Here is a 115502-nt window from a genome sequence, read left to right on the forward strand (position 1 = left end):
ACCAGAAATATCTCAGAGGTGTACCTGTATTTCTAATTTTATTGCATTCACAGAATATTCACAAATTGTATTCACAGAATACGGTCTATCAGTGATATCTGGGTTTTTTTTAACGTTGTCCAATAAGTGGGACTGCTGTATTCACTGGCTCTGTTTCTTGATTTTCTCATATTGCAAGATTTCCTTAATACGCCCCAGTGATGGCCAAGAGAGCAGTCCCATTTTATATAACCCTCTCCAGGCATTAGGGAGAAGTGACTGTAAACATATACCAACCGGGGAGAGGCAATAGGAACAGAAAGAAAATCCAAAGGGGATATTTTTGTTCCAACTCCAGCATCCTACGCAGAGCATGAATCCAATCAAAACCAACATCCATGCAACAAGGCCATCTCCCTGGTCACTGGGGGGCTGCAGAGAGATTTGCACAGTAAAAGTGAGAGAGAAACTAGAGCACCGGCTGGACCAGCCAGACAGCCCCCGACCCTGTCAGCCCCCTCCTGGGAACATGTGCTCAGGCATCCCTCAGAGTTCCCGGGGTTCATATTTTGCCATCACCCTGGCCGGAGCTACTGGGTCTGGAGTGTACCTGCCCCCGGCATGCCAGCTCAAGGCTCACAGCCACATCGAAGTGTGGGGAGAATGAACTCTGTCCAAGAGATGGTGACTAGTCACACCAAACCTGTCTCTGGGATTCTGTGGGGGAGACAGAGAGGGACACACAGAGCAGAGGGCGGAGATGTCAAGGGCAGTAGCAGAGAGAACAAGCATTATCCTCGAAGCAGCAGGCACCGTGAGCTAGCGCGGAGACGAGGTAGGAAAGCGACGGCCATGGTGTCCCGCTCCACCAGCCTGAAACATGCTGCTTCTTATGTGCAAATAAAGATTGAGCGCTCCCCAGCCCCCGGAACTCTATGGCGTCCATTCCTCCTGCAGGAGACCACAACGCACACACCCCCAGTAATTTCTGGGAGTGCTTGCATGCAGTGGAGGCTGCCTGTCCCCTCCGTCCCTCAGCCACTGTCTCTGCCACCTCTCAGGACCCACATGCACCATCATGCCACCTGGCTCCGGAACGCCTCTTGTCCCACACACGGACACAGTTCACGCTGCTCCTATCAACTAAGGCTCTCTTGAACCCACGTGCTTGAAACCTGATCTCAGGAGTTGCTGCTTGTCTCCTAGCAGATTTCCACAAGCTGGGGAAGGACCAGCTCAGCCCCTCGGGTCTTTCCCACATCTCAGAGGCCCCTGTCCCCAGGCGTTCGGACCAACAACAGCCTTTTTAAAATGATTATTATTAAACACAACAGCTAACATGCTTGGTCTGAAGCATCTGCGTTTGAAATGCTACCCAAGTCTAAAGCTAGGTCGAGAAAAGCAGTGGGTATTTGTTCTACGTGGGTTTCACCATCTCACAAAGCACATGGCCACCTCCAATCTGTCCATCTACCAGCAGCTCTTTGATGAAAGCCTACAGCACCACGCAGAACTAAACAAAGATGCTACTCACGATCTCTTGTCTGTGCAAGAGCCTTGGAGCGTGTATCCCGCTGAGACACTGCCTTAGGTTGGGGTCCTTGGAAGCAAAGCCTGAGTCAAGGATTCTGTTCAAGGGGAACGAGAACTGTTGGGAGGTGCTCTCTGCAGAAAGGAAGTGGGAAGTGGGCTCTGGTGGAGGAAGGAGCCAGGGATGTGGTCTCAGCAGGACCCCAGGGTCGCCTGTTCCCTCGGCAGCCCCGAGCAGAGGCTGCACTTGGAGCTGGCCCCTCTGGGGTCAGCAGTCACTCGCAGTGGTAGGGGTGGGCTGGGGGCAGCCCCCTGAGCTGGGCAGCTGTGAACCATTAACAGCCGATGCCCACGATAGGTTGGAAAGGGGATCCAGCGGGGCACAGCCACAGCACACACCCTCTCACTTGGGCGTTATTAGGGTGAGGAAAGTGAGGCTTCATGATGTTTTGAAGGGGAGTCATAAGGTGGGTGCAGAGACCAGGTGGAGGAACTGCTCTGCTTTCTCGGGGCTGGCCTTTTCCTGGGCTTTTCTCTTCTGTGCTGTGTTCTGTGTTAATGGAAAATTCTCATAAAGCCAGGCCGGGCCGGCCAGGTCAGGATGGGCACGGCTGATGAATGCTCTGCTCCCCAGGGCGGGGGCGGGGGGCGACCGTGGATGGGATCCTGGACCCTGGTGGAGGCAGCGTCTCGTCTCTACACCCCACAAGCTGCCTAAGAAAACCACGCTTCAGTTCGCTCCCTTTGGACAGTAGGGTCGATGGCATGTCGGAGTCAAAAGGTCCCCCTCAAAGAGGGGGGAAGTGAGGTAGGGCAGACCGCCTGCACACGCGATGACGGCCTGGGCATCTTGTTAAAAGGCAGTTTCTGGGACTTCCCTGGTGGTCCAGTGCGTAAGACTCTGCACTCCCAGCGCAGGGGGCGCGGGTTTGATGCCTGGCCGGGGAACTAGATCCCGCATGCATGCCACAAACTAAAGAGTCTGTGTCTCCAACTAAGACCCGGCACAGCCAAAATAAATAAATATTTTTGAATAATAATAATTATAAAAAACCCGGTGGTGTTTCTGTATATATTTTTTTAAATGCCGTTTCTGATTAGAGTCGGGAGGGGGGCTGTGATCTTGCGGTTATAACAAGCCACCGGGTTGCTGGGCTCCTACCTGGAGTCCACTCGCCTCTGGGCTTCCCTGGTGAACCATCCCTTCCCCACGCGCAGACCACGGGCTCCAGGCGGGGCTGACCCTCTCCAGGCAGTGTGTGCCCAGGCCTGGCCATCCAGCGCGTGCCGTCCCCCAGGCCTGGTGCGGCCTCTGCCCCTGGCAGCAGGCATCGACCGATTCCAGCCGACGACAGTCAGCCCTGCAAGGGGTTCAGAGCATCAGGGAAGGAGCTGAGCCTGAGCTGGCGGAGGGCCCAGCTACCGCCCGCGCCTTCCTGCCCCGCGAGGCGAGGCGGGAGGCAGCTGACATGAAGGAGGGCGGAGCCGGCGTCACGGTCAAGTCCCCGCCCTTCTCAGTTACGTACGGAGCCTGCGGTTCCCCTTTATGGTGTTCGTGGATTTGAGTTGAACAAGGATCCTGCCTGATTCACCTACATCAGCCCCGGGTCTCAAAAGACCCTGTCATTGCGTTACTACCGCTCAGGACCCTCTTTGGCTGATAGAGACAATTGATGCAACCCCAAATCTGAATCAAAGAGGAAGGCACAGAAGGAAGGTTCTGGAGTGAGCCTTGGCCACGAGCAGGCCCAGCCCCTCACCAGGAACAGGAGGAAGATCGCTCACCCGCGTCTCGGCAGCGCAGTGGCAGGCCGGGCGTAACTCCAGTCTCCAGAGCCTTCTGCTGCGGAAGACTCCCGGGCTGTGAAGTGGCAGTGGCCGGGCCCACCCGCGGCAGGAGACAGCGGCAGGACAATGACGGCACACCTGCCCCTACGTGGGGCTTTGCAGCGCGCACAGTGTATATACACATTCATCCGATTCTCACAACCCACGAGGCAGGAGGAACAGATAAGGAGACCAGGGCCAGGAGAGAGACGCGACCAGCCAGGGCCTCTGGGTGGGGATGGGCCAGCCCTGGAGCGGCCCAGCACTCAGGTGCTGAGGGAAGCACCTCGAAGGTTCTCAGCAGGTCTGCCTCGCTGTGCACCGAGCAAGCTGCCGGGGGACTGCCCCAAGGGCCCCCGGTATCCATTACCCACATCCAAGTAGTGGCCATTATCCCTGTGGGGGAGCCCGAGCTGACTCACTGCTGTGGCTTTGGAGCTATGCGACCTTGAACGTAACTCCTCAAGAAATGATGGAGGCGGAGCTGGAGGCCACCTCCCTGCTCCCAGCTGAGCCCCAAATGACCACTCCTCACATGAGCTGATGTTGAGAGAACATTGATTCCCCTTGGTCAGCTCCAGCAAGCGTCAGCAACCTAGGGAGACGTCCAGCCTGGACATCCATTGACACACGCTCCTGCGGAGTCGGTGGGGGTGGGGTCTCTCCTGTCCCACTGCCCCGAGGAGGGGAGAACCCAAGGCCTCCTGCAGCTGTTATTGCCCAGGAAAGCCAGCCCACAGCCAATAAGAAACACTCACCAGAGGACCCACATCCCCCTCCCCGTCACACCTCCCATCACCTCCCACCCCACAGCCTCCAGCACTGGACCCACCAGCCAGTCGGCAACTACTTCCTGAGTGTTGTGAGCCCAGCCCTGTGCTAGACCCTCCTGGGGTTCAAGAAGGAATGACACAGCCCTTGCCTTCAGGGAGCTCCCAGTCTCAGTGGAGGTTTCACATGCGCACGCGCGTGCGCACACACACACGCACACACGGGAAACGGGAGTACCGTAAGTCCCCTACATACGAACGGGTTCTGTTCCAAGAGCATGTTCGTAAGTCCAATTTGTTCATAAGTCCAGCAAAGTTAGCTTAGGTACCCAGCTAACACAATTGGAGGGCAAGCTGCAATTTCACTCACGCCTGACGCTGATGGAATGCACGCTCACATCTTTGAAAGTTCGCAGTTTGAAGGATCATGTGTAGGGGACTTACTGCATAAGACTCCACACGAATTTCAGGCGTGTGATAGTGTGTTAACACGGGGACTGTTCAGAGGAGGGCGGAACGTGGGCTTGGTGGTCGGGAAGGCAGCCTGGTGGAGAAGAGGGCTTAGCCGGGGGTGGGGGAGGGGGGCACAGGCCAGAGCAACAGCAGGGGAAACAGAGGCAGGACCGAGGAGGGAGATGAGAGGAGAAGGGGCATCTGTGAGGGTCCCCTGGGTTGGGCCAAGGATCAGAGAGAAGGAAGTTCCGGAAGCACAGGGCCTCATTTCTCTGACCTCCCCCAGAGCAGCCTGTTATCCCAGAGCCTGGCATATGGCAGACGGTAAGAACCTACAAGCAAACTGCACTGGAGACAGGAACCCATGGGGGCCTCCTGGCAACCCTGACCAAACCTCAGCTCAGCCCTGGGACCTCTCACCTCAACACAACTCCCCCACACCCCGCAGCACTCACGTCCCTGGGATTTGACCTACATTTCAGGACTAAAGGCCTCTCTCCACCTCCAAGGGTTTCACTAACTATAAGCTACCTCATGAAGTCTGGTTGTCATCAAAACCCAGGCCCGCCCTAGTCGGTCCCACCTTTTCTGATGGGTGGTCCAGTCTGGGGAGGCTGGGGAGCTCCAGGCCAACCTGCGCAGGTGTGAAGCCCGGAGGAGCCCTCGCCCTGCTGCTGGCCCGGCACCCCTCCTCCTGTTCCGCTGTGAAGTCCGGACACACAGAAGCTTATCTGCCAGCCTCTCTCCCTGCCCGGAGCCGGGGGGCCCAGCAGGGAGGCTCTACTTCCTCCCCAGCCCTCCCCCTATCCTGCCGAGCGCCAGCCAGGTACAGCCCCAGCAAGCAACCACAACCCAGAGAAGACCAGCCCAGCCCAGCGAGCTTCCAGCAACATCTGGGGAAGGGAAGAGAGGCTCCAGAAACCGGATGCGCTGTTTGTTAGGTCTGGGAGAAAAGAGTGACTAAAAGAGGCCCCTCCTCAGAATTCTTTATTCTGAACAAGGGAAGGAAGGGCAGGGGTTGGGGAGGGCAGGGGATGAAATGCTACTCGAATGGAGGCCCTGACCTGGGGCTCTGTGTCAGGTAAGGAAGGAGTGGCGGGTTAGTCCCGGGGCCGAGGATCTCGGCCTGGAGTCCAGGAGCTCCTGGGATTGCTCGTAGATTCTTGCATCTACGTGACTATCTGTGTCTTCCTGGGGAGAAGGTTCATAACCTTTGCCATCTTGTCAGAGGGCTTCACGACCCCAAAAGTGTTAAGAACGTTGCTCTGAAAGGAGAGTGAAGCCTGCAGGTATGTGCACACCCGGGGGAAGGTCTTGTCTCTGGAGCCGAGTCTGCTACCAACTTGCTGTGTTCTCCTAGGCAGTTCACCTCCCGTCTCTGGTGGGCCAGGCGGGAGCAGAGAAGCAGGCGTCCCACACAGGCACCGTCCCTGCTGCCACGGGAGAGCGGAGGCTCACAGCCAGGCAGTCAGCACGAGCTCTTCTGCGGCTGTGACTCCCAGCAGGTCCAGGGAGTTTCTCCACCAGGGCGCAGAACCTGCCTCCAATTCCAGGCTCCGTGTGTCCCTCTGCTGTCAGCTCCCGAGGTAGGTCTTCTTAGGGGACGTGTCCTCATGCCGGGGCACAGGCCCAGGGCCCCATTCCTAGTCACTGTGTCAGACGTGCCTTGCACACAGCCCAGAGGTCCTGTAAAGTCCTCATCTGTTCACAAAGACAAAGAGACCAGGGTCAGGTCTGGGGTGGGACGTGGCCCTGCCCAGCCCCCGTCAGCCATCTCTCCAGGGCTACGAGGGAGCAGTCATGGGCCCCCTGCACCCATCCAGGACTTTGAGTCCTCTTAGCCCCTACCAAGCACCCAAGCATTACTAATCCCATTTACCAATGAGACAACGTGGGTTCAGGGCACTTGGTGACTGGCTCCAGATGTCCTGGGTCCCGATTTAATCTCTTAATCTCCACCACTAAGTACTAGTCCACAGTGCAACAGCCACCTAGGGGCGGCAGGCAGAGGACAACTGATCGCTGAGAAGCCCCGTGGCTCTAAGGAAGGGCAGAGCGCAGGGATGGGTCTCCAGCGCTGAGCACGGGACTAGGTGTGGAACAAGGGCTCTATGAGAGCAGGTCCTCTGCCAGCCCCCAGCTTCCTTCCTTCCTCCCAACCCACTACCCAGGATGCCATGTCCCCTTCAGACACCCACAGCCCCTAGCAATGCCCCTGCCCAGGCTCACATTCCCACATCCCCAAAGTCCCATTTTCCCACCTGTAAGAGCCTCTCTTAACAATGATAGAGTAGAAATGAAGGGTCTTGGGGTCCAGAACCCAAAATGAGGTCCAGGCTTCTACCGCTGCACCGCTAGCTCCTACGTGTGATTTAGGGCCAGCTTGGGTGAGTCTCAGTGTCCTTGTCTGCCAAATGGCTGAGAAGCCCAGGCCTCCGAGCATCAACTTGGAATCTGAGGCCCGGGGGACGGGTCCTGGCTCTCCCCTTTCTCACTGCATGACCTCGGCCAAGCCTCCTGGGGAGCCTCCCTTTCTTTTGCCTGGATGACCCCAGGACCTCGAGGCTCCTGCCCGTCCCACTTCCATCTCTCCTCAGTGCTTCCAGCTGTCCCTGAGCTGCACTTGAGATCACTGGGCTCTTCCCATTAAACATCTCAGTGTCCCCTCTCTCTGCCACAAAGTCCTTTGTAGAGCAAATGTGAACCTCCAAGGTAGGACCCCTGCCTTGGAAACCTTCCACACCCTTGTTCTCCCTATTCGTCCCCAGGACCCAGTTCAAGCCATCAAATTGCCTTGGGCGACACCATTCACCTCGCCTCCCAGAGCACTTTGCAGTCCGTCCCCACAAGAGCCGACAGTCGGCATCACCCTGTATGAGCGAGCACACCAGGGGACAGGGCCTGTGGCTGTGCTCTTCCCAAGAGCCCTGCGCAGCACACTGCTTGGCACACTGGGGCGCTCAATTAATGACGTCACCCTCTCTTGTCTGCTAACAGCAATTACAATCCTCACAATATACCAGAGAGGAGGACCCCTCATCGTTAGCCCCAACTCACAGATAAGCAAACTGGGCCATGAAGTGCAATGACTTCTCAAGGGTACCAAACAGTAAGTGCTGGCGCCAGGAGACCCTAGGGGCTGCGGGTGGGCTTGCGGATTGTGGAGAGCACGCCCTCCGGGTCGCTTTCAGGAGACCCTAGGGGCTGGGGGTGGGCTTGCGGACTGTGGAGAGCCCGCCCTCCGGGTCGCTTTCAGGAGACCCTAGGGGCTGGGGGTGGGCTTGCCGATTGTGGAGAGCACCCCCTCCAGGTCGCTTTCAACTCTGACATTCAGGAAATGAAGATCTAGTAAGAAGCTAGTCGTAGACCTAGGAGCTCACTACGCCCCACCTCCCTCACCTGTCCCCACCTGACCCCGAACAAGTCTGAGACGGGCTCTGGCCAGCGCCGGGTCTCACCTGCTCTAAGCCGGGTGGGCCTGCGGAGGAAAACCAACGCAGGGGTCCAAAGCAGCCGTGTGCAGCCAGCCAGAGGGTCCTGGGGAAGGAGCGGAAGGAGGCGGCCCACTCCTTTGAGACCCCAAGCCAGCCCTCCCAGTCTCCCGGGATCCCAGCCAGAGAGGGGGCCGAAGCCCAGCGCCATCTCCAGAGGTCACGGATGCGGCTCTGGGGCAGAAAACAGCCGGAGGCAGCAGGTCCAGCGCGCATCAGAGCACGCGGCCTAAATGGGCCGCCTGGCCCTCGGGCCCGTGGCCGTGGCTGCGCTGGTGGGTCTTGAGCGAGCCTTCGCGTGCGAAGCTCTTGCCGCAGCGGGCGCAGAAGTAGGGCCTCCGCTCCCCGAAGACGCCGGGGCGGCGCGGGTGCGGCGCGGGCATGCGCGCGTGGGTGCGCTGGTGGTTGAGCAGGAAGCGCGGCTCGCGGAAGCAGCGGCCGCACTGCGTGCACTGGTGCGGCTTCTCGCCGCTGTGGATACGCTGGTGCGTGAGCAGGTTCTGCTTGAGGCTGAAGCAGCGCCCGCACTCGGGGCAGGGGAAGGGCCGCTCGCCCGTGTGGGTGCGCTGATGCACCTCGAGGTTGTGCTTGACGCTGAAGGCCTTGCCGCACTCGGGGCACACGAAGGCGGCCACGCGGCCCACTCCGGCATGCGCCTTCTGGTGCCGCACCAGGCTGGGCTGCTGCGAGAAGGTCTGGCCGCACAGTGGGCAGCGGTGCGGCTGCTCCTCCGCAGGGTGGTGGATGACCAGGCCTCGATCGTCCCCCAGGCCCTCCTCCCCGTCCCCCACAGGGGACCTGTCCCCGGAGGACGCCAGTTCGGTCATGGGCGCTTCTGGCTGCAATCACCGGCCCCTGGGGAGGCAGAAGCAGAGAGAGTAGTCAGGGGGCACCCGAGGATCACCCAGGCCCCAGCCTCAGGGAGGACACTCCCCTGGGCTCCCACGGCTTCCAGAACCCGCCACTCTCCAGTCCTTTTCGAGCCTGCGTCCCCCTGCTGGAATGCCCTTCTTTCTCCTCTGCCCCTAATCACATCCTACCCCTCCTTCAGACCTTTCTAAAATGACACTTCCTGCTAGAATCCTTCCTTGACCTCTCCAGCCCCTCCGGAGCCACGTGACCCAACCCTATGACCCTCACTCATCACACAGCATGCTGGTCTGTCAGCCCACCTCTGTCTCCCTGCCCTGTGAGCATCTTAAGGACAGAGATGCTTGCTTTTTTTTTTTTTTTTTTTTGCGGTACGCGGACCTCTCACTGTCGTGGCACAGGCTCTGGACGCGCAGGCTCCGGATGCGCAGGCTCAGCGGCCATGGCTCACGGGCCCAGCCGCTCCGCGGCATGTGGGATCTTCCCGGACCGGGGCACGAACCCGTGTGCCCTGCATCGGCAGGCGGTCTCTCAACCACTGCGCCACCAGGGAAGCCCAAGAGCTGCTTCCTTTTGTGCCCCGCATCAAACACTGTGCCTGCCATACAAGGCATTGAATAAATGCTGATGAGTAATATTCAGGGACTCCTAGTATTGTAAGTTATACTGAACCTGGATGCGTCTTATCTCTCCAACCAGATTCTCAAGAAGGGGGGTAGGGAGGTGCATCCCCAATCTGGAGGGAAGGGCGGGTCAACAGTGGTTTAAAGATATTTTTGCAAAGCTTCAAAAAAGAAACAAAAGCCCCGTAAACTTGAAAGTAACCTCAGTTAAACAGTAAGGCAGCAGCTCTTTGTTTATCAAAATGAGGCATGCCTGTAAAAGGTTTGCAAGTCACTGAACCACACTGTGAGCTCCCAAAGGGCGGGTCTCAGCTTGATTCCTCTTGGCATCTGGCATCGCCCCAGCAAAGCCTGGCCCAAGGCTGAGGAACACTCAAAGCTCAACAAACACCCCCAAGTTCAGTTCCATCCCGTTCACACTGGTTCTCCTAAGGATCCTCTTTCCCAGGGCACTGTGTTCCTCTTAAATTGTTTCCCACTGTCCTCACAACAGCCCTGAGGAAGGGGCAGGCTTATTGAACCCCATTTTATAGATGGGGAAACTGAGGCTCAGTGAGGCCCACTTACTTGCCCAGGGCCACACAGCAAGGTGAACCAAGACTAGGCCTTAAGTTTCCTCACTGTCAAAATCTCTTTTCAACATAGTAGTTGCTCACCAGCTAAGTTCCCCTCAAAACACACAAACACACACACACACAAGACCACCACCCTCCTGGCCACCATCACAGCGCCATCAATACCCAAAGGACCACTGCTTCTGGGGCACTGTCTGCGGCCACCACCCTCACGCCTCCCCAAAACCCTAGGCTCCTGCTCTGTAGAGCGCTGGGGCCTGCTGGGAGGGAAGGAGCTGGCCACTCCCCTGCATTCCCCCACCCCCAACAGGGAAGCTTGCTGGCCCTTCCCCTGGTCCTCCATGCAGACCTTCTCCACACTTCCAGATCTCTCTGCTAACCACAAGCTCAGTGGACCTATCGGCAGAGTGGGGTCCCAGAGGCACCCCCTCTGTCTCCCCCTACCCTCAGGCTGGGGTGGAACGCCACTCACCCAGGAGAAGGGGACAAGTACTTCTTGCAATAGACCCCACCCACAAGTCTTTCCCCAGGCAGCTGCATGGACGTTTGCAAAGACAGATCATCGCTGTCCCCTTGGCCAGTCTCAGCCCGGCCTTGTCTCTGGGCAGCCTCCCCACTCCCCAGCTATACCCCTGACCAAGGGCCCCGCCCGCCGAGAGGGTCCAAGGCCTTGCCCCTCCTGTCTCCCCAAGATTCCTCCATCCCAGCCCACACTCACAGACCAGGCTGCGCCCCAGTTCCTCCGGCCTCCAACAGTGGCTCTTTCCTCGAGTCTGCGCTGCCCAAGGCAAATACGGTAACTCTCCGCAGCGCCTCCCGCGCCCCTTCCACCCTCATAAAGACGGCCAGCCTTCCGCACCGCTGTCCTTTTCAAATACCGGCATTAATCAAAAGAGCTGACCCCACCCACCCGACCCCCCCGCGCACAGCCTTGCCAATTCCTGAGGCCGGAGCGATCCTGGAGAAATATGGTAAACTCTGCGTCGCAACCCCACCCCCACTAAAATATGTAGGCCTCCCACTCTGCTGCAGCAACCCACCCCATTCCGCTACAAGCACCGGCTCCCTTAGGGAATTCATGCAACCCACGCCCTCCCGCTCCCGCAGCGCCCGGGAGGAACCACGCAACCATGGATAAATACATAATTAAGTCGCTGCGCTCGCCACTCCCGGAAAGGGTCTGCGCGGCTCCCGGCAAATACGGTAGCGCGCCTGCAGTGACCCGCCCCCAGGGGCCGGCACTGGCCTCGGTAAATACGGTAATCTCCCGCCGAGGCCCCAGCCCTGGCCTGGCCCGAGACTCACGTGGCGCCGCCTCCCCAGCCCTCCGTCTCCTCCGCAACGCCGCAGTCGCCGACGTCGCCGCAGCCGCACAGCAGCCCCGTGAGGCTGGGAGGTCTCACTCGCCAGCAACCTGGCTGGCGGAACAAGGAGGGCTGCGAGCCCAGCGCCCGCCGGGACAGGAGAGGGAACCAGGCGGGGGCCGGTCCGGGGGCAGAACGCCCCAAGGGCCGGGTCGCCCCAACTCCCTCCGGGCCCCCTGCCCCAGCCGTTCCCGGTTCAGGATTCCCCGAGGCCCCAGTTCAGCAGTTAGAGCCTCATCCTCACCTCCCTCATCCTACGGCAGGGCTAACAGCCTGGTCAGGCCCGCAAACTGACCCCGGCGCCTAGGAAACTGGGTCTGGGGGCGCTGGAGGGACAGAGCCTTTCCTTGCAAGAGAGAGAAGGGAGTGAACGCAGGAACGCCCCCGGCAGAGCCTTTCTGAGCAGGGGTTTCATGGGTGGGAGACAGAGCCCACCCTACCATATGGCTCGGGTTATGCTATTAGGATGAAGGGGGGAATAGAGGAGACACACCCCTACGGTCCAGTCCTCTTCAGAACTGAGCCCATTATAGTCAAGACAAAGATATTCTGTGAAAGAGCCATTTATAGCACCCAGGGGAACCAGCTGGCGTGGACAGGGCGGGGCTGAATTCGTTTCCAAATGTCATTTAATAATACCCCTTACTTATATATTACTTCTCTTATTACAATGTCCTTTGTCATATATTATCTCGCGGGAGCCTTCCAATAATCATGTGCCGTCTAAGTTATACAGGTATTATTATCCCATTTCATAGATGGGAAAGTAAAATAAAATTGAAACACAGAGCGGCTCCCCCACCCTCCCTACTCCCCTGCAACCCACAGCTCTGAGTGGCAGAGCTCAGTGGAAAGGTAGGCCCAGCTCACTCTCCCTGGCATCACCCTGGTATCTTGACCTGCAAACAGAAACAGTGTGCCGAGCAGGATGAGAAGTAATCATCTCATCCAGAGTGAGAAAATGCCTCCAAATTTACATTTTGTAGACAAAGAAACTGAAGCTGGAGAAGGAAAATGATTTTTTAAATTAAAAGTGCTAGAGGAACATCAGCTAGCCTTTTCTTCCCCGGCCCTCTGTAGCTGCCAGGTGGATGAAGCAGCTGAGATTCCGGAAGGTCCAGGCAGGGCTCCTTACAGCAGACAGTGGATATGGCTGTTAGGGTGGCATTATCCCTGATGAGGGGCTCTAGAAGACACAGGCCTCCCAGCCTCAGGAGGTCCCTCCTGCAACTCTGCAGGCGCCCAGTGTGCCTTTCAGAGCCTGGGAAATGAATTCCAGGTGGGGTCCAACCCTCGGAGTAAAACCAATCCCTTTCTCCCGACACCAGACCTGAAGGTCAGGCCTGCCAGCTTTCACAGCTCGCCCCGTGGACCAGTCCATCCCAGCAGGTCCGCCCTGGGTCACTCTCAGCCTCTCAAGGACCCACCTCCACCCCTACCCCCATCCATGCTGCTCCTGTGGCCCCTCACCAAGGTATGTGGAGCTTCATGAGTGAGACATCCCAAGGAGATTGGTATTTCAAATAGAGGCAACAGGGAGGGAATTCTGGGAAGCCCAAAGAAATGAATCCACCAGGATAGATGTTTACCCCAGGGTGCTCCCCTGGCATTAACAAAAGGACCCCCTAACCACTGATGATAACCCGTACCCACACTCTGCCCCGGGGCCTGTGGAGCTTGGCCCATGGAACAGCCATGCCTCCCAGCTCTCCAGCTCTTGTTGCAAAAGTCGTCACCTGCCAGAGGGACCAGCTTTCATCCCTCCCGCAGGCCGCAGGAGAAATGGGGACACTTAATAAATGACCAGAATTTTTCAAAGGCAAAATCAATAATATACCTGAGGATGTCACCTATATTTTTAGCAGCATTTTCTAGGTAACCTGTGCCAACGTAGAAAGGAACACAGCTGGGGATGGGGGAGGGGGAAGCCGACACCACCACCTATAACTCATCTCTCAGTGGGAATGCCGAGGGCTCTGGGAGGCCTCCATCCCCTGCCCTGCGTCTGTGAGTGTGACTTCTGCTGAGTCACTTCGTTTCTCTGCTTTCATACACATACACTCCCACACGCATCTCCCCTTCCGTTTTCACGTGCTGTGGTGAGCACAATAGAATGGAAGCGCAGAGATATTCTGCAAATGCAGCCATGCTTCTTCGCACAGGCAGGGCCAGAGGCTGGCATGGCAATCCCCACCACTCCACAAGGCTCATGTGACAGCTGCACTCTGGCCCTAACAAAGGCCTGGGCTTCTCACAGCCGAGAATAGCTGGCCCGTGACCTCATTCTGGGAAGAGGCATGTGCAGCTCAGCCGAGTCCTGCCCAGGGCACGGTATTCCCTCCCCCACCTCCAGGGTACACCGGCTGGACAAACGATCCCCAGGTACTCTTCCGGACCCGCGTGGTCCCTCGCAGAGATCAGCCTGGTCATCCTCTGGCTCCCCCGGCTCTGGGCTGCATCCCCAGGGCTTCTGCACTCAGCTAGGTGACCATGCTGCCCCCTACCAGCTCCTCCCGTCTCCCCAGATTGGACGGTGATCCTTAACATCCCTCCCTGAGGCACCTGTGCTGACTTCAGATAGGGATTTAGCTCACTTTTGTTTTCCCACCGGGTCCTGAGCTCCAAAGGGCAGGGACTGTGTTTTCAGCATCTCTGTATCCCAAGTGCCCAGCATATCATAGGCCCTTGGTCAATGTCTGCTGAATGAATGAATGCACGTCTGCAGATTCCACCTAAGAGTGGTGGAGGGAAAAGGTGGCCCCTCAGCCAGCAGGTGTGCCGATGTAATGTAAGGGATGAGGGGCCCCAGACATGGCTCTGAGGGCTGGGAGGCACTGCGAGACCGGAATGGTGATGTGGGGCTCTGGGCACGAGTTCACATCTGCTTCAAAGTTTTTTTTCCTTGAAGTTAAAACCCAAGATGTGACCTAGGACATCAGTTCAACCTCTAAGCTTGCAGTGTGCTTGATACCAGTTAATTTCTATGGCGACTGAGCTCTGTTTGGGGAAAGTCCTTTCCTTCTTCTTCCGTGGTACAACTTCCATTGCCACAAATGCCGTGCAAGTAGCCACACGGGGAGGTTATTTTTAAAATGACCATGGCTCTCATTTATTGCCTGCTGTGTGCCAGGTACTACACTGCATGCCCTACCTAGGTCCCTTGCCCAAGGCCCCGCAGCTTACATGGTAAAGCCAGAACTCAGCCCCGGAACTGACTCTACCCACGATTCCCAACGTCGAAAGAAAGTTCTAGATTGGGGTGAGGGGCAGGGCTGAGAGAAAACATTTCTACTTCTTCTCAATAGGAGCATTATTCCCAGGGCTGTACTGTCCAATAGCCACGCATGGCTTTTTAAATTTAAATGAATTAAAATCAAATAAAATTGAAATTTCAGGTCCTCAGCCTCACCCGCCACAGGGAAGGGCTCGACAGCCACACGTGGCTGGTGGCCATGGTGTTGGGCAGCACAGATCCAGAACATTTCACCATCACAGAAAGGGTCTTGCCCCCTCCAGATCTGAGTGACCCGGGAGACACCATTCCCTTTTTTTTTTTTTTTTTTGGCGGTACGCGGGCCTCTCACTGTTGTGGCCTCTCCCGTTGCGGAGCACAGGCTCCGGACGCGCAGGCTCAGCGGCCATGACTCACGGGCCCAGCCGCTCCGCAGCATGTGGGATCTTCCCGGACCGGGGCACGAACCCGTGTCCCCTGCATCGGCAGGTGGACTCTCAACCACTGCGCCACCAGGGAAGCCCACCATTCTCTTTTTAATCCAGAGTTCAGCCCATGGGGACCCATTCGTTTCCCTCCCTCCGCTAGGATCTAGTAAGAGCAGTGATATGAGAAAACATACTATCTCCAGCCACAACACTCCTCCTCTTGCCAAAGGTCAAGGATAGTTCTTTACCAAACCCAAATTACTTTAAAAAGACAAACCAAAGGCCTCAGCAGCACCCCCTACTCCTGCCAGGCGCTCTCTACGAAGTCCCTGCCGGTCCCGCTCTCTCCCCTGGTCAGGGCACCTCTCCCTGCAGCTCCCTCGGGCTGGGCAGCCTGGAACCACACCCTCCCAAGCAGGCTGCCGCCTGGCCAGCTGACTCAAAGCTCACGTTCCTTGCCAAGGAGGAGCATTTTCCCCGTACCTAAGTCATCTGTCTTAGCTGCCAGGCTGCTCCTAACAAAGGACACAAGGGTGACGAGGGCAGTTCCTGGAACTCCAACCCCACCAGGCTCAGCTGGTGTGTTGCAAGCTTGGCCCTGGGTCCCCATCGCAGACAGGCACTTACCTGGCTGTGGACAGGCTATAAATAAGTCTTTTAAGATCTTGGTTTATTTACTCATGGTTGTTTTCTGTTCCCCCATGCAAGCCTTTAATCTCAGCATGCTCCAGAACATTTTGAACTGCAAACCACGAGGGTAGGTCTGACCTTCTTGTCTTTGATTTTTATGGCGTGTCTTTTCCTAAATTTTCTCTGACCTAGTTTATTTTTAAATGAAATGGAATTAAAATTGAAGTTGACAATGCCAGGCCTCCCTCGGAGAAGACTGCCATCATGACAGCGGAAGAGGTTTAGGCTAACAGGAGACCTGGGACCTGCCATCCACTTGCAACATGACCCACTGGACTAGTCCCACCGTCCCCCTCCCCCTCCCCTGTATCACTGCCCTGCCCAGGTCATAACTCGCTGTGAGATGGTGAATAAGAACGCCTTGCTGACAGAGCTGGGGCTGGGAACGATTTGTTGAAGAGTTGACCATAGAGATTGTTCCAAGCTGTGTATCAAAATGAGTTTCCACAAAGGCCCAGGAGCTCCTCAAGGGCGGGGTCTGTGACTGCTATGGCCTGCATTGTGTCTCTGCAAATTTATATGTTGACGCCCTACCCTCAATGTGGTAGCATCTGGAGATGGAGCCTTTGGGAGGCAACTAAGAATTAGCTTTAAATGAAGTTGTGAGAGTGAGGTCCGCCTGGTGAGATTAGTGTCTAAGAAGAGGAAGAGAGAGACCAGGTCCTTTCTCTCTCTTTTACTTCTCCCCCACTCCTTCCCGCCCTCCCACCATGTGAAAACACCGAGAGAAGGTGGTCATCTGCAAGCCAGGAACCGAGCCCTCACCAGGAGAAGACTCTGCCAGCACCCTGATCTTGGACTGCCAGCCTCCCGGACTGTGAGAAATGCACGTCTGTCATTAAAGCTCCCAGCCTGTGGTGGTGCTATGCTGGCCCGAGCCGACTAAGACAATGGCTTATTCATCACGGCATCCTTGAGGTCTGACACAGTGCCTGGCACACTGGAGGCTTGTTTAGTAAATCATTGCTGTGCCACCGTGCCATCCCAACCTGGTCAATGGGACGCGCACCTCGGTAATTCTTCACCCTGATGGACTTGGCCTTGTCCCCATTGTGACCCAAAGCACCCACTTTTGAAGAGGTAGGTCCCCTGGGGTCAGTGAACAGGCATCATTCTCATGACTGGTGGGAGAGGGGAGCTGCAATCAGACCTCATCGACCCCGAGTCTTACCAGTGCAGCTGTTTGATTGGTGGGAGAGGGGAGCTGCGATCAGACCTCATCGACCCCGAGTCTTACCAGTGCAGCTGTTTGATTGGTGGGAGAGGGGAGCTGCGATCAGACCTCATCGACCCCGAGTCTTACCAGTGCAGCTGTTTGATTGATCTGATCACTAAACACAGGTCATTTGTGAACGATAACACATCCTATTGTATGGAAACTCCTGCTCAACTGATCTCTTCAGTATCTGCCTGCCCTGCCGCTCAGGAACGTGGTTTAACAGGCCTCTAATGCAGACATGGTACCTCTGGGATGCTTCCTGGAGGAGCAGGGCTTGCTTGAGTTGGCCTCAGAATTTCAGGCAAATACCCCATCATTACAGTGGGTTTTGATGAGATCCCAAGCGTTTTGCTTCCCTGAGCAGGGCCGGCAGGAGAGGGGCAGGGCTTTGCAGGGAGACAGGGCAGCACCCAGGGCTGGGTCAGAGCGTGCTTAGGAAGACCCTTCTGATTTGGCCCCCGGCTGGTCCTCAGACCTGCACTCCCAGATGGGCACACCTCACCCATTCGTGAGGTTTCACACAGCTGGGTTTGTGATCAAAGGCCTGGACCACGAGTCAGCGGCCCTGGCTGAACATTAACCATCACCAGAATTGTGTTACCCAGGTAAGCTGGATCACCTCCATGTCTTTTTTTTGTGTGCGTGTGGTACTCGGGCCCCTCACTGTTGTGGCCTCTCTCGTTGCGGAGCACAGGCTCCAGACGCGCAGGCTCAGTAGTTGTGGCGCACGGGCTTAGTTGCTCCGCGGCATGTGGGATCTTCCCGGACCAGGGCTCGAACCCGTGTCCCCTGCATTGGCAGGCAGATTCTTAACCACTGTGCCACCAGGGAAGCCCTCTTTTCTTTTTTTTTCTTTTTTCCGGTACGCGGGCGTCTCACTGTTGTGGCCTCTCCCGTTGCGGAGCACAGGCTCCGGACGCGCAGGCTCAGTGGCCATGGCTCACGGGCCCAGCCGCTCCGCGGCACGTGGGATCTTCCCGGACCAGGGCACGAACCCGTGTCCCCTGCATCGGCAGGCGGACTCCCAACCACTGCGCCACCAGGGAAGCCCCTCCATATGTCTTTTTGTGATGCTACAACACTTCAGGCTCCTGCCAGATGAAAGGGATTAAACAAAACCTGAGAAGAGGGGTGAACGGAAGCCAGGGTGACCGCACAGCTCCTGGAGAAGATAACACTTCTCTGAGTTCAAGGGAGAACCAGGCGGGCCCCTGCTGGTTCTCCCTGGAGGCAGGAAGGCACAGTTTCTCCTCCTACAGAATCACCCTAGGGTTCCCCTTTTTCCTCCCACTTCCCAGCTATCCAACCCTGGTACCCCGATACCCACGCCCTCTGCAATCCCCTCCCCTCCTGTGGGAAGACATGGTCCAAGGCTACAGCCAGGCTGGAGCCCCGGGCTCTTCTGCTAGCACTAGGGCCCCAGCCGACCCTGCTTTTGGAAGGGTATGAGGGGTGACTTTTGAGGGGCTAGAGGTCAAGGGGGGTATGTGGGAAGTGATCAAATTGTCTTGGAGAGGGAACAGGGGAGAGAATACTGCCCTCCACCCCCAGCAAGAACTGGCCATGGGGACTGGCTGTGCTCATGGCCAAAGCTCCCTGCCCTCGTCCTGGGGCAAATGGATCCCTCCGAGCACACAAGGACCCAGAGAAGAGGAAGGGCGGCTTAGAAAGGAGACCACATGAGACAATCAGTCCTTCATTTCTCTCTTCTGCAACACTGGCGTTGATAGGGATCCGGGCAGTGCCCGCCGAGTCAGGGCAGCACATCCGCTGCTCTCCCGCTGCAGGTCCCTCCCCAAGGTACCAAACCCCAGCGGAGACCACCCCCGCCCCCCAGTCCCAGCCCCTGACCGTCACACACACACACACACACACACACCGTCCTAGGGTCAAGCCGGCCACCACAGCACCCTGGGCAGCGGGGCACTTGGTGTTGAGGACCATCAAACCATTCCCTCCTTCCAAAAACATGTCTTGAGTAGCCATTAAGTGCTCAACACTGGCCTCGCACGGGCATAGGCGTGCCCCTCCCCAGCCCCAGCTCCCATCTGGGTATCACTCAGTCTGTTGAGACTCCCCCACAGGGACGCCCCTGGGCTATCTGGCAGCTGAGCGCAGCTGGCTGGTGCCACAGCTGACCAGTCCAGACCTGCGCCATTTCACCCCGGGAGCCTCGCCCAGGGCCGTCGACAGCCCCCGCACTCAATGCCCGAGGGCTGCCGTCCCACCTCCAAGGAAGGACACAGACGGGCCTCAACCATCACAGACACATCCAGGCTCCAGGGTGAGGATGTCTGATCTTACCTCCTCTCTCAGCCCTTCCCGGGACTTTTCCCGGCCCCCGTTTTGGAATGCTTGTGGAATTCTGTTCTCAGGTCTGAGAGCCTTGAAGAAAGCACCTTTTGATAGGGTCTTACCCCCTGGGGTTCTAAAAGCCACCATTCCTGGTCATTCCCCACACGCACCACGCAAGCATCCCATCCCGCCCATGGGTCTGCTTGGGTCCAGGCCCCCTAGAGCGCCGCGCCCTTGGCGCTGGGGGTGGGCGCCAGGGCGCCCCGGTGAACGCGCTGGTGCTTGAGCAGGTGCTGCTTCTGGCTGAAGCCGCGGCCGCAGGAGGCACACAGGTAGGGCCGCTCGCCCGTGTGGTTGCGCCGGTGGCGCGTCAGGTTGGGCTTCTGGCTGAAGCGGCGCCCGCACTCGGGGCACGGGTAGGGCCGCTCGCCCGTGTGGATGCGCTGGTGGATGGTGAGCGCCGACCACCACGAGAAGCTCTTGCCGCACTCGTTGCAGATGAACTGGCGCGGCTCGCCCGGCCCACCCGCCCGCGCCCGGCCCCACGGCACGTCCCCAGGCCCCCGGGCCGGCGAGGGGCCGTGCGACGGCGGCGGCAACAGGCCGGGGGCGCCCTGGGCGGGCGGCTCGGCGGCGGCGGCGTGGGCCTGCTGGTGGGCCCGCAGCGCGGCGCGGCTGGGGCGGGGCGCGGCCGGGGCGCCGGGCAGGTGCGTGCGCTGGTGCTTGAGCAGGTGCTGCTTCTGGCGGAAGCTGCGGCCGCAGTGCGCGCAGGGGTGCGGCCGCTCGCCCGTGTGGTTGCGCAGGTGGCGCGTCAGGTTGGGCTTCTGGCTGAAGCGGCGCCCGCACTCGGGGCACGGGTAGGGCCGCTCGCCCGTGTGGATGCGCTGGTGGATGTTCAGCGACGACCACCACGAGAAGCTCTTGCCGCACTCGTTGCAGATGAACTGGCGCGGCTCGGGGGGGGCGGCGGTCCGGGCCCCGGGCTGGCGCCACCAGCTCTGGCAGAGCCCCAGCCAGGCCCACTCGGGGCGCCCCCGCCGGGGCCCCGGCCGCGGGCGACAGCCCCGGTGGGCCGTGGCGTCCCGGAGCAGCGTCTGCAGCCCAGCGCGGGTGCCCTGGCGGTCCCGGGCGTGCGCGCGCTGGTGGATGCGGAGGCCCACCTGGTGGCGGAAGCAGCGCTCGCACTCGGGGCACGGGTGGGTGGCGGGCCGGGAGTGGGTCTTCTGGTGCTTGAGCAGGTGCTGCTTCTGGCTAAAGCGCCGAGCGCACTCGGGGCAGCAGAAGGGCCGCTCGCCCGTGTGGTGCCGCTGGTGGCGCGCCAGGTTGGGCTTCTGGCTGAAGCTCTTGCCGCACTTGCCGCACGGGTACGGCTTCTCGCCGGTGTGGGTGCGCTGGTGGATCTTCAAGGTCGACCACCAGCTGAACCTCTTCCCGCAGTCCGGGCACACGAAGTGACCCTCGCCGGCAGAAAGAGCGGGGCGCAGGGGGCTGGGGGTCACCCCCGGAGCCCGGCCTGCCGGCCCGCCGTCCTGCTCGAGGGGAGGGGCCCACCTTGGACCCCCAGTCTCCTCCTGTCCCCCCCAGGCTCGAGGCTTCCCCACGGTCTGGCATGGCGGGAGGCTCCGACGCTGCTGGAAAATGTTCTCCTTATCCTTCTGGGAAAGCGCGGCCTGTGGCCCCAGCGTCTGCAGCAGCCACTCTGGCTTCTCTTGCTTGATCTTCATGACGAGCACATCTCCTGCCGGAGGCAGAGCGAGAGAGACGGCGAGAGTCATTCGGTGCTCGGTGGGGTGGAGGGAAAGCGCGGGAGGGAGGGAAGGCGTCGGGAGGGCAGAGCTTGGCAGAAAATGGGGCGGGAGAAAAGGATGCAGAGGAAGAAGAGAGGAGGGAGGGTGGAAAGGACAATAAAGGGGAGACTGGGGTGTGCAGGAGGGCAAAGAAAAAAGACAAGGAAGAAACGATAGGTGAGCGTTGCTGTGCCAACGACCCCGCTGCCCGCCTCCTCCACCCTGAGGCCCAGGGGAGTCTTCCGACCCAGGAAGCAAGCAGAAAGTGGCCAAGTTTCAAAACATCTCCTTCTCTTCCTAAGGGGATGGATGTGCTGGACACTCGCTGGATGAGTGCACGTCCAGTCCCCCCAGGGGTTGGGCAGCCAAGCCCCGCATCACTGCCGGGCCTCTCCAGGGCAGCAGCCGTGGTGCGTGCGCACCTTACCTTCTTGGCAACCTCACCTTTCTTCAACGAAACCATGAACAAGACAGTAGGCCAGAAAGGTCTCAGCACCCAGAATACGTGTTGCGTCGTCCTTGTACTAAACGAATCCTACGCAGCAGCAGCGCACTCTGCTGCGAACCCACCCCTTACACTGTGCTCAGGTCAGAGGGTGCTTTGCTTCTGCGCTCATGGACATAATAAGCCATGATGGAAAAGGTTTGCCGTAGATACTGCATCCAGATTGTCTGATTCCATTTATACGTAGGTCAAAAGCTGGCAACTAATGGACGAGTTAGAAGGGTAACGGCCCCCTGACAGAGGGCACTGTGGTTGGAAGGGGGCCTGGGGCACTTCTGGGGCTCTGGCAATGTCCTCCTTCTGGACCTGGGTGCTGGTTACATGGGCGTGTTCACTTGGGGAATTTATAGAGCCCGCGACCTGTGCACTTTTCTGTGTTACACTTCAAGAAAAAGTTTATGTTCAATAAAAAATAAATGAAACAGTTGGGAACAAAGAAGAGAAACTCTAAACAACAGTTGCCAATCCACCTGCCAGTGCAGGGGACACAGGTTCGATCCCTGGTCTGGGACGAGTCCACGCCCCCACGGAGCAGCTAAGCCCACGCACCACAACTGCTGAGCCTGCGCTCTAGAGCCTGAGAGCCACAACTACTGAAGCCCGTGCGCCTAGAGCCCGTGCTCCTCAACAAGAGAAGCCACCACAATGAGAAGCCAGAGCACTGCAACGAAGAGTAGCCCCCGCTCGCCGCAACTAGAGAAAGCCCGCGCGCAGCAACAAGACCCAACGCAGCCAGGAAAAAAAACAAAACAAAAAAACGCTGCCAATATTAAAAATACAACAAAGCAAACCCTAAGGAAGTAAGAGGAAGGAATTAATAAAGACAAAAGCAGAGATGATAGGATAAAGGGAACATAAAGATAGAAAAAGGATTCTGATAAATCCCAAAATACCATGTATAGACATTACATCAATTTGAAAAATCTATATAAAATGGATGATTCTGCGAGGAAAAATAAATTAACAAAACTGACTCAAGAAAAGGTAGAAACCATGTCTATAGAAACAATTAGAAGAGACTGAAAAGAAAGCTAGTTCAACCTCGAAAATGGGTAACTGGCCACTGAACCGTACAAAGAGGTTCTACTAAAACTTCACGGCAAGGACTATTCCCAGCTTACATAAACTGTGACCATGACTGGGGCGGGGGCGGGGGGAAGCTCACATGTTAACAGGACCCAGAATAAGACAAGGGTGGGGTAGCAGGAAATTATAGGTTTATCGTTCTTTGAAAGTAGATGCAAAAAACAAACAAGCAAAAACACTGGCAGAGCAAGTGTGGCGGTGTTAAGAGAACGATCTATCATGGCTTTGCTGGGTCTTCTCCAGGAAAGTGAAGATGACTCAACACAGTTCATGACATTAACCTTTTAAACATTAAAAACCTTATACTATCTCAATAGATGTGAAAAAGTCCCAGGATAAAATTCAACATCACTTCTGGAGGGAGAGAAGGAAAAGGGAAAGGCGGGAGGAGAAGAGAGGGAGGGGTAAAGAAAAAAGGAAGGAAGGAAGCTCTTAGCAAACTAGGAACATAAGGACATTTTCTTAGGTTGACAAAGGAGCTGTATTAGAAACGGCAGCAAATGTTATAACCGAAGGCAAAAGATTAGAAGCCTATTCAAGTTAGGAGCAGGGTGAAAAAAGAAAGATATATATAAATCTTGGAAAGGAGGAGAGAACTGTCATTTGCTGATAATTATTAACCTAGAATGTGTATGAGAATCCACTGATGAAGTTTTAGAAATAAAAGTTTCAACAAAACTGCCAGATAAAAAACATTAAAATTCATAACTTTTTAAAATGGCAATAAAGTAACTGTAAGTACACCTAATATATCAGCAAAACATAAAGAAAACTATTAAACTTTACTGAAGGGATAAAATGTAAATAAAACAACAGGTATATCATATTCCTAGATAAAAGCTCTCCATACCAAAATGTTTAAATCCAGTGTAATCCTAATTAAGTAAATTATAACATTTACTATGTGTGCAAATCACCCAGAAATTCTAAAAATGAGCAAGGAAGAATTTGGCTTATGCAACATTAAAAGCTAAAATACTATCACCACACATCCATTAGAATGGCTAAAATCCAAAACACCGACAACACCAAACGCTGACAGGGATGTGCAGCAGCAGGAACTCTCATTCATTGCTGGTGGGAATGCAAAATGTTAAGGCCACTTTGGAAGACAGTTTGTCTGTTTCTTACAAAACTAAAGATACTCTTACCATACGATCCAACAAATCACTCTCCTATGTATTCACCCAAAGGAGCTGAAAACTTATGTCCACACAAAAACCTGCACACAGATGTTCATAGCAGCTCTATCGATAACAGTCAAAACGTGGAAGCATCCAAGAGATGTCCTTCATTGGGTGGATGGATAAACAGTGGTGCACCACACAATGGAGTATTATTCAGTGATAAAGAGAAATGAGATCTCAAGTCATGAAACGACATGGCGGAAACTTAAATGCATATGACTAAGTGAAAGAAGCCAATCTGAAAAGGCTACACACTGTATGATTCCAACTGTATGACATTCTAGAAAAGGCAAAACTGTGGAGGCAGTAAAATGATCAGTGGTTGCCAGGGGTTGAAGGGCCAGGGGCAAAGGGATGAACAGGCAGAGCACAGAGGATTTTTGGGGCAGTGAAACTCCTCTGTATGAGACTGTAATGGTAGGTACAGGACATTAAGCATCTGTCCACAGAATGTACACCACAAAGAGTGAACCCTAATGCAAACTATGGACTTTATTTAATACAAATGTGTTAATAAAGGTTCATCTATTTTAAAAACTGCACCATTCTCATGCAAAATGTTAATAACAGGAGGAACTGTAGAGAAGGGTATAGGGCACTCTTTGTCCTTTCTGCACATTTTCTCTGTAAACCTATTACTGCTCTAAAAAATAAAGTCCATTTAATAGAAGTCTCGACTGATGCAGTTGTATTGACATGGCTGTTCCATAGTGAGCCAGGTGAGGTGAGGCTGTAAGTGAGAGTCCCTCCCACCACTAAAAAAAAAAAGCTAAAAACAATCATTAAAAGTGTAGAATAGGGCTTCCCTGGTGGCGCAGTGGTTGAGAGTCCGCCTGCCGATGCAGGGCACACGGGTTCGTGCCCCAGTCCGGGAAGATCCCACATGCCGCGGAGCGGCTGGGCCCGTGAGCCGTGGCCGCTGAGCCTGCGCGTCCGGAGCCTGTGCTCCGCAACGGGAGAGGCCACAACAGTGAGAGGCCCGCGTACCACAAAAAAAAAAAAAAAAAAAAAAAAAAAAAAAATCATTTCCAGATGGATTTAAGTGTTGGTTTGAAAGAAGCAAATACAGTATTAGAAGAATTAGGAGAATTTGTTTCGAATCTAGAGGTAATTGGTAATCTTCTTCAACAGGATGCAAAACATAAAAACTAAATTTAAAACCCCTGTACGACAAAGGATACTGCATATGCGCAAACTAGAAATGATCGTGTGGGGCAGCCTTTTCCAACAGAGCTTTCCACAGAGTGAAAACATTTTACATCCAAGCTGTCTGATACATGTGGCCTCTAGCCGCAGGTGGTTACAGAGCACTTGGAATGTGGCTAGTACTGCCGAGGAACTGAACTTACTTTTTTTAATTTAAATCTAAATTTAAATTTAAATAACCGTATGTGCCTATTGGCCACCTACAGGACAGCACACGTCTATCCAGAGTATATAAAGGACTAATAATATCCCGAGTATACAGAGGACTCCTATAGATACGCTGGAAAGAGGTGCACCCTCGCTAGTAACCAGCAAAGTGCAAAATAACCGTGTAGCATCTTTTCACCCACCACAGCAGCAAATGCTGAAGAGGTTGATAATATCCCGACTTCACAATACACATGGAAATTACATAGGAGGATAAGTACAACATGGATATGCTGGGGACCTAAACGAATTCAGACTCTTTGAGGAGACTTGACAGTGCTTATTAAAGTTATAAATGTGTACAATCTTGCACGTCTTCCACCAAGCAATTTCACTCTAGGTGTTTATCCTAAGAAATACACGTGAGTCCAAAGAGGAACGCCTAAGTATAGTCACTGAAGTGCTATCTGTAATTAGGAAGAAGGGGGGAACAACCTAATGACCCATCAATAATAGTCTAATAAAATTTTCACTCCCGTCATAATGTGGAATACTACGCAGCAACTGAAAAGAGCTATATATGCTCGTGTGAAAAGATTTCGAAAACATTTTAAGAGAAAAAAACAAAACTGAAAATCAGTATCAGTCGTCTGATCCAACTTATGGAAAATAAAACCATACCTCTCTGTACATACACATGCCCGATCCAGGACGGTTCACACCAAACGCAAGACGGTGGCCACCCTGCAGGTGATATAGACCACGGCAGGACGAGATGGAGAAGTCAAAGGGGACTGACACTTTATATGTGTTATTTGAATATTCTCATAAAAATTCAAACATTATAATTTTTAAGTCTTTAAAATATCTTAGGAAATAAAGAGAAAACCTCCCCTCTAATCTGGTGGCCTTTAGTTTTGAGGCCAAAGAGCTCTGCTCCACTCCACAGACTCACTGGCCACGTGGGGGCAAAGAAACCGATGTGGTGCCCGTGGGGTCAGAGGTGGCAGGGTGGGAGGGTCACAGAAAGCACCTGCAAGGGGCCAGCTTTCCACCTGGCGAGACGACGCTGTGAGGCCTCCCCAGATGCTCGGTTGTGAGAGGTCATTTTATCAGGAGGAATAATTTGAAAATGAAAGTAGTGATTTAAATTGTGTACGGCAGGAATCGAAAACCCATGTGTAATGAGCTTCACTGATTCAAAGAATGTTTCCTTAGATGCACTGAACTGTTGGCCAGCGGAAGTATTTAACAGGGCTAGCTGTCCAAATTGGTGGTCATGTACTGAATCCAAAACATACTCCAGTCAGAGGGGCACCACTGTCCCCAAGCGACAGGGCACCCACTAGTGCCCCAGAGCCCCACAAAAGCCACTGCCTTCCCCTGATCACACCTGGCCTTGATATCCATCACAGTGGCTGGGTTGCATGAGGAGGCCCTGAAGCCCAGGGGTGGTGCGTGTAGACCTGTGACGTGTGTTGCTGGGACTTCAGTCGTCACGGGCACCTTCCCGTAGGGATCAGGCACTGACACAGAGGAAAACAGGCTTGTGCCTGCCTGTCCCAAAGGTACTGGTCCTCCGTCAGCGTAAAAAGCTCTAAATGGTTCAGATAAAATAAAAAGGTGCTAAAAGGAGAGCTATTGCTTAATGGGTGGTTTCTGACATTATGGGAAAATCTGAGAAATGGATGGTGGTGATGGCGGTGCCACAACGTGAATGTCCCTCATGCCACTGAACCGTACCCTTAAAAGTGGTTAAAATGGTAAATTTCATGTTATGTATAATATATTTCACCACAATTTAAAAAAACATAAAATAAATACAAAGTAAAAGGTACCTGAAAGAGGTAAGCTCCCAATTATCTGAAAACTCTGGCTTTCTAGAAGAGTCATTCCTTCAGCCTGGCCAGCAGGCGTGGCAGCCTGTGGAGGCTGAGCTCACGGGGGCGCCCAGGCCCCAGTGGCTCCAGGGTCCAGGCCGGTGTTTTTCTACCTCTTCCCGAAGCTGCAGCTGCGGTACGGGGCAGAGAAGGCCCTGGTGGAGCCCATCTCTCACGTCTGCATTAGGATCTCCCTTATGAGTTTACGTGGGCAAAAGGGTCCTTCAGCTGAAATGTTTGGAACCGTCTGCCCTAGGTTTTCCTGTAATTACTGTAATGTCAGCCACACACACACACACACACACACACCTCGAGGGCTCTCAGCGTTCAAAGCGACAGCCTGGGGCAGGGGTTGGGGGGGACTGGGAAGTGGGGTGGCTGAACTCACTGCCCAGAACAGTGTGGTGTCCATATATCATACTGCCTCCTTTGAGCTGGTGTTTTGTCTCTTTTTTATCCAATTGCCTGATTTTTGCCTCATCTTAGGCCCACTGCAGGGATTGTCCTGGGAGGGCGGGGGCTCTGGGGTCCATATGGCAACTCCCCTGGAAGGGGTGGGAGGTAAAGGAGCCTGGTCACTGTGCTGAGCGAGGGGCAGAGTTCCCAGGCCTGGGCCGGTCCCCTCTCCCGGGGCCAGAGCCACCGTGCAGCCCGGCTACACCCAGAACAGGGCCTGCCACAGAGGCTGAGAGCGGGTCTCAGACCAGGGGCTGCTCCATCCCAGAAGCGGGAAGCAGGTGGCTGGGGAGGGGTCTCCACAGGGTACTTCCCACTCTCAGCGGCACCTGCCCCCTGCCCAGCAGACGCCAGGACTAACTGCTGTGTTTCCTCACCACCGGCTCCAAGGGCATCAGCTGACACAGACCATGAACTGTGTGACCCCGGGAACCTTAATGGACTGAACTGGAGACACCCTCCTGACCAACCACCAGCAGGGCTTGTTGCGACCACGTGTCCTCCCCAGAGCGCTGGCTTTCGGCGTGTGATCAGCGCCAACACCACGCACTCCGTGATCTAGCGCTTGACAAACACCTGATCTTCCCCCAGCAGATTTCTGCACGGGGTGTGTGTGTGTGTGTGAGTGTGTGTCCGTGTGTATGTGTGTCCGTGTGTGTGTGTGTGTGTCCGTGTGTGTGTGTGTCCGTGTGTGTGTGTGTGTCCGTGTGTGTGTGTCCCTGCCTGGCAAGCACAGGCTGGGCTTTGTCAGTTCTTAGCCACCTAGTCTGTGTTTGCTCCATCCTTGGACGTGACCTCAGTGTCCTGGTCCCACCGTGGGGTTCTACAGGCCACCAGCAACTCCTGCTCAGCTACAGAGAGACGGGGAAGACAGGGCTGGGGAGGGGGCCGTGGTGGGCTCCCACCTGCCCCTCTTCTCTTACCTGTGCTGCTGTCGCCAGCCAGGCCACTCTCCATCCCCGGAGGCCCCTCGGCATCAGCACGGCGGCTCCCTGCCCGGCCGTCTGTGGGTGAGATGGGAGCAAAGGAAAGAGAGTTGGCCTGTGGGACAAGGACGAATGCCACTCACGGGAAGCAGTCCCTCTTTTTCAAAAGCTTTTCTATGACCTGTGTCGAAATGAGCAGGATTTTTTTTTAAAGCACATATACCTGCTAGGCAGGTAAAATGTGTATAATTCCCATTTTATGAAGAATAAACTGAGGCCAGAGAGGGCTGCTGACATGCCCCAAGTCACAGAGGTGGCCGAACGGCAGAGCTGGGCAAGGTCCCTGGGCTTCTAACTCCCAGACCAGAGCCTCATGCCCACACTCTCGTCACCTGCGGGGTGGGGTGTGAAGGATGCCACAAGAGAGAACCAGGAAACTCAAATAAGTTTAGAGACACCCCCTACCCTGCAACGTGGTCACGAGGACACCCTGGAGGGAAGAACTGTCCCTCCAAAATCGCCAGCCACCCCATCTCTCAAAGCCCCCGTCCAGGTTCCCCCGCAAACCCTTCTGGGGCCTCACAGCCACCCCCCACCCCTGGGCAGGAACACACGTGGCCAACCTGGGTCCTAGGGACCTGATTCCTCATCCACCAATCTGGGGCTCATCTTTTTTTACTCTTCAGTCTTTTTTTTTTTTTTTTTTTTGCAGTATGCGGGCCTCTCACTGTTGCGGCCCCTCTCGTTGCGGAGCACAGGCTCTGGACGCACAGGCTCAGCGGCCATGGCTCACGGGCCCAGCCGCTCTGCGGCATGTGGGATCTTCCCGGACCGGGGCACGAACCCACGTCCCCTGCATCAGCAGGCGGACTCTCAACCACTGCGCCACCAGGGGAGCCCCCTATTCCGTCTTTTGAACATCTCCCGACTGGCTCATTTGGTGCCTGGAACGTGACTGGGACGGGTCCTGCTGCTCTGACCCCTTGGCGCGGCCCCTGCCCCTTCCAGGCCCCAGCCTAAACGTCACCTCCTCTGAGTGGCCTTCCCTGGCAGCCCCGTGTAAAGTCACAACCCTAGCCCCACCTCCCATTCCTCCCTGACACTTTTCGCCACCGGACAGGATATTTACTTCTCTGCTCATTCCCCGACAGGAATCGAGGACAGGACTTCCCGGGCTCACTGCCGAGTGCCAGGGTCCGGGCCAGAGCCCACACGTGGAGGGCACCAAACAGCCGTGTGTGGCACGAACATGCTGCTGGTTACGTGCGCTCAGGGATGTGGCCGCTGCACGTGGTGCTGCGGGCGGCCCCCCCCCCGAGGTCGGGGATCTCGTTTCCTACGCCTGCACCCCCGGACCCCCTGCACTCCCAAACAGGCCCCAGCCTCTGCCCCACGAGACGGGAGGCTGGGCTCATGCTGCAGGACCAGGAACCTCTCCTCGGCCACCGCTCGGGCTCGGGGAAGCCAGCCTCCCCTTGCTCCACACCTAGGGCCCCGGAGAGCCTCCCAGAAACCCCATTCTAAGGGTCTCCCCGCTTCCTTCTCCCAGGTCCCCTTCCAGCGGCTACTCCGGGGACAGGGACCCAGGCTGGAGATGTGGACCCTGCCCGGAGAGGTGGGGGGCAGGGGTGTCAGGGAGATACAAATCTGAGAAATAGAAAACTCACCCTCCCTGGTGCAGAAAGGGAAAGAGAACCCTCCCCTTTCATTCAGAGTATTTTCTTTAGAAAACTTCTAATTGGAAGTTCTTTCTCTGCCCCTTTGAGGTGCATGTAAATCTTTTTAAAGCTCACTAAGCCTCTTGCCGGCTTTACAACCCAGGACTGCCTTTCTCGAGGACCTGGGAGCCATCTCTCCGAAATGCAAACATCAAGGGAACAGCGGCCAGTGTCCCCTGCCCGTGGGAGGTGGGAGCCTAACTCTCCAGCAGCGCCGGGCTCCGGGCTGCAAACCTCCTCCCGTCACCAGTATACAAGAAGTGGATGTTTCCTTTGCATAAAGGCAATTAGCTATCACGGGTGGCCTCCCAATTCCAGGCGAATTTAGGGTGGACTCTGTGTGACAAACGGTCAAGTCCTCTTACCCGAGGACTGGCTGTGCTTTCCCTGGAGAACACGTGTGCAGTGGGGTCGCCCCTGCTGGACTGTGTAACAGATGAGATTTCTGTCTACAGTCTCTTAGCAAATTGCCTGTGATGTGCACCACATTCCAGTCTAATGCTTATTCAGTTAAAAACTTGTTTTCTTTCTCTCCTACTTTTGCGGGGAGTTTTTCTGAGTTGGCAGGAGATTTGGTTTTTAATTCTATTTCCCCAAAAGGGGTCTGTTACGCGCTCCTGCTGTGGGTTACTATAGACACTGAAACCTGCCTGTGGTGCAGAGAAAAGGGGGCCACAAATGAGGGCAGGAGAAGGCCCCCCTTGGGGCCCCTGACGGGTGCCAATGCTCCTGCCTTAGCACCACATTTTCCTTCCGGGTCACTCTGCACCCCAGGCCGTGGGGTAGCCTCTCACCAGCTGGAGATTTAATGTCTGCCTAAGGAGACTCAGAGGACTGGCGGACAAAGAGGCCGCTTTGATATGGGGAACCTCAGACGGGGGGTGGAGGCTCGGGCCACAACTCAGGGCAAGGACAGCGGGTGGGACTTGGGCTCATTCACAAAACCCCTACACAACACAACTGAGGCCCCTTGAGCCAAATCAAATCAGTCCTACTTGATCCGTTCTGTCTTAAGAGGTATTATGGACTCAAAATCGCCTCGGGTGGCAGAAGGGCTTCAATTCTTGGTGACCAGTTCACAGGGAGTCTCTGAGCTGCACCAGAGCTCATGGTCCGAGAAAGAACAGACGTGGAAATGGAAGGAAAGGACCCTCGTGGGCCCAAGGGGAAGAAGGAAGAAAGGAGAGGGCAGGGGACAGGAACAGGGGGCAGGGGCTATGTCTTGGGGGCCCATCTCCACCTGTGTGCTCAGGTGGGATGTGTCTGGAAAACAGGCCAACAGGTGTCCTCAGACAAACCCCGAGACAAGCCGAACGGCAGAAGGTCCCTGCGTGTGGCAGCGTCTTTCCAGGCCGACCAGGCCCCCGCACACCCCACCCTGATGCACCGCACTGCACACCTCTTCTCGCCCCACCAGACACATCACTCAGCTGACTGGAGAGAGAGAGGCCCAGGGACACGGCGAGCAGGCCGCCCAGCAGAAGACCCTGGCCAGAAAACAGGAGGCAACGGGGGCCGATCCCCATCCACCAGTGCCCACACCGAGTCCCTAAGGGCCACCTGGTCTATCACCCAGCTCCCCGACCCCAATCTCTGATGACCTTTGCCCTCCCTGCCCAGCAGGTCCCCTGGAGGGTGGGACACACGCAGGGGGTGGGTCTCAGGACAGGGCCCCAGTCACCTCCTCCTTCCCAGCCCCTGGCTCTGGGTCAGGCCGCAGTTGGGATGAGAGCCCCTTGACGGGGAGGCTTTGCGGGACAGCTGCCGTGACAACTGCCGCGTCACACAAGGCGGGACTGTGGCCTGGGGCAGGTGCTGAGGTCTGGGGGCAGGGAAGGTAACAAAGGGGCTTCGATCTTAGCAGAAATCTGGGGGGAAGGCAGACAGCAGCTGGGGGTGCACAAAGGCCACGGGTCGGGAGAGGCGGTACAGGGACACGTCTCCAGATCTCAGGGCCCTGGACCTTCTCCACCAGCCAAGTACACCTCTCTTCACAGACTCAGGCCCCACGTGGGGAGGAAGGAGATGGCGCCTCGTGTGTCCTCTGTCACCAGTGGAGTGGGGACCGGCCACGTGCCCTCCACCAGTAGCTCAGACTTTGAGGGATGCATCTCCCCAACTCCAGCCGAAGGCCCAGCTCACAGGCCCTGCTCAGCTAGGAGCCCCACCCAGGGCAACACCATGTGCCACCGTCCACCCATGCGCACAGTCCCTCCCCACAGGAAACCGCGCACAGGAGGCAGTCTTCCCAAGGTACGCTGCCCACCAAGCTGACCGCCCTCACACCAGTAGCTCAAGTCCCCCGGGGAGCAGCCCAGGCCAGTGTTTGGAAGAGGATGGGCGAGGGCCCGCAGGCTCCAGCTAGCCCTCACCCTGAGGGTGTGCTCTCGGAGTCCTCCGGGGGGATGGAGACTGTCTGTCCTTCCCTCATTCACTGAGAGGGCGGGGGCTTCCCTGGTCACCTCGGTATTGACCTGGCTCTGGAAAGAAAAGGGGGTGACGAGCCAAGCCTCGGTAGGGACAGGGAGACCAACTGTGTACCGGGCACTCAGCAAGCTCCGCCCACTTCGTCCTAAGGAGGCACGGCTCTGAGACGTTAAGCGGTTTGCTCAAGGTCACACAGCCAGTAAGTGCTGGAGCCAGGACCGGTGAACTGGGGTGGGCCTGCCCCACCCAGAGGCCCTGCTCCTGGACCATGCTGCCTCCAAGAGAAGGTGCAGAGTGTCCCAAATCTTAAGCCACCAGGGCCTCATTTTCAGGAGGCTGGCCTCTAGACCCACATGTTGGTTATTTAAGTGTGTATAAATTAAGTTTAAGATTCAGTTTCTCATCTACACTGGCCACGCTTCAAGTGTTCAACAGTCACACGTGGCTAGAGCCACCGTAACATCCAGCAGAAAAGAAGACTTCCAGGTTCACGAAGTTCTGCTGGGCAACACTGCACTAGACATAAAGCTCCAGGATGGCGGCGGCCCTGCCTGCCGGGGCCTGGGACGCAGAAGGCGCTCAGTTTATACTGGGTGAATGAATAAATGAATGAACGAATGAAAGAAATGGGAAGACGGGGCCCCTCTGGCCCCAGTGCTTCATCACCAACAACAAATACCTCAGGACAGGTTAATGATGTCCCCGGCCTGGGAAATGGATCTCAGTTAATATCAGTGGATATTTCATTTAAAATATACAATCATAGGTGGTTGCCAAGGGGGAGGGGGTTGGGGGAGGGATGGAGTGGGAGATCAGGGTTAGCAGATGTCAGCTTTTATATATAAACGGATAAACAACAAGGTCCTACTGTAGAGCACAAGGAACTATAGTCAATATCCTGTGATAAACCATAATGGAAAAGAATATATAAAAAAAGACGGCTGCCCTGGTGGCGCAGTGGTTGAGAGTCCGCCTGCCGATGCAGGGGACACGGGTTCGTGCACTGGTCCGGGAAGATCCCACATGCCGCGGAGCGGCTGGGACCGTGAGCCATGGCCGCTGAGCCCGTGCTCCGCAACGGAAGAGGCCACAACAGTGAGAGGCCCGCGTACCACAAAAAAAAAAAAAAAAGAATGTATACATGTATAACTGAATCACTTTGTTGTACAGCAGAAATTAACACAACATTGTGAATCAACTATACTTCAATAAAGAATATTGATAAAATACAGTCATAGGCATACGCGAAGAAACTGATCTAAACACTAAATGCACACAAACATATCCAGAGACGATCATATCTAACATCCAAGGCGGCTAAGTACACAAACGTTCAAAGATACAAAAATACAGAGATACTCATACACATGAGAATACCTGCAAAATTGCATATGCAAAGTACAGAGAGGTTGAAATATTAAAACATCCACCCATACACCGACAGATCCACAGACACAAGTGTGCCCACGTGAACCGCACGAGCACAAATCACTCCCCTTTCACACTGGAGAAAACAGCAATGGACTCCCTGCTGACACAAGTAACCTCACAATCCATGACCATCCCTCCAGGTCCACTGCTCCGAGGAACGGAACTCAGGGGATGATGCAACCACCGGGAGAGGGAGCGACAGCGGGTGATGGGGAACAGTCACCTGCTGGGGTACCGGTGGGGTAGGCTGAGGGGAGGGGGGCGGCGTGAGGCAGCAGTGCTGCAGCTGGAGGGGAGAAGCTGGAGGGGCACAGAAAGCCCTAGAAAGAGGACAGGGCTCTGCCCGGCCGGCCAGTGCAGCCCTAGCCCCAAGGCCACGCTGCAGGGATCTGGCCAGGAGGCGGCGGCAGGCCGTTCCCCTCTCCCCTGGGAACCGGAGCCCAGACTCCTCAGCCGAGTCTGCCCCTCGCAGCGCACTCGCATTGGCTGCCCCTCTCCTCAGACCCACGCACGCCTGGACCCAGGATCAGGAGCCCTGAGCTCTAGCCCGCCTGTCCTCTAGGCCTAGGTTCCCAGGGGCGAAGGTGACTGAAAACGCCTGCTTCGGGGGCTTGCTGTGAGCATCAGGTTGGGGTACACACTAGACTTTCGAAATGGTCTTTTCTCTCTTTCTCGCGGTCTGAGAGCAACCCACACCCGAAGGTTCTGAGCCCTCTCTCCGAGCGCCCCATGGCCAGCCCACCCTTCCTAAACCATTACCCCTCAAGCTGCTTCAGAATCTCTGGAGGCCCCCCGCGCCCACACAGGAACCCCAAACTCTGCTCAGCAACGGGAGCCCGCCTCACAGAGGAACCGGGCGTGGACAGCTTTCACGGTCAAGGCTACCTGCAGAGCTGTGCTGACAGAGCAGCTCCAGGTACCGCCTCTCCCGGGAGATGGAGACTGGGTGGGGAGACGGCCTCCTCCGGGCCAGGCTGTGGGCCAGGGGTAAGGAGAGCAGGGCCGGGTCTGGGCCCTGAGCGCCAGGCAGGGGGCTGGACTAAAGAGAGCCGTGGGCGCTCTGCCGGCTCAGCTCAGGCGATCCCCGCGGCCTCACACCCCGACTCCGTTGCGGGGAGGAGCTGGTGTAGCCTTTGTCCCCCAGGACTGACTGCACAGCCCCCAGGCCCTCTCCCAAAGCCAGTCCTACGCAGGCCACTCCCGCGCGAGGCTGGTCCCTGGGCTTGCGCTCTGGCCCATCTCTCGATAATCAGCGCTCTCTCCAGGCGTCGGTCCCCCACCCCTGCACCCACTTCACCTTCCTCTCCTCCAGCGTTTCTGACCAAGGAGGAGATGCAAACCATCCCCAACAAGTGGCTTTAAAATGGTACTGGAAAGGCAGGGCAACTGCTGTTCCCACCTTCTATGGCCCGGTGCCCGAGGACAGACAGGCAGGCCGGGGTCCTAGCCCAGACCAGGTGAGCGTCACCTCCACCCACCACCTAGAAGCCTGCCTCCACCACACATCCCAGCATAAGGCATGCCCGGCATCCTTCTACAACTCCCAGAACAATCCCCGAGCCCCTCCAGGGCCCCCACCCCATCCTTCTCTCCCATCAACCTCCCTGCTCCTCCCTCATTCCTCTCCGACTTCCCAGATCTACTCACCACCGCATCAGGTGTCCCCATGCACCCTCACTGTTACCTCTTCTAAGCCCTCGCCCGTCCTCCCCCTTCTCCCCATCCCCCCCTTCCTACTCCAGCATCTGCAGACCTCAGCCTTCCAAGCACCGTGGGGTCCTCAGTCCCAGGAGAGGGGACAGCGGTGGGGAGGAAGAGGGCGGGGCAGGCCATCGTCCCACAGAAAGACCACACGTAGCGGAAGGAGCCCAGGACAGGGAGGCCAGAGACCTTGGGACCGGGTTTGCTTCTGGTTAGTCACGTGACCCCGGGCCAGCTACTTTCCTTCCCTAGGCCTCAGTTTCCCCATCTGCAAATGGAAATAATGCTTGGTCCTCTGTACAGAACTGTTATATCAAGCAGTGGGAGGGAAACATTGCGAAAGGACTCGAAAATGTTCACAAAGGTGCAAGATGAATTCTTTTTAGGTCACTGCATTGCCATCACCCCCTCCCCACTACCCAGTTGTCAGAACTGATAGGAAGAGCCCAATTCAGTGACTTCAGTTTGCTTCCGCCAGCACTCCCTGGGAACCAGGTCCAGGGCCGGCCAGGGCAGCCAGGGCAGCTGCCTTATCCCATCATGCCCGCCCACCTCCCAGAGGTCCCGGATTCAACCCCTTGCCAGTCCCCAAGGCACCTCCTTCCAGGACCCCTGCCCCACCTGCCCTGCCCAACATGCACACCTTTGCTGGGACTGTCACTCCCCCACCTCCCCGCTCCCAGGCCTGTCCCCCACCCATGGCATCCCCATCCCCAGTCTTTGCTCACCTGTCTCCCTTTAGAGGATAGAACGTCACCCACATTCTTCTGCCCCAAATCTAAGACTCAGGAGCCCGCCAGGGCCTGGGGACCCCCATTACCTGATCGAAGGCAAGGGATGAAACCAACTGCTAACAATACTTTGGACAATTGTCACATTTTGATTTATAAACACTTTTTCACCCTTGCTGCATTCAAAGGAGCCTGGCAAGGATAAGGAGTGTTTCCCCCTTTTTGGATGAGGAAAGCAAGGCCCAGAGGGGACATTCCCTGCCTCAGAGAAAGTTAGAACTCAGGTCTCCTGCCCACCTGGCCCACCCTCCCTTGCAGGCCACCCCCATCCTAGGAAACCTTAGACTCCTCAGCTTAACCCTCACCAGGGGAGCAGGTGCCTGGACCAGCTCTGCACTTGGCCCTGGGCATCCTTTGCCCCTCCCGGCGGGACTCACGAGGCCTCTCAAAACTGCCACCACCTTTCACTACCGCAGAGCACAGCCCCCACAATCCACAGGTCACTAAATCATACCAGCGCTGTTTTAATACCTCCAGCGTCTGCCACCGCTGCTGCCTTGGTTCAGGCCTCAGCACTGCTCACCTGGAGACTGCACTGCTATCATACCTCATCTTGCCCCTCCAATCCATCCACCACCCAGACTCAAAGCAATTTTCCTAAAATTACAATTTAGACATGTTACTACTTTGCTTAAAACACTTCAGTGGGTCCCCAGCACTTTCAGGTACTGCTAAAAATTTCTTGGCAAGACCATTTAAAATCTGGCCTCTGCTCACCTCTCACTGTACCACCAACCTACCCCCATTGTCCCCAGATGCAACCCCCTGACCTTGCCGTGTCTAGGGACACCTGTGATCAGTCTTGGAATACCCTTGCCCAACTCTTCTCTGCCCAGCCCAGAGCCACGATCACTTTCACCAGGAAGCCTTTGTGGATACACCAGGCTCAGTTAGGGGCCCTTCTCTGTTTAACCTGTGCACCCACCCAACCCAGTACCATCTACATAGTATCATAATAATTTGTCTCCACAAGAAGACTGTAAACATCTTAACACAGGGAGTGTTTCTCTCTCCCCAACACCCAGCACAAGGTCCAGCATGCTGTAAACCATTCATAAAAATTTTAACAAAGGAACATTTAGATGAAAGAAACTTAAGTCCAAAACAGATTAGAAGCATAGAGTCATGGAACCTTAGCATTGAAAGGAGACTAATACCCTCTAATATTCTCATTTTACAGACGAACACCTGGACCCAAAACACACACCTAATAGTGGAGCCTGGACATAGCCGGCCTCGAGTCGGGGCTCGACCACACCCCACCCCAGGTCTAGTGGACCAAGACACACACCAGGCTCCATCCTCCCAAAGGGCTGGAGGGGGCGGCATCTCTATACCCTCCACCTTCACGAGGGAAGAAACCCCCAGCGCCTACCCCCAGCCCCACTGAGATCTTGGCTCCTATGCCTGTCTTCCTAGGATGGAGGTTTCGGGGAGACCCCTACACACACTCCTCCAATTTCTGTGGTGCTTCCCTCTCATTGTTCTCGCCCCCGATCCTCAGGCCCACTCATTTAATCATTTATTAAGCACCTACTATGTGTCACTCTGCGGCGAGCACTGGGGTTCCCGCCCTGCAGGAACTCGATCTTTGGGGGAGGCTGACACCGCTCCCGAATATCGGGACAGGCTCTGGCAGAGCGCGCCCGGAGGAGCCGGGGGGAAGTCCCCGCGCTCACCTCCGCGCCTCTCCCGCTCTCACGCCCCGCTCCAGCTCTGACCCGGCCTGAAGCCCCTTCCCACGCACGACCCGGGCCCCTTTCCCCGTGAGCTGTGCGGGGGTAAAGTTCGGGGCTGAGAACGCGGGGGGCTCGGGGGACCCCGAGGCCGCCTCCAGCCCGAGTCTGGGTGGAGACAGCGCGGGAGGAGCGGGGCCGGACGCTGGCCCCGCGGCACGGTCCGTCTCTCCGCACGCCCCTCCCCGCCCGGATTCAGAGGGACTCGGAGGGAGGGGACGGGAATAAATACCTTTGACTTTGTGGCTAAGGTTAACGGGAACTGCCACCCCGGGGCGACTTGGGCACTGAGCTCCCCGGCCCCGCCAGTCCCAGGGCAGGCGGGGCGGGCACGCGCCCCTGATTGGCTGGCGGGCCTGGCCGTCCCCGGGGCCGCCCCGCCACCTAATTGGCTGCACCTATCAGATGACCAGCTCAGCCCTATCGGAGAAGTCTGCGGGGCGGCTCCTTTGTTCTCCGGAGCCAATGGCCTGCGTGGGCGGGCTGACCTCGCCTCCCGAGGGGCCAGTCGCGGCCCCACCAGGCATTAAAGAGTCGGCCGTGGGGCGCTGGGCCCGGTCTCCCAGGGGAGGAGGGGCGGGGGCAAGTCCGGAGAGCTGGTGACCCGACGGCGCGGCAGCACCCTCTCCTTCTCTCCGTGGAGCTCTCCCTCCCCATCCAGACCGCGCAGACGCGCGCTCTGAAACCGATCCAGTCGCTCGGCAACTCTCGGTCCGACGCCTGCGACGCGCCCGCACCGCCCTTGGTGCCGGGATCCGGGGGAACAAGACGCACGAACCCCGATCCGACGATCACAGTCGAGTGTGCATGTGACATGGTTGTGGCACTTGGCACTACGGCACACCAGGTGTTAGAGTGAGATGTGCGAGTCTCGTGCGACGGGAGAGAAATCGCCCTCCGCACTCACGCGGCCCTAGGCACGTCGTAGCCGCGTGATAAATGAACCTGGGGTCTCCAGGAGAGACTTAGACATCATTAAGTCCAACCCCTCCCTTTTCGTTGAGGAAAGAGCGACCAACGTTCCTAGGTCGAGTGTTACTGCTGATTTAGAGGCGGGGTCCAGATGGCCAAGGAGAGTTTTCTGTTCCCAGAGACCCTCAGGAAAGAGAATTTTCACATCTACTCACCCAGATCGGAAGGAAATGCTCCTTTATGTCAATAAAATTCCTCGCACTGCTACCTCAAAGGGGGCCGGCCAGCCAGGGCAACTCCCACTGGCAGATTCTCTCCGGAGCTGCCCAGAAACCGCCTTTGGGACGGGAGGTTGATATCAAGAGAAGCTGGCCTCACTCTGAGAGTTGCTACAAACCTTACTGTTAAGCCTATGGACCTTATTCTAATGGGTCAGCAGCTGCCTACTAGGCGTTTGCCATGGGCCCAGCTGCCGTTAAGCCTCATAACACAACAGAAACGGGGGACCCAATTCTATCAGTTTTGCCACAATCTTCTTGTGCAGTTTTTACGAAAGATACTTTCTGTCCCTGGACTTTGACTTATTCCTCTGTAAGAGTTAATAATTTTCTAGTTACAGTCGGCCTTCCGTATCCACAGGTTCCATGTCTGTGATTTCAATCAACAGCAGACTGAAAATATTCGGGGGGGGGGGAACTCCAGAAAGTTCCAAAAAAGCAAAATTTGAATTTTCCCAGGCACAGGGAACTATGTATATAGCATTTACACTGTATTAAGTATTGTAAGTAATCTAGAGGTGATTTAAAGTATACAAGAGGACATGAGTGTGTAGGTTATATGCAAATACAATGCCATTTTATATATAAGGGACTCCAGAATCCAAAGATTTTGTTATCCACGGGGGGGCGGGGGGGGGAGTGTGTGTGTGGGGGTTCCTGGAAACAATCCCCAGAGGATACTGAGGGACAACTGGGTTTTTGCAGGACCCTAATTGGTTCTATCCTCTACAGAAGCATTTGTAAAGTATAAAACCCTGCCCAGAGGCCAGAAATCACTAGGCCATCAACTCTTCAAATAGAGTCTCATTCATCTTATTTTCTGAGTACCTAGTGAGAGTTCAACCAAGACTTGTGGAATTCCAGCATTGTAGCTCCACATCTGCCCCTGGCTATGAGTGGGAAAGTCATTTCCACTCTCTGGGCCTGTTTCTTCCTTCCACAGAGTGAAAAACTTCCTCCAGATTGACATTTCATGACCAAGGGTACTTCAAGGATGGAAAAAACGAAGCACACCTGGGATCCTATTTCCATTAAGCAAAAAAAGGGAAGGCTGCACCTGTGAGTTTGCAGATGCACAGGAAAAATGTCTGGAAGGCCACCCTCAAACTCTTTGTGGGATTCAAAGAGAAAAGCCATGGGGTCGGGGGAGTGGGGGAAATAAAGAACTTTTACATTAAAAAATAAATCTACATTTTGTCCGCATTGTTTAATTTTGACAAGATAATTTAATACTTTTGTGATTATAAAAGGAGAAACAAAAACCAAACCTGAACTCTAGAAGAGGGCAGCTCCCGTCAGCAAAGGGCTGACCCCTCCAACGGGGCAGTCCCTCCTTCAAGACTGCTGTCAGCATGTGCTCTGCTGAGCAAGGACTTGGGACCCACTTGGCCCCCTAAGAGACTTGGGGAGGAACCATGGGCAAGTTCACTCTGTTCTTACTTTACCAGCCCCTTCAAGGCCCCTTCCATGGCTTTCCCTGAACTTTGGTCCTCTCCTCACCATCTCTGCCCAAAAGCAGCGGGCAGCGTAGCATTAGAGGACACAATGCCGGGGATTTCCTTTACAAGTAATGATTTTGCGAAAAGTCAGGAACCCTGATGAGATTCCCTCTACTTCACCCTTCCCCTCCCCCATCCTAACCCTGGATCCCTGAGGACCTGTGCCCTGTTCCCTGCCCATAATCCCCAGACATCTAGCTACTTTCCTGTCACCCCGCAAAAAGCACTGCTCCCGTCACTTGAAGCCCTGAGCTTCCTTAGAGAGACATATTGGAGACAGTGCTCCCAGGCCCTGAGAGAGAATTTGCCATCAATTACACAGATTTGTTTTTTTGTTGTTGTTTTTTTTAACTACACAGGTTTTGAAGTGGCTCCTAACCCCATAAAGCAACATAAGGCTCTGTCTGCTTCCATCCTACACACCTGGAACCCCACCAAACCCTCATCCATCTCTCTCCACTCACGATCTGTGTACAGGTATAAGTCCCCCCAGACTTAGGCCTCTTTGGGGTAAGACTCTTATTTTTGTAAACCCCCAGTTTCCATCACATCAAGCACACAGCAGACATTTAATACTTGTCTTCACCAAAAGCAGCAGCACTGCAGTTGCTCAATAAACATGCAGCGGTGGTCAAGAGCCTGGGTTTTGGGTTGAACACACCCGGGTTTGTATTGCCTCTGGTGATTACCAGTTATATGACCTTGAGCAAATGTTTTCATCTGTAAAAAAAGAGTACCTGCCGAACTCTAAATTGTTAGATAATTGAAGTAAACTTCTTTGCAAGGTGCCATGATATTAACAAACTGTGGTTGCACCAGGCTCGGTGCTGGAAATCTATGCAGAAACTACTAAGACAGACAGGAAAAGGGCCTATTGATACCTGCCGAAAACAGGCACTCAAATGCACATGAAGCAACCAGTGCAGGGAAGCGTACACGTCTGCTACAGATACGGGAACCGTAGCAGGCCAGCCAGGGAGGCATGGCAGGACAGAATCAAGTCAGACGTTTTCTCCCTGACAACTGACACTCAGCAAGGCTGACTTGACCCCTAGAGAGGAAACCCCACTTGCTGGGTGTGCCTGACCCCACCTCGGGGAAGTACGGGCGGGTGTGCAGAGAAGCTTGACAAGCACGCCACTTGGCCTGTCACCCACCCCAACGCCCAACCCCGGCGGAGGAGAGCTGCTGCCCCTCCCTCCAACTCCACAGCTCCCCAGGACAAAGGAACACTTCTCAGCCACCGGTTCTAAAACCAGATCTTTATTCTCTAGTTTGAAAAGGAGGATAAGTGGTTGTGTTTAGTTCCAGAAAACAAGGCCCAACAGTAGAAATTACAGGGAAGCAGACTTCATTCATTATAAGGAAGAATTTCTAACAATCAGAATTATCCTACAATAGAACCAGGGCCTGGGGCGGTGGGGGGGGGGAAACTCCCTGTCACCTAAGTATTCAAGCAGAAGCTGGGCATCCAGACGCTAGAAGTGCTGAAGGGGAAACTCACCCCCATTTCCCATCAGCTGGCCCTCCGTTATCAACGGGGCAGTCCTCCCCACCTACATGCCGAGTTCTGAAGGGAGTGAAGGCAGGCTGCGGTGTTCAGACAAAAGCCCTGACGCAGGGTGGCTGACAGCCAGGGGATGCCCTAAGCACTGGGAGGCTGGTGGGTAAAGCAAGTCAGACAGGTGGGGAGATGCCCAGGGCAGGGGACTGGATCCTCTGGGAGGAAGGCGAGCCAAGCACTAACAGTAGATGGGTCTCTCCAAACCTGGGTGCCTGTGCAGGGGGAGGACGGAGGGGATGTGGTGAGGCAGGCTGGAGCAGCTCGGCTTCGCCTCCCAGTACTGGAAAAGGCCCAGGTGCCGCCCGAGGCCGGCAGGTTCTCCCAGGTATATCCATCTGGTCCACTTTTCCTCCTGGGCGCTCATTCACTAAGGACTGAACCACACCTACTTCCAAAAAACGAGCTGAAGGAACTCATAACAGACAGAGACATTAAGGCGTTAACACCAGAGGAGAGGGGTCTTCCTGTCCACTGGTGGCCCCTCCGGCCGGAGGGCTCTAAGGGGTGGGTGGAGCTGCTATTGCTACTTTTCCAGGGCGCAGGGCAGTCAGGACTGAACCTTAGCAAACACCAGCTGGAGGCCGGGGCCCCTGCTCTGCAAGTGGACTCCCTGACTGCAGGGGTAGAGGACCCCCCTCTCTAACGGGGCAGGCTCACTCCTCCTCTCCCCTCCCTGCCTACAAGCAGTGGCACAGGGCACAGTATGAATGATGCCCAGGCCCGACCTCCCTCGGCCCCCGCCGCCCCTGCCCCTTCAGACATCATGCTTCTTCTGATGAGCCAGGAGCTTCTCCTCGTCGTCAAAGGTCTGGCCACAGATGGCGCAGCAGAAGGCGCCGTCCCGGATGTGGCTCTTGCGGTGGGTGATGAGGTTGGACTTCTGACTGAAGCTGCGATCGCAGTCGGGGCAGGCGTAGGGGCGCTCGCCCGTGTGGATGCGCCGATGCGACACCAGGTTGGACTTCTGGCTGAAGGCTTTGCCGCAGTCGGGGCAGACGTAGGGTTTCTCGCCGGTGTGGATGCGCCGGTGTGCGGCCAGGTAGGGCTTGTGGCGGAAAGCTTTCCCGCAGTCCGGGCAGACGAAGGGCCGCTCCGGCGCGTGGTCGCGCCGGTGGGCGGCCAGGTGGCTCCCCTGGGAGAAGCGGCGCCCGCACTCCTCACAGGCAAAGGGCCGCTCGCCTGAGTGGACCCGGGAGTGGGCCACCAGGTGGGTCTTCTTGCCGAAGTTCTTCCCGCACTCGGCGCAGGTGAAGGGCCGCTCGCCCGTGTGCTGCCGCTGGTGGGCCCGCAGGAAGCGCTCCAGCCGGAAGCTCCGCCCACAGTCCTCGCAGCTGTATAGAGAGGGCGGGGCCTCCGCCTGGTGGCCGGGGGGCTCCCCTGGGACCTCCAAAGGCTCCGGGGCCGGCTTCAGCGGGGGCTCCGGGGCAGCCTCTGACGAGGGCTCCGGGGGCCCGGCGGGAAGCTGGGGGCTCCCCGAGCGGGGGGCACCCTGGGCAGACCCTTCGGAGCGCTTGTGGATCTTGCTGTGCGACAGCAGGTTGGGTTTGTGGCGGAAGCGGCGGCCGCACTCGGTGCACGGGTAGGGCTTCTCGCCCGTGTGGATGCGCCGGTGCGAGGTCAGGTAGGGCTTATTGGTGAAGCGCTTCCCGCACTCAGGGCACTGGTGGGGCCTCTCGCCTGTGTGCACGCGGCGGTGGGCGATCAGGTTGGGCTTGTGACGGAAGCGCTTCCCGCAGCAGGTACACTGGAAGGGGCGGTCGACGGCGTCTCCACCGGGCCGGGGCGCGGTCACCGCAGGACGGCCCCGAGGCCGAGGCCCGAGGGCCTTGGCCGCCGCTTCCTCCAGGGCTTCGGCCACGTGAACCCGCTTGTGTGCAACCAGCTGGTCCCACTGGGCGAAGCTGCGGCCGCAATTGCCGCATATGAAGGGCCGGGCCTCGGGCGCCGGGGGGTGGCAGCGCCGCAAATGGGCCCTAAGCTGCTTTCTCCGCCAGAAGCGTCTCTCGCAGTCGGGACAGGCGATGGGCCGCTTTGCCGCCGAGTGGGCCAGCAGGTGCAGAACCAGGGCCACCCAGCCTCGGAAGCTCTGCCCGCAGAGGTGGCAGGCAAAGCCCAGGTCTGGGGTGGCGGCGGCATGGACCTGGCAGTGCAGTGCCAAGAAAGGGGCGTGGCGGAAGCGACGGCCACACTCGGGACAGGGCAGGGGCAGCCGGGCCTGGCAGCGCCGGGCATGAAGCCAGAGGGCCACCCAGCCCGGGAAGTGCCTTCGACAGTGGGCACAACGATGGGCCCGACCCAGGGCCTGGCTGCCCGGCTGGGCCACGGCAGTGCCTTGTGACCTCAGCCCTTGGGGCTCCTTCTCCAGGGTCTGGGGCGACTCCTGGGAGGGCCCAGAAAGGAGTCGCGGCTGGGCGGGGCCCATGGCCACGGGGCCCCTGCAGCGACGTTCCAGCATCGGTTCTTCCTCTGCTGGGGGTGGAAAGGCACAGTCACTCTACAGAACCACACAGCCTGCCCCCAGCTCCTCCCCTGCAGACCCCAGGCCCAAGAGGAGCTCGCCCCTCTCCACTCCCGGAGCCCTGGAACCTAGACTACTAGACTACTCTTCTATTTCCTTGTATTATATGATTTAAATCTTGGGCTTCCAGATACCATTTCAAATATGTCTTTAATTCTTTTTTTTTTTTAAGTTGGAAGATATTTAAATTTATTTTTACTTTCCCACATCACTAATCATGGGTATGAGTGGCTTGTATCTCCATCCGGAAAACATAGCACTATCAAGTTACTATTATATTCAGTGGAGAACTCAGTCTTTGGGTTAATTAAGTCTTTACTGACCCTGGAAACTACCAGAAGGAAGAACCCTGACACTCCTTGGAATCCCCCTCAGCCCGTGTCTGGCATGGAGTAGACACTCCGGTGCTGGCTGTATGAACATTCCTGCCTTAGGACAGAGCAGAAAACGCAGTCACCTCTCCCTACAGCGCTTTACGCTTTTCCAAGTTTTTCCCTTCTGCCCTCTCCTTATTTCTATTTCCTGTTGCCGTATCGGAGCTTCACAGCAACTCAGTGAGGCTGGACCAGAGGTATTAAGTTCCCTGTTTCATAGATGGAGCAACGGTGAGGCATAACAGGGTGATGGGACTTGCCCGAGGGCACAGAGTAAACCAACAGCAGAAGCAAGACTAGGGGACAAGTCTTCTAAACTCCCAGGCCAGTGTTCTTTCCTCTAAAATACCTGAGTTTGTAAAGATCTCACAGAAAGAAATTCCAGTGGCCTCTCATTCCTATGATCCTCTCCTGGGCTCTAATCTAAGCCAATCTTGGGGAAGGCACTTTGGCCTCTCACGGGAGCAGCCTGGAGCGCCAGTGAAAGCGGCTCTTCTCAGGACCAGGAGGGGAACACCGGATGCTACCGCCGGCCCAGCATGATGCCAGGCCACTGCTTGCCCAGACTGTGCCCACATTCTCCCCGCCTGCCCTCCTCCACCCCCACACACAAATAGGCCGTTTAAGGAAGGAGAGCGCTCTTGAATCCCAGGAACGCCCGCAGCCTGCTGCCCTCGGGGGCGCTCCTGTCTCTGCCTCCCTCGGGTGATAGGGATTATTGGGGCAAGAAAAGGGGAGAAAGGAAGAGACTGTAATCTCTGGCCCCTACCGGTCCTGCCCCAACCCCGCCAGGGGCTGCCCCACATTCGGCTCTTCCAGAGCCTGGGAGCGCAGATTCCTGCAGGGTGGAATGACGGATAGACTCCTCGGGACCTTCACTGCCTGCTCACAAGTTCCAGACACATCCTCCTCATTTCCGCAGAGCCTGTACTCCTCTCCAGAAGCACAGACATGACTCATTCCCAGCGGTCAGAATGAGCACAGGGAAGACTCCCAGGATGTGAGAACGTGACCCCTTCCCCACAGGCACCCTCCTTCCACCAGGATGGGGAGGCCTGAGCACAGGGGCCATGGAATGGTTCGAGAACCCAACAAAGAAGGCCACACTCTACCCTGCAGGCTGTGGAGCTGGAGATGAGGCTTTTTCCAGCTCCTCCCGGGGATGTTCCTGCGGCTGGAGCGCCTGCTTCCGCCCACACTCTGGTAGTCCCCAGACGTCAGAGAAAACTGCAGCAGTAAAGACACCCCTACCCCCATGGCAGAGCTCAGACCTCTGAGGGCAGAGAGGCCAGCCTTACCTGTGGGGAGGGGAGAAAAAACGTGCGTGAGGCTGTGAGCTCCCCTAGGGCAGTCATCTTTGTGTCCTCGCCAGCCTCCCCTCCCCCACCCTGCCCCACACCCCGCCTGGCAGTGACCTTAATGGATACTGGATTAATAAATGAACGTGCCCCCTTCACCAAGGAAGCACAGGGCCGCGTTTGAGGGTCATTTCCTCCACTGCTAAGGTCACAGCATGAATTATCCAGGCCGATGGCGAAAAGGCCGGCCTATGGCAGGAACTCTGGAATCCCTGCTGGCTCCCCTCCCCCCACCCTCCTCCCAGCAGGAATTCCAGGTCTGTTTCCCAGGGGGCTGCGCAGGCGAGCTCTGGTGACAAGGACTCGGTCAGAATCCGCTGGCGCGTGCTGGGTGGCAAAGGGCCGTGGAGACCCCACACCCGCCTTCTGTATTCGCGCGTGTTCCCCCCGTCCACGTTCGCGGACACACTGCTCCGCGCTCCCCGAGGGGGCCCTTTCCGGTCCCCACGCAGAGCGCAGCTCGCGGAGCCTGTGCGCAGGTGCGCGGACTCGCCCCCCCCATTCGGTCCAGCAGTGTGCCCCCCCCAAACAGCGCGCACTCGGTCACGCGCCCGGCAGGTAGGGCCGCCCCACCACGGGCCTGCGTGGAACCCCGCGACCTGCCCGGGTCGAACCTCTCTGGCGGGGAGCGCGGAGGCGCGTCGCGCGTCCATGAGGCCGGAAAGCCGGCGCCGGCGGCCGCGCTCCCCACCCCGCCGCGGCGACAGCAGCAGGTTCGAGTTCACCACTGCCAGGCCCGTGCCCAGCCCCCCCGCCGGTTCCCAGCGCCACGTGACTACAGGAGCTGCCGAGGGTCAGTCGCGGGCTCGGGCCGGCGGTCGCGGCCGGAGGGCGGGGCGGGCAGCGGGGCCGGCCGCGCGGGATCCCTCCCCCGCCCCCAGCGCCCCCTCGCGGCCCGGGCCTGGGTGGGGGCGGCCGCCGCGGGCCCGACTCCGTTGCCATGGCGACCACAGCCCGGATTTTCCGGGATGAGCCGGGCTCCAGTTTCCCGACCCTTTGTCCCAACGGAGGACGCACGTCCCTGGGCGACCGCGTGGTCAGCCTGCGGTCACTTGGCTAGATCCGGCTTCGCTGGCCTAAGCGCTCCTAGCTGGCCCGAGCCTTCGAGAGGGCGCCTCCCACCCCCGGGCCGCCCCCTCCTCTTCTCCTGCCACCTCGACCTTTGGCCGCGCCGCGGAACCTGATACCGCAGGGGCTGAGCCTGGCGGGGGGCGCGGCTGACCCGAAAGTCTGCCTTGTGGGTTGTTCAGAGCTGGAGGAAGGAAAGGCCCGATCGGGTGAACTTTGAAACGGGAATGCCCTCGCTTCCAGAAATTAGCGGAGCGCAGGCGTCCCGGCTTCCGCGGCCGCGGGGCGCGGGTCCGGGTCCGGGGCGCAGGGCGGTCCTCGTCCCCGGGGCGTTTCGCTTGGAAACGCACCGCAGCCAGTTGGCGAGTGTGGAGTCAGGTGCGAGTCTTGCGTTCGTGACTCACCGGCTAGCAGGTGGCCTTGGCTTTCCGCACGAAACACTTCCTTGATTTTCCAGGCTTGTACACTTTCACGTACTTTTATGTTTTGCAACACAGGCAACTTTCTAATTATACAATTATTTTTAAAGCACAAAATCTGGTGCATTAATAGGAAATGAAATACAAAAATCTCTCATACTTTACCTCCTAGAGTCAATTACACTTAATATCTTAGTATGTATTATCGGGCATTTTTTTTTAATGCTTATCTATGCTTGTTTGACGTTATTGGGATAATGCCTTACAAAGATGTATTCTGCCTTTTTCACTGAACAATACTGTGAATTTTCTGACATTTTATTAGATATTCTTTTTTTGATATTCTTTTATAACATGATTCTTAATCGCAGCATAAATGCACACAAATTTTCTGCTTTTCTATATCATTGTGGATTCATGATACAGGAGCTGCCGAGGGTCAGTCAGCATATGCTTTTATTGCACATACTTGATTTAAAAATTCTGGAAGTGGGGAACTGATAGGTCAAAGGCAAAGTATATTTTTCAAATGTTTTCTAAACTATCTTCGAGGAAAATGTATTGGTTTTCTTTTGAGAAATGCCCCTTTTTCCATATCCTTGAAAACACAGGCTATTTTTTCAAATTTAATTTAAAGTTGTTATTTCTCATTGTTTTGAATGTTGTTTCTTTAATTACTAGTTAACTGGCTTGTTTTTTCACGTAGTTATTTATTAACTGTTTGTATTTTCTCTTGTGTGAATTTGCTTTTGTCCCTTTGCCCACTTTTCTATTTGTCCATTTTAAAAAGTTGGGAAATTGACTCCTGTGTATATATCTGAAGAAAACGAAAACATTAATTCAAAAAGATACATGCACCCCAATGTTCATAACAGCATTATTTACAATAGCCAAGATACAGAAGCATCCTAAGTGTCCATCAGCAGACAAATGGATAAAGAAGTTGTGGTGTACATATACAGTGGAATACTACTCAGCCATAAAAGAATGAAATGTTGCCATTTGCAACATGGAGGATATTATGCGTAGTGAAATAAACAGAGAAAGACAAATGCTGTATGTTATCACTTATATGTCAAATATAAAAAAAAACACAAACTAGTGAATATAACAAAAAAGAAGCAGACTCACAGATATAGAGAACAAACTAGTGGTTACCAGCAGGGAGAGGGAAGGAGGGAGGGCAAGATAGGAGTAGGGGGTTAAGAGGTATAAACTATAAGAGGTATAAAATAAATAAGCTACAAGGATACCTTGTACAGCACAGAGAATGTAGCCAATATTTTACAATAACTATAAATGGAGTATAATCTATAAAAATTTTGAATCACTGTGTTGTACACTTGAAACTAATATGATATTGTAAATCAACAACACCTCAAAAAAAGTTGGGAAATTGGTTTTACAATATTTCACATTGTTTGGGGGACACTCCTTATACAGTAAAAAGCCTTTCATGGTTTCTGCCTTCGGTGTTATGTTTAGAGCACCCACACCATCCCTCCCCAAATGAAATTTTATGCTTGTATTTTTGTCACAGAAAGTAAGTTTTAATATCTAGTAGTGTAAGTACTCCCCCTATGACACAGGTTCCTTTTTTTCCCCACAACTTTCTTGGCTAAAATCACTCTCTTATTGCCTCTCGCCTTCTGAGATGGCCCACACTCTGTGGAGTATGTTTCTCTCTAAATAAATCCACTTCTCACCTAAAAAATTAAATCACTCATTAACCTTCCAAATTAACTTTAGAATTTCTTGTCAATATTTTAAAATGTTTCTTGACATTATTTTAAAAATCCACTTGAAGAGATTTAAGATTCATGTCCCTCCGTTGGTTCGGGTCTTATTTTACCTCTCACAGTCAAGTTTTCTTATTTGTAGATTAAATAGTATAACTTTTGTACTTTTCCTATAATAAAATTTACAAATATGAAAAAAACTTTGTCAGATACGTTGTCAGAGTTTTAAGGTTCAGAAAATATGGTAGACTGTATATTGTAGCATGTAGGTCAAGTTTGGTGGTTACAGAAGAATGGATTTTTCTACGAGTGCAATCAGAAGATATTCGAGTTTTTACCTAAATACTTAGTAATAATAGTTAATATTTAGGGAGTCCTTATTTTCTGTCAGACATGGTGATAAACTTTTCACATATGTATCTCATTTAATCCACTTAACCCTAGGAAACATACTCTTCTAGTGCTCATTTTACAAATCAAACAACTGAGACTCAGAGATGTTGAGAAATTTGCCCAACGCCACACAGCTGGATCATGGCTGATAGGAACCTGGCCTCACTTTTCACCACTAAAGTTGTGTGTCTGGGAAAAGCACCAAGTGCTGAGCCCAGCACAGAGTAATTGTGAAATACCTCTTAGTTCATGGGTAGATGTGGCACGTCAGTGCTCCTGGATATAATACACTCCGGCAAGAACCCTCCAGGGGAATTCCTTCACAGACACACAAAGTGCCTTCATCTGTCTGTCATCGGTCTCTCTGAGCAGAAAGGCTCTTCCCTTAAACAACGCCTTAACTACTCCCCAGTCCCCAACCCCCACTAGAAGTGTCCTCATGCCCCGTTAGGAATTATCCACCTGCTGTACTTTGCTCTTTTGGCAAAGACAAAGGACTCTAAGTATAGAACGACGGGGCCTTCACTCTGCAGAGAGAAAATGCAAAGGAGTGGTGAGGGATTCCTGAGCCTTTATGCCAGTCAGAGATTCTAGGCCTTGGTATTCAGGACTTCACCCCTCAGTATGCCTTAGAGAGGGATGTGGCGAGGGATGGCGCTGTGACCGGCCATACGGTCAAATGGCCCGGCCCGATGCAGATTGCCTCAGCTTTGACGCGCCTGCAAGAAAAAGATAGGGCTGTACAGGGTCAGGGGCCCACTGGACAGGGAAACTTGAGAGGGGCCCTGGGAGGGTCCCTCTTCCCCTCCAGCAGTACCTGACACCCCCCCTCCCACTACCGGATTAGATGGCAAAGTAGGTGGGTTTGCCAGGGGATGAGGGGAACGATGTTTCCAGAAATCCTCTGTGAAGATATTACTGAACAAAACTTGGGTCCACTCACCTGCTCAAAAAACCCAAACTCCCCGCACCTCGGGGGCATGTGAAACTTTCCTGGCGGGGGATCAAACCCGCACCTCGGGGCATGTGAAACTTTCCTGGCAGGGGAACAAACCCGCGCCCCCTGCAGTGGAAGCCCAGATTCTTAACCACCCGACTGCCAGCGAAGCATTTTTAGAAGCCAGGTGAGGGAGGGGACTCGCAGGGTGTGTGATCAGCTGTGGACAAGTCTCTGGTTGACGGTGGTTAACAGGACGGTGTCACAGGGGTTAACACGATCAATCCTTAGGCTCCAGGAGGTCTGGGAGCTACGTGCTCATGGTCATCAAGTAGTTAAATGCTTGCATTTGGGGGATGTTAGCATCTGTAAGGCAACTCAGGAAATGTGCATCAGATACTGTAATCTAGGTACTTCGGGGAGGAGCTAAAGCAGAGGATATGGGGGAGGGGTCTGTCCCGGGAAGGCCCCATAGGGTCCTGCTCGGTTCCGAAACACCCAGGTATTGGTTAGCAGCAGTCCTGTATCTACAAGAGGGAAAACTGCATCTATGTCACAGATAGCCTGTGCCTGTCCTCCCCACAGGACTCACTCATAACACCAGCAAATATTTAATCAGTGCCCACCATCTGCTGTGCCAGCTGCTGGGCCTACCGCGAGCCCGGCAGAAATGGTGCTGCTGGCTCTCCACAGTGTGGGAGGGTATTGAGAGGAGCTGGTTTAGCGATGGAGGTATCTCTTGGGTTAGTACTTCGTATGAAACAAAACCAAATGCTTGTTGCTAATTTCTGAATGGATGACCAGGGGAGTGAGAGAGAAGAGAGGAAATCTTCCCTCCAGTGGGAACCGCCGTATTACTCACTCTGGCTTCAGACGGCCTCCCCAAGGCGGGTTTGGAACATCGCACAGAGTCATTCCCAGCGGTGGCGGACTGTGTGGGGAGGGGGCAGGAAGCACACGCACGCTGACCTCGGCGGGGCCACGTCTGCAGGGAGAGCCTCGCGCGGGTGCTGTCACCCGTAGGTGCTCACGCAGCCTCGACCCCGGGAGCCCTCCCAGCTGCCCACCTGGAGAGAAAGCCCGACTGTCCAAGGCCGGCACCATGGGTGAAAGGAGCCTCTTCAGGAAGAGATCAAAGTGCTCCTCCTTCTGCAGTCCCCAAAATGTCCTTAAATGCAGGAACGTGGCCTGCAGGACCCAGGCAAGAACAGGCACTGTAAAGAAGCCCTAGATGGAGATCAAATGTCATCCCCCCAACTCTGCTGCACAAGACACTTCTGTTGCATATCTAGTTCCAGGAGTCCGGGGTTTTTTTGTTCTTTTTGTGGTTTTTTTGCGGTACGTGGGCCTCTCACTGTTGTGGCCTCTCCCGTTGCAGAGCACAGGCTCCGGACGCGCAGGCTCAGCGGCCATGGCTCACGGGCCCAGCTGCTCCGCGGCACGTGGGATCTTCCTGAACCGGGGCACGAACCCGTGTCCCCTGCATCGGCAGGCGGACTCTCAACCACTGCGCCACCAGGGGAGTCCAGGAGTCCTTTTTTTCGTTTTGTTTTGCTTTTTTATAAATTTATTTATTTTATATTTATTCATTTCTGGCTGCATTGGGTCTCCGTTGAGGTGCACGGGCTTCTCATTGTGGTGGCTTCTCTTGTTGCGGAGCACGGACTCTAGGTGAGCGGGCTTCAGTAGTTGTGTCTCACGGGCTCAGTAGTTGTGGCTCGCGGGCTTAGTTGCTCTGCAGCATGTGGGATCTTCCTGGACCAGGGCACGAACCGTGTCCCCTGCATTGGCAGGCAGATGGATTCTTAACCACTGCGCCACCAGGGAAGCCCCCAGGAGTCCGTTTTTTTGGAAAGGAAAAGAACATAGTGGGTCAAAAGGAAACCAGGTTTCCTGCAGCGAGAGCCTCTCCTGCCACCTGCTGCTCCTGGCCCCTTCTGGCCGCCTGTAGCCTGGCCTCCCGGACCATTTGATCCTTTTAAACAGAGATCAGGTTGCTCACTCCACATTTTGACGACATAGCAAAGGGCTGCCGCGGCCTCTAAGGTTCCGCCTGGTCTGACCGCCTGCCAGCCCCTCCGCGCAGCCACAGAAGCTCCATCCCACCGTAGGGCCTTTGGAGTTGCTGTTTCATCCGCCTGGGACGCCCTCCCTCCTGCTCTTTATAGGCGGCACTCCTTCACTTTGTTCAGATTTGGGCTGAAGTATCCTCTCCTCAAAACATGCGCCCCGATGACCTTCTCTCTCCTCCGTACTCCCACCCGGATGAGGAGGTCCCTGATGCCACTGGGACAAATTGCCCCAAACTCAGTGGCTTAAGACAACGCACATTTATTCTCTTACGGTTCCGGATGTCAGAAGCCCCAGATCAGTTTCACTGGGTGGACGTCAAAGTGTCAGCAAGGCCACGTTCCCTGCAGAGGCTCTAAAGGAGAAACTGTTGGCCTGTCTTTTCCAGCTTCTAGAGCTGACTGTGTGTATTCTGTGTCTCAGGGCTCCCTCCTCCGTCCTCAAAGCCAGGAGGGTAGCATCTTGCTTCAGTTATCACATCTGTCTCTGCTGTAGTCAGATCTCCCTCTGCCTTCCTCTTACGAGGACACCTCTGATTACATTTGGGGCCACCCAGATAATCCAGGATAATTGTAAGGGAAGATGCAAGTTAAAACTAAGAAAAGTAAGTTTTAATTCTCCCTGGTACAAAAAGGGAAAAACTCTCCCCGCCTTTCCCTAAGAGCATTTTCTTTAGAAAACTTCTAATTGGAAGTTCTTTCTCTGCCCCTTTGAGGTGCATGTAAATCTTTTTAAAGCTCACTAAGCCTCTTGCCGGCTTTACAACCCAGGACTGCCTTTCTCGAGGACCTGGGAGCCATCTCTCCGAAATGCAAACATCAAGGGAACAGCGGCCAGTGTCCCCTGCCCGTGGGAGGTGGGAGCCTAACTCTCCAGCAGCACTGGGCTCGGGGCTGCAAACCTCCTCCCGTCACCAGGATACAACAAGTGGATGTTTCCTTTGCATAAAGGCAATTAGCTATCACGGGTGGCCTCCCAATTCCAGGCGAATTTAGGGTGAACTTTGTGTGACAAACGGTCAAGTCCTCTTACCCGAGGACTGGCGATGCTTTCCCTGGAGAACACGTGTGCAGTGGGGTCGCATCTGCTGGGCTATAAAATAGGGTGAGGACTTCCCTGGTGGCGAAGTGGTTAAGAATCCGCCTGCCAATGCAGGGGACACGGGTTTGATCCCCGGTCCGGGAAGATCCCACATGCCACGGAGCAACTAAGCCCGTGCACCACAACTACTGATCCTACACTCTAGGGCCCAGGAGCCACAACTACTGAAGCCCGCGCACCTAGAGCCCGCGCTCCGCAACAAGAGAAGCCACCACAATGAGAAGCCCGTGCACCGCAACAAAGAGTAGCCTCTGCTTGCTGCAACTAGAGAAAGCCCACGCGCAACAACAAAGACCCAACACAGCCAAAAAAAAAATTAGGGTGAAATTTCTTTCTGTCTTTGCCATCTCTTAGTGCATTGCCTGTGACGTGCTTATCCAATAATACAGCTGTTTTCTTTCTCTCCTACCTTTGTGCAGGGCTTTTCTGGGTAGGCAGGAGATTTTCTTTTCAATTTTATTTCCCTGACATAATCTCCCCATCTCAAAATTCTTAGGTTAATCACGTCTGCAGTCCTTTTTGCCATATAAAGGAACATTCACGGGTTCTAGGGATTAGGGCCTGAGCAGGGACTGAAGCCTGGACAGGGATTAGAGCCATTATTCAGCCCACCATCCACTCCTACCCCATCACCTTCTAGTCCCCCTACTCAACTTTATTGCTCTTCGTAAGTCTTATCACCTACCTGAAATTATTTGGATGTGTATTCAGTTAGATAGTTTTTGTCTAGTTACCCAGCACAATGTAAGCCACGTGAAGGCAGGGATTGAACTGTCTTTTTTAACCACCGCGTAGCCACAGCCCCTAGAAATGTGCCAGCCCCTGGCAGGAGCTCCATGAGTGTTTGTGGACCAAATGGAAGAGGAAATACGAGTTCTTCATCCCATGGTGAAGCGAGCTGGATTAGACCACTCGGAGCTGCTGGAAGAGCAGTCCCAGCCAATCATCAGCCAGTGAACTTCAAACCTCCTCCCTCGGCTACTGCTTGTTAAGCAGGCGATGGAGTCGGACAGAACTTTTAGGGAGACAGAAAAAAACACTTTTTCTTACAGAAAAATTCCAATCAGTATGTGAGTGAGGCAAAGAACAAGGAACCTGGGAGAAAACTTCAGTCCATAGCTCTCCCACTGGAAGGGCTCTGATTGTGGGCAGCAGTGCCTTGAACATATTCCTTTATCTTGAACATTATTGCAGAGTAACTGGAGGGCAGGAATCCTTAGGGAGCCTCTGACACGGCCACTCGCATGTGCAGCAGCGGGGAGGGTGCCCCATGCTCGGGAGACCGCGACTCCCACCAGCTAGGGGTTTGGTCTTAGGACCACACATCGCCAGGAGAAGCTGCCACGAATCACCTTGGTGTGTCAGCCGAGAGAGAAAGTACTCGCTTTCCCCTAGAAATCGACATTTTTACCCTTTCAAGGTCAAATCTCATCTATGTCTTTTGTACTCCGGACTGGCATCAGGCTGTCTCTCCTTCAACTAAATTCAAAAGATGGATTTAGAGGCCGGTGTGTATCTGTTCTTGGTTTAAAATCTACTACAAGCCAAGCTTGATTTGGAAACGCAAGACAATTCTAAACAGAATCTCTGTGAAGCCTGTGATTTAGCAGAAGCAGGTGTATTTTCAAGGGTTTTGTTTCCTGTGAGTGCCACGTGCTGCTGTTTGTGAACTCCATCTGTACCTGTTCACCAAATAACAAAAATGCTGCCTCTAACCTCAGCTCATTCCTACCCAGACTCCTCTTGAAAAAAAACACGCGAGGTAGTTGGAGGGATCAGAGTGTAAACCTGGCTTCAACCTGATGCCTTCTGATCGGCTCCAGCATCAAATCCGGGTCACAGTTAGATGTGGTGCCTCCGGAGTTGGCCCGTGAAGTCTCTGATGTTCTCAGAACTGGTTTGCCTTCGCTGTCTCAAAACATGAGAAGAGAGTTTCCCCTTACCAGGATTTCAGGTTTATTTTGGGGGTGTTATGAGAAATTAAAACAATATAGCATGTTTAACTACTGCACAGTAACATTCTATTAAGTTACTACATCCAACAAATAATATACCAAGTAAAATTCATTTTAAAAAAGAACACTTGAGGGCTTCCCTGGTGGCGCAGTGGTTGAGAGTCCGCCTGCCGATGCAGGGGACACGGGTTCGTGCCCCAGTCCGGGAAGATCCCACATGCTGCAGAGCGGCTGGGCCCGTGAGCCATGGCCGCTGAGCCTGCGCGTCCGGAGCCTGTGCTCCGCAACGGGAGAGGCCACAACAGTGAGAGGCCTGCGTACCGCAAAAAAAAAAAAAAAAAAAAAGAACACTTGAAAAGTATTTAATTTCAGGGATTCCCTGGCGGTTCAGTGGTTAGGGCTCCGCGCTTCCACTGCCAGGGGCCCAGGTTCAATCCCTGGTCGGGGGAACTAAGATCCCACAAGCCACGCGGCGCGGCCAAAAAACAAACAAAAAAACTTTAATTTCATAGTATCTAAACTACCCTATGTGCCTTCCACTGGCTGAGATGCGGCTTATCCCTGCTGTGCGCTGGTTTACGGTCATAACAAACATGCATATGATATATGAATACAAAACCACTGCAACAAATTGGCGTGATTTATGGGTCAGATGGAGTTAAGAGAAGTTCTTAGGATTAAATCAGGGACCAAAAAGTGATGATAGGCTACCGCAAGTATGTAAGAAAAATAGTTCCACAGCCTTGTTATTTAAAAAAATAGGGAATTGTTAAGGGCAAAGACCTAGCTGGTGCTCACCATCGCCATCTAGTGGTAGATCATGGAGTGACGTCTAATGGGCTCCTTGGTATCTGTTGGACATTCAGCTTGATATTTGCCTTCTGACCACTCCGATTTAGGAAAATATTTTGCACTCATGAAGCGTCTTTTTAAATGTATTTGATTAAGGTGCAAGTTCCTTTTATTAGTTTGCTGAATTTCCTTTAAAGCCTCATCCTAATGGTATGTTGTTACATTAATGGTAAGGTGCATCCACTGATTAAAATCCAAGTTTCATTTCCGGCCACAATTAGCATCCTGATTTCTTATCCTTTCCTTGGAGCTAAATAAGATTCATATGTTTATTCTCAAGAAGGCAATTGTTAGTTTTTCAGCTTAGCACTAGCCATTGTTCTTTTGATCACAAAGCACCTGATTATCGTGTCACAAAAACTTGCCTCTTCTAATAATCAGGTTGAGTGCAAGCACCAAGTCTTAGGACGTGGACTCTGCTGGAGACCACAGGCTTTGCTCTGTAAAAATGGAATCAGGTGAGCGCAATGGCCCAAATGAGAGCAGAAGGGCAAAGTCAAAGTCCCCATGCTAATGATGGCTCTCAGCCCCCTGACCCCACTTGGCACCCAGAACACAACCAGGCTAGCACTACTCACAAGCAAAAGCTCACAGGACTCTTGGAAAAATTGGACGGCTACAAAGAAAAGACCTATGGATAATACCAACACTGGGGATCATTCAAACAATAACAAAAAATCAGGCTTACTACCCGATCACCCTACAGTGCAGCCCACCAGTTGACAGGGCCCCAGACTTTCCACAAAACTTTCAAGTGGGCATTTGAGGAATGCTTCCGACACGAAAGACCAAAACCATGAACTGAAATAAGGAGCAGATAGAACTTTTTAAAAGAAATCCCATAATTACAGCATGGTATTTTTAAATAGGAAAGAGCTTTTGACACTAAAAAACACTGCAATTTTAATTTAAAAGTTCAATAAAAGGTATGAAAGATAAGGTCAAGAATATCACATTACTAAAATCAGAAATGAAAGTGGAGACATTACTACTGATCTGACAGAAATAAAAAGTATTATGAGAGTACTACGAACAATTGTATGCCAACAAATTGGATAACAGATGAAATGGACAAATTTCTAGAAACATAAAACCTACCAAGAGTAAATCACAAAGAAATAGAAAATCTGAATAAACCTATAACTGGCAAGGAGATTGAGTCAGTAATCAAAAATATCCCAACGAAGAAAAGCCCAGGACCAGATGGCTTCACTGGTGAATTTTATCAAACATTTTAAAGAAGTAATATGAATTATTCTCAAACTTTTCCAAAATATTGAAGAGGAGGGAACACTTCCTAAATAATTCTGTGAAGCCAGCATTGCCCTGATACCAAAGCCAGAAAAAAAAAAAACCTGCAAGAAAACTATAGACCAATATCCCTTATGAACATTCATGCAAAAGAAAAAACCTCAACAAAATATTAGCAAACAAAATTCAGCAGCTCTTAAAAGGATTATACACTATGACCAAGTGAGATTTATTCTTGGTACTTTCAAGATATTTCAACATATTAAAATCCACCAATTTAATAAACCACAATAACAGAATGAAGAAAAAAAATACATGGGGAATTACCAGGCGGTCCAATGGTTAGGACTCTGCGCTTTCACTGTGGAGGGCTCGGGTTCAATCCCTGGTCAGGGAACTAAGATCCCACAAGCCTTGCGTGCAGCGTGGCCAAAAAACAAACAAAAACAAACAAACAAAACAAAACCCACATGATCATCTCAACTGAAGCAGAAAAAGCATTTGACACAATTCAATACCCTTTCATGATAAAACCACTCAACAAACCAGTAATAGAGGGAAACTACCTCAACTTAATAGAAGCCATATTTGAGAAACCCATAGTGAACATCATACTCAAATGGCAAAAAACTGAAAGCTTTTCCTCTAAGATCAGGAACAAGGCACGGCTGTCTGTTTTTACCATTTCTATTCAACAAAGTACTGGAAGTTCTAGCCAGAGCAACTGGACAACAGAAGCAATAAACAGATAAGCTGAACGTCAAGAAAATTGAAAACCTTTGTGCATCAAAGTACACTATGAACAGAGTGAAAAAGCAACCCATAGAATGGGAGAGAGTATTTGTAAATCCTATATCTGATAGGAACTAACATCCAGAATATATAAAGAGCTCCTACAACTCAACAACAAACAAACAAACAAGTTAAAATATGGTTAAAGGAGTTTCATAGTGATTTCTCCAAAGAAGGTATACGAATGGCCAAAGAGCACAAAAGAGTAACCAAAAGGAACAGGAAGATTTGAAAAAGAAGCAAATAGAATGTCTAGAAAATTTTTAATGGAACCTAAAATTTAATAGAATGATTAAAAGCAGATTACACATAACTGAAGCAGAAATTAGTATACCTGGTAAATAATGAATGAAAGATTTAACCAGAATGCAGCACGTAGAATAAAGAGATGAAAAATAAAAAAATACAGAAGGGATTAGGAGATAAGGAAGCTAGAGTGAGAGGGTCTAACAAGCATCTGATCAAAATTTCAGAAGGAAATATTAGGGAGAATGTGGGAAAGGAACTATAAGGCATAATTCAGAGAGTTCCCTGGTTTTTTGTTTTGTTTTGTTTTGTTTTGTGGTACGCGGGCCTCTCACTGTTGTGGCCTCTCCCGTTGCGGAGCACAGGCTCCGGACGCGCAGGCTCAGCGGCCATGGCTCACGGGCCCAGCCGCTCCGCGGCACGTGGTATCTTCCCGGACCGGGGCACGAACTCGTATCCCCTACATCGGCAGGCGGACTCTCAACCACTGCGCCACCACAGAAGCCCTCCCAGGTTTTAAAAACAAGAGTGTGTGGAACTTCCCTGTGGTCCAGTGGTCAAGACTTCACCTTCCAATGCATGGGGCTGCTGGTTCGATCCTTGGTTGGGGAGCTAAGACTCCATATGCCTCGCAGCCAAAAAAACCAAAACATAAAACAGAAGCAATATTGTAACAAATTCAATAAAGACTTTAAAAAATGGTCCACATCAAAAAATAAATAAAATAAATAAATAAAAAGAAGAATGTGAACTCAGAATTCTTTAGAGTAATTCTTCAGGCGGAAACCTGGAATTCCCTCCTGATACCCCTCTCCGTGGAGCCCACGTTTGGTCTATCATGAAACCCTTTTACTTCCCAGGCACTCCACTTATCCGCCTGCTTTGCTCCATCTTCACCACCCCCATTTCTGCCACGTTCATTGACAACTGCCTTTGTCTCCTACCGAGGGCGTCCTGCACCTGGACATGTCCCCTCTCGTCCACTCTCTACATACTTGCCAGGGTGAGTTTTCAAAAATGCTGTTTGTCTTGTGATTTTTAAACTTCTGAAAACGAATTTTACACTTTACGCAACAAATTACCCAGACGGTATGAAATTGTAAAAATACGAAGGGCATGCAGTTTCCTCACTTCCCTTTACTTCAGCCAGACAGTTCCTCTCCTCAGAGGCAACCGTTGCTACAAGTTTTTTGTTTTTCCTTCTAGAAATAGCCCACGCATTTATGAACATATATAGACACCATGGTTCATAATGAGCACTTGACATGTGGCCAGTGTGACTGAGGTGTTGGAATTTTCAAACAAGAGACCGATGTTTCCCACATTGCTTCATTCCACTGAATACTGAAAATATTTGGGCTCGCTTTTCTGAACGGACTCTGTGCAGGCGTCATGGACACAGTTGTTAAAATTGTTCGGTACTTAAGTGCAAATACTATGAAACATCAGCAGTTTAGGGGACTATTGAAAGGAGTAGGAGATCATGAATTTAAGAAGCTTTTCGTTGCCAACGCTCATTGGTTGAGTCATGGAAGGGTTTTACTAAGGTTTACTGCACTGTTAACGCCAAGATTTTCTTTTTTTTTTTTTTAACGCCAAGATTTTCTTGAAACAAAAAAGAATGTTAACCAAATATTCAGCAATCAAAGATTTTAAATGTCAGTGTAAATGTTCTCACCAATATCACACTACGTATGATCAAGGTACGTCTGAAGCTCCAAAGAAAGGAAAAGTTCATTTGTGACCTGTCCAGACAAATATAAGAATTTCAAATTAAATCTTTTACTAATAGAGATCAATAATTATGACTTTGCATACTTTTCTCACATGAATCAATACGTAAAGGGTTTTAATTACAGTAGACAGCATGATGTAAAGTGGCTGCAAAATTTACAAGCAAAAATTGAAGAATAGTTTGTCGATTTGATACATTTATAGTTGCTTTTGAATTCATGCAATATTCTTTTGAATTTATGTCAATTATACTGAGTTGATACAAAAAGTAGTGAATGTACCTAACTCAGACAGGTGTAGTTTTGAAAGTGATATGCTTTTGCTTCAAGGTCAAATTGATTCTCTGAAAAAACATACACTGGTTTGTCTCTGTGGCAGCAAACATTAAAGGAAAATGTTTTAGGTACTCAGTTCGGTTATTGGAGAACTTTGCCAGAACGACTCGGATATGTGAATCTCCACTTTCAACTGTGATGCCCGGGAGTATCATTAACCACTACTAAGTAGCTAAGTGCTGTCACCGCTCCCCTGGGCTGGGACGTGTCACCTGGTGCTGAGCTCATGGATGTGCGTTAAGTAGCCCCTTCACATGTCCCCACCCGTGACTGCCCTGCAGTGCGGTTGCCCGCCCCTCACGTTCCTTTCACCCAAAGGGAACTTGGTCTCGCTGTGTGACCTACACTGTATTTGCACCCAGCCCCCAGCCTCCTTCCTTGCCGGCTGCCACCAAGCTGCGCCAAGCCTCCCTTGCCCCCCCAGGCCTCCTACGGCCCCTACCAAAGGCAGGAGGACTTCTGTCCCAGCTTGTCCTCAGCTCAAAGTTTTCTCTGGTCACCCACCCCCAGGACGTCCCCCAGCACGAGGCCCTGGGCTGGGAAATGTGTTCTGCATGCCTATTGTCTCTCTAGCCCCCACCTCGGAAGCTCCTGGAGAACAAAGACCCCAGCTCTCATCTCTGCTTAATGATTGTCCACAGCTCACAGATGGGACTGAAATGTCGATGGTGGGATTTCAGCCACCAGAACTGGCTAACTGAAGCCAAGGATCTTTCTGGCGCCCCCAGAGCACACTGCAAAGGAAGGTTTCAGCTCCACGTGGAGAATCCTGGCAGGCGTACATAGGGAAGGGAAGAAAAAGTTGTGCCAAACACTGGGTCATCTGTCACTTTCCACTTTGCTCATTTAATCCTCAAAACAACCCCTAAATGTAGGGTCTCTGACCCCCCCCTCACAGAGAAGGGAGCAGAAGTTCCAGGGATTTGGGCAGTTAAATGAGGTCCTCTCCGTGGGAGATCAGCCCTGGTGGCGGACACACCAAGTCCCAGAGCTTGTTCTTATTTGCTCAGGACCAGCAGGAGTTGGGACCCCTGTCTTCCCTGACTCCCCATCAGCCTTGTGAATCCCACCTCACCCTTCACCCACATGAGACGCTGCAGTCTGTCGCCACCATGGGTGGGACGTGATCCTTCACGACTGGACACGTTTGCTGGTGTTGGAGGTGGTCAGACCCCAGAGTCACCTCTAAGGAGACGCCTTCCCTCTCAGAGCGGCTTTAGGGCGCGGGAAGCAGGGGGAGGGATCAAATGACTCAAGGTCTCATGTGGTTTTGAGGATGTCTGTGTTTCTGGCAAGAATTTCTTGAAATCCGTGTCTCGGGGACGCGAGGGACTGGTCGCCCGGGGAAGGGCCTAAGGAAAGGGCAGCCCTACCTGGGGGGCAGGGCAGTCCCACATCCCGCTGCGAAGCCTGGCCAGCCGAGCCCAGCCGAGAAGGCCAACAGCTGGGGCTCCTCTGCGGGGGCAGCGGGAGGAGAGGGGAGGGGAGGGTGGGATGGGGAGGGAAGTCCCGGGAGGGCGGGCGGTCCTAGCGGGGGGGAGGAGCCTCAGCTGCTGGGAGCTGGAGGGGCCCAGGAGGTGGGAGGGGAGGAGATGGGGGCCGACCCGAGAGACGCCGGAGAGGGTGCCGGGAATAGGCTGACAGCCTGGCCAGGAGTAGGCCTCGGCCGTGGCCTCGGGAGGGGAAGCGTAGGAGAGACCCCAAGGCGCAAGAAAGGAGGTGAGGGGGGGAGAATGGCAGGACAGCTGGACGGGAGGATGGGGCGGGCAAAGGGCACAGCTCCAAAGGGCAAGATTGGGCAACTTGTCTGTGGGCCCTCGCTTCACGGCGAGACCCTGGTCGCTTTTCACCGCGGGGGTCTCAGTTTCCACATCTGTGGCCTTCTGGTCCCAAGAAGACTGTACAGGCAGAGTTCCCGGGGAGGGTCCAGCCCTCAGGAGACCCCAGTCATGGATTGCGGGAGGCGGGATCAGAGGACTGGGAGAGGGCTGGTGGCGAAAGCTCCAGAAAAAACAGCTAGGGAGGGAGGGTCTGCTCTGGAAAGAAAGCCCTGGTGGGGCCGAGGCCCCCATTTCTGGGGTGGGGGGCTCGGAGGGCCAAGGGCACCGGGCCATTTCAGCACAGGGCCATTTCAGCACAGGGAGGGTTAAGCATCCTCCCACTTCCCACCCGCTCTGGGCCCCTCCCTCGTGTTTACGTCCTCCCCAAAATATTCAGCCTCCAGCTGGCCTCCATTCTGGGCCTGTCCCTCCCCACCTCCAGTAGAGGGGCGGGGGCCGCAGGCTGAGGGTCAGGGCCCGGGACCCCACAGAGCCAGCAGTCTGGGGACTGGAGTCAGAGAAGATGGGCCAGAAAAGCAGGGGAGGGCTGGAGGGGGCAACAGTGCTGCCCCCAAGGCTGGCCTGAGGACCACAGCCAACTCAGCACCTACCCAGGACAGGGCCAAAGCCGCCCTGAGCTGGACCTGGGAACAGTGGGGGCAGGGGAGGGGAGGGGAAGGGCCAGGGGAATACCAGGGGAATCTCTGCAAAGCGCCACTCCCTGTCCCTGCACCTCTGCCCAGAGCTCTACCAGATGTGGTCCCCAAGCCACAGGGCCCGGGAGTTGGTGGCTCCGCGGGCTGGCACATGAGCTGAGGATCCACACATACCCTTCGCAGGGTCAGGGTGACTAAGGTGAAGCCATGTGGCAGCTGTTGCTCCCGCTGGCCCTGTGGCCGGGCGTGATGGGCTTGGGCAAGGATGAGCTCACGGCGGCCCAGCACCTGGGCCTGCAGGTGGCCCTGGAGGAGTTCCACAAGCATCCGCCCGTGCAGTGGGCCTTCCGGGAGACCGGTGTGGACAGTGCCATGGACACGGTGAGCGGCACCCCAGGGAGGGGAGGGGGATGGTCGGCATGTTCCCAGGGAGGAGGTACAAAGGCGCTTGGGCCCCGGAGGCGCCCAGCTCTCCAGAGAAGGGCCAGCCAGCCCAGCCATCTCCAGGGACATGCTGTCTCACGGTGGGGGGGAGGGAGGAGGGACAGGTCACGTCCAGGAAGGGCGCTGCCTGCTCAGCTGACTGCTGGCCTTCCTCTGTCTGTGGGTAGCCCTTCCCGGCCGGGACCTTTGTGAGGCTGGAGTTTAAGCTCCAGCAGACGAACTGCCGGAAGAAGGACTGGAAGAAAGCGGAGTGCAAGGTCAAGCCCAGAGGGGTGAGTGAAGGCACGTGCATGCGATGGGGCATGCGCTCAGCGCGGGGGTGTGCGACTGGGGTTCAGGAGGAGATCCAGCGAGAAGCCTCAGGTTGGGGACCCCAGGGCGGAGCAGCCTCCCTGGCAGCTGACTTGCCTGTCTCGGCTGGTGGTTGTGATGGTTGCAGGTGGGCTGGGGGCCTGGACAGGCAGGAGGAGGGACGGCTGGGCTACCCCCGAGGACACATGCTCTTCAGAGTGGGTCCACCTTCCATGCCATCCAAGTTCCTCTCTCAGGCTTCGCGTCACCGGTGGAAGAAGGCCATGGTATGGGCTTCGGGTGGTCCCCACCCTAGGCCTGGTGAATGCCCCATTTCCTGTGTGTTTTCAAGTGGAGATGGCCCAGCCCGGGCTGGTTCCTAACAGGGCTCGATTGTCATCAGCCACCTTGGGGGCAAAGTCACTGCCATGGGGGCGATCCTGGGGCCGGAACGCAACCATCTGGTGTCCAGTCTCAGCTCTGCCAACCACCAGCCCTGTTACTTCCCAGGTTCTCTGAAGGCCTCAGTTTCCTCCATCTGTTAAGGGAGGGACTGGATTATACGAGTGGTTTTCTAGACTTTTATACCAGGACCATTGTGTTCAAATCTTACAAGAAAATACAAATAAATATAACAGATGACAGCAGAGCAGCTCAGGTGGAAGTCAGGTGGGGAGAACCCACCTGGACGAGGACTCCCACCTACACACACGCGCGCGTGCGCACACACACTCACTCAGGGTTCATAGAAAACTGCAGGATGGTTTGACTTCCGAAATTTCCCGGTCTGAGGGTGGGCTGAGCCTGGAAGCACCTGGCCTGCCAGGGGAACCCCCATGGTATGCTGCCCCCCAGCTCCCTCTCACCCTCGGGGCCGCAGGCCTCCCCTCACTCACCCGTCTCCTCTCTGGGCTCTATGCGCCCCTCCCCAGAGAAAGCGGCAATGCCTAGCCTGCATCAAGCTGGGCCCTGAAGACGAAGTCCTGGGCCGGATGCTCCACTGCCCCATGGAGACACAGGTTCAACAGGTAAGAGTGCGCGGAGGAGGGGGCAGAGGTTGGGGAGGGAGCTGGTGGACAGAAACGGCCTGTGGGAGAGGTCGGAGGCGGAAGCCTGCATGGAGGGGCGAGGAGGGCTCTGGGCCTGGGGGATGGGGGCGTGGAGGGGGCACGGCCTGAGCGGTGCGGCTGCCACAGGAGCTGCAGGAGCGCCAGGAGGCCCAGTGCAGCAGGGTGGAGCGCACCGGCGAGGACCCTCACGGCCACTACTTCCCTGGGCAGTTCGCGTTCTTCAAAGCCTTGCCCCCCAGCTGAGGCCTGACTGGTAGGTGGCCCGCCAGGAAGGAGGGAGGAAGGACTAGGCGGAGGCCAGCCAGGTGGGGCAGGGATGGAGAGGAGGCTGGAGCTGCGGCTGCGCTGCGGGAGGCAGGAGGAGAGGGGCCGGGAGCCTGAAGACAGCTGGGGCGGGGCCCAAACAGCCCCCGTCATACCCAGTCTTAGTTTCTCTTCCCTTCCCTCTAGAATTTCACCCGGCTTCCTGGAAGCAGCGTGAGGGAGGTTAACAAGTGAAAGCCCGCCCTCCCTTCTCTGCGCCCAGGGAGGACTGTCCCATTGTCCCTAATAAAAGTGCTCTAGAGCTGCGTTCTCTCCTCTCCTCGCATTCCTTCCCTCCCTCCTGAGAGCAGTGGGAGGAAAGGGCCCCAGTGCTCCAGCCTCACGGAGAGGAAGCAAAGCCCCGAGAGGGTGAGGGCAAGGGCGAGCACGATGCCTCCCATCAGAAGGACACCCAGTAAGCTGTGTGCTCCTCCTTCCCCAGGACAGGCCAGAGGCAGCAGGGACCCAGGCTCGTTTTCAGGGGCCCACACGCAATGACAGGCAGAGATGCAAATTAAAACACAAGTATTTAATGGGGATTGGCACGGGTGGGCATGGCAGTGGAAGCTTCAGGGAGACCCCAGGGGGGCACAGCACAGGGTCACTTGGACAGGCCAACCTGGAAGATGCGGCTTCCACGCTCCAAGCTCCGCCGCGTCCTCTCCCAGGACGGGCCGGGCAGGAGGCTCGCCATCTTTGCCTCTCACCTTTAGCCTTAGGACCAAGCAACTTTATTCCCCTAAGCCTCAGGCTCAGGCAGCCGGGAGTGGCAGCAGCTACGGACACGAGGAGGCCGGGCCTCCTCCCAGGAGCAAGCGTAGGTGCAGAACAGCCTCACACGGTGCCAGCTGCCTGAGGAGGGTCCAAGGGAGCTGTGTCCCTGATGGATGGAGGTATGAGAGGGAGGGGGGCTGCTCTTAGGCAAGGGGGCCCATAAGACGCCCGTGTGCAGGGCCAGTGGCCAGCATGATGAAACCATGAAGAAAAGCAGGGAGGCCACAGCGTGCCAACCCCAAGGGCCACGGCCACAGGGTGCATTCAAAAGACAAAGGAAGTGGCGCGGGCGGGGCTGAGCGCCTGCTCGGCCTGGGCCAGGCTGTCCCTGGCCTGGCGGTCCAGGTCGTGGCACTCTTGCAGCGTGTCCTGGAACTGGCGGCAGGCCTCCTCCAGGATGGAGCTGCTGCGCGTGGGCCAGGACTCCCAGTAGCCGGGCTCCACCCAGGGCTGGGCCTCCACGGCTCGCGGGCCGGAGCTGGAGCTGGGGCGCAAGGAACTGTCCAGGTCCCGGCACAGCTGATAGAAGTCACTGCCGCGCCCGCTCACGCGCTCGCCGTCGATGACCTTCAGGCCGGGCAGCAGCTCTCGGACCGAGGCCCAGTAGGAGGGGCTGGCGCACAGCGGGTTGCTGAGCCGGGCCGAGGGGTCGCGGAGCCGCAGGCGCTCGAGGCCCGGCAGCGCCGCCAGACACTGCAGCTGCCCGGGGCCGGCCAGTAGGTTGCCTGCGGCGTTGAGACTCTGCAGGTTCTCGCAGGCGGCCAGGGGCTCCAGCCCCGTCAGCCGGTTGTTGGCCACGTTGAGCACGGCCAGCTGGCGCAGGGAGGCCAGCGGGCCCAGCTGGGTGAGCGCGTTGCCCGAAAGGTCCAGCCACTCGAGGCCCAAGCACTCCCCCAGGCAGCCCAGGTCCACCAGCCCCAGGCCCTGCAGCTTCAGCAGCAGGATGGACTCCAGGGCGAACTCACCCGAGCGCGCCTTGAGCAGCTGAGGGGTGACGCGCACCCCGTCGGCCTCTCCCGACTTCTCACCCCGAGGCTCCATGAGACGAAGTGGGTCCAGGTGGCTGGGGCCCCGGCAGCTCCGTCACAGTGACGCAGGTGCCACTGGCGGTCAGCGGGCTGCTCACCCCAAAGGACGCCCCGTCCACTCGGCCTGGGCTGGACGCCTGTCTCCGACACCCCCGCTCAAGGGCCAGCAGGTCCCTGAGGAGAAACAGTCAAAGAGTAAGCGGGCCTCTGAGAACCTCAGTGACCGCCCAGCCTCCACCGCCAGGGCCAGAGACCTAGACGGCCCGGCGGGACCTGAGGACAAGAGTCCAGGGCACAGGAGGGTCAAGAGCCCCTCTGAGGGAGGTGGGCCAGGCACAGGCCCTTGCCTAAGGGGGTCCTGACTCGGCCCTGGCGGTTATGGCCATGCTGGATGGGATTCAGGCCCGCCTTTACCAATTCTTCCCGTCTCCCAAATCTGCTCCGGCGACACAATCTCATTACTTTCCTTTCTCGTAACTGCTCACGATTACCTGTATTAACTCTGAGGTGTTTCCTTTTAACCATTTACACTTATTTTTGAAGAGATAACAGGTCACCATCATCGCCAATCTCGTTTCCTTCCTGGGAGACCCATGCATTGGCAAACACAAATGAGAGCACCTGGGCCTTCTTGACAATTTTTTAAAAAATCAGCAATGAATTCAAAGTGGTTTCCACGTTCCATGGGCCAACTTGTGACCTCTGGTGGCAGCTGTGGGGCCTGAGGGCTCAGCCTTCAGTCCTTGATGAGGAAACTGAGGTCGAGGGAGGGGAGGGACAGCGGAGGCACAGGGAGTAAGTGGTAGCACTGCCAGGCCCCTCACCTTTGCTCCCCGAACCTGCCTGTCAATACCAGCTCTTCACTGTGGCACCAACAGAACAGTGCCCATCGCTGCCAGCCAGATAGCATGGTTCCAGCTGCAAACACGGGCAAAGGAGGGTTCGGGAGGGGAGGCCGGGCAGTCAAGGAAGCCGTCCTGGAGGGAGGGGCAGGGTGGCACCTATGTTGGATCCAGAAGAGGGGAGGGAGGGTACTTTCTAGTCGCCAGTGGCCGTGGGGTGGCAGAAACCCAGGTGTCAGTGCAAGACAAGAGCGCGAGGCAGGAGGCCAGGGGGAGGGACGCCGGCGATGCGAGCAAGCGCAGAAGGCTCAGGGTCTAGGAGAGGAAAACAAGCAGACCTCGGCTCCAAGTGGCAGCTCCCCAACCCCACAGACTCTGGCCGGGCGCAGGCCGGGCTGGCTGAGGCCTGCAGAGAAACAAGGAGCCATTCACTCCTGCTGTTTGCAAAACCTGGGGCTCCAGAGCCCCCGCCAGGCCCCGAGGCTGCGTTTCCATAGCAACGCCGCTCCTCAGAACCCCTCCAAGGAAATCAGACCCAGAGCTCCTCCCGCACGTCCCAGGACGCTGGTGAGGCTGCTAACACGTCTGACCCCCACCGTCTCTGAGAAGGAGCCCTACGTCTTTCCCCAGCCCCCTCCAGTCTTCAGCAGCCCAGCTCCTCCTTCACTTCTACCAATGTTTCTGTCCAAAAGGCATGGAGGTACCCGCTAAGAAACCTGGTCACTCTGGGGAAGCACCTGCTGGGTTTGTAAGCAGCGAGCGATGCAGTCACCTCCACGTTGGTTAAACCTGCTCTGGCCCACAGGGCACCGGCACCAGAGATGGGCCATAAAAGCACTAGTCAGATAGCCAGAGACGAGGAACCCGCCTGAGGGCGAGGAGGGAGGAGAACGTGTGCCCGGAACCTGGCCATGTGACTGGAGGCCGGGCTCCCGTCTTGCACTTGGGGTGTCCTGTGGCATCGGCCTCAGGAGGCAGCGGCGAGTCCAGGATGACGGGGTCCAGGCACCGTCTGTGAGAGCGAGGCGCAACGGGCCAGCCTCGGGGGGACACCACCTCTTCCAGTATCTGCGGGCCTCTCTCCAGGGGCGCGCACATCCTCCCAGCCACTACGTTGGGGGTGAAAGCGGTCAGGGAGCCCTGGGGTACAGCCAGGGGCTGAAGTCGGGCCAACACCCACATGCTCGAGGCTGAACGGAGGGGACCGCTGAGCAGCCGGGGGTGGGGAGGACAACACGCCAGGCCTCCAGGCAAGAGCCACCAGCCCCGTGTCCAAATGCCCCGCCGCCGCCGGGGCGACGGGCTGTGGGGGAAGCGGTACCCTGAGGAACCCCGCCAGCGATGGGGATGGAGGTGGTGCGCAAAGGGAGAGAAAGAACAAGGGGGCGGGCAGAGAACGGTGTGCGCGCGCCCACGTTCTGCGGAAGAGGACAGGGGTGCGGAAAGATGGCACTGGGACTGGACATCAGGCCTCCTGTGCCCCCAAGGTCCCATCTGGCAGGAGACACGTGCCCCGCCAGCACTTGGCTCTGTGCCCTCGGCCCTGGGTCCCACGCCCTTGTCTGCAGTTAGATGAACAGCACCGCAGTCAAACCCTGATTCTCCAGCGTGTCCATGACCTCTGCTCCGCTCCTGTGCCCCACTTTACCTCAAATCTGCACACTTCAACCAGGCCGGGGCCCACATGCCTGTGCAAACCCAGCCAACGCAGAGGCCAGCAGCGGACAGCAGGCTCCGCGCAATGCGAGAACGGCTCGTCCACATGCAACGGCGTCAACGTTCCTCCAGAAAACCAGAATCACCCTGGTCCTCTTATGGAAATGAGCGAACAGAGGCACTGACCCACCGTGTGTCTGTGAAAAGGACTCGGTCACACAGACAAGGCTATGACTGAAACAGGTAACTCCGGATCTCCGGGGGGAGGCCCATCTTCCCTTGTTCAGAGCCAGCAGTTCTGAGTCTCAGTTTACCTATGTAGGGAATGGGCCAGAAGAGGATGCCGTGAGTCGCCAGGGCAGGGCAGAGCCAAGTCTAGGGAAGAAATGGTTCAGCTCGGAGCAGCCTCAGGTGGACAGTCACCGGGCCACTTCGGTGAACTGGGGCCCCTTCCTCCACCCCATTCCCTCCCGACCACAACCTGGCACAGGGTTCTCGGACCCGGCACTGCTGCCACCTGGGGCCGGGGTAAGTCTCTGCCACGGAGGCTCCTCTGTGCGTCCCTGTCTTCCACCCGCGAGAGGACAGTGGCAATCCCCCCACAAGCTGTGACAACCAAAACATCTCTAGGCGTTGCCCAATGGCCCCTGGGGGACAAAACTGCCCCCGGTTGAGAACCACCTCTCCAGAGCCCAAGCCCCCAAGCTCGGGACCGTCAAGCTTCTCATCTCCTCCCTTTCACTGCCCTCGTCTTCCTCACACCCCCCAACCCTGGTGCCTCGCCGGTTCAGGCCTCCCCTCTCCGAGAACAAGGAGAGCCGCTGAGGGGAGGCCAGAGAGCAAGGGGACAGTGCCTCTCCCAGGAGGAGCTCGAGGGGTGGCAGCACTGACCAATACAGGACCCCCTGGACTGCTTTAATTAGGGCGCATGACATCCCTGCCCCCACCTGACCTACTACACCCGAACCTGCGAGGGAGGGACAGGACGCCTCAGCTTTAAGATGCTCTCAGGTGATTCTCGTTGAAGTCTGAGACCCACGTGCAATTTAAGGAAGGGAGGCAGGGAGACAGGGAGAGGTCCAGGGCCAGGCCCTGATCTCACCACCCAAATGCACTGGATGCAGAGTCCAGACGTTAAGGGAGCGCAGCCCTAGTCCCAGCCTCTCCCCCAGGCGCGCTGGCCTCTCCTCACAGGGAGCCTGTGCAGACATGCCCTGCAGCAGCTGGGGAAGAAGACACGACCTGAGCGGTGTGGAGGTGAGACTTCACTTCCTATCGTGGTGCTCTGACCACTGAACACGATCTGTATAAAGCCTTATTCAAGAAAATGCCATGCTACACTGTTAAACTGAAAATGCAGCATACTAACGAGCACAGAGGATGTGACCTCAGGGTAAAAAAGGAAACACGTCGAAGATTTCATAGAGGCTGAGTGAAAGGGTTACGGTGAATTTTTCCTGCTTCCTCACATTCTCAGTAACTTCCGAACGTCCTACAGTGAAGTAGTCACAGTGACACAGGGGAAGCGAAGGGACAGGCTCCCGGGCTCAACCGCACAGCCAGGGCCAAAGTGCAAGTTAGGCCTTGGTGCCTCTGCACGCCCCCTTCCCTCTCAAAGTCCCTCTGCCAGCGGCCCAGCGGAGCTGGACTTGTGTCTTCTGGGTGTGACGAGCCCCGCCCCAAACACTCCGGCCTCACCCTTCCTTCTTTTCCCATTGATCTCACCAGAGCCTGGGCCCCATGCCCTCAGGTCCTGCACTCGACCCTAAAGGAACTCAGGCCGGTCAGTCACTGGGATACATGCCCTTTCTTGCTTCCTCAGACTGCTTTCACTGTAGAAAGAAGAAACCCCAAGGCTTCCAGTAGTCTGGAAACAAACTACAGGCGACAACGGCCACGTGATGACTGGGCGTCCCAGCTCTCCTCGATCACACGCTCGCGGGAGCTGGGCGGTGCCCTCCACCAGGGCTCTTGGGAACCCCAGGATCCACGGGCAAGCACAGACCCTAAGAAGACCGGTGTGCGTGTGGGCACCGCCCTCCATCATATTAGGGTTTCTTTCCTTTCCAGGAAGAGTGTCCACGGCTTCCCCAGGCCCTAGGTGGCTGAGGATATCCCGCACAGCGCCTGGCTGCTGAGAACACAGACCTCGAGGGCCTGCCGCCCCGACACACACGGACAAGCCGCGTGTAGGGCCCCTCGCCCAGCGACACTTTCAAGGAGCACCGCGGTCCATACGCTGCGTGGTACAACTCAGAGTCACCGATGACCAGAGCCCGCCCTCCCGCCCCCGTACTGCCGGCAGTGACTCCAGCAGTGGGCAGATGGAAGATGACACCTCCGCGAAAACGAAAATGACGATCTGTCAAGAACTGAGAAACTGTCCTCATTCCTTCCAAACAAGTTTTGGAGCCTGGCTGTCCCCGTCTAATGTCCTAGGACGCGACACTGTGCCCCCTCCCGTCATCTACGCAGACTTCCCACAGGCAGCTTCTCAGGGTATCGGACCCTGCGGTCAGACTCACCGGCCTGCGCGCCTCGGCCAGGTCCCTGCTGGGGAAGATAAAGGGCGTGGGTGTAGCTTGGGAGATGCTCCAGGTTGGTCTTCAAGAAGAGAAGACGCTCAGCCATCTCCCCTGGGAGAGGGGAGTCATGCTCCACGATGGCGGGGCCGCCCAGGGACGCAAAGACACTTGCAGAGAAGGCGCCCGTCAGGGCGCAGGATAGATGGTGGCCAGTCTCGCCAGGTCTGGCCGGACGTCCCGCCGCTTCTGCCAGTAAGCAGGGGGTCCTCCTGGGCACCCACTGTCTCGTTCTCACGCAGGTACTTCTTGCGGATGATGCTGACCAGGTGGCTCTCCGTGGAGAGGGAAGCGCCGCCCCTCTCTGAGACCAGCAGCCCCCCGCTCTCCACCTGCTCCAGGAGGCTCCTCTCCCTCTGGCCCAGCAGCAAGGACCCAGAGGTCCCGCTTCTCTGCTCGGGCGCTTCCCGGCCCTTCCCTTCGGCCCCAGGGCTCCTGGCTCCTGCGCGGCTCAGGGGCGTCCACACGCACAGCAGTGGGGCCCTGCAGGGAAGGGGAGGGCGGCAGGAGTACTCAGACACCACGAGCTCCTTCACCTCGTACACGAGAACTTGCTTCCAATGGTTGATGTCGGCCCCCTCGGGGAGGGCAGCCTCTATCCTGCCCTTGAAGCGGGGTCCAGCAGGGTCGCCAGCACGAACTCCTCACGGTGGAAGAGCTCAGGGAGCTGGTGGTCTGTGGAGAGCTGCAGGGCCAGGCCCTCGGCCAGCCGCACGGCCGCGCCCATCTCCCCGGTGCTCCGCTCCTCAAAGCGCCCCCGAACCTGCGCCAGGAAGATGTGCAGGTAGCACAGCTGGGGCAGCACCAGGCTTAAGGCGGCCTGCGCGGCGCTCGCCTCCCGGACCTCCATCCAGAAGGGCTGCGGGAGCTTGACCAGACTGTCCGTCAGGCTCCGCAACACGGCCGACAGCGCCGCCCCTGCCTTCCCCAGCTGCCGCTTCTCCAGCCACTCCAGCAAGTGGTAGGCGGACACCCAGGGATGCGAGAGCCCCAAGAAGGGCTGGTGGGCTGGGAGGCCGCACTGCCGCTGCAGCTGGGAGGAGCTGCCGGGCTTCCGCAGAGCCTTGGAAGTGGCTGCAGATGGCCCTAGCCATGCCCAGCATGATCTGGACACTATGCTGGTGACACAGAAGTTTCCCACCACGGAGTCGAGGCAGTGGGTGAAGCGAGGGGCGTGGGTGTAGCCCCCCGTTCTCACAGCCTGCTCCAGACTCGGGCAGCCGCCCGACACCAGGAAGCCCAGGCACAGAGCTGTGGCCAAGCCACAGAGGCTGAGCGGCCCCTGCAGCTCCCGCGGCCCGTCTCCGCAGCCCTGTCCAGGGGCAGGTGTCGGACCCAGGCGTGGCCTGCCTCCTTGGGCTGCCTGACGCCACCTGCCGGCCACCCGGCTGCGTCACCCCACAGTGGGCGGTGATAGCCGCGTAGTCCACATCCGCGACCCGGGCTGCCACGGAAACAGTGAGGTGGACGCGGCTGCCCTCGGTCCACTGCATCCCGACGCACCTGCTCGCCCATCGCCCCGTGCAGCAGGGGCAGGGCTTCACGGGAGAAGGCGGTTGGAGACGGCAGGTGGTAGCGACGGTCCACCTGGGCCCTAAACCTCCTGAAGAGCGGGGCCAAGACAAAGGAGAGGGGCAGCGCCGGGCTGCAGGGCAACTCGGCAGCACTCTGGCTCCAGGCCCGTGCTCGGAGCTGGCTGGGGGCACATACGCCACCTCAGTCCTCCCCAGCTGCCGTGGGTGGGAGTAGGCGGGGGAGGCCGAGCCTGTACCAGCTGCTCGGGCCCGCCTGTCCGTCACCATCTTCCAGAGGTGAGGCACCTGGCGGCAGCATGGTGAATGCAGCTCCTCGGGGCACGGCTGGTGGCCCCCGTGGGCAGGTCCTTCTGCTTCTTTTCGGGCACCCCTCCCCGCTCCCCCCCAGGGCCGGCTGCAGCTGGCTTCCTCCCCACCTCCCGCCCGCGCTTAGTTGCCAGGTGGCAGACCAGAGCTGAAGGCTGGGACCGCCCCTTAACTCTGCCCTGTCTGATGCACGTGCTGAGTGCACGTGACACGGCAGACATTCCTGCAGTTGATGGTAAAGAAGCGTCTCACGTCAGGCACGGTCTCTGACCCAGGGTGTCCAGGGGGCCTAGGGAGTGCCCGGGAGCCCAGCCCTTGGTCTTGGCCTGCGCAGTCCTCCCCAGGAAGCAAGCGCCTCTTCTTCCGTGTCTTGAGGTGACGCACCTCTCCGGCCAGATCGGCTATGAGGATGTCGGCTGGCCTCGCCACTTCATCCTCGCCAGGCTGGCCTGCCTCCAGCCTGTCCGGGCTGGCTGCCTGGAGCAGCAGCAAGTCAGAGGCGACCGGACTGCAGCTGAGCTCTGGGTCCCTCGACTTCCTTCCTGCCAGCTCCCCCTCCTCTCGCCTTCCACTTGGACACGTTCTTCTCAGGCTGCACCGGGGGCTCCTGCCCCAGCACGGACTGGAGGCCACAGTGTCCGGAGTCTCCCTCTGGCTTATCCTGCCCAGCACTGGGGTGGCAATTTGCACAGGGGGCAGCCAGGCCAAGACCAGGCCTCTCCAGGGCTGGCTGCTCTCTTCTCACTGCGGACACGCAGCCCCAGGAGGCCTTCCTCCTGCTCCTCCAGGAAAGCCTGGTCAGGTGCTGGGACCCGCAGGCTGCTGCCGAGGTGCGGGCTGGTCTCTTCCCCTGCAGGGATAGGTCCCTCCCACTCCTCCTTTGGGAGCCGGGGCTTCTGATTCTCCCGGGGCCACTGCAGCCTCCTCCCCTCCGCGTACAAACTCAAGTCTGACCTCAGCCTCTGACAGGTGCTCCCTGGCGCCCCGGCCAAGTTCAGAAGGGGTGTTGAGAGCTCCGGTGTTGAACTTGGAGCCAGGAGAAGCCAGCGTGGCAGGTGGGGTCTTGGCTCTGATCACGGAGGAGTCAGCACACACAGGGGGCTCTTGCCCCGTGGATCCTGAGAGTGTGTGTTTCTCGTGGGGCTTTTTGACTTTTCCGACTTCTGACGCGCCTGGGAGCTTGGGGCAATGAGAAGACAGGCCCAGGCTGTCCTCTGGCAAGGTGACAGAAGACAAGACAAGATCTAAGGCAAGATGAAGAGAATGGCTCTCAGCCAGCTGCCTACTCACTTCGGGGCCCACTGACGGGACAGTGAGGCCGGAGGGGAGAGAAGAGAGCAGAGGATGTAAGGCGTAGTAACCATATGAAATCAATCCCAGGACAAAACTCTCCAGACGCCACCTCCTGGGTGAAGCCTGACATTCACTCCTCCAGACCCAACGGAGCAGCCCTCGACCGGAGCCCCCAGCCCTCTGCACAGGAGTGGTTTCTGTGTCCATCTTCTTTGCCACGTTAACTCACATCTCTTTTTTCCTTCAATGTTTACCCAGAGCCTAGTAGGCACTGGCAGTCTTCCTGTGCGATGGATACAGTAGAAGGTAGGCCAGGCCCCTGTGTGCACGTGGCCCCCAGGCTGGCGGGGGGCAGATGAGAATAAAATGTCCCCCCACACACGGCAGGGAAGACAAGAGCCGAGGTGCAGGGCGTGCAGGGGCGCTGCAGTGGCGCTGCAGGGCTGGGGGACCGCGGCGGGAGGGACCTCACCAAGACGTCAGGCAGGCTTCCCGGGAAGAGCTGCGGATGCTGGTGCTGTCAGCACAGGCCACGGGGGTGCGGAGGCCAGTCTCTGCGTCCTGGGCACCCGGGCCGTGCCTGGCACCCGCAGGGCCTCACAAACAGGCAACGTCGCTCGGTAGCGGGGAGCGACGCGGCCCGAGGCTTCCCGAGCCTCTGTCAGAGCACGTGGTACGGGGCAGCTCCTGATGCCAGTGACGCAGGCCCCCAGCGCCCCCTCCCCGCGAAGCCCACTCCTCTCTGGCTGCGGCCCCTGCTGCTCCCTGAAGTGCTCCCGCTGAGGCCCCAGGGACCCCCGGTGCCCCGCCTCAGCACGCTTCTCCGCACTACCGCACCTGCCCACGCCCCCCACCTGGAATGCTGCTACCCGCAGCTACGGGACAGCACATCTCCTCAGCTTTCCTGTCACCTGCGACTCCTTTTCAGTCTCTGTTCTAGTCCCTCTTCCTCTGCCCGCCCCTTAATGGTGTTTCCTGGGCTTCCTCGTCTCTCCTCCCACACCCTCTCCCTGACCAGGGCCACCTTCACCGGCTGAGCACCGCCAGCCCCTCTCGGCTCACGACTCCCTCGCAGGCTTCCCCTCACCTGCTCGGCCTACAGTCAACTCGAGCTCAGTACATAGGACTCCTGTTCACCCAGATGCTCAGACCGCACACCTCAGCACAGTCCTCGACTCCCTTCCCCACCCCGTTCATTCTCCTGCAGATGAGGTCAAATCCAGGGCTCTCAAAGAAAAGACACATGAAGAAGTCAGAGGAGAAACATGCGGAAAGAAGAAAAGCAAATGAGAGGGAAGGAAAAGCCCAGTGAGCTAGGCTGTGTCTCCTTGGGAAAGAGAAGATTCAGAGTAAGATGGCGCAGATCCTGCCCCAAACAGCTGAGAGTGAGCAGCGTGCATCTCTTCAGACCAGAGCGAGATGCAGCTTAAATGAGGAGGTTTAAACCAGAACATTCTGACACTGAGTGATGGTAAACATTCAGAAGGATCACCAGGGATGGCAGGAAGGCCTTTACTGGGGACGAGCCCGCTGGGCAGCTCAAGCGAGACTCAGCTGTGAACCAGGGTGGACAACGCGACACCGAGGAGCCCCTTCCAGCCACAGGGGCCTCGGAAGAACCGAGAGGCAACCACCCAAGCCCATCACTCGACGACCCAGTCAGCCACCACCAAACCAGGGGTCTGAAGCTCACGGGAGGTGACGCGGTGGAGGGGCTGGATCAAGGGGTAAATGAAGTACAAGACACCGTCGTGGTCCAGGGGAAGGGCTCTAGATGTCAGAGCCAGAGGGGACTAACCTTCGCTCTTATCCTGACTGAAGAAACAGAAACCCAGAGCAGCAACGTGATGCTCGGTGGCAGAGCGGAGGACCAGAGCAGTCCACAGGCTTCACTGCTCCCGAGAACACAGAACACGGTACTGAAACCAGGCCTATGTCCCACCTGCTCTCACTGATGAGGGCAGAGAAAAAGAAAATACCTGTGAGTTAGGCTGCAGCCTGGGCTACACCCCAAAGCCTTCGCCTGAGGACGCACTAACTGAACCCAGGGCACCAACCCTGTTCTGTTCCCCGACCAGCCTCGTCCCACCAGCCCACCTGTACTCTGCAGATACCCTTGAGCCACTCGACCATTTAACAATACTTCGTCAAATATCTACCATGAGCCAGCACCGTGCCCTAAACATACAAACAGGATAGTCACTGCCCGGCTGGCACGTGGGGCGCAGGACGAGAAGACAACTTGGAAACGGCTACTGGCACCAGGGCAAGGCAAGCAGGGTAAGTGCTGTGGAGCCAGGCCACGGGCTGACCGAGAGGCAAATCGAGTCTGTGACACGGGAGTTTCGATTCTGCCTTGGCAGGGTCGCTTACCCCAGGCTACTGCTTGAGGAACCTCATCCTGACAGTCCCTGGGGCAGGTCTGGGGTCTTGGGCAATGACCGGCATCCCTTGCTCTTCACTGAAGCACATCAGGATGACAGCGGGGTGGATGCTGTGGAGAGCCAGCCTGGAGTCAACACCAATCTAAAATGCAAAATTTAAAAAGAAAATCACCCATAGACTCCAGGACTTTGATTATTAGTAAAAAGTTGTTTCTGACACTTCTCATAAGAGCTGATACACGCACCTGATACAGCAACAAGGTGGAGACTCCAGGGCTGCATCAGGTGGGACCACATGAGGCAGGCAGCAGGTGCAGCCCTGGGAAGCAGGTGGGGAGGAGGGCAGGAGCAGGTAACAGAGGTGGGACTGGAGGGGAAGGGACAGTCTGGAGAGCCATGCAGATAATACTTGGGCTGTGGTGTGGAGGAGGAGGGGATACAGAGGGACACCCCAGTCCCTGCTAAATACAGTTCAGTTACAGATATAGTGATTTTGAGGTTCTTCTGGAACAAATCTTCAGGAGTGGATGTGACAGATACAGGGTCAGGGGACAGAAGTCTGCGCTAAAGATACAGATCCGTGTAAAAGTCTCCGTAGAAACTGAGGGGAAACACCGGTGGGAGAAGAGAGTGGAGGGTGGTTGCCCAGGCAACACTGACACTGTGGGCAGGGTAGAGGATGAGCAGACTCCAAAGATGCCTGACAGGCAGAGGACAGAGACACAGAAAAACCTAAGTAATGTTAGGGAAGCCAAGGGAAGACTTTCCAGAAAGGACAGACAGGGTCCCTTCAGCAGATGAAGCAAGTGGAGCCCCGGGGCTATGCAATGAGAAGCAGGGGACGCAGGCACTTGCAACGTCAAAGGGTCACGCTTTGGGGTGGGAGGGAAAAGGCTTGGCTCTGTCTCAAAAGAGAGAAAAGGTACAGTGGGAAGAAAGGGAGGACTGATGGCAGGAGTTCCTGAGGGAGAGGGACTCAAGGCACAGGTGGGTGGGTTTATCCTTGCAGATGAGAAAGAAGTTTTTTTATTTTTCCTGACACAGCAAAGAAGGACGGCTATGGTGGCAGGCAGGTCCTTGAGTGTGGGCACGGGGAGGGCCCAAGGCAGTTATGCCCAAGAGCCTGTAGATTCCCGAGGGGTTAGCAACATGCTGGCTGAGCCTGAGACAGGAAGTGCCTCAGCACTTACACGTGTGCTGGCTCCATGGATCAGAGATTTCCTCCTCACTGCGCTCACCAGGCCTTTTCCCACACGCATGCCCAGAAGCACAGTGGTCACTTTTCTGTTTCTCCTGGGCCTGCCTCACCCCAGGGCCTCATGCAGAGCTCAGTCCACCCTGGGCATTCGATACCTATGCCAGACCTTTCTCCGAGTTTTCACTCTGCCCAGTCCTACCAGCCCCCTCTTCTCTCAGCCCCTGCACTGGGTGGGGGGGGGAGGAGGAGGTGGTTCCTGTCTATCCACCAGACCCCAGGAGACTTCAAAGCACTTGGTGAGCCTACAAGTCCTCGGCTTCTCATTCCCCCACCCGCTCACCTATGAGGAGATGGAAGATGAAGAAAAGCATGGGACCAGAGGAACGTGTGGAAGAAGAAGAGTAGTGCAAACCACTACACATTTTGGGGTTTTGTCGCACATGCAAATTTGGCTACTTTTAAACCCTAAGGGAGAGATTTTAAATAACCAAGCTTCATTAGATTTCACAATATGCAAAAGTGACATAAAATGAGATGTTTTAAACCAGCAGAACCCTTTGCTCTTTTCTGCGAGGCTGCTCTCCACAATGGATTGAGAGCATGAAGTCCAGAGCCGGGCTATGGGGGTTTAAATTCTGGCTGCTACCCACCAGCTGTGTTCGTCTGCTACGTGCCTCGGTTTCCGAGCCTATACGACAGGGATAAAAGCATCCACCTCGCTGGCTTGTGAAAGATTAACGGAGTTAATGTACGCATACAGCAGCAGTGTTTAAAGACACTTTTTGGCACAGAGTGAGTGATGGATACGAGCCGCTGTCCAGTTCTGGCCTCACCGGGTGTTTCAGGTGCGGGGCACTGGGAAAGGGAGGGAAGCTGGAAGGGGGACACCTGGGCCGCCCGACGGGCAGGGCAGGTCAGGGAAAGCCGCCTCGCCCCCAAGTCTACGTCTGTGACCACAACGCCCCCTCCCCGGCTTACCTAGGGCCAAAGGTCTGGCTGGCTAGTGGGGCTGGCGAAGCTGTGAAGCCGGCGCAGCTCCCACGGCGGCCGACCGCGCCCCCGCGGCGGGTAGTAAGCACAAGCCATCCGCCGCCCCGCTCGCTCCCACCCCCGCACCGCAGCGGGACCTACCTTGAGGCGCCAAGGGCCCTGCAGAGCTTGGTGGGCGGTCCAGGTTCCTGGGCGACCTCAGGTAGCGACAGTCAGCAGGTCCTCCGCGCCCACTCCTCTCCAGCCGTTGGTACGTTCCTCCAGCAGGCAGCCAGCACCGAGTGCGCAGGCGCAGTGCGCAGGCGCAGTTTCCCAGTGCGCAGGCGCAGTTTCCCAGTGCGCAGGCGCAGGCGCAGCGGCCGGAAGCAGTTGTGTTACACCGCCTCCTCCGCCGGAAGTCGCGCGCTTTTCTCACCTGACCGGGACTCGTTCGTAGAAGTTTAACAGCGCTGGGTTTTTTTTTGTTTTTTGTGGGGGATTGGGGGGGGCTTTGTTTCTTTGTTTGTGTTTAATAGTGCTTGTTTAGCTGTGTGGCCTGGGAGGAAGCACTCGCAGGCGCTCCGGGCCGACGGTGGCCTAGTCTTCCTCCTCCACTGGCGGATTCGTAAGGCCCCTTCCATCCCTGGCTCTGCACCGCAGCAGTCTGACCGCCCGAGCGCAGCCCGCGGTTTGTGCGCACGTGCGGACGGAAGGGACCACGGTAATGCTAATGATCCGTGTGTCGGAGTCTCTTCCCGCCTTGAGGGCTCACCCAGCATTTCATGACACCCACCCAGGGTATCTCCTGGGGCAAATTCCCGGTGACACCGCGGAGGCCTCGCCGACAACCCACGGGTCGTCCGTGCGCGCCTCCACTGAGGTGCTCTGCCAACTCCCCAAACTGAATTATCCCGGGGCCAAAAAGGCCGCGTTTCCTGGGCTGAGCGGAGAATGCCTCTCCTCACGTGGTCCCACCTGGACACCAAAGTACCCAACTCTTGTTTCATAGGCTACCTTGAGCTTCTTTCCACCGCCAGAGTCAGACAAATCCAAGGGCCTAAGCTTGGGCACCACCGGGCCTTGGGTAGTCCTCCCTGCTCACTTTCCCAGGGCTGATCTCAGTTCTTTCCATGTCCTTCCAGCGCCCCCGCTCTGGGCCCATCAACTCCAGGCTGGTGCAGTCCTCCAGCTTGAGCTAAAACTAGGACCCCTGCAATAAGAGTATATATCTTTGCCCTTTATCAAAGTGATTTTTAATCTTATTTGATTCTCTCCATGCCTCAGAGATGGAGGTATTGGTTTCTCCATTATACAGATGAGGAAACGAGACTCAGTCACACGGAGAGTTAAAGTAAGAGATGGAGGGAGCCACAGATGATTTCACAGTTGTACTGTCGCATGAGGGTCTGTATAAAATGGGCTCAGCTGGTCCCTTTGCAGTGTTAACCCAGAGGCACTCTAGAACCAAGGATGACTTGATTGCAAAACTGGGAGATACAAATAATAAAATGAAAAAACTGTTGTGAAGTGTGGGTTCAAATTATTTGCCCACTTTTAAAAACTGGGTTTGTCTTATTGTTGAATTCTTTATATTCTTTATATACTTATATTTTGTTCAGCCCTTTATATATTCAGGATACAAGTCCTTTGACAAATATGTGTCTTGCAAATATTTTTTCTTAATTTGTGATTAGCTTTTCATTTGTTTAACGGTGGTTTCAAAGAGCAGTAGAAAAGATGGGGCTGTTTTTTATCTCACCACCATCCCCTCCAAACACACCGTCTTCTTCCCTCTCTCTTCCTGGCACTAGATTCTCTAGGATTAGGGGGACTTGTAGCTAAAATACATAAAGAAATTCTATAAATCAATAGGAAAAATACCCCCCAAAAAAAGATAATAGAAAAGCAATCAATATGAACAGGCACATTAGAGAATTGGAAACCCAAATGGTCAACAAACATGAAAAGAGAGTCAGGCTCACCAGTGATTATTAGGGAAATGCAAGTTAAAACAAGATACCATTTCACACACATTATCTGATTGAAAAAATAAAAAAGGCTGAATAACAGATGAAGTCCAGGAGTTCATATAATGCTAGTAGGAGTGTAAACAATCTCTTTGGAGGGCCACTGGGCAATATCTTGTGATGTTGAAAGTAAACATCACCCAGAACTCCGCTCTTTACATGGAGACATACATCCTAAGGAAGTTCCAGCACATTTGCACAGACACATCTAGGGATGCTGATTGTTTATAACAGGAAGACCTGGAGTAATGCAAGTGTCATCAACAAGGGAGTAGAAACATAACATGTATATCACCCTGGGCTAGATCTATCTGTCATAACACAGCATCAGTCAGCTATGTCACCGTAATCCTGCATAATAAACACCTGAAAACCCTGACTTGGAACAACAAGCATTTATTTTTTTGCTCATTTGACTCTGCTTCTGCTGAGGTTTGGCCAGACTTGGCTCCAGGTCATTTTGGGATTAGTCTGTTCCCCATGTTTCTTCACTGGGTAGGCTGCCCAGGGCATGCATTTCTCATGGTGAAGGCAGAAGCGCAAGCCATCTGCTCTATGGGCGCCTGGAGCTGGAGACACCCTGGGAGCGTGTACATACAAGTCCCATCAGTCATTGGTTGAGGAGTGTGCTGATGGCAATAATTTCCTGACAGCATTTCCAGCCTTCGGCACAGGACATGAAGACTGCTGGCAGTGGGAAGTTGGCTGGTATGCGTGGAAGTACTCAGAGCATGGGGAGATGCAGGGGACGTTGACTATGGCTACTAATATACGTGTCTAGTCTATTATCAGTTTTGATCTTTGCTAATATAATAGGTACTGATGGGGCTACATTGTTGTTTCAATTTGCTTTCCTTGATTATAAATGATGAGAAGCACCTTTTCATGCTCAAAAGTCATTTCTACCGCTTCTTTTGTGATCCGTCTGCTTGACTCCTTTTCTATTTACCTACTCTGTCCTTTTTATCTTGTTGATGACCTCTGTGTCTGTCATGAGTTGTAAATCGTTTCCCGTTTGTCATTTATCTTTTTTATTTAATTTTTTTCTTTTTGCCTTGCAGAAAATCTAAATTTTAATTTAAATTTATCAAACTTTATCTTCATCACTGCTGGATTTCTTGTTTCCCCCTCTTAGTTAGATCTTCCCCATTACAAGATAATTTCTTTTCTTTTTCTTTCTTTTTTTAAGCAAAGGAGGAACAGGTTCAGAGCAGTTATTTAACTGTGACCCAAAGTCACAGTTATGCAGCAAGTTGGAGGGTCTGGATTGAAGATTTTACCCGACTCCAAAGTGCATGTATCCTATTCAGTTTATATGATTAAAAATTCAGGGGTCCAATCTGTCACAGTATCTTCGACTCAAACAACAAGCAAACAAAATGCAAACTTTAACATACTTGTTAATCACATTAGTGTACATGGTCGCCTTGCTCTCACCATAATTTTCACCCTTTCCTCCACTCTCATCACCGTAAATCATTCAGCGTCTAAGGGTTAGCAATTATGCTAACAGTTGATCAGGAGAACAGGTTGGCTTCTAAATAAAAATAAACAGTGAAAATCTGTGGTGTGGGACTAACTCCGAACACCTCAAGAAAAAAAAAAATGAGCTCTTTGAGATGGTAATCCCTCATTCACGGCTGGGCGGGAGGGAACCTCCCCACACGCTGGTCCCGAGGATTCCCAGCGGGCGCGTCCCTCCGTCCCTCCGAGAAGCCCGCGGGTTGGCGCAGACCGCGCAGGCGCGAGCCCCATGATAATTTCTTTTTTAACTCCCCTGTGTTTTCTTCTGGTACATTTATAGTTTCATTTACATTTGTTAAATCTCTGATCCAGCTGGCATTTATTTTGTTGCCGGGAGGGAGAGAGTCCCGACACTGTTCATTGCCTTTATTCATCTTTTCCTCACGGATTAGCTTTGCCATGTTTATCAATTTATTTCTGGACTCGTTTTCTTCCATTGATGTGTCTATTCATGTCCCAGCACCACTGTCTTCAGTTCTGTAGCCTTTCATATTGTGACTGTATAATACTTTTAAACATCTGGGAGGGCTAATGTCCCTGTAAATACTCTGCTTTTTTCAGAAATTTCCTCTTTCTTTCTTTCTTTTTCTTCCTTTCTTCTTCTTTTTTTTCGGCCGTGCAGCGAGTCTTGCGGGATCTTTGTTCCCCAACCAGAGATCGAACCTAGGCCCTCGGCAGTGAAAGCTTGGAGTCCTAACCACTGGACCGCCAGGGAAGTCCCCATGGTTATTTCTTACATGTTTATTTTCCCTGAGAACTTTAGAATTCAGCAGATCTAGTCTAGTACCCATTCTCTCTTCTCCCCTCACTCCCCCAAAGCATTGTTTTCAACAAGAGGACACTACGTTTATAGATTACATGAAGGACATTTGACGTGAAGCACAGAAACACAGATGCATACACAGGCCCCAGGTATTTTTCATGGTGCTTACTTCCCAGGTCCTATCGCACACGTCGAAGTACCCAGGGGGCTTGCCACTTCCTTTTCCACAGGGTGGATCAGTGTGGTGTCCATGGTGGGAACAAGAAAAGGTGAAGGAAGCTGAGATCCTGGCAGAATGAAGGGGGCCATCGAAGTAAAGAGTTCCTACGTAAAAGTCGTGTGATTTACTGATGGCATTTTTGTGACGAGGCAGGCACTTTAATCCGTTCCCTCAGCTCACAGTCAAAACCTCTACGAAGCAGGCACTGGTGCTATTATAAAACTGAGGCTCAGAAAGACGAACTTTCACTCAACTAATAATCGGGAGGAGCTGGACTTTGAACCCAGGGAGCCCAGGTCTCGATTCTCTATCTCGACCTTGAAGCTGAGCTGAGGCTGTTGGGTCAACGCTCCTGGAAGGCTGGGCAGAAAGAAAAAAGAGAAAAATATGTTTGCCAAATCAATTGCTGCAGACCAAGGGCACGGCCGTTGCACCCAGGATCACGACGGATCAAGGCTGCAGCCTCTGCAGTAACCCTTCCCGCCTCCCGTATTCCTGCTTAGGAGACGGACAGTGGGTGGGCGCAGAGAATCATCTCCCTAATGTCCGCCGGGCTTTGTCAGGGGAAGAAAGACTGACCTTTGCAGCAGGGGGGAAGCCATGATACAATCCCGGCCCTTAATCCTGTGGTTAGGAAGCTGAGGTGGGGCTTCTGTGGGTTTCTGAGAATATCTGTCCCAGCCCCTTTCCGGACAGATGCCTGCAGGGTTAGCCAAAGTTCTACTGGGCTTGCGCGATGCTCCCACCGCCCCCCCCCCACCCCTGCCCCCGCCATCTGGCCTCTGCTGGACCACATGGTGCTGGGATTAGAGTCCGCTCAGGCACCCAATAATCCTCTAAAGCTTCAGTGCTTCCTTCTCCCCAGGGCATGGTCTCCAGGTCAGAAGCTCCAGGTCCTGCTGGGAATGGCTCACGGGGAACCCTGGTATTCAGGATACCAGCTTCCCTCAAGGTTCCCCAACCTCCTGTCTGGGTTGATAAACTGATTAAATTTTTATCAATCACTTGAGGGGTTGAGATTCTAGAGTAGTGATTCCCAACGTAGGGGTGGGGGAGAGGGACTTGGACCCCCAGAGAACATTTCAAAACGGCTGCAGACGTGTGATTGTCAGAGCCAAGGACAGGGACAGCGGTTCTGCTGGCATCCACTGGGCAGAGGTCAGGGGTTCTGCTCAACACCCTACAATGCACAGGACAGCCCCGCCCCCAATGGTCCCCAATAGAGAATTATCCAGCCCGAACTGTCAGCAGTGCCGAGGTAGGGAACGCCTGTCCTAACAGACGTGCGTGGCTTTGGTCCCAGCGTTCTATGGGTTTGTTTGTTCCGAGTGATTCTTACGCAGGTTCGTTACACGGAGTGTGGGCTGAATTAGCATAGACTTTGGTCACCTGCCTTCACTCTTCTGGGTCCAAGTCAAATAAAACTGTGGTGGCTGCCAAGTGACTTCATTCCTGGAAACTCCACGGTTTTTGAACAGACGTCACGTCCAGCACATGGCCAACCCCACTTTGTTTCTCTGCTCCTCGTATTTCCAATGTTATCAACGAACCGACTTCTGTACAAAGCAACCCAAAGGCCCTCATCAAGGGCCCTGCTTTAGGTGCTTTATCAGGGAGGGGTGACCCTGCGGTCTGCAGTGACAGCCATCTTCTGTATGTAACTTTTCCTCTCCATTGAGAATCTGGGCTGACGGGTGTCCCTATTATAGGCTGGAATGTACCAGATCTCAGGTTGCTGAGGTGGGAAAAAGTCGCGGAAGATTGCTGCGAAGCTTGGCCTCAGAGCAGCATCCAGTTGGCAAAAGGCCCCTTAGTTCTTGCCCTTTGGATTCCCCGAGCAATACCTGGCACCTTGCTGTTGTCATTACACATCCTTCAAGGAGGTTTCATCCAGGCTCTGGTACCACCTGGAAAATCATCCCTGTTCCCAATAAGGGCCACGCTCTAAGGCCACAACCTCTCACATCAGTGCAGGGCGTTGCACTCCCAGTGGCAGCACAACCTGGTCTGGAGGTCTCCGTCCCTTGGGCGGCACTGCCCTCTGTCGGCCACCTTCTGTACGTGCAGCTGAGCTAACCTCACCTGCCTTGTCTTCTCCACAGGCTTGTCCGGTCAGTCCCAGGAGGGTCTCCCAGGCTGCTTCCCGCTCTGCCACTAGGGTTGGTGCAGGGGTATCCCACCCCCAGCCACTACCCATCTTCAGGGATCTTGTGCTACTTGTAGTTGCTCTGAGCATCTACGTCAGAGGCTGACATTTACTGATGTGCCTCCCACTTGGCAGGGGAAGGGGGGTGGGAGATACTTCTTGCCTGAAACAAACAACGAGTCCGTCCACACCAGGCACTAAGAGACTTGTCCAGCCAGGCCTGGCTTCGGACCGCCTACGGCCGTAACCCAGGGACGACCTGGCCCCATCCAGTTCCTGTCTGACCAAGCTCTGGGCTGTCAGAAGAATTTACCGTTTGTTCTAGCCAATACCTGACCACAGGCCTCTGGCGCCTAGCCCCTCCACCCTTTCTGAGAGCATTCACGACCGTGAATCTTTCCTCTGCCCTCTGGGATGTAGATGTACCTCCTGCAACCCAGGAGTGGCTCCCAAGGACCCTTCCTCTGAGATGGAATCAGGAAGGCTCGGGCCTCTGTCCCCCGGTCTCTGTGGCCTACTCACAATTACGCCAACCCATCCTTTGTGGCTTTTCACTCTCCTGACTCTACTTGGCCCCGCTCACCCCTCCCCTCCGCTCTCGTTCTCCTGTTAAAGTGCCCAGTCACCCTGCAGGGGCACGGACCCCACGGAGCTCACATTTCCCTACTGTCAGTCGTTTCGGAATAAAACCTGATCTCCCGTCTGTAACTAATGTCTGGTTGTGTTCATTTCTGACAAGACCTGCTCACCCTGCAGTCCCCCTCGGAGTGGGGTGAGAGCTTTGAGATCAGCGCCGTCCACGCAAAGCGGGTGGGCACGGATCCTGGGAGGGCGTCCCAAGCTCCCCCTCCCTGAACGGCTGCACAGGCAGAAAGGGAGGACGGCAAGATAGTGTGCTGGGAGGGGGTGTGCCAGCCCTGAGTTGCAGAAGCTGCCCAGAGAGCAGGGGGCGCGCCCCAGGACCCGGGGAACAGAGGTCGCCACGAGTGGTTCCATGAGAACTCAGGGACAGACATACACTGCACGTCTTCAGGCCACATCTTCCTCCTGAAGACCAAACCCATGTATCCTACCACTAGCTGGGTGTCTCCATGGAGATACCCCGGACACAACCAGCTCACCAGGACACACAGGAAACCCCAGGTCATCACGTGCCCTCTGTGGCCTGTCACTGAGAGGTTCCAGCCGCCAGGTACTGGGCACCGCATTTGCCCACTGCTCACCACAGGGTCCACCCCGCCTCCCCCCTCCCCCCATGGCCAAGGCGCTGGCCCCCTTCAGCTCCTAACTAGACCTTCCATTCGCCCACTCGTCCCCATTCTCACCACCAATCTCATCTGAGGCCCATTATGCCCCCTGTAGAGATCATCCTGGAAACCAAGTTGGGTCACGTCACTCCCCTGCTTCATCCTTCTGTGGCTCTGCATTCTCTCTGGATGCACTCCTCAGGGCTCAGGGTCTCTCCTCCAAGCACCTTCCAGCCCCAGGAGCTCTCCCATCGGCTCACTCCATCCCCCTGCCCCAGGCAGGAAGCTGATCCCCGCCCAGGCCAAGCACAGGCCAAGCACCCGGGTATGTAGGGCTATTAGGAACATGCAGGCCACGCTCTGTGGAATGTTGGGGACCGGCTTTATTGCAGAGCTCCGGGGGCCATGCACTCTGTAATCTGGGGCACAGATGGGTGGTGGGGCAAAGTTCCACTTGAACGAGTCCTCCGTCTTCCTCCTCCTGCCCGGCCTGGTTCTGGGCAAAATCCAGGACAGCAGGATTCTCGCTCAGGTCTCAGGAAAATGTAGTCTCAGTGTCCACATCCCAGAGCTGCAGCTCCAAGCAGCTGCCAGTCCCTTTCCTGGGCCCCAAATCCACCCACCGAGGGAATGGGAATCAGGTGGGCAGGGGAGCGGCAGCCAGCAAACTTGGCCAGGACTTTGACACCAAACAGGAATTTCCTCACCACTCATTAGTCACTAGACACGGGTCAATCTAGCCGCCAATCGAGACTCAACAGCCCCACTCCAGGGGGGCCACAGAGGTCAGCACAGGAAGGGAGTTGGAAAGGGGGTGGGTGGGATGTTCAAGGGAGGCCCCGATCTGAGCAACAGGCCAAGCCCAGAACCAAGAAATCCAGGTGAGACATACCACGTTCTACCACCACTCCAAAAACGATGCCTACTAAACAGAATGCCAATCAACTCAACCGTCAATAAATACAAGAGACTGGCTTCTTCCCCAGGGAGGCAACATGGCACAGCAGAGTGGGGGGACTCCAATTAGCTCCGGGGCTGCGGGCAAGTGTCTGAGGTCTCCACCCCAACTCTCCAGGCGTCACCAGGCCAGGGGCTCCCCCACCCGGCAGCATCTCAGCAGAGCCCAGCCCACACCTCGCCCACACCTGTCCCTCTGCGCCCTCCCTCGCTCCAGGTGACCTACGTGCTGCTGTGAGGGGCTCCGAGATCCACCCTCACCGCTGCCAGAGTCTGGGCCCGGCCTCAGCAGGAGCTGCCTCCAGTTTCTTCAGCTCCTGCTGTGCTCAGGCTGCGCCTCTGGGAAGGGAGGGAGGCGATCCAGGTGGGGAGGAAGGAGGAAGAGGATATTCTGAGGAGATCCCACTTCCTGAGCAAGACAACGTAAGTGACTTCGTGACTGTAAAGGACGCTAAGCATACCTGTTCCAACCTTGATCCAAATTACTGTGACGCTTTGGATCGTGATGTTTTGTGGGACTGTTTTTCCACTTCGTCAACAATTCCAGAAATTTCACATCGAAACGTGTCAAAAATTAAAGGAGAACTCCAAGAAAGGCCTTTGCCACACCTGACCGAGCCCCTCCATCTCACAGGTGAGGAGGCCAACACAGGCAGACGCTTCCTGGGGTCACACAGGAGGACGGTGGCAGGGCTCTGCCTCTTCCCCCAGGGCTTCCTCCCCGGCCCGGCCCACCTGAGCTCAGAGCATCCTGGGCTGAACGGCCTCCTCCCCAGGACAAGCAGCCTTCTCTGGCTGCCCCACTGGGTAAAAGGCGCAGCCCCACCCTTGTCGGTTCCTGGCCTGGACCCACTTGGGAGCGGGCAGTGGGAACTTGAGGGCTGGACATCTGCTCCGGCCTGGCTCTGAGCTCGGGGCTTCCTGAGGCCCAGACTGGATGGGGAGGGTGGTACTTTCCAGAACCAGGCAGGCCTTGGGGGAGGGAGCACGGAGGGACTGGGACACAGTTGTAGGGGTGACAAAAGGGTCATCAGGGACAGCGGAGCCGAGGTCATCCAGAGAGCTGGTGCACCTGAAAAGCACATCACAGAACAAGTCACGGCCTCGCTGTGGAGACCCTTCTCCCCCAGCCCCGCCCTGGAGAGCCTGTGCCCGTCACCCAGCTCACCTCAGACCGCTCCCTGCCCCCACCCTCCCCTCACTCAGAACAGATTCTGCAGCCGGCCGCCTCCTCTGGGGCCTGCAAACCCGCAAACAAGGCTGGGCCCACATGCTCCCCCGCAGGACCCCGAGTCTTCCGCCCGTCCCGGCCGCCCAGCGCACCACTGGGCAGGAAGGGAGCAGGCGCTCAGCATTCTTTTTTTTTCCTTAATAAATGAATGCCTGAATCCACACGCAAAGTCTTACAACCCTGCCTGACCTTGTCCTCCCCCCGCCCCGGGCCCTTCCCCACCCCTGCCCGTCCGCCCAGCAGTACCTGGGGCCGAGGTGGCGGCAGTGGTCACTCCCACAGGAAGTGCACATACCAGATGGTCTCATTCTTCAGCTGGGGCCCGAACAGGGGGTTCAGCTGAGCCAGGATGGCGATGAGCCAGCTGCCAGGGACAGCACCGTGAGGGTGAGCCCAGACACAAGGAACTCTGCCGTGCACACCTCCCACCACGCCTTTGGTCACATGACCGACCCAGCAGCAGGGTCTGGGTTCTGGAGGGAGGGGTCTCATGGAGCCACCCACACTGCGGCCGGCACGGGGGCTCAGTCTGGGGCGTGTGGGTTTGGGTTTAGGTTTGGTTTGATCTGATGTTTTGTAGATTTATAAGATCCCTGCGCTGGGGCTGGACCCTGGGATTAGCGAAGAGGTAAGACGGCCTCCAGGGGCACAAAGGGAAGCCATACCGGCTTAACTGAGCATGAGAGAGGCCTCCCTCAAAACCAGAGCTTGGATTTATTCCTCAGTTTGGCAGCCAGGGTGATTTAACACGGAGCAACCTAACATAGGAGGATTGGGGAGGGATAGCAGAGTGCCTTTTTTGTAAAAGGGGAGGGGCTACCATGAACGGCAGTTTTAGAAAGAGAATCTCTAGACATGAAGGACCTGGAAATTGATTCCCTCACACTGTCCAGGCACTCGCATCTCTTGGAATGTTTTCTATATCCCAGGGACCTTTTCCAAGTTTGAAGACTACTGCTCATCCAGTGGTTCTAAACTGGCTGCATCACAGTCACCCAGGGGCATGCATTAAAAATATGGATTCCCAAGTGCAGATCATGAGAACTGTGATTCAGTGGGTCCAGGGTGGAGCCCTAAAAGCTGTGTTTTTATAATCTCTCCAGGTGATTCTGATGTCCCATCAGGTACAAAAGGCACTGAGCTGGCCCAACTCACTCATTCTGTAGATGAGAAAACTGTAGCCTATGAACATGACAGAGCTTGTCCAGGTGCTACATTCAGAACCGGAACCCAGAGTTCATGACTTCCAGCCCCTCGCTCTCTTTGCCTCTCCAACTGCCTCCTCTTCTGTGCTTTACAGCCTCAGCCTTTCAAGAGCTGAATGTGCCAGTACCAGGACAGAGGGGAGAGCAGGGCTGGGAAAGGAGGAAAGAAGGGGGCACAAAGGCCCCAGCTGACTTCGAGCTGGGAGAGCAGTACTTACAAGAGGTAACAGCAGACAGCGGTGGCCACCAGCATGGTGATGGTCACTCTGCAATGGAAGAGGACGTCAGGTCAGGACGGATGGAAGCATTGCCCCCAGGAGGCCTGGCCGAGGCCAGAGAAAGAGCTCCTGGTGCCAGCCCCTTTCCCGTCTGATGCCACCTGAACACAGGGAGGCTGAGTTCTACTCAGGGTAAGAATTGCTAGATGGAAAATAAAAACGCCAAGTGTCACCTCTTGGGGAGGCCAACCTTGATCACATCCAAGTTACATTATGCATCTTTCCCTTCACCTATCTGCCTTCTCAGTCCCACTGTTTCTCCATCTTAATGCAAACATGTTGGGAAAAGACACTGCACAGAGCTGCACTTGCAGCCACCCACCATGGAGTGGCCTCTGGAATCCAAAGTTCATCGGGCAAAGGGAAGGAAGACAGGAGACCAGAAGACAGGGCAGGAGGCAAGGAGACCGAGAGCCATCTCTGAGGCACAATGGGCAGTTATAATGACAATAGCAACTGGCTACCTTGAATCTACTCAAACGCTGGAGACAGAGGCTTTAAATGCAGGAGGAAAACTTCAGAAGGAAGAACTCACCAAGGTCTGCAAGGGAGGCGAGGCACTAAAATGGTTTACAAAGTGAGGCCATGGGACCTCAGCCCTGCAGGTCCTTTTTTTTTGCCACTCCGCGCGGCATGCAGGATCTTAGTCCCCCAACCAGGGATCGAACCCGTGCCCCCTGCAATGGAAGCCTGGAGTACTAACCACTGGACCACCAGGGAAGTCCCTAGCCCTGCAGATTTTTAAGAACAGAGGCAACACCCAAATGCAGCCTCCAGCCAAAGCTAAATCTAACCCAAACCAGGCGCTAGGACCTCTGATCTAAAGTACTTTAAGTTGGTGCCAGAGCAATTAGTATTTGATCCATTCTTTCAACATTACCAAGCGCCGTGGGCCAGTCCTGTACTGGGCAATGGCGTCTACAGTGGTGAACAGGACAATCTTCCACCTCGAGGAACTTGTAATCGAGGGGAGAGAGTGCTTTACAGCTGAGGATGGTATGAAGCAGAAACTGGTAAATGGTGCAAGAGATAGAGAAACCTGCTAGGGGACCTTCAAAAAATAATGATACTGGGCTTCCCTGGTGGCACAGTGGTTGAGAGTCCGCCTGCCGATGCAGGGGACACGGGTTCGTGCCCCGGTCCGGGAAGATCCCACATGCCGCGGAGCGGCTGGGCCCGTGAGCCATGGCCGCTGAGCCTGCGCGTCCAGAGCCTGTGCTCCGCAACGGGAGAGGCCACAACAGTGAGAGGCCCGCATACCACCAAAAAAAAAAAAAAAAAAAGATACTGGCTAAAAATTATTCAATACAATATGTGCCATGCACTAAGAGTCTTATATACATTATTTTGTGTAATCCTCACAGCAACCTTAAAAGGCAGGTATCATCATCACCCCCAATTACCTAAGAAGAAATGAGGCTTGAAGGTGTGATAGACGCTCAAGGTCACAGCTGGGCAGGAGTGGACAAACTGCATCAGTGTCTAGCCACAGCCTTTACCTTTACAGGCTGGAGAGGCTGACCCGTAACTGTCTCCACCTTTCTAAAGCACGAGCATCTCTGCCCTTTGGCCCCGACCGCCTGCCTGTTCCCTGCTGAACGCGGCCCAGCACAGACCCGAGAGGAGTGGGGCGCCATGCGCGCGCCTGGACAGTGCTCGCTGCACCGCGGGCCGCCGCCGCCGCCGCCGCCGCCGCCCGCGCAGCCGCCGGGGGAGGGGGAGCGCGCGGCCGCGAAGGTGTCCACAGGGAGGCTGGGCCGCGCGATCCTTACCCGCGGTTGGGTCCTTTCGGCACGAACCAGGGCCCGGCGATGCCGATGAGGCCCCAGAACGTGGTGAAGATGATGACCGGGAGGGCGAAGGAGTGCGCCGTCATGGCCCGGCGCGGGATGCCCAGGCCAGGATGCGAGTCAGAATTGCAGATGCTCCGGTGCGCGGAGGTCCGGCCCAGGCAGTGGGCGCCGAGTATGCGCAGCAGGACCCGGCCGCCTAAGAAAGCCCTTTCAGCGAGCCCGACCCGCGCAGGCGCTTCAGCGTGTCACTCGGGGTGGGGGCGTGGGCGGGCTTTGCTCTGAGCCAGAGATAATTAGCTTTGAGCAGCTCCTCCAGTTTGCTAGTTTTGGTTACGGGATTAACAGGACTGAGGCATGTGTCGAAATAAACTCTGCTTTATTCAAATAGAAAAAGGTTGAGAATCAGACATGGTTTTTTTTTTTTTTTTTTTTTTTTTTTTTTGCGGTAAGCGGGCCTCTCATTGTTGTGGCCTGTCCCGGTGCGGAGCACAGGCTCCGGACGCGCAGGCTCAGCGGCCATGGCTCACGGGCCCAGCCGCTCCGCCGCATGTGGGATCTTCCCGGACAGGGGCACGAACCTGCCTCCCCTGCATCGGCAGGCGGACTCTCAACCACTGCGCCACCAGGGAAGACCCAGACATGGTTTTTTAAACCATGTTTTGCACATCTTTGAAACCAGAGGAGGAGAGAACATCCCTGGGCCAATTACCTGGGGTGACCTCGTCAGCCACTTGGATGAGGGAAACGGCCCATCTTCACACTGTCCTGCTAAATACTTAGCACCCTGGGAACTGATCCTGCGCTTCGAGGGAAGTAAAGTGTCTGGAGTAGATTACATTCCAACGCGTCTGGCTAGAACAGGGGGTCGGGACCCCTCCTTCCCACCTGGTCTCTATGGCTATCGAACTCAAACTGTCAGTTAAAATGCTGGTCACTCAGAATGTCAGCCCTGTGGGCATGTCTATGGAGATCACAGGTAGGGAACGAGGGTGGAGGCATGGCTAGGACTCTGGCCAAAGGCAAAGAGCTTGCTCCTTCCATCCCCAATGCCCTTCAGCTTGTTTTTTTGTGAGGCAAAAATAGGAAGGCTCTCCAACAACAGGGTCTCCAGGCCCTGGGGTCTGAAATGCTGCAAGTCTCTTGAAACAAAATGAGATGTCAGCTTGGGCAAGGGGTCTCACCAAGCTTCAGCCTGGGGTCCTGCACAAAATGGTCAGCGTCCTCTCTGCCATTAGCGAACAGAGGGGACCCAGGGCATGCCTGTGCCCCTCGAGAAAGCGGGTAGTGCAAATCCCTGTGACAAATAGCATTTTCAGTCACCCCCCGCCCCCGCCGCCAAGGGGCCCAAGTTTCTCACGAGCTGGCATCGGAGGCTTCCTCAGAGCACAGATGTGGAGAGGCTGGGGCGTCCCTAGCTGGCCTCCACCTCCACGACTAGACTCGCACAGGGAATCGTGCGTGTGGCACTCAGGCACGGCGCTGCTCGCAGGACTAGCCTCTTGCTCTGAGGATTCTTAAAGGACAGAAGGTGCCATGGGGAGGATGCCTACGAGAAAGTCACCTCAATCTGAATCGCTATGGATAGGGTGGGGGGGCCCACTTTAACGGGCCCTCCTCCCTTCCATCCCACCAACTCATACCCGCGGTGCCTGGCCTAGTGCAGATTCCTGAACTCCCCACGGTGACCTATGCGAATGGGGGAGGGAGGCCTGGGCTCCATCTTGGCCATGTGGACAGTAACACCGCCAGGGTTCAAGCTCTAAGGGCCCGTGGTACACCTCAGCCCCCAGAACACGGGGCTGTCAGGGAGACAGTGCCACAGGTGAAACGGCAGAAAGCGAAAACGGAATTCCTGGCTCGAAGCTGAAGAAAACAGGAAAGCGATGGCGCTAAGGCTAAGTGCTAAGGGTGGGGTGCTGGGAAGGGAGAGTCAGAGACACTGGGAAGCAGGGGTTCTGCCAGACAGTGAGACACTCGCTACCAGCATCTCAGGGGCTCTCGGCACCTTCTAGGAGTGGGAAGTGGACAGATGGCTGCTTGAGGGCCAGGCCACTTGGACCTGCATCACAGAGCAGGGACCCCACCTAGGGCCAGGCAGCATGGCCAGGACGGAGCACTACTTCCTGCCCGTCTAAAACAAGAGAAAGGCAGCGGCAAAGAAGCCCTTCCCTCTAACCTGCCCTCGTTTCCCACCTGTGGTTAGGAAGGTGGGACCCAGACACTACATCGTCCTCAGCCGGATGAGCAGCCTAGGAACCTGCCCAAAGCAGCTGCCCTGGAAGGAAAAGTGCTTTACTTCCGGGTGGAAGAGGAGATGGGCTGATGCAGGGAGGGCAACGGGAACCAAATAGCGTGGGACACCCTTCTCTGCCGCCAGGGTGGTGGTTCTCATGCTGAGTGAGCCCACAAAGTTCCTGGAGGGCCTTGCTGGAAACAGTCCCGGGGATCTGATCAGGTGGGTCTGGGGCGAAACAGATTTAAACAGACACCCCTAGTGATTCCCAAGCTGGTCCCCAGAGCAACTTTGGGAAGAGTGGACTAGACCATTATGCTGAGGGCACGTTGAGAGAGCACCTCTTCCCGTAATAAGGACTTGGGTGGCAAGGGACAAGGACAAGGGCTGAAGGCAGCCAAGTCCACTCTGCAGCCTGAGGGCCGTCTTTCAGAGCTGGAGGCACTGTCATCCATCAGTCCTGTGGCAGCTGGGGCACCAGCAGGCACTTGGCTTCTCTACTGCCACTTCATGGAGAGGGACACCAAGGCACAGAAAAGAGGAAGGGATTAATCATGGCTGAACCACTGCCTGCAGCAGAGTTGGGACAGGATCCCAAGCCCCCCCCCAGTGCAAACCTGTCCTGTCCGCTCTGCTCCGTAGAAGACCTGGGCTCAGCACAACACAAGGGCTGCGACTGGTGGAAAACGCCAGGCCCCCTCCAGGGAAACACTCCTCCCCTGTCTGGGAGCTGAAGGAGGATAACCTTTCTTGATTGCTCTGTGCCAAGGGGTTCTGCTTGCCTCATCCTAAAGGAAGGCCCTGGGAGGAGACAGAGAAAGTCTCTGATGCAAGTCTCCCATTTGAAGTTGAGGCTTCCCTGCTTCTGCCATGGAGCCAGGGGGATAGATTCCAGAGCCAGGCCGCTGTCCCTAGACCTGCTCATCCCAGGCCCCTCACCACGTGTCTACCCCACGCCACTCAGGCTGTGGGCAGCCCGCTGGGATGCTCCCCAGCTACCCAGGGGCTGGAGGGCTCCTTTAAGCCCCCTACCCCCAACCGTCTCTCCCACTTCAGAAAAGTCCTCCTGCCACCAAAACATGGGGTGAAATCTTTCATGATGGAATTGTCTCCTGAAGCACCTTTAAAATGAGCTTGAGACGCGAACCCTCCTGCATACTCAAGTGCTGGGAGGTCGCGCCCAGCCTAGGCGGGGCCTCGGTAAGCAGGCTGTGCGCCTCCTGACCCCCGCCTCCCTGGGATGTGGGCTGAATTATCTTGTCACTGCCGCTTCCCAGTGCTTAGGGAGTCCCCACCAAGTGAAGACTCTAGGGCAGCCTAGAATCCCAGGGCCTGTCACCATGATCACGAGGGCCAGGGCAGCAGGGGGCTCCAAGGCAACCCCTCAGGGTCCTGCTCTTACAGGAGCGCTTTATCAGGACAGCCCAGGGCCTCTTGGCTGGGGTGGGGACACAGGAGTCCGTGGCGCGGCTCTAGGACGCAGTCCGTCAGGACCTCCATGGGTTCCCTGTAGGACGGGATGGGCGGCTTCTGGGTCACAGCCTCCTCCACACGGAGCGCTCCCATCTTCTCCTTCCTGAGCCCCGCCCCTCGTGCGGGAGGAAAGGGAGGGTACAGTCAGACAGAGAAAACAGATCAGATGATAATCCCCTCCCCACAACCAACTGCGCCCCAAGGTATGTTTGGTGAAGAACCCCTGGCAGAACAGACTGGAGACGGACAAGGGCTGCTCTCTGCAGGCCTGATGGAGTCCCACTCTGCTGACTTTCACCCTGGGGCAGCGGAGCTCATGCGGGGGGGGGGGGGGGGTGGGTGGGGCAATTTTGCTCCCAGGGGACATCTGGCAGAGTCCGGAGACCTTTTTGACTGCTGCAACGGGGAGGGTGCTACTGGTACCCAGTGTGTGTGTAGTGGGAAAGGCCAGGGGTGGCCAGGCGCAGGACAGGCACCCACAGCGAAGAACTACCTGGCCCTAAACGGCAGCAGTGCTGAGGCTGAGAAACTGCCTGGGAAAGAAGGCTTTTTCATATACAACCTGGCCGTGTTCTCTGTTTGCTTCCGACGTACTAGTCCCATCGCCCTATGATTACAACTTGCAGAAGCGCACAGCTGACGGCGTCTTCTCCTTCACCTTCACAGATCGGGCACTGAGAGCAACTCACTCACCAAATGCGTGGGTGAAGGACTCCCATGTTGGAATCACCCTCCTTCCTTCTCTCCACTTCTACTGCCCCCTCCCTGCACCCCCCCCCCCCAGCTGCAGGTCCAGGGCCACATGCTTCCTACAGAGCGTCTGTCAGCCCTGAGGCCAGTCCACTGCTGCCGATCACAGACCCTGAGGTAAGATGACAGCAGAAGCAAGAGGACGGAGACCCGCTATAGGAAGACGCCAAGGGAGGAAAACCATGGCTCTGTCACTGTTCAGTGACACAGGAGCAGCCTGGAGAAGCTCTGGTTTTCTCTGGTGTTCAGTGACTACTTGAAAAGAGGAAAATTTCTTACTTAAGACTTCCAGTAACTTGGCCTCCAGGATAATGTCACCTCCCCCTCAAGCCCAGTCCCCACCTGGCCTTCCAGGCTAGGTGGGAGGCTTTCCTCACGGACCCCTTCACTGCCTGAAACCCCCAACCTTCTCCTCCGCACAGCACCGTCCTCACAGCCCCTGTGACCTGCACCGACCTCTTCCCTCTGCAAACAGGGTCCACACAGCCCCACGGGGATGTGGTGTCTCTGCCCTCGCTGGCCCAGTCCCCGCGTGATTTCTGGTACTAGTCTGCACCTTTAAAGACTGCCGTGGGCACTACTGGCCAGACGCTGTTCCAAGCCCTTCATGTCTATTAATCCGCTTTACAGATGAAAAACCATAGCACAGAGAGATTAAGCTGCCCCAGGTCACGTGCTAGTCAGCGGCAGGACGAGAATTTGAACCTGGGCAGCCTTGCTCTGGAAAGTCCTGCTCTTAGCTCTATGCCCTGTGCCCTGCAGGGTGGGCGTCCTGCCTGCTAGCTGGATCATAATCTCCTGGAGGGCAGGTGTCCCGCCTTGAGCACCCACTGGTCTACAAATGGTAGGGCACGTGACACCTTAGGGCAAGCCCACTGTGACAGCTGCCTTGAGCAGACTCTACCAGGCTGTGGGCTCAGCATGGGGTTGGGAAGCTAAGATTCTCTTCCTTTGCTTCCCCATGTCCGGGAACTCTGCCACGCATACTTACTTGTGTGGGAGCGGGGTGGCACTTGGGCACAGGTGTAGACGTGGCTGAAACGCCGACCCGAGGAGGTCAGGTACCAGTGCTGGATGGCGGGCTGGGGGTTGTACTCTGCGACCGCCACACCATTCACCGCTGTCATCATGAGCATGTTGATCACCTCGTTGGAGAGCTTGGTCCTCTCATCGGTCCTGATCCGGTTCATGGCACTGAACCCGCGCTCACAGCAGGAGGTGGAGACGGGCACACAGACCACCACTGCCACGAGCCTGCTGAGCAAGGGGAAGCGGCAGTCCTGGGCCAGGGCGTTCCTGCACAGCATGGAGAATGGCAAGTTCTTGGCGATGGCTTTCAGGCCCAGCCACTCCTCCAGCAGTGCTTCCTCGCTGTATCCTGGGGGCAGTGAGAGTTCAAAATATCTGGCCAGGGCAAGAATATCATCATTCCCAAAACCGGCCAGTTCCATCCCACTTGGCCAGGCCATGGCGTCAAACACCTCCATGTTCTTGAGCTGAGGGGGACGGTCCACGTCAAACCTTTGCTGGAGGTATTCAATCCCAGTCAGGATCATTCTCTCCCTGTCCACCTGGAACCGCTGTTCTGCCATCTCCATTCTATCCAAGAAGATGCCGTGGAGCCGCCCATCCCTGAAGCCGGCATTGAACTCCTCCTCTTTGGGTCCTGCCTGGTGACGGAGGGTCTCCAGTGCTACATAGGCCCGGCCCAGCGTGGAGTTCACCTCCGTAATCAGCACGATCTCCTTCTGGCACACTTCGGACAAAGGCCTGTAGATGCTCAGGAAGTCCAAGAGGAAGTGGCAGAACTTGACGAAATGGAAGCCCTTCATCAGCTTCAGCACGCCCTTGGCCCTGTGCCCGACCTGGCCACCTGCTTCCGCCACGCTCTGCAGGTGCCTGGCCAGGGCGGGCCAGCTCACGATGAGCGCACTCAGCGTGCGCCTCTTGCTGGCCACCCACCTGACAGCGTTCAGGTCCTTCAGGCGGATGATTTCCTGCTCCAGCGGGGCCGCGCCTTCCTGCAGCTCATTCAGCCTTTTGTTCGAGGACTGATAGAACTTGAAGACGGTTCGGATGTGCCGGTCACACTTCTTGACCAGGTCGATGCCTCCACAGGCGTCAACCACGGCCAGGTGTAGCCGGTGGGCCACACAATGCACCGGCAGCAGCTGGGGGACGATCTCCTGGAGCTTCTCCACCAGACCTCCTCTGCAGCTCAGCATGGTTGAGCCATCGGTTCCCAGGCCCACTACCCAGCCAGGCTTCCGGAAGGGGATGTCCAGTTCGTCCAGGGCAGAGATGATGGTCTCAAAGTATCCATCCACCGTCTCGCTGTAGAGTGGGGCCAGAGTGATGTAAGACTCCTTCACCTCCATCCCCTTAAAGTAGCGGATGTAAATGCCCACACAGGACTGGTCGGAGGTGTCTGTGGCGCTGTCCAGCAGCACGCTCACACACGGGGAGTTCCGGACATCCTCAAGGATCTCCTTCTTCAGAGTCTCGGAGATGTATTTGATGAACTGAGTGCAGGCGGTGCGATTTCGGTACTTGCCCAAAATCACGGTCCCAGTGCTTTGGAGGAGTTGCAGGATCTTCTCAAAGTCGTTCAGGGGCCTCGAGTGGTACGCGATGGAATAGGCGGCATTGAAAAAGTGCTCCATGTCGGCCATCAGGTCACTGGAGATCTCGGGGACGAGGGCGGCCTGTGGGGTGTCTTCCTTGACTTCCACAGTGTTGACACAGAGCTTGTGTGCTTTGCTGACTTCATGGTACTTTAAAGTCTCCACTTTAAAAGGACCCGTGTAACCTCGGACTAACCGGGATGATCTGTCGTGGAGACTAGGTCTTTCTTTGCAAGCTGAGCAGAAGAGCTTGGTCTCTTTGGGGTCAATTACTAACCATGGGAACTGCCCAAACCACGACCTCTGAATTGAGCGGGGTCTGTAAGTCCTCTTGATTTTCCTCCGTCCATCTGCTTCTACTTCACAAAGGCTGGGATTGCAGTAGGAGGTGCACGTCTCCATGGCAGGAGCTGGGAGCAGTGCAGATTCTTCAGCTGAGGCCTGTGTGTGTGCCTCTCTGATGGCCACCGTCGTCTTCTTCCCTTTGGAGCAAGTCAAACTGTGCTCGGTTTTGCTGCCCAGAACTCTGCAGCCTCCTATCAGCTAAGACACCCCAATTCAGTAAGTACCCCTTATGCAAAGCAGAGAGGATGAATGTCATCCACCTTTCTAGAAATCAGTAGTGGCTTCTATTTAAACCCTTTCCCACTAGTTTCTCTGAAAGCCAGTCTGTCTCCCCAAGAGTTGTCTGCTAATCCTTGTGGGTTCTTTAGCCAGCCTCCCCCTCCCTATCCACATATCTACCCTGAGATCATGTGACATCAGATGCTAATAAGCTTACTTAGCACCTTGGCCACAGATGCTATTGGATGGTTTTAATCCTCTTTCGAGGCACCACAAAGAAATGAGGTTAAACATCCAGAAGTCCTCTTATGAGTCTTGGAAACAAGGGAGGCATAGAAGTATACGCAGTAGCTATTAGCCAGTAAGTTACTGACAGAGATACACGAATTGCTAACTCTCACAGACCAACAGTGTTGTCACTAAACAGCAGAGGAGCGGGGGAAGGCAGCAGAGGCTCCCAGCCGTGGGTCACGGGGCCCCCCGTGGCCCGTGTCCACCACGCACCGGCCCCGTCAGCTCTACCACAGTCTCCCCGTCTCACTTCTGCTCGTCAAAGCCCCTTACCCCCCAGCCGCCCCATTTCTCAGACTCTTCTACGCTGTGAAGGCACGCTTAGTTTCTTATTCACGCTTTTCTACCAATACAGGGCCTGGTGCACAACAGGTCCAGCAGGAGGATGGCGGAACTAGCACTGTGTGACTTGCCAGGGCTGCCTGGGCCCCCGGACAACCCTTCAGAACCCAGCAGGTCAAGACCCACCTGGAGGACGGCCTTTCCCCCACCTTGGCCCGTTCGGGTCCTTGGTCCAGGGTGCAGCTCTCCGCTCCAGTTTTGAGATCAAGGCTGGTTTGGCAGCAGCAGGCCCTGTTGCAGGGACGAAGAGTCACAGCGACATCACAGCTCTGGACTGTCAAGTCAAGCAGCCCATCTGAAAGCCCCAGGGAGGCCTCTGGGCGCATCTCCTAATGAAACCTTTCCACCAGGGGCGCGACGAGCACACCCATCTAGGGTGCCAGTTTATTTTAAACCCACAGAGGCACCGAATTAGGGTGCATCCCTTAGCCCCACGGCTCACGCATGGGAGCGTGACTCAGCTAAACGGATCTGGAGGGGAAAGGGTGAAAACAGGAAGAAATACGGAGGACAAAATAGAAGGAGAGAGGACAGGGATGATAAAGAAAGCCACACAAGAAGTGGGAGAGGGCCACCAACAACTGTCCCACGCATGTGGCCCTCAGCAACACCCACAGCTGGCCTTGGTGTAGGTAGCTAACTACACGGGGCACCTGGAAAGCCCCCTAACGCTGCCTGCCACCTGCAGTAGAACCTGAAATCCGACTGGAAGAGGTTCGTGTCCTTGGGTTAAGCACTGCCCTTTACTGAAAATATGAATATTCTGCAGGGCTATGCGAAGAAATTGCTTTCTTGATTTAAAGTAAAACCCATTAATCCCTACTTACATGCTTTTTACGCATCGATGTGAAAGGATGTATAGCCTTTGTTTGGAAAGACATATACAAGCCACTGGTAACTGCGGGCACCTCTGTGGAGGGACTGAAGGACAAGGTGAAAGGGAGATTATTTCACTATTCACCTTTGGATCATTCAAATGTATTTATATGTTCATGTGTGTATGTATCCACATATTTACTACTAATAAAAATATAATACATTATTAATCTGTGGTAGATTGAACACTTATTCATCTTCAAACGTCTCTAAAATGAGGGCAAAGGGATACTAATAAAAAGAAGCGTAAGCCCAAGAGAAACATTGTACTAGAAATGTTAATACATTTTTAGATGAAGGAAAGGAGATAAAAGAGAAGAACTAACAGAGCTGGACACCAAATGCCAGCAGAGTGGGTAATAAGGACAAAGAAGTGAACTTGACCCCAGAATCCCCAAGAGCCAGTACCTGGAGGCACCAGGTGCAGCAGAAGGTGGTGGGTAAGGAGAGACCGGTTCAAGGCCAGGTCCGCTCACCTATTCCGGGAAGCCAGAAAATACCACCACCCTCCCCCAAGGAGGAGAGAGAGGTTGGTCTACAGAAAAACTTAACCAGAAAGGTTCCGGGCCCTGGGATGGTGGGGTGAGTGAAAGATGAAGAAGAGCTGTGATGCAAACAGATGGAGACAGTCTACAGACCAGAAGCTGCGTTACCCGGCTCCGAGAACACCAGCTTGGGGTACAGCCAAGCAGGAGACTGGAAGTTTTCTTTGGAGAAATGGAATTGCCCCTCCCCAAGCCTCCTCCCCAAAAGACCTACGGATCCAGACCTTGCCGGGCTCTTCAATGAAACATCCAGGTTCACAGCTGGTCACCCTACAATGTAACCTACCCCTTGAGTCCCAGCCATGCACACAGAGCTTCCAGCCAGTTTTTAAGGCTTTACTCTTAAATGTGAATGAACCTAAAGATATTTATTTAAGACAAACTGCTAACAAGTAGGGAAAAGGATTGAAGGAACTAGAGATACTGCAGGAAGCAAAACAAAATTTCAACCCCCTCCCCTCAAAACTAGAACATTCCCACAGAGAAAAGTCATGATAGTTATCCATGAAAAGAGCAATAAGGGCTCTTAGTTTAAAATATGATAGAAAAAAATGTTTTAACTTAAATAGAATTGTTAGAAAATAAAATGGAGGAAAACTCCAGGAAAGTAGAACAAAAAAGACAGAAGCAGGAAATAGGGGAAAAATATAAAACAAAACCAGAGGCTTAATTTAAGAAGTCTAATATCTAACTAATAGGACTTTTTTGGAAGAAAGAAAAGAGAAAATATAAAGGAAGAAATAATACAAGAATGTTTCCCCAAAATGGAAACTGTGAGTTTCCACATGGAAGGGAAGCACCAGATATGCAGAACAAAAGATGAAAAAAAATCCGTATCATTAAGCACTAAGTACTTCAAAACACTGGAATAGGCCTTAAAGCTTTTCAGAGTGGAAAAACAGGCTGCGTTCAAAGATTTAGGAATAAAAAGGTATTTAGACTGCTCAACAGCACCTGTAAAACCTAAAATCAATGCTTTCAAAATGCTGAGGAAAAACATTTCCAACCTGGAATTCTATACCCAAACCACATTATCAATTGTGAGAGCAGAATAAGGGCATTTTCAGATATACAGAGTCTTTAAAAAATTTCCTCCCATGAACCCTTTCTTAGGAAGTTACTGAAGGATGTGCTCCAACAAAATGAAGACATAAACCTAAAAGAAGCAATAGATCCAGGAAATAGGAGAGAGATGAAGGAAAGTCTAAGCCCACAGCTGTGCAGCAGGCCTAAAGTATAACTAGTTTAGATAGAGCAGAGGAATGGAAGACCCAGTGACAGAAGTTTCCAGAAAAAAAAGTGAAACGGATAGGTCACAGGATGTTTGATGATGTGGAAAAGACTCTTCAAAGGAGTTATATAATTCCATGGAGAGTTTGAGAAGAATTGGTGATAGTACAGAAAGCTAGCAAAGTAAAAAAATAAGAAAAAATTTCAATTCCTGGGGGAGGGGGGAATCCTACAACAAAGGAAACATCATCATAATATGTCACTTTGATTAGAAGTAAATAATACATAATCATAATTAGGCAAATAATTTACATTGAATTAACCAAAAAAGTATGATATACCTGTTCTGAGAGGATGGAGGGAAGAGAAGTGGGGGCCTGGGGTGATGTAAGAGGGCCATATCTTCATCCTCCACAGTAGGATTCAATAGATAATATCTAAAATCAATAAATCAGGAATAGCAATAAACATATGCAACAGGATATTAAAGTGTGATTCTGTCTGCCTGTTTTGGCTGAAGGCCCCCCCAAAATAGGAGCCAACTCTCCCCCATTCCAAAGCTAGACCACCGAAGCCAACTTGGAAAGAGTGGCTGAAACACTGGGCTGTAACCCAAGCACTTGCCACTAAGAGGGAGTCAAAGCACTGGGAGTGAGGAGGTCAGGAAGTTGGATATTAGAGATGCTTTGGAAAGAGCTGTCAAGTGTACTGTGAACCTTCCACACTCCCATGGGGAGGGGTGGGGTGGACTGGGCTACTTTCCTCTGACCTTAAGCCTAATGGGAATGACATCCTGACCTGTATTTCCTGGAGCTGTGGGGCTGCTCAGGAATCCAGGCCTGGAAAAGACTAAAGGCATAAACTGACCCATGGTTCCTTGGTGGTGGCCATGTTGGGAAGAGCCTACATTCACAGGGCTTGTCAGAGCAAAGGATATATAAGTGTTTTCCATGGTCCAGATGTGAGCCCTGGAGGGAAAGAGAAGAGGCCCAGAGCCACTTAAAGGGGCTGCCCCTGTCTGCCTATTGGTGATGCTCCCCTAAGGAGCCCATATGGGGCAGACTGCCAAAGCAGACATTACCCACTGTAGCGAGAGATCTCCAGTAACGGGGGTTTGGGGGAGTGCAGAACCCACAAACACACTTGGAGAATCAGCTTTCAATTATCCCAGCTACATGTAACTGGTATCAGATTACATGGATGTAATTCTTGTACTTCTCCTCCCCACCTACACACCACCATTCCCAGCCAGGATGCAGCAGAAATCCTGGAACAAGCTGGGAGGTAGGAGGAGAACTTCTTTCTTCCTATCACAAGATTCCGGATTCTAGACCTAAAGCAGGTTGAGGTGGGAGAGGCAAGAAACTTCAGCTTTAAATGAAGTCCAGATTTTTAACCACTACACAAGGACTGGACTTTTGTTTCCTGAATTTTTTTTTTGGTCAATTTTTGATATCATTTAAAACCTATAGAAAAGTTTTAATAATAAAACAAGGAACTCCAATCATTTGCATTTTGTTCCATTTGCTTTATCATGCCCATGTGCCCTCTCTCCCTCCCTCCTTTTCCTCTCTCTGTATGTATAACATATAAATACATATATATGTATATGTGCAGGCTGCACACTGGAGTTACCTGGGAAGCTTTAAAATATATAAGTAATATATATATATAATATTTTTCTGGACCATTTGAGGCTAAATTGTTTTCATTCCTCCCTTTATCCCTAAATACTTCTGTGTGTAGCACTCAAAAAAAAAGACATTCTCTTATTGGGTTTGCAAAATTCTAATACGAGCTCCATGACCCTAACCCTTGCCTAATCCCTGCCCCTTGGAGTGTGACTGAAATGTGTGAACTGATATCACACCCGTAATTACATTACATAGCAAAAGAGATGTTGTCTGGGTGATTAGTTAATGTAATCACACTAGCCGCTTAAAAGCAGAGGAAGTCAGAGAATCAAAACACCAAAAAAATTCAATGTATTATTGCTGGCCTAAGGATGGAGAAGGCCATGTGCAAAGGACCTGGGAGCAGGCCCTAGGAGCTGAGAATGGTTGGCAGCCAGAAAGAAAATGGGGACCTCAGTCCTACAACTACAAGGAACTTGATCCTGCCAACAACTCAACAGCCCAGTGATTCTTCCCAGAGCCTCTTGATAAGAGGCCAGTCTGGCACACTTAATTTCAGCCATGTTAGACCCTAAGCAAAGAACCCAGCTAAGCCCACCTGGACTTCTGAACTCCAGAACTGTGAGATAATAAATGGGTGTTTTTTAGCCATTAAATTTGGGATAATTTGTTATGCGGCAACTGAAAACTAATATGTCTTATACAGTCAAAGTATAATGATCAAAATCAGAAAATTTAACATTGATATAACACTATAATTTAATCCACCATACTGTTTTCCACAGTGACTTACCATTTTATATTCCCACCAACAGGGCATAAATGTTCTATCCTCAGCAATAGTTGCTGTTTTCTATTTTTTTGATAGTAGGCATCCTTATGGGTGTGAGGTGGTATCTTATTGTAGTATTGATTTACGTTTCCCTAATGATTGTGATAGAGTATCTTTTCATATGCTTATTAGCCATTTGTACATCTTCTTTGAAGAAATGCCTATTCAAGTCCTTTGTACATTTTTTAATCAGGTTTTTTGTTGTTGCTGAGTTTTAGGAGTTCTTTATATATTCTGGATAGTAAACCCTTATCTGATATATGATTTGCAAATACTTTCTCCCATTCTGTATGCTTTTTATTATATTTATATGTCTGTCTTTTTTTTTTTTTTTTTTTTTTTTGCGGTATGTGGGCCTCTCACTGTTGTGGCCTCTCCCATTGCGGAGCACAGGCTCTGGACGTGCAGGCTCAGCAGCCATGGCTCACAGGCCTAGCCGCTCCACAGCATGTGGGATCTTCCCAGACCGGGACACGAACCCATGTCCCCTGCATCGGCAGGCGGACTCTCAACCACTGCGCCACCAGGGAAGCCCCACGTATGTCTTTTGATTCACAAAATTTTACAATTTTCATGAAGCCCAACTTGTCTATTTTTTCCTTTCTTGCCTGTGCCTCTTAGTCCATCTAGCTAAAGGTTTGTCAATTTTGTTGATCTTTTCAAAGAACCAACTTTTGGTTCCATTGATTTTTCTCTAGTTTTTCTATTCTCTATTTATCTCTGCTCTCATCTTTATCATTTCCTTCCTTCTGCTAGCTTTGGGTTTAGTTTATTCTTCTTTTTCTAGCTCCTTAAGTTGTAAAGTTAAGTTGTTGATTTGAGATCTTCCTTGTTTTTTTTTTAGTAAATTTATTTTTATTTATTTATTATTTTTGGCTGCGTTGGGTCTTCATTGCTGCGTGCGGGCTTTCTCTAGTTGATTCACTTCTCTCTTGCTGCTTCCAAGATTCTGCCTTTGTTTTTGAAATTCTAATTATAGTGTGTCTCAGTGTGGGTGTCTGAATTCATCTTACCTGGAGTTTGTTGAGCTTCTTGGATGTTTATATTCATGTCTTCGATCAAATTTGTAGAGATTTTAGCCATTATGTCTTTCCCTTTCTCTCTCTCTTTTCCCTCTGGGACTCCCACAATGTGTATGCTGGTCCACTTGATGGTTTCCTGCATATCCCTTGGGCTCTGTTCACTCTTCTTTGACCTTTTTTGTTTCTGTTTCACAGGCTCCATAATTTCCATTGTCCTATCTTCAAGCTTGCTGATTCTCTATTCTGCCTGCTCAAATGTTTTTGTATTCCTCTAGTTAATTTTTCATTTCAGTTATTGTAGTTTTCAGCTCTCAGTCTTCTTTCTAGATCCTTCTTAGGTTTCCTCTCTTTAGTTATATTTCCATTTTATTCATACATTGCTGTCTTGGCTTTCTCCACATCTTCCTAAATTTCTTTTAGCATTTTTAAGACAGTTGTTTTAAAGTATTTATCTAGTATACCTGCCATCAGGTCTTCTTCAGGGACAGTTTTTATTGATTTAGTTTCTTCCTTTGAATGGGTCATACTCTCCTATTTATTTGTATGCCTTGTGATTTTTTGTTGAACACTGGATATCTGAATCTAATAATGTGGTAACTCTGGAAATCAGATTCTCCCCAATCCCCAAGGTTTGCTGTTTTTATTGTTTTCGATTATTGTTATTATTTAAAAATTTTAATCATTATAGGCTACTCTGTGCCAAGGATCAGCCTGAGGTGTAAACTTAAAGTCTTCTCAGGTCTTTTGGAGTCTTTCCCTGGGTATGCGAAATCACTTTCTAATTTTCCTTCTATATGTTTTTGAATGTCCTAGTCTTTAATGTCTGGTTTTCAAAAGAGGGAAAAGAGAAAAATTAAGAGGAGGGGGAGGAACTTGCAAAAATGGGGGAGGTGCAAAAACACTGGCTGCTTACTTCTTTGTCTGCACCTCTGAGATGAGAAGCAGCGATCGGTGATCACAGCACTGATCCCTGATGCTTAGAGGACAGCATTCTTTTTGCCCGCCCTAATTCCTGCAATCTGTGTGCAAGGGGCTCCAGGAACACAGTAGGGGTGGGAGATGGGCAGCTGCTAAGGTGCTAAGAGCTGAAATTGACCGAACTTCACCACAATTTACTTTCCAACTCTTCTCCTGTAAGTTGCAAGCCTTTGACAGATTTCAGAGTTCCAAAATAGTCACATCAGACAGATTCTACCAGTGCAATTGTTGTCTACATGAGGAGACAGATTCCTGGAGCTCCACCAGAGTCCTCCTCCTAATCAGGACATTTTTGAAGAGTACTGTACTGGACATTTTATTAATTGAAATTAGATCATTAATGTGACTAAAAAGTGACTGGAGGACTTTCTGTTTACCTGAGTGTGACAAGTCATGCGCCCTGCCCCAGGTTTCACCCTGTAAAGAGAAACCAAAATGGAGGCCACAATTTGAACAGACCCCTGGACCAAACACTCATAGTCACACAACCAAATCTTAAGCTGTCCTGATTTCCTCAGAATGCTGACTCTGGTCTTAAACAAAATTGAAGTTTCCTTCATGTCAGTGTGACCTTACAGCTTCCAAGCCAATCAGTACACACAAGAAAAGGTACACAGTGCTACGACCCTAAAGAGAATATAATCACAGTTAAAAAACAATGTACTTCTTCATTCATGTTTTACAAATTGAGCTTTAACTGCTGAGAGCCAAGTTTTTAACCACTTTGGGTTTGAAGTCTCCCAGTTTATGAACAGTTTGTTTCTTGCTCAAAAAAATATTCATAGCAAGTAAAGCTCTTTGAATTTTCTTTTGGCAACCCAAAGGGTGAGAAAGAAAATCCCCAAAGAGCTGATCCAAACAAGTGCTGATGGAAAAGAATGAAGCTGTTTTATGAGTGCCTCCTACTGAAGTTCATGCTTTTAAAAATAATGTCTACAGGTGTTACTCAGAAATAATGAAACAAGTACTGGAAGAAACAGCTAAAAAATTGGGGGGAGGAGGACCTGGCAACAGACAATGGTAGGACAGGGAACTGTCATTTTTTTTATATGTCTTATGAGAACTACTTTGATTAAAGAAACGTAATTATGAAGAAATATTTTTTAAAGATTTACTGAAAACATACATGATACTGAGTATCCCTGTATGTGTTTGCCTAAGTTATATTACCCTGGGGATTGGTCACTTTTGATTGCCCCTAGCACCACCACACTGGCCCCGGTAGTGCTGTACCCCAATCACACCTCTCTGAAGCTACGGCTGAAATGTTGCCAGAAACCTTGTCTTTTTGTTCTCTTCAGAACAAGTGAAACAGAAGGGAATTTTCAAACAGATTTTCCTATGTCTTAGTAATGGAAAAGTGACTAAGAAGACATAACTATAGCATGGCCATACACACACACACACACACACACACACACACACACACACACACACACACACTCTCTCTCTCTCTCTCTCTCTCTCTCTCTCTCTCTCTCTCTCTCTCTCTCTCTCTCTCTCCATAAAAGCCCATAAAAATGGCTTGGCCTACAAAGACAGATTCTGATCCTTCCAGGCTAACTTCAGCCCAAGGTTGGCAGGCCTGCCAACGAATCAGTTTGGAGATGGCCACTCTGGCACCTTGCCTTGGTTCTTCTCTCTCTAGCTCAGCACGGCCCCCACTTGGAGGCCGTATATGGCCCACCATACAGCAGCTGGCCTCCTAGTCATCATATGAGCCATTCTAACTCCTGCTCATCTCATTGAGGGCTCTCCCGCTTAGTTTTGCTTTCCACTTAGTGACATGACTTCTTCCCTCAGCTATGTGAGGTCTAGCTGTAGCTGATGACCTCACATGGAGAAAAGACACTGCCCATCTGAAGTGAGTGACCTGCCACTCAGCATATGATGACACCTTTCCTAGTAAAAACGAGGGTTACCACATAGTTCCTATATTAGCTTTTCTGTTCTTACTGACAAATATTAGTTTCTTAACAGTGGAATATAACTGAGTTTTCTTTTTTTGCAGGGGAAGCAAGAGACATCACCAAATATGGCCGAAGTTTGAAACCAGAATTTAAAGTACAGAAATAAAAGAACAGTTGGAACTCTACAGAGTGATAAATAGTTCTAAGCAAAAGCAAGTCCACAAAAGTAGAGGTTGACACAGGAAAGCATTAAAAACAACATAAACCTCTTCTTTTCTCCATAAGCAAAATGACTGTCCTCTGCAAGTTCAGTCCTATTGATTAGAGAGCTGGGCAGGCCAAGGAGGCTGTTGACAGGTGAGTGGACCTAACCTGGAAACTACCATCAGTTGAAAAGCTTTAGTCGACGCAATTTAACTGCCACACAACCGACAAATTAATATTAAATTTGACTGCATCAAATTGAGACTGTCTTTTTAAAAACAGGTACAAAAATTATAAAACCTAAAAGAACAAATCTACTAGTTGTAAATCCTAATAAGAGCAACGGAAGAATTAGCTGCGTTTCCTCAAATGATAAGAGCAAAAGGAAATCAACGGCATGAATGTGCTGCAATGTACCATGATGAACACCAGACCACAAAGACCCATGACCTGACCTGAGCTGGGCTGAAGCAACCACAGCCTCTCACCCCAGGGCATCAGCCCCTTTCTGCACCTCAGTTCTCATGGAGGCGGAGGCAAGAGCACTAACAGTGACCTACAGAGAAGGTCTGAGACAGCCAGACCAAACTACTAACCCTCTTGCTAGGGGGACTGGGGATAGGAGTGGAGACTTCTAAAAAATCCTAATACTGCTTGAATTTTTAAATAATCTTATATTATCCTTGGTGCTATTGTTATTTTAATATTAACAATGATTAGCACAAATCTTGAAAATAAAAGAACTGGAGTCCAACTGGTAATAAACATATACGAAGCAGGAATTTTAGCCGAGTCTAGTGCACATGCAGTGGGTGGAACAGTAAGAATTTCAGTTTAGCCATTTTCCAGCTAAATGGGTGGGATTCTCAAAGCCATTGGGCTGTTTTCTCACCTGAAAATACTACTACTACCTGCTTTACAGGTTTGGTTTAAGGATTAGAGAGCAGATACGCAAGACACTCAACATAGCCTTTGGTAGGTGTTCAGTCAACAGCAAAAGCGCCTATTATTATTTCCAGACATAGAATAAAAGAAAACATAAAGGCTTCCTGTAATACCCAATAGAAGCAGATCACAGTACTTCAATTAAAAGATAATAAACGTTAAAAATGGATGGGAGTGGACTTTCCTGGTGTTCCAGTGGTTAAGAATCCACCTTCCAATGCAGGGTATGTGGGTTCAATCCCTGGTCGGGGAACTAAGATCCCACGTACCGCGGGGCAACAAAGCCCATGCACCTCAACTACTGAGCCCACGTGCCACAACTAGAGAGCCTGCGTGCCACAACTACAGAGCCCACGTGCTCTGGAGCCTGTGGCCACAACTAGAGAGCCCACACACCACAACTACTGAACCCGTGCACTCTGGAGCCTGTGTGCCACAACTAGAGAGGCTGTGAGCTGCCACTACTGAGCCCATGCGCCACAACTAGAAGGCCCGTGTGCCGCGACTACAGAGCCCACGCACTTTGGAGCCCGCAGCCACGACTAGAGAGCCCACACACTGCAACTACTGCGCCCACATGCTCTGGAGCCCCTGTGCCACAACTAGAGAGCCTGTGCTTTGCAACTACTGAGCTTGCGCCACCACAATTAGAGAGAAGCCTGTGTGCTGCAACGAAGAGCTCGCCTGCCACAATGAAAGACCCACGTGCTGCAACTAAGACCCGACACAGCCAAAATAAATAAATAAATAAATAGGAAGGAAATTGAAAAACCAAACCAAACCAAACAAACAAACAAAGATATAAAAAAAAATGGATGGGAGGGGCTTCCCTGGTGGCGCAGTGGTTGAGAGTCCGCCTGCCGATGCAGGGGACACGGGTTCGTGCCCCGGTCTGGGAGGATCCCACATGCCGCGGAGAGGCTGGGCCCGTGAGCCATGGCAGCTGAGCCTGCACATCCGGAGCCTGTGCTCTGCAACGGGAGAGGCCACAACGGTGAGAGGCTCGTGTACCGCAAAAAAAAAAAAAAAAAGATAATGCCAAATAATATTAGGTTTTCTATTTTTAAAATACTTGTCACAGGAGGATAAAGTATTGGAGGAAAAAAACCTTGTTAAAGCAAAAATAATAATTAGGTCCACTATATTTCAACACTGTTTTACATCCCAATTATCAGCTTGAGGCCCTTTAAAAGGTTATTTTTAAACATACAAATCATTTACGTTTGGCCCCAGTTATATCCTCAAGGCTCCTTAAAATGCTTTTATATCTCAAGCATGAAAAATCATCTCAACTGGAGGACAGTTGAAGGATAAAAGCTGGAGACCTAATTAAAGTAGCGAGAAGGACTCACACACATGCAATTCCGTTCCTAGACCCCTGGACCCATTTTAATTCCACAGACAACTGAAGAGGACAGCCCCATCCTCTATAAAGCCTTCCCTGATTCCTGCCCTCAACCCTCAAGCAAAATTAATTACCCCTCCCGTGGTTATACTTATTGTTCATCCAAACAACACTTAACTGAGGCTGAACTGTCCCTTAATTTCCCCAGTTCGTTAAGATTTCCCCACTTCCTAACATACGGAAGTTAAAAAGAAAATGCTGCTGCCTGGCTGAAAAATCCAAGTCAGGCCCAGGTTGTGGGAGACACGCTGTTACACCACTGGTCACCCACCACTTTCCCCATGACTTTCCACAGGGGTCCAAAGGGCAAAGGGCATCACTGCTGCTCACTCCTTCAAAGGAAAACCAACTTCTTGTAAGTGGGTATGTATTTCTTAAAAACGAATTTCCCTCTCGCTCTCTATTTTTATTTTTATTTATTTATTTATTTTTGGCCGTGCCTCATGGCATGTGTGATCCTAGTTCCCCAACCAGGGATCAAAGCCGGGCCCCCTGTATTGGAAGTGTGGAGTCTTAACCACTGGACCACCAGGGAAGTCCCTCTCTCTCTCTTTTAAACGCTGTCAGTGGTAGTGATGCTCTTTGAAGGTGCACTTGGTACAAGTGCCCTGGCCCAGAACACGATTACAGCACCTCTCTCCTCATAAAAGAAACAATTTTTCACAGCCTTTCTGAATGTTTGGGGAGCCATTTAAAAATTGTGAACAGTGATAAAAACAAGTAGTCTATAGGTCAAGTATGTTCAGAAAATAATCCGTATCTCAGCTGCACATGAAAGGGCAGTGTGTAAGCTGGGGATATGACATCAGGTAAGCCACAAACACCCCAATTTCCTATTCCGTAGAAGTCACGATACAGGTCACTGTCGGAATTCCTAAGTTATGTACAGCAGCCTGTTCTGCAAGGTTTCTGTTACAATATATGCTAGTAAAAAAATAGTAAATAACAGCTGTGTAAGATGAAAAGTTGTCTTTTTGGTGCCACGTGAAAATCCTGGGTGTCTGATGGAAAAAGGAGGCAAAGAACAAGAAGCAGATGCAGGAGAGGAGCCTCTTCTGGGAAAGTAATGAACAGCACGTGCTGTTCTTCATTCTCCAGTGCCTATAACCTAGTGACGCTCAGGCCGAGACCGCCCACCATGCTGGCCCCTGATGAAGCAGCCCCAGCACAAAGTAGAGGGCGGAATCCAGGAATCCTCCCGGAGGCCCTTTCTCGCCTCCCTGCCTTTGCTCACGCTGTCCCCACCTCTGACATGTCTAGATGCCCGTCCCTGTGCACCTGGCTTTCAACTCAGTTAAAATATTTCATACTCTGTAAAGACAGCCCTTATCCCTCCCTCGGATGCCTGGCCAAATTAAGTCACTCTTTTCAGCAGCT

The 115502-nt window shown here is 54.1% G+C and overlaps 7 protein-coding genes across 7 annotated transcripts; 1 reads left to right on the forward strand and 6 right to left on the reverse strand.

The window, feature by feature from the left end:
* Nucleotides 1-8265: 8265 nt before the first annotated feature.
* LOC309827492 (uncharacterized protein) lies at nt 8266-8877 on the reverse strand (the record flags this gene model as incomplete). The annotated part of the gene is made up of 1 exon (XM_082662180.1): nt 8266-8877. The coding sequence occupies one exon, from the start codon at nt 8875-8877 to the stop codon at nt 8266-8268; it is 612 nt and encodes a 203-aa protein (XP_082518306.1).
* Nucleotides 8878-18751: 9874 nt separating this feature from the next.
* On the reverse strand, nt 18752-38615 carry ZNF775 (zinc finger protein 775). Its single transcript, XM_082661555.1, has 3 exons — nt 38563-38615; nt 28524-28604; nt 18752-21084 (listed from the first exon to the last, which is right to left on the reverse strand). Exons 2-3 carry the CDS (start codon nt 28555-28557, stop codon nt 19565-19567), a joined length of 1554 nt encoding a protein of 517 aa, XP_082517681.1. The 5' UTR covers nt 28558-28604; nt 38563-38615; the 3' UTR covers nt 18752-19564.
* A 3651-nt stretch (nt 38616-42266) lies between these two features.
* On the reverse strand, nt 42267-47775 carry REPIN1 (replication initiator 1; the record flags this gene model as incomplete). Its single annotated transcript, XM_082662574.1, has 4 exons — nt 42267-45052; nt 46588-46702; nt 47448-47560; nt 47613-47775. 4 exons carry the CDS (start codon nt 47773-47775, stop codon nt 43338-43340), a joined length of 2106 nt encoding a protein of 701 aa, XP_082518700.1. The 3' UTR covers nt 42267-43337.
* Nucleotides 47776-63304: 15529 nt separating this feature from the next.
* Nucleotides 63305-66595, forward strand: RARRES2 (retinoic acid receptor responder 2). Its single transcript, XM_082662456.1, has 6 exons — nt 63305-63444; nt 64385-64582; nt 64813-64917; nt 65869-65964; nt 66133-66259; nt 66457-66595. Exons 2-5 carry the CDS (start codon nt 64409-64411, stop codon nt 66247-66249), a joined length of 492 nt encoding a protein of 163 aa, XP_082518582.1. The 5' UTR covers nt 63305-63444; nt 64385-64408; the 3' UTR covers nt 66250-66259; nt 66457-66595.
* A 222-nt stretch (nt 66596-66817) lies between these two features.
* LRRC61 (leucine rich repeat containing 61) lies at nt 66818-81172 on the reverse strand. Its single transcript, XM_082662455.1, has 3 exons — nt 81039-81172; nt 78699-78851; nt 66818-68285 (listed from the first exon to the last, which is right to left on the reverse strand). Exon 3 carries the CDS (start codon nt 68122-68124, stop codon nt 67348-67350), a length of 777 nt encoding a protein of 258 aa, XP_082518581.1. The 5' UTR covers nt 68125-68285; nt 78699-78851; nt 81039-81172; the 3' UTR covers nt 66818-67347.
* A 9557-nt stretch (nt 81173-90729) lies between these two features.
* Nucleotides 90730-94350, reverse strand: ATP6V0E2 (ATPase H+ transporting V0 subunit e2; the record flags this gene model as incomplete). The annotated part of the gene is made up of 4 exons (XM_082661488.1): nt 90730-90832; nt 91238-91355; nt 92415-92462; nt 94247-94350. 3 exons carry the CDS (start codon nt 94348-94350, stop codon nt 91262-91264), a joined length of 246 nt encoding a protein of 81 aa, XP_082517614.1. The 3' UTR covers nt 90730-90832; nt 91238-91261.
* Nucleotides 94351-96554: 2204 nt separating this feature from the next.
* ZNF862 (zinc finger protein 862) lies at nt 96555-105577 on the reverse strand. The gene is made up of 4 exons (XM_082662577.1): nt 105537-105577; nt 102671-102775; nt 99715-101829; nt 96555-98089 (listed from the first exon to the last, which is right to left on the reverse strand). Exons 3-4 carry the CDS (start codon nt 101747-101749, stop codon nt 97899-97901), a joined length of 2226 nt encoding a protein of 741 aa, XP_082518703.1. The 5' UTR covers nt 101750-101829; nt 102671-102775; nt 105537-105577; the 3' UTR covers nt 96555-97898.
* Between the last annotated feature and the right edge of the window lie 9925 nt (nt 105578-115502).

This window comes from Grampus griseus (assembly GCF_964374135.1).
Source record: "Grampus griseus genome assembly, chromosome: 9".
NCBI lineage: Eukaryota > Metazoa > Chordata > Mammalia > Artiodactyla > Delphinidae > Grampus > Grampus griseus.

Excerpts from the sequence above, each read along its gene's own strand:
- ZNF775 (XM_082661555.1), bottom strand. The coding sequence starts at position 28,557 with ATGGAGAGTGGCCTGGCTGGCGACAGCAGCACAG. Across the intron at positions 21,085-28,523 it reads GGCTGGCGACAGCAGCACAG|GAGATGTGCTCGTCATGAAG; the intron begins GTAAGAGAAGAG and ends TGCCTCCGGCAG.
- RARRES2 (XM_082662456.1), top strand. The coding sequence starts at position 64,409 with ATGTGGCAGCTGTTGCTCCCGCTGGCCCTGTGGCCGGGCGTGATGGGC. Across the intron at positions 64,583-64,812 it reads TGGACAGTGCCATGGACACG|CCCTTCCCGGCCGGGACCTT; the intron begins GTGAGCGGCACC and ends GTCTGTGGGTAG. Across the intron at positions 64,918-65,868 it reads GCAAGGTCAAGCCCAGAGGG|AGAAAGCGGCAATGCCTAGC; the intron begins GTGAGTGAAGGC and ends GCCCCTCCCCAG.
- LRRC61 (XM_082662455.1), bottom strand. The coding sequence starts at position 68,124 with ATGGAGCCTCGGGGTGAGAAGTCGGGAGAGGCCGACGGGGTGCGCGTC.
- ZNF862 (XM_082662577.1), bottom strand. The coding sequence starts at position 101,749 with ATGGAGACGTGCACCTCCTACTGCAATCCCAGCCTTTGTGAAGTAGAA. Across the intron at positions 98,090-99,714 it reads GCCACCCCGCTCCCACACAA|GGGCGGGGCTCAGGAAGGAG; the intron begins GTAAGTATGCGT and ends CTCCCGCACGAG.